Raw genomic sequence first — 133,112 nt, 5'->3', positions numbered from 1 at the left:
GTTTGCTTAACTTTTAGGTGTAATTCCACAGTTTAGTATGTTAGATATTCAAGTTAATATTAGGTGGAAAGTGAGAATACACAGTGTTTTGGATATTTATTTATAGGTTTCAGTCAAATGCTTTAAGCAACTTTACAGGTAAGCTTTGCCTCAAGCTCAGTGGGTTTGGAGTGTTACAGATGGTCAACTACAGGAACTGAGGAGGTGGTATTTCTTAGTCAAGGGAAACAGAGAGCGGGGGATGGGCACTCAGCAGGTCACTGGGTTTGTGTACATTTGTGTGTGTACTTGCTGGTAAATGTATGTGTAGCTTCACATACATTAGTATATTTGTATAACTCTCATTTTTTAACCAATTATTGGATTAGTGTGCCTTTCTGAATGGAAATTAGTTTCCACTTGTCTAGGAAAGGTTATAAAACCTGAAATTGCATTTTGAAGGCATCTCTTTCAGATTTATGCCATACTGAAAGTTTAACGGCCAAAGAGGAATGCAGAAGCTCGGCTACCCAAAATCACAGCTGATGTATTTTAACGGCATCTCTCTTGCACCAGATTCAAACGTTTTATAAAAAAAGTGATGGTGCTGGTGCTTAACATACAGTAATCTGTTATTGTCCTTGGCTTTAGTGAAACTTTTCTCTTGTTCTTTGATGACGCTGAACTGAACTTCTGCCAAACTCTCACTCAGTCACTAACTTTGATTCATTGTTAACATTTTGGGAAGAACACTTGGAAAAAAACAGCTTATTCCAAACTGAGTTTTCTTGAATTATTTCAAGATGGTTCAACACGGTGCAGACTCTTGTTTTCTTGTCTTGTTGTAGTCTACTACATAGATATATGTACCTTATGTATGTTGCTACCATATTGGATGGGGAAAGACTGCCCTGTAGACATAAACAAGGAAATGCAAGAGCAAAAATGCCATTCTAATGTTAACATTTGTCAACCGATTCCAACTCCTATTTTGTAAATAAAAAATTGATGTACAAATAGAAAAACGTTTTGTCTACAGTTACTGATTCCTGGATTGTTGGCCTCCTATCAAGAGGTGCGTACATTTGTGTGTGTGTATGAACATGGGATTGCATGAAGTAAATTACTTCCATGATGCTAAATAATTGTCATAAAGGAATCTACATTCTACATTTGTTAAACATGGATTTCACTTTTCTCCCTTGTTAAAAATTATGAAGACATCACTATATAATGTACATTAAATGGAGATTTAGTAATATCATGATAAACTGTTTTGTAAAAAGTGTAGCATATTTTATTAATACATTACAGTATATGAGTGTCTTATGATATGATGTTAATATAATAATAGTATACTAATATGATTCAAATATTGAGCAGTGAAAAATATTAACAATAATAATAATAGCATATCTATCTATCAGGTTTTTAAGACATTTTCCATTGCCAAATCAATGACAAACGTGAGGTGTTGCATTGAAAATAAATGTCACAACATTTATTTTCAACCACATAAGTCATTCAGTTCGTGAATCCGCTGACACACACACATACACACACACACCTCCCTTGAGTGGCAGCCTAACTACTGATATTCTCACTAACTGTAGACAAAACAGATCATCATCGGCTCTTTAATATAAATTCAGTTGACTGAAATTGGTTAAGTGAAATGTTATAGTGCTTTGCATCAAAAAAAAAAAAAAAAAAAAGGAAACAAACTCCTACCTATACTTGAATTTTTCCAAGTCTTCGAATCTTGCCCAGATCAGTATGGCAGCAACATTTATGTGCTGTATGTTCCAGTGAGGAATGTAGCGACTGGGTTTAAATGTCACATACAAGCAATGTGGCTCCTATAAAATTAGCTGACTTTACTATAGAAATGTAGGTTATCTGCCTCTAGTAACCAGATAGCTTAGCAAAAAGAAGGTAAACAGGTGGAAAGAGCTAGTTGTGGTTAGTCTATAGGTAATACATTTTCTTCAAATAACAATTAAGTTATGGGGATTTGCCATAAATGTTTCACAATTTCATGTCAATTTCTTCATACAATCCTCATGTCTTTATCCCCACATCTTAAATATTTTTCTCACATATTATCCCACTTGTCTATCTATTGGGACATAATAACAAAGAAGGACTAAATGAACAGTTGAATGTGATTAATTAATCAACACCTAAAAGTATGACTGACATTTCTTTATTGAACTTGACCTCTTATTTTCCGTCAGTGAGCAATACTATGTTGGGAAAAAAATCATTCAATGTTGATACAAATTCAGTGAAGCCACAAGGAAAGATTTAGTGTTTGAAATTTTTACTACTTTTAAACTATTTAGTTTTACATCCTGTCACTTGGTGAATAATTGCAGAAGGGTTCTGGAGAATTTAGGTCAAAAGAAAGTTGCTATTTATTGAGCTTCTGTGGGAAGGTATTGACAAAAAAGTTCTCCTAGCTATTTTTACCACTCCCAACTTGACCTTTGCCATCACCTTTTGAGTGGAATGTAACAAGACAAAATGGGAAATATGAGGTTGAGCTTGACGTGTCAGAGAATTCATTTTCAAAAACATTCACAGAGAGACAGCTAAAATGTCACAGCTGAACTATATATAATCCAGGGAATTACTGTGAATCAGGTCACAGGTCCAAAGGTTCACTTTGCGATGCATCAAAAGAGTGAAAAGTAATTTAAGTGCAGTTTTGAGGCACTGATCCCGTACCTCAGTACTTTCATGTCAGCATTTTGATTTTACTTGAGCATTTGACTTTTTTTTGCATTGTATTATTTTGAATAAAAAGCTTCTAATCAGCTTGTAAATCATTGTTTTGCAAGTGAGTAAGGTTTTATTCTTTTCCCAAAGTTACAAAATTGTGACAGTGTAAAAGAATTACACCCTTTTTTACAATGACATGTCATTTTTTAAAAATAAACTTTTTCACAATTCTGCTGACTTTGAAAATGACTAACTGAAATTACTAATAAAATTCACTAACCCGTTATAAAGTAGTTCAAATCAGCTGTACTGCAAGGAACTACAACAAATATGGTGTACACGTGTAAATGCATTAGAATTATAGAGAGCACTCACAGCTCTCAGTGTTTCTAATCCATCCATGTTCCCACTGCAATCTGAGAGCAACAAAAGAGTGAATGCATTATGAACTCAAGTTGAAAGCCTGTCATTATTAGTAGTGCGCTCATGTTCCCATGCTGTGACTCATGAGCATGCTTTATTCAGCCTCCCACTCCTATTTGCACATGTCATCTGCTGCTCTGTCCTCCGTCCATGCTAACGTCAGAGGAGGCTGGCTGTTCTCCTACATCCCCTGCAGACTACGACGGGTTGGGAAGGCAGACTGGTCCAAGTGTGCAACCTCTCTGTAAAAGCTGTGATCGACAGCCAACACAGAGGGCCCTCATACTGCCTGTCTAATTACCGGGCCACACAGGGGACAGTCCAACAGCACACATTATACAATGTCAGCTCAGTGTGCTTGATTCTGTCCTTGCCTGAAGACCAGCCAGGGAGCATCATCAGTGTCCTCACATCTTCCCCTTTAGTGCTCCAGTTACTCCCTCACATGCGCTCTGGCCAGAGCTCGGCTGCCTTTGTCGATGCTCTGACAGACGGAAACAGAAATAGCTCCACAAATAGACCCATCCTCTGGCACACAGGGGAAAAGTAGCCCCACTTCTGTGTGCTCTTGCCTCGTATTTCGTGTGTGCCTCAGGCCAAAACAAGTTAGCTAAGAACCACAGGGAAATCAAATTTGGAATCATTAGATTGTATGGAAAATATCGAGGGAGAAAGAGAAATGTGTGCATAAATACATATTGTTAAGAAAATAGGTTGATTTCTGGAGCTTGCTGTATGTCAGTAATACTGTCAGAGCATCTTAATTTAATATAAAGGTAGGTTACTGCATTTACAACTTATAACGCCACTTGTAACAGATTTTAAATAGGTCTTAATTGACAGTGTTAGAGATAAATCTCTGAGTATAGACAATGAGAAATGCATAAAGGAAAGAAATGCAAACATTTCACTTCTGGATGTCATTACTATGGCGATTATATTACTCAATAATCCCTCTTTATGTAGACATGTTACAGAATTCTTTATGGTTGATGAGAAAAGAAAAGGTGCATGCACACAGTGGAACCTGCACAACGTGAGCACAAGCTGGAAGAAAACAATCTGCGTTGAATTTAGATCTAGTATCTGCTTTTACCAGGAAATGGTTGAAGTGTAGCACTTAGGACAGCGTGTGCGTTCAGCAAAGCTCACTCTGATGGAGGATTAATGTGGAGTTCTCTCAGCAAAGTCTGCATATACTATAAAACTGGGATAAATTCTTAATGCTGCTTCACAGTGTGTGAAAAGGGGAGGTGAGAGACAGCCAAAAACTGAGTCAAACCTCCATCTGTGTTGTGGCTCCTGTGGCATTTCTTCTTTTTTTTTCTTTTTCTTTTTTTTTACTGTCACGTTTTAACAGGCCTTGACCTTGAGCCAGTGCATTCACTTCATAACTTACAACATGTCAGTATGGGTGTGAAAAGATTGAAGGCAAATTAGCTGTGTGTATCCTGGATTTAAATCATCATAACAATCTAGGGTTATGTATATCTATGCAAAGCTCTGAAAGACTACAACTATTTAAATAAGTTACATTTTGATCTCAAACAAGTTAGACTGCAGAGAGCCACCTAAGGGCCAAAGGCCTCAGGCAGAAAGTGTTCAGTTACTCAAGGAAAAAATATAAAGAAAAAATAACTTAGTGACTTCAAAGCTCTGCTATTTTAGTTAAATAATCTCTCCATCTGCAAACCGGGCTCTGAGGACAGACATACCTACTCAAGCAGGTGCAAGATAAATTATATAGACAAGGAAGTACACAGAGGTAGCAACAAAAGGTCATTACAGTTGTGGGTCAGTTGGGTAGAGGAGAAAGCTTTTGAGTGGAAAGTTGCTGTTTTAATCCCCCTGAACGGCAGGATTAAATGAGGTTAGAACAACCAAAAAGCAGTGATTGTTCTCTTATCAACACTGTAGTGCCCTTGAGCAAGGCCCTCAGTCCCAGCTGCTCACGTTCTCTACAAAACACACAGGCATTGTGTGTATTTGATCAGGGCCTTCTTGTAAAGGGGATTAGGTCTCTCAGAGAAACTCCCCAAAATAAATAAAAGGTTGAAAACTACAAGATTCTATTAATTTTCTCACAGGGACTTCTGACATCTACGATTGAGAGATTTGTAACTTGGTGCCTTCATCCATCTGTAACCCAGATAATATTAATCTAGTGTGCAGCTACCCGTCCTACCAACCTGCTTGATGTTTGGTTGTTGCTTTTGTTGCTCTCTTTCTTTTCTCTCTTCACTTTCCACTCACCCCAACCAGTCAAGGCAGATGGCCACCCACCCTGAGCCTGATTCTGCTGGAGGTTTCTTCTGTTAAAGGGAGTTTTTTCCTATCCACTGTTGCCTAGGGCTTGCTCTAGGAGGAATTGTTGGGTTCTCTCTATACATCTTCATAGTCTTGACTTTATTCTGTAAAGTGCCTTGAGATGACTTTGTTGTGAATTGGTGCTATATAAATAAAGTTGAAGTGAGTTGAATTCTATGTTCATCTGCATCTACCTTTAGATCAAAAATTCTTTTTAATAAAAATAACATTTGGACAGGCTGGCAGTACAGTACATGTAACATTTTAGACCAGTCAATCATGGTAAAGGTTTTGAATTAAGCTAAGAACAAAATAACTTCACATGCATTTTTAAATTTGGGGGTGGAGGGTCTAGGAACTTATTTATAATTGGTTACTTGCTCTCTCTAGCTTCATGGTTTCCATGATATGAACAGATTGGGGAAACTGAACAACTGGGGTGGGACTGGCTAGACATGGAGGGCAGCTGGGGGATTGAAGGTGTTGGTGGGGAAACTTGCAATAAGTGTGGCAGCTGCCCCCCTCTTACCCCCCTGTTGATCCACCCCTGTTCCTATAGCTTTCATTTTGAGATGAAAAAACTTCAATCTGCCCTCACTATATTAAAACATATCTCCGTGTCAAGGAGAAAATCTATTAACTAAGCTAAAGTCAAATCAAATGTGGGGTAAATGTACTAAATTTCAGAAGTGGGTATAGTAGAATAAAAAGAAAAACAATTAAGTGCCTGGATTGATGTAATTATAGTGAGAAATGGAATCATGTTGGGCCATTTATTTTTTGAACAAAATAATTTTAAAATGAGAAGTCCCTTTTTTTAAATCTAGTTTAAATCCAGACTGAACATGTCTTATTTGCATACACACTTGACAGACACTTGTCTTGATCAGTTCAGGATGCATGCAATGAAAATGTGACCGTTTAATAAATATTTACATGTGATAATAGAGCAGGGAAGCTGAAGAAATCACTGTACAACCTTTTACACCCTCACTTATATAGAGGTGATAACATGCTTACGCTGTCTAGACTGAGTTACTTGTCACCATTGTAAAGTTCTAGGTTACAGCCTATACCTCAGATTCCTGTAACAAAACGCTTTGGTTTGTAAAACTAGTACAGTTAATGATTATTGACTCTGCATCTGCATCACACTGAGGCTCAGATGTCCTCTGTAGTCAGTGAGAGGGAGATAAACAGAGCCCCTCCCTGAGTCTGGGCCTGGACAACCGTTTAGTTATGGGCTCAAAAGCACACAGAAAAACCACAAACACTTCCTCTTTTTCTTTCCCTTCCTCCATTCTACTGAATCCCCTCTCCGCCCTTTCATGGGTGAGTAATCAGTGGGTTGCATACTGGAATACCTACCCTGGCTGACCTTATAAGACTGTCAAGAAACTGCTTATTTTGAGATTCAGGGCTGAAATGGCTAGCCTTTTTGCTTTTTACCTTCATTGCCTCAACCCCCCTTCCACCATTACCACCGGCATCCTGTCTTTATCAGCTCATATTTCACACAGGCGAAAGGCCAACACTGCTGGTTCAACAAAAGCCTTCTGCAGCATGGATCCTTAAGATAACAAACTGGGTTCTTTGCCTGCCTTCCTCATATATATTGTGTTGAGAAGCTGCTCTCTTTTTGCTTCTCATTTTTTAGTGACTGTTTAATTAAGAAAATTTACAGTAACACTGACTTTGAGAACAAATTCACATATTTTCAGCCCAGTCAAATAAAATGTTTACCATCACAAAAAGTTGTGCAATATTAGTAAAATCTCTCAACTCAGCTTGTTGTTGAACTCAAAAACAGGCTTTAGAATCTTTGGAATGAAAAAGATCTGGTTTTGCTGCAAAAAGTAAAAAAAAACTTTCACGTGACTCTGGTAATGGAGCAGTGGAAAGTAAAATTGGTGGAGTACCGACCACATGCCGAAGTGTCCCTGAGCAAGACACTGAACACCCAGCTGTGCAGTGCTGTCCCAAACCCGGAAGAAATTTGGGAGGGTTGTGTCAGGAAGGGCATCTGGTATAAAAAAAGAAAAAAAAACTGTGCCAAATCAACAAAGGACATGGCGACCCTAAACTCACGGGATAAGACAAAAGGACCAAAACTTAAAAAATTAAAAACTCTTACTGTGTATGGTCTAGGCTGAAACACTGTGACCGTCTAATGAGACACAGTTACTGTGAAGCTTTTGAAAACCACAGTAACTGAACTAAATCATTTTCCAGCACTTTAACATTACCGGGAAGTTAATTGATGAAAGCTGAAGAACTGAAAGTTTACAGTTTAATTGGGGGAAGAGATGTTGGGAGGACAAACTTTACATATCATGGAAGCAAATGTTCCTACAGTTTTACTGGTGGGATGAACGAGAAGGTTTTCCAATATCACCTACCAAGAAACTGGTTTAACATAATGCATTTTAATCTAAAAAAACTATACTACTAAGTAAAGGTCACACTATAGATTTTTGTCTTTTCTGATTCCTGTCAAAACCTAATAAACACGATCTTCTTAACTACATGCAAAAAATACCACATCATTACCATCCCAGGCTCCCATCTCTCCATGCAACGCCACTTGTCAAAAGCAGAGCAGCTAATTAACATGATTAGAGAGCTAGCTGTTTCCCTCAGCTGAAAATCTTTAATGCAATTTGTTATTCTAATAAAGCCGGAGTAATGCATTTAATAAATCTATTGGCATTACCCAGTTGTACAAATTTCTGATTAAATCTTGATGTTCATTTATTTCAGATGTTCACAGAGGGCCTAGAGTCTACAGAGCTATTTTTCTATTCTTGACTATATGTGTTTGATCTGACCTTTCTCCCATATAACAACAACAATAACAAACAATAAGTAATTTGACCTTAGTTACATATTATTACTACAGCATAACATACAAGTACCTCTACTTTGACAAATATAAAAAACAAAACATTAGCAAATTATACATTCAAGCAAAACTAATACTAATATGATGATATAATGATATGAATGGTACAAATATTCTGCTGAGTACTTTTACTTTTGCAAACAGTTGTACTTGTTGTAGTACGTACTTTAGAACCATTTTAAGTGCGTGACTACTGGAGTATACACTCGTTGGCCACTTCATTAGGTACATCTGTACAACCTAAAGAAAACCAATACAGCTGCTCTGCCATGGGTTTTACAATACATAAATTACAAAAAGTTAGAAAGGTGATAACTCTACTATGTGTTTCTTATTATCATAATGGGTGGTGAACTCCTATTAGAGTGCATTATATTACTATTATATTATTGGTATTATATTATTTAATATTATATTATATATAATCTCAACTCCACCAATGCTGTAATCTTGTAGAAGTAACGTTCATGGCAGAGCTTCTGTCTTGGATTGCATTAGGTTGTACAGGCGTACCCAATAAAGTGGCCAGTGAGTGTATTTACACTGTGTTTTTGGCACATTTAAGTAAACAGCTGCTGGGTGGGTTATATTATTATGAAAAACACATCAGCAGATGACAGTTTAATAACAGACTGGCTCATCTGCAGTGTTTCAAATGAAATACGTCTTAGTACATTCAAGCTACTTTCTTCTCTTATTCTTTCTTACATATCATCTGAAGTAGAGTCATAATGATAAACCATTTCATCTTAACTGATGCATCATCCAGGAAACTGTTGCCACAATATTAAACTTTAACATTTTTGAATATTAAACTTCCAGCTCATGCTCTCATGAGGGAAGGATATGATTTCAAAAGGTCTTGTGTGTTTGAAGACTTATCCCCTTCACGTCACGGTTGCTTAAACACATTTGAGCCCCTTCCAAATATATACAGGTTTTACAAGTTTGTAACAGTAACAGGCACAGAAAATGTTCAGTTCAGACTGTGACTGTGAACAACTGTGTTCAAAGATAAACTGGCCATTGGTTCAGGAGGAGTACAGTAATTACTTTCCATGTGGATTCCTCCAAAGTGTAGGCTGCATTTTACAATTGGGATAGGCTGAAAGCTCCTTAGATGAGGAGTCATACAATGTTACTCAGATCAGATTAGGTGATGTAACAAAATTACCACAGCTGCCTTACAGCGTACAGCCCGTCCCACAAAAGGCATGGCTTTTAGTGACACATCTGGACAACAGGTCTTTCAAGATTGTCTTCTTTTAACTTCATACAGCCGTAAAAAATATCCTGCCAAAACCGCTTGTGGAAACAAGCAGAGTAGTGACTCTGATAGAGTCTTGTTGTTACATGTCTCCATCCTGTTATTGTGTTGGAGTGCTTTAGGCAGCTAGATGTGTCTCATGAGTCTCCCCAGCTGGAACGCATTACTCTTAATGGTCAGTCTTGGCAAGCATGCTATTAAGACATGTATCTTGATAGTCCATAATGTAGCATTTGTTGTCTGGCCTCCAACAAGAGAGCTTCTGCCTCAGTATAATATGTATGTAGTTAGTCCAGGGATTTCTTTCCTGGAAAACAACACATTGTATATTTAAATGATACATAGTATGGAAACATTAAATTACTCTTGATGCTTGACTAGAATGAGATGTACTTGATCATATTCTGTATATTATTGAAAACTGTAACAGTTTAATTTCTGTGGCTTTATCATTATGGAGATTCAGATTTAATGCACATTCAGAAAAAACTTTATTTTCCATCACTAAACAACTAATGGACACTCTCACAGCTGCCAAAGTAGTAAAACTTATTTACTTAAATAAACATTCAAGTACAAAACAAGTACAAAAACACAGTATTTTAACCTTTCTTCAACAACATAAAGAAAAGAACCACAATATTTTTTACATATACAGATACCTAAATAACAGTGCCTGAAAATCACATGTACAGTGGGAGAAAAAGCTTATTCTTCATTAAGTTCACCTCCTATGTGAATTTCTTTTAGAGATGCAATCACAGGGTGGACAATACCCTACAGTAGCAGCCAGCAATTTGTCACATGGCATTTACAGACAGACACTCTCTCCTAATTAACCTCCGTTCGTGTGTTTCACAGTCTTATATAAGCTGACAATCACATCTTAGGCACAAGACCACTTTGTCTTTGAAGAACTCTCCCTCCCAGCATTGAAGTGACAGAGACGGCACATAATGCAACCGTGCACCTTTTGTTTCTTTATATGGTGTAAGTGGGCTTTATCTTGTTTGGGAAAGATGTGTGTGTGTGTGTGTTATTTAATCAGCTTTAGGAAATATTCGTATTCACTTTCATGAGAACTAAATGGGATGTTTGATGGCACTCCCATCTGTTTGGTTAATAAACAGCTCGAGCAAGCTGCCAGTTAGCATAGCTAAGCATAAAGATGAAAAACAGGGAAACCAAAAGCCAGGCTCTGCCCATCTGAAGCTAACTTTTTACCAGGTCATATTGAATTTGTGTCATACATATAAAAATTATGATAAAAATAAAGAGGATTTGTTGTCCACTGGTTGTTTTGGTTATCTCCAATGGTTGCCTGGTAACTGATCCTGACCAGAAACAGTTCAGTTCATACTGTAAGTCCCCAATAAAACAGCAAACTTCTGTCTTTTCCATTCAGCTGTTTGTAAAAAACATCATAATTCATGTTCATTGTTGAGTGAATTAGAGGGGATAGTAGTACATTTTGGATAGAGTCAGCCTAGATTATTCCCTCCTTTTCCAGTCTTAAATTAAGCTAACTAGATGCAGCTTTTAGCTTCATACTGAACTAACTCTCAGTGATAAAGTCAATAAATTAATTATCTACCAGGTATTGACAGGTTATTCACTTCAGAATTGAATCTCAGCATTGCACCATTTCAGCGTTACAAGGAAATAGAGACAACTTGTAAAAAGTCTATGCAGGGACTTGTATTTAACAAGTTGTGTTTAAAGCCATCAAAAGGGTACAAAAGCATGCCAGAACAAAGCAAATCACAATCCCTAATCAGTCCAAAACTCATGTCCAAACACATTTCTTGTGCTGCATGTAAAAGGGTATGGAAGCACTTCCCTCAGGAGAACTCCAGCACTTTGTGCAGCATCCTCCTGAGCGGCACCGTCCTCTCCGGCTTGCTATCAGGGATCATACCAGCGCTCCTCTCTGCACTCAGTTGGATGTCCGGCCTCTTCTCTCTGACAGCCTGCAAGCCTGCATGAGAGATGTTCCTACAAAAGTCCACCATCAGCTCCTCCAGACTTTCTCCATGTGCCACCACACCTTCTAGGGTGCAGTCAGTGATACGGACACAGTTTTCCAGGTGGAGGTAGCACAGCTTCCTACAGCTCCGCAGCACTGAGATCACATCTTGGTCAGTGATGTGTCCACAGCCAGAAAGGGTTAAGGAAAGCAAGTTGGGACACCTGTGGCACAGAAAACTAATTATCATTAACAGTGACAGCTTTCTGCACATGTGATGAAGCATAATCAAACCTGTTCTGTTATCTGTACTCATCGCACCTCAGGACAAATATATGCGGGTTAGACATTAGTTTGCTTGGGATATAAGGAGTAGTAAGCCATGCTGTTTGGTGTGTGGCTTATTTTCAGATGAACACTCGTTGAGTCTCTTGAACAAAATGAAATAAAAGAGGAGAGCATATGGATCAGAGGATGTGATCTGCACCATATGCGAATGGGAGGTGAATAATACTACTGTGAAGCGGCAACATGATCCATTTAACGACAGAGCCCTTGAGTGCTTATACCCACCATCTTTTATTAAACACGCTGTCCCACTGGGCTCATATGTTTCCATCCTGTGGCAGGCTTTTGTGAATAAATTGAGCATGTGCTTATTGTACAAAACAATAAGAGGATGTTTGCAGAATTACAGCATGGCTAAATTGCATGCCCATGTCTAAATGTGAAGGAGTTACTTCTAAAAATGATTCCGAATTGTTGCAGTGAAAATACATGTTCCCGCCCAGTACCAGGAGGGCACTGCAACCTACCGGTAGACCATCGGCAGGCTACTGAGCTGGCAGACAGACACTGTGATGGCAACAGATCGGGGATGCAGATTACATAAAGACTTATATAATCTTACCACTTTACCACATGGGAGCTAAACATATTCCAGTTGCCTGTAAGTGTTGAGGGTGCTGCCCCAGTAACCTCTGAGCATGGGATAGCAAAGCCAATCCACGTGTCCTGTTGCGCAGGCCAGTGTGCGACTTTATCAGCTGATGTGATTGCATGCTATTGACATTTATCAGAAAATCCGAAAAAAGAAAAGAAAAGACAGAGGTGGAACAAGGGAATGAATGACAGGAGCTGAAAGCTTGTGCTATTTAGAGATTCAGTTGCTTTCAAGAGTTAGTCAGTCTCAGCAGAAACGGAAGTGGATAATAGCTGTAAACATGACAGAAATAAAAAAACTTCATCAAACGTTACATAATCCACCTTCATGGCCCCTCCCTTCACTTTGTGCAAATAATGTGTGTGTGTTGTTGTTGTTGTTCTACTAAATCTATCTATCTATCTATCTATCTATCTATCTATCTATCTATCTATCTATCTATCTATCTATCTATCTATCTATCTATCTGTCTATTTATCTGTCTTTCTATCTTGCTGTCTTTCTATCTTGCTGTCTTTCTATCTAGCTTGACGACAGTGTTTCCTTCTTTTCAATGTGGTTTGAGACATAATGTAGTTCATGCTAAAACAAAAAGCATGGAGGAAAAACTGGTCTGAGCAAAAGCAGAACACTGCACCAGCAACCTGTAATCATCCCTCTAATGACCTGTTTGGTCTCCTAACAGTTATTTTGTCTGGTCAAATTATCCAGTGAACTTTAAGAGGAACTAAGGCATACATTTAGCATTCTGCTCCTTTGGTTTGTTAAGTGGAAGGGATTTTTGGAATCTTTTACTATCTAAAGCACTTGTTAGCTCAAAGTGTGCAGACCTTATAGCTTTATATAATTTATCGCTTAAATAGAATCAGATGACATGCTTAAGCATCCATTTATTCAAATGGCACATATCAATTTTTGGAAAGAGACTCGTCAGAAATATTCAACCATGAAACCCTTGTGGCTTCTTGTGCCACCCACTGTGCAGCCCACACTGCACGGCATGTTTGACATGTTCCTTCATGTTGCGTAATTCTAATACAATGACCTTAAGATAATCAAAATCAAACCACTGAGTTCTTGATAATTGATTTACTGTAGCCATCTGGCATTAGAGGAGTATCACCCTGGAAACTGTAAAGTGGCCCAGAGATATGCTATGTTTTATAGTTTTTTTCCATCAGGATAAAAAAAAGATAGACATGAGCTTGGCGTCAGACTTTGCATGGAGTCTTATCCAGGAAGAGGCAGGCTGAGACAGACGCACATGTTCACTCCTCTGACAGCAACAAAGAACCAATTGTAGGCTCCACCTGCCTGCGTAAATCTTCAGTCTGCAGCTGACTGGGAGGGTCTGTGGCCAAATCATTCCTCATCACCCCCACAGCTTCTCTGCATCCCCTCCCACTTTGTCACGTGCACTTGCTTCCTTCTCTCTTAGACTATTAGGGAGGGTTTATCAGTATGCATTGAGAGTGCATTAAGGGCATGAGATACAGGGCCCAGACAAAGTAGGTGGTTCTAGCTTTTACCGGTCACACAGCTCTTGAAACCCATATTTCACAATAGCGGAAATCATCACAGGGTCACACGCTGATCCAATGAGCCAGCCCCTCTTCCCTCCTCTTATCCCGGCCAGCTGCGGTGGCCAGGCTCCCTCACATCAAGGGTTATTACTGGCTGACTTGGAGAAATTATCCAGAGACCTCATTACACCTCTCCAGGCCGATTCCTGCATGCAGCCAGCCACGCACACAGCCCAAAGCCAAAAGAGCTACATTTCAGTGGCCTATCAAATCCAACAGTCATATCATTCAATCTGATATTTCACCACAGTTATGTTAGTTAATATAATCAGTCTCATGTCCCACAGATGTGACATGTCTTTGTCTTTAACGCCAGCTTTGGATACACCATCTGTTTCTGATGATTTTCTTCCCTGCTGCATACAGCTAAACATGGCATTTTCAGCCAGCCAATGTGCCTCTAAATGAAAACAGTTTTGTTCCCTGTGGTAGGTGCTGAATGACCTTGAAAAATAAAAACATAGAAATTGTGTATTCACCCACAGGACCCATGTGGCCAAAATGAAAAAAAGTTTTAAATGTTCACGTGTAAAACAAAACAGTAAAACCTCAGCCTCTTGTTTTGACATTATCTTGAAACTTGTGAGACCTTGACGTGTTGGGGAAATATTAGGGCTGAACCTCTGTGCCTCAGACAAAAACTCCATCATGCCACAAGAAGAGTTTGCTCCCATGCTGTTGGCCTCGTGCGCCTGGCTCAAATCTCCCACTGATACAGATGCCTTTCTCACCTCATGGGCAACTATTTGATGCATCACATGAATGCAACTTTTATAGTGCTGCATATGCTTAGGCACAAGACTTTACATTGGTAAATCTGAGTGCATATGACTCCTTTGAGGTATTTTAACCCCTACTCTTTTGCACAACTACTGTTGCACCACATCAGAAACATTAATTTCTTGTATATGAAATCCTGCTTGGTAATAAACCTGTTTCTAAATCTGATTCTTGAAAATTAGCTGTTACAGAAACTAACAAAATGACAGGAACACCAAGAGTTGCTTTTATGTACAGTGTTACTTGAGGAGGTGTTGGAATGGTGCTAAATCAGCTACATAATCATTTTTAAAAATGTGGTTTGTACTGTTTACAACCTAGGAGCATAGACCCTAATAACAAGTCGCTACATAAATTAAAAGGGTCTTGTTTTTTTGTTTTTTTTGTTTTGTTTTTACCATTTTTCCCTGTAAATTGTAGAATAAATGTACTTTGAAAATTGACTTCCAGATATAGCAATATCAATTACACCGTAGTTGAAGTAGTCACAACATACTTCAACCAACAGCTGCAAGGTGTCATTCAAAACACACAACAAAAAGCTGGGGAGAATAACACTTATATAAACTCACATTTGGCAGACATGGGACAGGAAAGTGCTGACCACACTCTCATGTTTACTGCAGATGTCCTTCTGAAATGAGCTCTTCAACCAATCCTCAATGTTGCACACTTGCAAGACTCTGCTTGAGTACCAGCAAATAGTCAAGTAACGCAGCGAGGGTCCCAGCACAAAGTTGTCCCTCTTCAGCTGACAAGGGGAGCTGAAGTGAAGTAGATTCCACAGGCAGGGGTCTAAGAAAACATCCCGCAGCTGGTGACAAGTAAGGGACAAACTCCTGCGGCTATCCTTGTCCAGGAAGGAGAAAAGGTGGAGGAGACACTCATGATTAAGCTGAATGAGATGCATGTTGAGCTGTTCCAAGACAGAAAGAGAGGCCTTGTCCCTGGGGCAGTGATAGGCCTGCTGGTAGGCAGCAACAATGAGCCCACAGCTTGTATTGTGTGGCCTAGATACATGATGCCTCCTCAGGCACACGCTGCAGGCCTGCACATATAAGGCCGTGAAGTGCAGGCTATTTTGGGAAGACAACTGCTGGTACGGTCAAAGATGGAAGTGTTTGAGACATACGCTCCCTTTCCATCTGTCATGGCTCTCAACAGGCAGCAAGTACTTGACTGAGCCAGATGTTTACACTATCCTGGCCTAGTTGTTAGATACAGATACACACAGAGAAACATCTCCATAGTATATTGCTCTTCCATTGCAATGAATACTCCCAAGTTACAATTTTCAGGTGTTTTACGACTTCACTCAATAACGTGTATTGTTGCTCTTAATTTGTTAAATGAATAATGTGGTCAGTTTGACATTCAAATACTGTTTCACCATCATTATTTCTTTAGCAAGAGAGAATAAGCAGGTGGAATCTACTTCTGCAAGAAATTGAAATTATGTGGCTAAATTCAGTAAAAATCTGACATTTTTGGAAAAGGAATGGAAATTTGATGTATCCTACTACAGCACCAATATTTAATTAAATATGTCACTATTCAGTATCAATAATTAACCTTAAGTTTCATAAAAGTTGTATAGGTAGGTTAAATAAACATACAATTACCTATTTATGACCTTAGTCATTTTCTGCACCACATCGAATACAATGACAGAGCCTAATTATTTTGTAACTTAAAGTTGGCAAGGTTTCATAAAGGAAAGTCATAATAATAAAGGTAATGTAGGAATTTGCCTCAAGCAACAATATCCACCAAGACTCAGCGTGTGTTTTGAATGAGCTCCGTTGGAGCACAATGACAAGGAAACATACCATTGTACCCATGTCATTACAGCCCGCTACATTTCTTGCTGTGTCCTGTTTCACTTGTTATCACAAGTCTATAAAGAAAAAAAAATGCAGGACATTGGGAAATGCCACTGTTGGGAGGCTGATTACAGTCTGTACTATGACTCACTATTTTATGACGTCCTTAACCAGACCTCTGACAACACAATGCAAAGTGAGCTTATTATTAGCAGATGTGATCCAACCTCCAAGCGATAAAACCAGGGGGAAAAGGCCACTTGTGTTATAATTGGGACAGAGTAGCGACACTGCAGCCACCTGTGAGCAGACGAGGAAGAGCAGATGTTTCTAAGCATACAGGAGGGCTTGTTCTTGCCTGAGCGAGGAGGCTGACTGGCTGGCACGTGTCCTGAGGGCAGTTCTAATGTTAGGTCATGAGATTTTATGTGTGTTTGTGTGTGTGTTTATACACACACACACACACACACATTTTTTTTTTAAAGTCCAGTTGACAGGATTCGGACTTCTGACGGACATTTTGATAGTTTAATTTTACGGCAAGTAGCTATTATTTCAATTACTGATTAATCATTTGGTCTGATGTAAACTAAGAGCATCTGGTTTACAATAACGAGACAAGGAAATGCAATAAAACTTGATGTGAAAATCAAGTCTTGTGTTAATTTTACTTGTAGAAGTTTCACCTTTTACAGATTAAATCTTGTTGACTGAGGAACTGATATAGCTGTGCTTCAACTGTCAGCCCTCATCATTTTATGAAGCTTAAATTAACTGTATGAACAACCTCTGCCCCCGAGCCAAAAAAAGACAAACATTCACCCAAAAAAAAAAAAAAAAGTTCTACTGTATTTTGTCAGAATCATTTGGCCCAATACACGGTTTAAAACAAAATTTCACTGGGACCAGTTTAAAAGCTCCTTTTACATTACCTTAAAATGTTGCACCATTACAGACAAAACAATTTGAGAATGATTATTTCACATTGGTTCTGGTTAGAAAAATTCTATAAAACTTTCTATAGTCCTAATAAGCACCTGTCAGTCAATAAATGCTATGCATTCTAGGACCTAAAATCTCCTCGAGCAAGTGTAAAACAGAACTATGAGGTTTGCAAGAGGCTCAATATAAAATCTGACTTAAACAGAAACGTTCAACTGTTACAATGACACAGTGCGTTGACATAATAAATCCCATGAATTTAGGCTACACATTGGACCAACTGAGGTTTTCCAAAGCTAAAGTTTTACTTCATTACTTTAAACAATCACCTTTGGAATCTATTACATGTGGTGAAGTCTGCCTCAACTGAGGAATATAACAAAAGGAAAATAATGCAAAAAGACAAAACAAAAATATACTAAATAATCAAGCAGCAAATTATACATGATGCTATCATGCAGATGATAAAAACAAAATAGTTGCACATTACATGTGAAAATTAACAATTATAATCAAGCATTGTGGAAATGTGATTGAGGTGAAGCCAAATGGATTTTGGAGCTAGTCTGAGGCAGTGAGTTCTGACAGAATCATTGTGCAACAGTTTGTATAGCTTGGCTAGCTTCCTCTGTTGTGGCCCTGTCTGAGGTATCCCCATCTGTTGCAGCCTCCACTAAAGCTGCGTCAGCTTCATCCAGTGCAGTCGTGTTGCCCAAAATTTCCAGGGTGGCATTATCTGGAGCTTTTTCATCCAAGGTGACCATGTCTGAAGCGGCTGCTTCTATGAAAACACTATCTGTATCAATCTTGTCCTGACCAGCTGCTTCTGATGAAGCACTGTCTATGCTTGCCGTATTTACAGCCGGTCTGTTTGCGGATGTGCTATTTGTGGCAGTTTTGTCTGAGGCAACCTGGCCAGTCCTTTCCACATAGAAAAGGATGTAGGCCTTGGCCTTCTTCACTGTGTCCTCATTGGTCAGAGTCACCGTGCTGTCATTGAAGTGGTACCAGCAGCCCTCATGGCTGCCATATGCTGTATAATGGCCTGATCCGACCCTGTGAAGACAGACACATGACGTTATGCTGTCTGCCTTCTTACAAGTCTTAATTTACTGCCCCTGAAGTAAAAAGGGACGGCAACAACAGCAAACAGCAGCAATGCAACATCGCCACTTAGAGGCCAAAGTTAAAACAGCAGAATGTTAATGGTTTCTCTCAGCATATCTAAACACATTTTCAAGGACACTCAGCTTAATACCTTTCAACATTTAGAGTCTAGATTAATTTTTAAACTGCAGCTGTCCACAAAGCTTTCAACTGATTGCATTTGAATTGTTTTTAGAGTGAGTGGGTGACAGATAATGTATAGATTTATGGCTGAGTGTTCATTAAGGAAGAAATAGCATATGTGCAGTGGTTAGTTTTGCTACCATGGTGACCATGGTCACCTATCGCCCAGAAACAAATCTGATAAAGATGCTTCTTTATGTTAAAACCAATGAAAAACTAAAACTGAAACCCAGAAGCATTGTGTCACAGTATTGACTTGTCTCTTTTTGTTCTTTTAAGCTATTTAAGCTTTTAAGGATACATTTTAGGAAAGGACTTTTCACAATCAGAACAACAAAAATATTGTCCTACCATCCTCCATTATAACACAGAAATAAATGAAACAGTCAAACGTTAAAGGTGCTAAACATCGACTCACCCAGATCCATGATGTACTACTACAGCAACAAGATCATACAGGCAACTCCCTGGTATTTTGTTCTCTGGCTGCAACCATAAAAGAGCAAGATGAGAATTTCCAAAAGCACATTACCACTAACAAATACAAATTCAAGGAAGGCACATTACAGTTTTCCCTTTGTACCCTTTGTCAAGGCTGTCAGACAAAACAACTGGTGTACATGAGCACACTCTGGAGTTACTAGGTATTGTTTTGAAATGACTTACCAAGTTCAGATACTGAATAATCCCAAAATATCAAATTTCATGAATTTACAAATGCAATAAACTTTACATACAACTGTACTGATTTTTTTGGACACTGAATAGATGCTCCGTGACCTGGAATGAAACATTTGAGTTTCATCAAAAACACACACACCAACCCATTACTGTGAATAATTCATTTAAATTTTTTTTCTTTGGTGATCTCTAAATATAAAACCCATTAATTTGTACACAATGTAAATTGCCTTTATTTTTTTCTCTGGTCATGCACAGGGGCCTGTAGTAATTTCTGGGCAAGAAAGACTAGTAAGACTTTTCAGAAAGACCATTTCAGCAGAGGTGGCTTACATGTATTTATAACAACATATTTATTTGTATGCTGTGTTATGGTAACAGTCAGTGTTTTTGAATCCCTCTAAACTGCAGCTAATTAGAACAGAGTTGTGACAAGAAAAAATACAGATGGCTTGACCCATTTTGCATCTTACCATAGGAATAGTGAGGTGTTTGATCTAAGACTGTTTGCTTTGTTCAAAAGAAAGAAAAAACAGAAGAGCATACCTGCATATTTAACACCAGAATATATTCCTTGCTTGGGATTTGTCTGTTATAAAACCACATTGTGACATTCTATAGTAAACATCTTTCTTGTATTGATCTCACCTCAAGTAAGAAGCCCCTCACATCCAGACCTTTCAGAGGAAATTCCACATAAGTATCCACCTTGTTTCTCAAAAAGGCTGTCCAGTGGAACCTTTTCAGGTGCAGGCACAAAACCTACAATTGAGAATAAAACCTCTAATTATACCAAAACACTGTTTTACCTGTAGTTTACTTTGTCAGGTAAAAAACAGTAACATCAGTTAATCGTGATAAAATAGCATCTGTCCTTTACCTTGGGCAGCTTCTGAATCCAAAACTTCTTTGTGGATTTCTGTCGCTTCTTACACTTATGGCAATAATACAGCTCTGTTTCATCAAGTTCTTCCAGGTCAGTAAAGCTATGCAAGCAGTCTAGAACAATAAACAACAACAATTAAACTTAATTCCTGCAAAAAAAGTCACAAATCATTAACTGTGGGAAACGTACCACGTAAGGTGCATGTTGGGCCTGGCTCCTGGTCTTTACTTCTCTTTTGTCTGAACTGGCTAGGAATGTCCAAAGACAGATCTGAGAGAAAAAAGAAAACATTAAACTAAATAAATTATTTGATGGTAGCTCATCCATCTTTGATTCAATTCCCATATTATACATTTATAATGTTGACAAGGTATCTAAAAATTCGTTTTATTACAGTAAACCCGTTATACAATACTAGAAACCCATAGTTATAATGCGCTAACATCATTTCGTTCACTTCCTAATATAGGATGTGACATTGCTAGATCAAAAAATGACTGAAAAGGAGAAAACAATTGAGGTTTTCTGCATGCAGATATTCACTGACAAATGTTGCCAATTGCTTACCAAGAAATGGATCAAACTTCCGAGATTCTGTCCCACATATCAGGCAGTTGACTTCATTCTGAAGAATACCACCAAAAATGGATGTGACAACACTGGAAGTCCCATTTCTACAAATAATCAAAAGGCAAGCATAAAGCAGTTTTACTAATTGCAGGATTTAATCATAACATCTACATAGTACATTGTTAAATAAGACTACTTTCAATAAAAAATAAAAGAAAACACACACACACACACACACACACAAAACGGGAAACATTAAAACAAAGCATACCACAATGCCACAGTAGACTATTGGAACAAAAGGAAAGCACTTTTATGACTCATTATTGAAAGCTAATAGCATAATTATGTACGTCAATGCTAAATGTGTCTGCTTTGCCAATATAATCTGGATATCACTGAAAAAACTTGGGCCAAAGAAAAAAATTAAGATTCAATGTAATTGAAATGTAATGCTTAGAGGAACATACATGCAGCATTTGCCCTCAGAGGGGGTGAGTCTGACCCCATCCTGAGAGGAGACTGGGAGAGATGCCCCATTGCGACTGTGCTGGAGCTCCCTGTGCAGGTGGTCCAGCAAGTAACGCATAAACTCATGGGCGTCCTGCTGTTGATAACCCCTGCAAACACAAACATGACTTGAAATGACATTATAGAAATAAGCTTAAACTGATTGTTAGAACCGATTGTTCTGATGCATATTGTTTCTCTCACAATTTTTATGATCACAATTAATACAATTAGGAACGTAAACATTATTCTTCTTTGGATCTATGTGATTGTACAAAACCTTTGGACTCTCGTCCAAAATTATCATACCTGAAACTTGGCATGATTTTCCATATTGCATAAAATAAGGAGTCAGGACTGAAGGCGGTCTGGTTTCCTTGCCACAAGGAACAAAGAGTTTTTCTGAACTCCTCAACCAAAGACCTGTTTGACATTAAACAACCCTGTTACCATGCTATATGACCTAGCACAATAAATATATAAAACCCATCTGATTCCTGTCACAAGCACACATACAAATCTTGTGTCAAACAGTGTTAGAATATACAGTACTTTTAATTTGTCTTGTCACTCATTGTTATATTTAATATTTACACTTGCAGCAGACTTAGGATAACCGTGGCTGAGCTTCATAATTACCATTATTACTCACAATTAAAAATTATGTATTTACTGAAAGTAATTTTAGCTCATTTCAGCTCATTTCCCACAAAGCCCAAAATTCTCCTTCCTCCAGAAGAGGACCTTACACACTGTTGTCCCCTTGGCTGCGGGTGTGGTACATCCTTCTTCCTGCCGTCTTACCACTGCGTAGAGCCACTGCAGGCAGCTCCTTGAAGTAACAGCTAAACTGCTCGATGTTGCTGGCAATTAAACACACATTTAGGGAGATGTTTGACACCTGAGATCTTCACAAAAACACAACTGTTAATTGTTAGCTACACACACTTGCCTTAATTCTTGTAAATGACAATAAAGATGTTTTTACATTTTCATTGCAGACAAATCAAATCAATGTTATTTTACTGTTTAATGTTATTGTAGACTGTAATTCAAACTATGTCTGTTTATTAGATTTGAGAAGTTTTTCAACTTTCCAATTCTGATTTTATTGGTTATGCTGTTACAGTTGGAGATGAGATTTGAAAATTTGAACACTGCTCAATAAATTTAAGGAAATACTATATTACTCGTGGCCTCCTTTTATTAATTTGGACAGTCAAGTGCACATTAACAGATCACACAACACCTCACAGTTTGTATTTGACATTTGGGCTGTCAAACTGTTTAGATGTCTGCATAGATTTTAACACTTTCAATAAAAATGTTAAGTTGCAGCCTATCTAAACATTTAGGATGCATATTTATATAGTCGGGGACACTTTGACACTTTCATTTTATTCACTTTAAGGGCTCAAGGTTTAATACCAAAATGGAACAAAGACAACATCAGCATGTATTCACTGACAATAAATATCATTACAAAGCACAAGTCAGGTTTCAGCAAATTGATATTAACACAATGTTTAGATAAACGGAAATTATTTTCTCCCTGTAAAGTAGATAATATTTTTAAAATCTGCTATTATTGGCAAATGGTTGGCAATAATAATGTACTTATGTATGTAATGTAGACAAAGTTAATGCATATACTAGTGTAATCCTTTAGGAAACAGGCAAGAGTCTGGCCTTTCACTGTATCTTGTTCCTAGGCAGCCTGTGTAATCCCAGTCACTGTGTCCCACACTGTATTATTAAAGGATGACTGGTTGTGGGGCCCTGGGTCTATAGGGGCAGAGTTACTGAACCAGTTGCAAACAGTTTGCCACCGACATACCTTATTCTCAGTGCTGAGCTTACCTAAGGGACTGCAAAATGGCGTTCATGAAGCATGTGTTGCCCAAGTTTCTCAGGCCTGTGGCACCTAAAGCTGCCCCATCCTGACAGAGATAAGTGACACAGTTCATATATCACATTTATTTTGATATATTAATTCAACTTATGTGTAAAGACAGACAATGCTTTTGCCTTTTCTTAAAAAGATAACAAATGTTATATTTTCAGACACTTACATTTTCTTTTACCAATTTGCTGTCTGGAGCTGTGCTCTCTTGAAGTTTTCTTTTCCTCTGTCTGTCACCCATCATTGCTGAGCTGGAAAATTAAGAGATATTAAGATTAACTGATCTATAACCACTAGGAATGCTCTGTTTTATTTATTGATATTACATAGTTTGACAGGTATAATGATGATAGTGCAAAAAGAATAAGGAGGTACTTACTTTTCTAGACTTTGAAGTTGTTCCCTCACCCTCTGAACCTGCCCATGTTTGGTGTCATTGACAACAAAGTCATCACATCTGTAACTATAAAGTTTAGATTAGTCAATAAAGATATTTATCAGATATATTAAGACATACAAAATACTGTAGAAGAAACACACTAACAAATTTAATCACAAATGAGTTTTTTTTTTTTTTTTTTGTCCTTTCAGCTTATCCCGTGAGTTCAGGGTCGCCACAGCGGATCATTGTCCGCATGTTGACTTGGCACAGTTTGTACGCCGGATGCCCTTCCTGACGCAACCCTCCCCAATTTCTACCAGACTTGGACCGGCACTGCACAGCTGGGGATGGGCTGTTATATAAAATTACCAACATGATTGGAGTAAAGATGTTGCACATCTGTCCTTCAGACCAAATAGAGTGGTTCTCAACTACTAGTCCATAACATCTGTTGTTTGACAGAACTGAGCATGTCTGACTTAAAGAAAATGTTAGGGGTTTAGTGTCTTGCCCAGAGACACTTCGACATATAACCGGGACCTTGGATCGAACCACTGACCCTGTGGTCGGTGGAAGACTGCCTGTACCAACTGAGCTATAGCCACTTTATTCATTAATGAGTATTGCTCATTATTTTCTAAATCAAATCATTAGGATTATTTGATAGATGTAGCCAGAAGAACCACAAAGTAACTGATAAAGCTTCAATGAATAAAGACTGTTTGTATGTACAGTATAAAAATAATGGGTTGGCATTACCACAGCATGGCAGTCCTGTGAATAAAGTCTGTTACGATTGTATAAATGCAGGGCCCAAAAGTGAGTCGCAGATTGCAGGCACAGACAGGTTGGCTATTGAGGACACTTACCAAAACACGCTGTAGTTGCTGCAGTCCATGCAGACAGAATGATGGGATTTTTCCCTCTCTTGTTTCTCACTCTTCTTTTGGCTTATGCCGAGGACTTGGCTCTCTTCAAAGTGTTTCTTTGCATGTCCATTGACATATCTAAATGAAAATATTGTATTTTATAAAACACAACAACTGAAAACTAATATATATATATATATATATATATATATATATATATAAATAAAACTAGCAACATGATTGGATTATTGGAGTAAAGATGTTGCACATCTGTCCTTCAGACCAAATACAGTACTTCTCAACTACTAGTCCATAACATCTGTTGTTTGACAGAACTGAGCATGTTTGACTTAGAGAAAATTCTTTCACATTTGTTGATAATCCAAAAAAGATAACACCACTTTGACACTGACGCCTTGTACAAACAAGTGCAATTATGGAAATATTATTCACCTGATCCAGCAAATGGGACCAGGAAGACCATCCCTTACACAGTCAAAACTATGGGAGTATATTTCAGTCAAATGCTAAACATGTAATTTGTAAACCCTTGGTTTTGAGAGTCATTCCTTTTGTGACTATAAAACTTCAATGTATGTAGTGCAGCCCTAACGTGGTTGAATTATTGACCTATGGGTCCCGGTGTCAAAATGGCAAACAAAACCAAAATAATTTGGAAACAACAGTGTGTTAAGATATAATTGACTGTGTGTACTACTCTGAGTATAGATTCTATTGTCAAGTTACCTTCCGCAGTGGACCATCAAACAGTTAAGGCAAATCCAGGGGCTTTTGTTAGACCTGCAAACTGGAGACAAAAACAGTTGACGTTAGGCTTGAAGCTCAGTTTATTGAGGAATTTTAAAAAACATATATTTATCATGTTATTATATTATGATATAGATAATATCATGAGCAACTGAGATATATTAAAACTGTGCCCTTGTGCCCTTTTGTGAAACTTTTGCCCTTGTGCTTGCTGTTGTTTTAACTTCTATCCATCAAGCTGACACAAAAACTGGTATTCTCAGTAGTCTGACGAGAGGCTGGATTACACAGACAGCTGTAACATTTTGCATGAATGGCAACGGTTGTAACGTAAAATGAAAGTGCACTTGTCCTACCGTTGCAACACCAGGAGGACGGTGTGCCGTTGGGGAACCTGGAAGAATCGATAGCGCAGCTCAGAGTTGAGTTCAGATGAGGGCACTCCATCAGTTTACAATAGTGGACAAGTGATAGCAGCAACGCCAGCGGTACCAGAAGCAACCTAAGCTAACAATAGTTAGCCAATTAATGTAAACTAGCTAGCTATTCTTAGCCAACCAACTACTTCTGCTCACGAACGCACGTTTTCCTGTCTTAGCTTATGCTAACTCTTAAGGTAGCTACTAGCTAGTTAATTTTCCTGCATCATTTCTGCGTAATGATTACAATACTTTACAGAAATAAAATGCAGTGCTGCTTTCACTCTGACATACTGTAAGATGACAACTGTAACATTATCTCTGGTGTGTACGGTACTAGATAACTGCTGGCGTTTGTCACAAACAAATGGAAATAACTTAAGGAAGTGACGTTGTGTCTGCCGGTCCCGGCTCGCCCGTTTGCCAACTTCTAACCAAAGATGAGAAAAGTAAGAGAGATATATGAGACTACTTCCTTCTTCGTTTATATACGCCCCGTGTCACTCAAACATACTTTATGTGACTCATCTTCATATCTACAGTATCTTTAAGCAATTTTATATTGAACCTAAACTGTACGCGCTGATATTTAAACACTGAGGGAGACTTATCTCGTTTGGAAGACGCTCGATGCCACGCATGCGTAGTTCTGTATGTTCTTTGAGGTTTGTTGAAGGTTGGCGGAGCAGCTTTAAATGTGCATTACCGCCCGCTTCTGGCTCGGAGTGTGGAAAAGACGATTGGCAGGACAACATTTATTTTCGATATTTAATTAGGTGGCTATTAACTTGTCAAAATGCTTACCCAAGAGTATTCGGAATTATACTTTGCTTTTATTAAAACAGACCAGAGTTTCTCTCTTTCCTCAATGAATGTATACCCCAATCATGTCTTTAACATACACTTGTTTATTACACCGCTTGTAAAACCCTGTTAAATTTTTGCCTGTGTATATAGCACTATTTAACAACAAAGTCATATCAATGCACGTTAAGCAATTTCCCCTCGGCGATTAATTAAGTATCTCTGATTCTGACATAATAAAGTCATGACTATGCAGATTATTAAAGAAAACCTAAACAATCCCCTTTTAAAAAAGCCCCAAGTGCAAGTGGGGAGGAAAAGCTCAATTTAATGGAAGGAACCAGGCTCAACGCTTGGCAGCCATTTGCCTTGAAGGGCTGCTGAGTAGCTGAATGAAAGAGGAGATCATTACCAGGACGATGTAGCTTGACTTTTAAAACAAAGCCTGGAGCACCGACAAAAAATGTAACTAACACGAATAAATAAGGCAAATTTTCTAGCGGACTTTTGAAATTCAGTTAGTCTGTTGTTTATCAGTTGTGTGTGTCTCTCCTTTTTTTCTACCCCTTCCCCTGCGCTGTCACTGCCGCGACACACACACACACGCACGCACACACACGAAATGTCATAAAGCAGAATTTTCACTAAACCTTTAAAATGTGAGCGCCAGGCTTTCAAAATAAGTCCGAGGTGGAGAGAAATCAGGTTATTCTTCTGCTGCATGTATACAGGGGTTTCCAGTAACCAGGTTACTGTGTTGGCCCTAAGATAGACTGGTGACCTAACCACATGGACATTTTTCAATATACACATTTTAAGATAAATGTGAGAAAATATGAATAGTTCATAGAAAATTTGTGGAATCAGCTAATATTTATAATTAACCTAAAGTAAATATCTAAGTTTTATATTTTTAAGCTGATTAAACTAAACATTTCAATTTTTTATTGTTAGAACTTAGAAACAAGAGTTGTTCTGAAGTTTTTAACTTAAAATGATAAGTTGAAATGATGCATTTCTGAGAGCTTGGTCACCTTACTAAATTCATTGACTGTTGATTAAAAAAACAAAACTAGCATCTTGGTAGAGTTCCCAGCATGCATTATTTTAAAATCAAACCTTTTCAAATACTGTTCTTTTTTTGTAGAACATTTCATGGTGGAAAGGTGCAATGTCTTTTATATATGTTTAATTCTCACACACACATACACACAAAAATGTGGTGAACAATAGCAAAGGTTGGTGCTGAATTCAGTCCCTAACCCAGCACAATTTGAATTTATCAATCACTAAGAGAGGCTTAGTGTGATGGTTTTGTAAGGACTCTATTACAATGTCTTTCTATAGGAGCAGCTGTCAGGTGCAGAAATATGGTTCTGTCTCTCAGTATTAAGATTTAACTCTTCAGATTGAGTGAGACAAATTATTTTCAGCCACTATTAACATATTTAAATCAAAACAATCATACAAACAAAACGGAGGTTTACACAAGAGACCACTGAAATCAACCTAAAAAAGTTTAAACAACTAACTGACATGTTAAATAAACTAAAAATCTAAATCAACCAAACTAAGACAACAAGCATTTTAACTTAGATAACATTTAACTGTTAGAAGACCACACTTTTGGACCTGTCAACTTGTGTTTTATGTTGAAGAAAAGGTGATATTTATAGTTTTCTATTGAGACTTTAATTTTGAGATCTTGAACCATAGATTCACAAATACTGAGCATTCCATTATCCTAGATCTAAAACTCCTTGTTTTGTCCAGCCAACGGCACAAAACCATCATACATTTAGTTAGGAATAAGAAAAGCATAAAACCCTAGCAACAAAAAAATAAAACATAAGGATAATTTTGTAGTTAAATGAATAATTAATCATTTATCAACATGGTTGTCAATTATTGTTGCCTTTTATTTGATTCAACAATTATTTTTTTATTTTTAGTCACTAATCACATCCAATTATTATGACTTCATAAAAGCACATGATAAACCTCAGATAAAAGAAACATCCCTTAGCACATGTATAAGAGAATAAACAAAATACAACATTGAAACAATTTTTAATTGCTATTACATGTCAAAAAAAGCTGAACTTAAATGTTCACTTTGTTAGTTAAATACCAAGACTGGCAGAGTCATAACAAACCCAAACTTGTAAATGCTCTACATGTTGGTATCAAGAGGATATGACCATCTATGCCATTTCAATCCCTTCCTCCTGAAGAGGTGACTTAGACTCGGGGTCTTTACTCTTTTCTGGTGCCTTCTTCTTGGTGCTCTTCTTCCTTTACATGTACAATAAATAGGAGAGTAGTCATTGACTTAAAGTAATGGCATATAGCTTTTTAGCTGTAGTTTGTCATCGTTCTTTAGATAAACCTGTAGCAAAAATGTTCTTACCTTGATTGAAGGGTCAAGACAATCACTGTTATGAGGAAAGTGACAATGATGACAGCAAGCAAAACTCCACAGATGATTGCTGTTTAAAAAAAAAAAGGAGTCACAAAACACACACAAACACCCACTTTTTTCAGATGGTTGCAATCACTTAGAACCTGATGTATGGTAATATGTGTATAAAAGTGTTTGGACATAAGCGAATGAATCAAAAGTAGGGCATCATGATGCTTATTATGACTTAGCTTATTAATTGTGCTTGAGACTTCATGGTTTTTATAAAAAACTAGTAATAGTACTACTAATACTAGTACTGTTAATAATAAACTACTTACCAATAGGAGTGTCTGTTTCCTCTTCCTCTGAGGTAAAATCATCATCTTAAAATCAAAACAAATAAAATATTTAAAAGGATACACATTTTTAGGTTTATTCATTGCACACTTAAATGTTGTAAAAGATGCAGTAAAGTATTAAAGTATTATTAAAGTATTATATAACTATTAGTTACTCTGTACAGAGGAGAGAGATATGTACTCACTGTGGATGCCTGCACAGGTGCTGTTGCAGTTGGAAATGTCTGAAAACCTGTTTCCATTTCCATGACATCCAGAATAATGGAATGTTTTGCATTTGTGTTGAACAGCATCATAGTAATAACTCAAAATCTGAGCACTGCAATCACCTACTGCCTTTGGTAATATGCAGAATTTGGATGCTGCGAAGAGAAAAACATCCTTATTATCTTTATCATCATCATCAGAAGTGGTCTTAGCAGGGAAACAAGAGTTTATTATTAATTTAAATAGTGATTTTAGACTATAAAAATAATAAATCAGTACTAGAAAATGTCTTAAAATAAGTCTGAACTGAGAGAGAGAGGGAGTCACAGAATCAGACTTTATCCAGATCTGTTAATTCATATACAGTAATGCTGTTTCACCACTTGCTGGCGTGCTGCTATTACGCAATGCAGACACATCTTTTCTACATCCTCTGAAGAAAAAAGTAATTAGATTTGAATAAATTATGAAAAAGTAAAACTCAACAATGTTTGGATCTAATAAATTGACACAAAATAGCACTGGTACTGGTGAGATGTCAGTTTTGTGGTATCGATAACATAAGCAGATGACTCAGGTGGGTCTCTCTCTATGATCAAGGAGGCTTGATGATGATGCAACGTTTCCTTTTATTGTCCTAGGGCCATAAAACTCTACCTCATGTTCCAAAGTCCTCATAAAACAGACAGAAAGACAAACCCTTTAGCCTGGGTTTATCTATGTTTGGCTGTTGTTTTCAAGTTACATTAGACATATTGGATATAAAAAAACTGAGGGATAGTGGTTAAACATCATGAACACTTCACAAAATAATCTTACCTTCCATAGGGTAGATTTTGTTGGCATTGGAAGAACAGTTTCTTATGCAGTCAATTTCACTTTTAAAACGGTTGGCATTTCCCCCTTGGCCTTTGAATATGAAAGGACTGCACTGATCGTGGTTGGCATCATAGTACACAAAAAAATTGAAGCTTGAGCCTATGCCTTGGTCTTCGGGCAGCTGACAAAATTCTGTTAGATGTTAAAAATAAGTAAAATGAACATCAAATGATCAAGTTCAAGCCATTAATGTTGTGTATTGTGTTTAGAAGTACTGTTGCATAATAATTAACAAGCACCAGCTATGTAACTAATATTTAACTTATACTGATACCCACTCCTGTTTATGACACCAATAAAGTATGTCATTTAAAGTACATTTTCACTGCTCCCACCTTTCATAGATTTCACAAAAGGAAAGTAGATTCAAATCCAAAATACACTTGATTTTGAAGGGAAACTAAATACAGTAGCAAACTAGTAAACAGGCTATCCCTTCATGGATATTTATGGGCCTGCCCTGAAATGTTCACAAATGAAGTTGCAAGTACATGTAGTTTCAGCTCATCATGCTCAACACAATCAGGCTCAGACAGAAATGAGCTCAGTCTTAAAATGTTTGGAATTATAGAGGAAGGAATTCAGCTGTCAGCTTAGCACAATCGTTAGCAGCATGTAAATAACATTTCCTAGTAGAGGAAATGGTCAGTAAATACCATTTGTTCCTTTTTTTGTAGTCACACGTAAAGACAGTTATTGTTGGCTTCACTTGCGAGTTACGACATGAACATGAAGTCAGTTAGAAAGGTAAATTGCTATTATATCCTTCTGAGAAATGCAGTCTAGACTTGTACTGTATAATAAACCAAAAAAAGTGGTTCATTATACAGTTCAAATGACAATTATGTCTTTGAAAAAAACACCATGTACAAAAACTGTAAGGAAAGGGTTAGTTAAGTAATTAATTACTGTAATTGTAATTAAAGTAAAACTTTATGTTATCACATATTTATTAGGATAGTTTATACACTTGCTCCAGGCTTCTACTTTTACCTGACAAAGCACAACTGAACAATCTTTTTAGATTTAGATTTACACTTTCTTTAGAGACAATTCAGTGAAAAGGAGAGGTCACTATCCAATAACTGGTGGTGTATTTCAGAGAAAAGGTGGAGGTCTCTTAAGTTCAGACACCCTTGTTTTCATACTCTATATGACAACTTAAACACTGACATGTCTATTCTGAAACTCTCAGGAGAGTGAAGGGCAGTTACAAAAGAACTGGCCACACAGTCACCAGAGATGCCACAAGGGCAAAGATCGTGATAGAGGGAACCATAATCCCTGAAGACCATGACACACCCAAGGCCTGCTCTTTGCTACTGGAGCTGATACACAAATTTGATCTAAGCTGCCCAAAAGAAACTACACAAAAACAGTATTCTGGAACTATACAATCTGCAAGCCAGCCCAAAATTAATATCTCTGAAAAACAAACTGCTTTCCTAACAACAACGTGAAGAATGGTGTCCTCAAATTCTACACTTTGCTAGTAGTTTGTTTGGTACACCGAGCTAAAAGCTAATCTATTTCAACTTGACAGGCCTAAATAAATTCTTCTGTTATTAGGGTTACAATGTTCACAACTTTTTATACATTTTTATAAAAGGTGTTATTTCAACTTTATGGGTTTTGCTGTATTGTGTTGTTCAAATTGTAAATTTTGGGGGGGTTTGAAAAAACGTTAGACGGACATTAATATAGTGTAATACAATACTAGAATAAACACAAAGTTCAAACTACACCTATAAATTCCTCTTTTGTAAGATCTGCACCATTTTCAAATTAATAAAGCTGCAGTAAGTGATTTTTCAAAATTGTGTTTTTTCAGAAATTTGCTAAAAAAATTGGGGGGTTGGCCTTTAAGTTAATGTGAGGAATTTTAATTATTTCTCTTTAATTTGTAAATTTTGGATTATTCTTTTAATTTTATAATGTTGACTACTTAAACTTCGTGGCATATAGTGCCTAAACACAAGAGACTGTGGCAGAACAGGGAGAGTGAGGCCTGGGTGGAGAAGGGCGAACTAAATTTAAGCGTCATTCTAAAGCTAGTTTAAGTTACCGTACATATTGTAGCTTTAAGCTTTTAGAGGTTATTGTAAATAATCTTACTTGTGCGGACCTAATTAGAATATTCCAACCATAACATATACAGGATTTACTCAATAATGCCATTGTTAAATGTGCCTAAACAGGTATGCAAACCATTTACAGTACATCCACCATGTTCTTCACAGAGCATTGTAAGCCCGAGGTCTATTTGTCTGACCTGTTCTGAAAGGACACGGAGGGTCTACAAACATATCTTTAGCTCCTGTTTTATATGAACTATCATTTAAAAATAAATATTTTGATTTACCTGGAATGTTCGAATGGCTGATGTGGAATGCAGCAGAAGCAATTCCCCAAAACAGCAGGAGCTTCATCTTGCTGCGTCTCTTTCTGCTGTCTTTCCTGGAGAGAATTAGTCGGAGAATGAGGGTTGTAAACTACAGTGGGAGTGGGCTGTTGTTGCTGACCTTTGGACATTTCCTTGATAGTGACACCTTCCATTGTAAACGAAAACATCATCGGGTATATCACCTTTTACTGTTGGCGGCTGCAATTTTGTTAATCTAAAAGGAAATATACCAGCCTCTACATTAAACCCTTCACGTACAATAGCATGTCAAAGTATTGCTGTTGTTGAGTGTATTGTCTAAAACCTCCCCATGTTTGTGTATTTGTTTAAGTCAGCATATTAATAAACAGTTCCATTTTACATAGGGTGTGGGAGCCTGGTGGCTCAGTGGTAAGGCATTGGGTTGGGATGCAGAAGGCTGTGGCTTCGAATCCCACAGCAACAGGTGTGGTCCTGAGCCTAGATAAAATAGGAGGGTTGCAGCAGGAAGGGCATCCAATATAAAAACTCATGCCAAGTCAAAGTGCGGAAGACATTCTGCTGTGGCGGCCCCTGAAGGGACAAGCCGAAAGTCAAGAAAAAATGCAAATGCAGGGTAACCTTTTGCAGAGGGGTTGCCTTTTTATATGAGACCACCCATGACCTTAGGAAATTACTCTATCCTTTTATCTGTCACTTTAGCTAAAATATTCATGACGGTAGTGGTTAGAACCAAAATAAAGACTAAGACCAAACAATTGTCTTTCTTTAGTTTTACACTATGCATAGAAGGTCAGGCAGTCATGCAGAGTGTGACCAAATCGAGATAAAACTAGCTTCCTTTTGTAGTAGCAGATGCACATGTTTACAGTTCCCGTTCTTCCTTTCTGAAAAAAACGAGGCTAATTTCAACCACACTTGCGGTAAGACCCTTGATCATCTCATCAGTCCATCATTACAGAATTTGAGAGGTCTGTCAAACACCAGCACACTTGCATGATGCTCACAGTAGGGGAGAGATTTGTGCTCACACTGTGTTTCAGCACAGGTGCGGTAAAAAAAATTGCTGGTTCACCTGTTTTCATTTCCATGGCATCCAGACCAAATAAATTTTTTGTATTTGCCATGGACAGGGTCATAGGATAGCTCAAAAAAATTTAGACCATTATGATCACTTACAGCATTTTTTATGTTGAAAGCTTTAGATGCTGCATCCTTATTTCAACCAGTATGATCATTAGAACTGGTCACAACCTCAGGGGTATTCATCCATACGCAGTCCTGCTCTTTTACCACTTGGGGGCAAACTGCTAATATTCACAGCTGACATACATAGGGGATAGTGATTAAACATAACAAACAATTGTATTAATCCATCTTGCTATAAATTCATAAAATCATACCACATTCAAATTGGCAGATATTCTCTCCAGTGGTAGAACATTTTGCTATACATTTTAAAATCAGTTGGCATGTAATTCTTAGCCTACATGTATGTGTACATAAAGTGACTGCACTGATCTTTTGTGACATAATTATACAAAGAATAACTCAAGCTTAGGCCTTATATTTGTTTAGTAGGTCAACTGATATAAGTCTGTTGGATGATTTAAAAAAGTTTATGCTTTGTTTTCAAGCAATTAATATTCTGTATTTGGACAGAAGTACTGAAGTATTGGATAATTAAAAACACACTTGATGTAACTAATACCGAACATGATCCTGCTCCTTATTTTTATGACAGTAATAAAAAATGTCATTTATGGTACATTTTAACTGCTCCCCCCTTTTATAGATTTAAAAAAGGAAAGTAGATTTAGTACCCAAAATACACTTAAAGGGCAACTTCACCAATTTTCAACTTGCTTTACTATGGCTTTATCTTAAATGTAACTGTGTATTTTTTAAACTTTTAAACTTCCCTCTGACTTCCCTATATTAAAATACCACTCTACTTCCTTCAGATGACATCACCCGGGGGAGTTTTTCATCATTTTTCATCATCATTAGTTCAGGTAATATCATCTGGGGAAAAGCAGGTTGACCATGATTACAAACTCCATAGTTTGAGCAACAAGAAAACATAGTATACTCCAAATTATTTCATGTGGAGGCATTTTTTTTGCTAAAAATAGAAAGATATTTTAAAGTGGGAAAAACCAGGGGGAACTTTAATGGCATTCATTTACATGCACTAATCAAACAAGAACCAAAAGAAGCAAGTTGAACGTCAGTGAAGGTGTCCTTAAGTAGCTAAATAGCTAACTATCAGGTTATTCCTTCATTGATGCTTAAAATATGGGCTTGTGTTCACTTTAACTGAGGTGAGATGCAGTTTCAGGTACACCTAGGTTCAGCTCATCATGCTCAATACAGTCAGGCTCAGACAGAAATGAGCTCAGTGTTTAAAAGTTTGGAATTATAGAAGAAGGAATTGTCCTGTCAGCTTAGCACAATCATTAGCAGTGGGTAAATAACATTTCCAGACAAGAAAATGGACAGTAAATACCATCTTTTTGACGGTTATTGTTGGCTTCGGTTGCAAGTTATGGCATGCAGATAAAGTCAGTTAAAAGCTTAAAATACAATTATATCCTGTGGAGAGATGCAGTCTAGACTTGTGTAAGGTAGTAAAAGTCTGCTAAATTCTGATTGAACTTAATGTACACATATGTACGCCTGTAATTGTACATATTGTGTATGACTCATAGTACTGTTTATTTAGTTCCTAGGTAGTCCTCATTATACAGAAAAGCAGAAACATACTAGCCACTTTTTGGTTATAATTAATATTTAATTGGTTTCCAGGGAATGCAGCAAATGCAATTCTCCGAAACAGCAGTACTCAATATAACTGTGTTATGGTTGAATGTTACGTCTAGAACATCTTCATTTGTGCATTTGTGGGTCTGTTTACATTACATTACAAACAATTCACACAATGTTCAGACCCCTGACACGATACCTCTACATACTGTAATAGCAACACAGGTAGAATTAGTTCAGCATACTGAAAAAGTTGCACAAAGACACTGCATAGCTACTGTAGGTGTTGTGTGCCATGGTATGGGAAATGCTGAGACATATTTATCAAAACAAGTGTTACCTAAAGGAAGAATTAATGCAAATTTAACCTAACCTTTTGCGGAGGGCTTGACTTGAAACGTTTTTTTTTACTAAGTCAACCCCAGTCCAATAACCTCAGTGAGTTGTTCTTTCTACTTATTGTGTCAGTTTGGCTGAAAGGATCAATTCAGCTTCCATTCTCACTCTGTAAGACGAAGCTTCATATTATACAATATCTCCAAATGTTGCCCCCTCCCCAGAGATGTCAATTAACAAGCTTTGATAGTGACAGCACATACAGGACAGTTGTGTTGCACAGTTATATAGCCTTCCCACCTCACCTGTCGATGTTTGATCAACCGATCAGTCTTGCGGCCGTTTGTGTAAACACCGGCGCACGTGCATGACGCGCTCGTCACCGTTGAAGTGTCACTCTCCCGTTGAGAGGTCGTTGTTGTTGATGCTCTGACGTCAGGGAGAACCACAATGAAGCGGACAACATGACTATAAAAGCCGGTTGGAAAGCCGGAGCTCCGGTGCTCCAAGCTCCTGCTCTGCACCGGGGAACCATCAGACTGCCACAATCAAAGACGAGCTTAGGAGAATCAAGATGCACTTTCTGAGATTCACACCCATCCTTTTGCTGCAGCTGACTTTTTACTCTGGACTGTACGGTAAGAAAGTAACTTTAAGTAGATCTACGATGTCAATAAGTTGGACGTAGTTTTTGGATTGTGCTAGTAAAAAAAAAAAAAAAAAAAAAAAAAAGAAATAGAAATTGAAACATTTGCGAAATATATTTGGGTCTGCTTGAGCAGAGAGGATGTGTAGTGAAAGTTTTATTTAGGATTAGTAGTTTGGGGGACTTTTTATTTATTTCATAAAAAAGTAGTCTATTAACATGTTTGAAGTTGTATGTCTGATATTAACACATTTAATATATTTAAAATGAACAATGGGTATCTCTTGTTTTCTGTTACAGGTGCCAAGTGGATGTACAGTGGTAAGTCTCATAATCATTTCTTACAATTTCCAGTTGTAGATCAAGAAAGGTTTTTTTTAATCATCCAATTTTAAACTTTGATACATTAGCCATCCATGTGCACTTGTGTATCTTGGTTGTTTTGAGGGTTTGACCAGCATTAGCTAACTGAGTATTACAATTTAAATGTATGATGCAACACTCTGATAGGCAGTAACTGAGACATTACTGTTGTTTGTCCCTCACAGCAGTGCTTGGAGCTGGCAATGTGAAATAGTCAGACAAACATGATATTAGTAGCAACTTTATTGCTTTGTGATCCAAAGGAACCTGTCTGCAACCTGTCATTGACTCCAAAAACAGCTGATGTTGTTATTCCACGTTGTGTAAATTTAGAATTGATTACAAAATCTACAATTACACAATCCCTAAGTGGCTGACTGCTATTGTTATATGCCTTAAGGTCTATATGCAGGGATCCTGTGAACCGTGACTATCTCTTACATAAACTGTGCTCAGAGCATGAGCTCTTGTCATTGTCTCACTGATTCTCAAAAGTCTGTTGCAATGACAAAATGTTAAAACCTTTAGGAAGGCAGGTGCAGGAAATCTACATGGCTTCTCCTCATCTTTTAATTTAACAAATATTTTTGAGTGCTGTAATTGATGCTCAAACATACTGTCCTGTTTTGTAAGACAACTTGATGCAAATTATTTTACACTCAAATAAATCCGGGATGCATAAGAAAACAGATGCATTTTACACTTGGATACTTCAGGCTTCTAAATTCCTCTAGTCAGTTAGTTAATTTAACTTTATTCAATCAGGTCACATAGTTGAGAACAAACCTGAGAAATAATTCCCCAAAATAGAATAGATTTGTACAACATGGCCCTTTGTGGATTCTATTCACAGCTCTTCATCAAAATCCACTTAAACCATCAGCTGAAAAATATGTAAGTGCAGGCTATACCATAATAGCAGTAGTGCTGTATAAAGTCATTTAAACATAAACACCTAGACTATTCTTAAATATATATAACACAATAATAGGTACAAAAACAATTACAAAAAGTCCTAAACACATGAATTATTAAAAGGCTTGTAATAATTACTGAGAAGTCATAGATGATACAGTGATAAACATAAAAACTCAGATGTCCAAAGAGCATGGTGGACTTCAACGTCACAGTCAAACTCTCAACAGTCTTTGTCATATTAGTCAAGAGTCTGGAGAGCTGGTAGTCCTCTCTGTTGGCAGAAGCACAGCTGAGTCATACGATTCATCTTCACCTCAACACTCCACCCTCTCGCAGAGGACAAAACACTAACCCTTAGTGTAAAATAAGCAGCGTTAATGATGACTGTTGAACTTTCACAATAAACTATCATGCTGCTAGTTTTATGTTACAGAAAGCTTTGTATGAATCTTCTATTTTAAAACTCCCTTTACACAGAAAAGGCCCTGTACATAGGACATTACCCACAGTCATATATGTTCTACATAGGACTGCCAAGGGGCAACCAAAGGCCACTGAAGGCCAGTATTAAAGGGCAAGCTGCGTCTAATTAAAACAGCAAATGAAGTGAACACTGAGTAATTATAGCCATAAGAGTCACTTTCTGTCTTGTTATAGAGGGTTTGCCTAGATTGAACTTTGAGTTTTGCTTCAAACAGATATTCAGTGATTTCATAGCTTCACTCAGTGCCTTTTGGCCTCTTTTGTACAATCAATCCACATTTGTCTGGGAACTGACAGTCAGGCTTCATGCTGCATCATTCATACTTCATCACGGTTGGCTGGCAAATAGTGAATGGTAGAGTTTTAGATGAATTCTGGACAGATAATGTATTAGTGGCAGATATGCAGAAGTGATGAGAGCACTTGTGCATTCAGGGCCTTATTCTGTTGCTGTTCTGCTGCAAACTCTTTGTCTCACTTTTACACTGAGCATAATTGTTTCAAAAGCTCAGTATGGATGCTTACACTTTGGTCAACACGCTGAATGAAAATGTCAGATCCTGTTTTTTAAAAAAAATCATTTTCTTATTGGCATGTTTTTGTTTTTTTTTTGCATTGTTTCAAAGGCCAGCGTGCCTCACTGCAGACACGCTGTTGAGCAGCAGCCTCATAGAGCTGAGGTCATTGTAAAATGCATGGTCTGATCGGCCTCTTTGATTGTGCTGTGTTTTATAGAAACCTCTTATTTGGAGACAGACAGTGTTCTCACTGGCTCTCGCCACAAACAACAGCACGGTTCTCACTCTTGCTGCTTTAAAAAGGGCCATGAGCAAACCCACTGGCCTCTCCCATGCCGCCTTGTAGACAGATAATAGTACTTCACTTTGATTACAAAAAAAAATGCTCAATAGGCTAAGACAAGGCCTTGCCCTCTTTGGAAACATGCTCTATCCTATTGACTTTCTCACTGAGGCACAGTTTGCTCACTTGCCCCTTAAAGTATAACAGTTTAACATTTGATATACAGTGTACTAAAAGGCATGTATTCCTACCACCTCATACTGTACTCTGGGTAGATGACTATACAATGAATGATGATGAATATACAGAATGTGGCACCACTGTAAAATATTGGCATTTGTGTACATCGCATTTGTGCCAACGTTTCCCAAAGGTGTCCCATAAGTAAGGATTCATATTAATGCTGTTGCAGGGCCAGAGGGAGAACACCACTGGTCCAAGCATTATCCATATTGTGGTGGAGCTTTCCAGTCTCCAATAGACATCAAGTCAGAGCTGCTGAGGTTTGACCCAACCTTACGTCCAATTGAAGTTCAAAACTACAACCTGTCACCCAACGAGCAGCTCACTCTTGGAAATAATGGACATTCTGGTGAGTATAGAGTCTTCAGTGTTATCCAATAAACATGTAGTTATGCAAAATGTTGCACTACATATGACTAATAAGTGTATTAAAGTAAGAAAATATTTATCCTGAAGGTTATCCAATCAAAGTGAGGCCCTGGTCAACATGTTCATTAGAGTATGTTGACTAGGGGGAATCTGTTCTTGCTGTAGACACTTAATTTGTGAGTCAACCTAAAGAAAATGACAGGAGGATTTTCTTACATCTGCCATAGCAATTTTCCATAATCACTCTCTTATTATCTTAGCCGTCCTTGTACGCAAAGAAAGGACTTCATGTTTAGACTGAGGAATAATAAGCAGAGATTTGTCATGTGCTCTGCCACTACTGGGTCTGATGCTTGTTAACAAAAGAACTGAGCTTCAATTCAATGCTTAGTATGTATTTATAAAGCAGACTAACACTTTAGTGCTAAATCACAGCACTTGAAAAAGGAATCCTAGCATAGTCAGCCATGTCCATGTACAGAGAAGCAATTTAATGACTTAGTTATTAGTTGAATATGATCATTCACTTATTCAGCTTTGTTTAAAGGTAAGAAACTGTGTCAGTCAGGAGAAAAAAAAGCGTGGCACTAAAAGCTGGTTAGATTTGTAAATTACATGTTACTTTGAGTGTAGAAATGGCTTCATCTGAGGTAGTTCAGTGACGGCCACGGTATAGCTGAACATGCATGTAATGTCTGTAATGTCTGAGAAAATGAAATTGCTGTAATGGTTGTGTAAGTAAACTGTCGGTCACTGACAAAGTGCAAAGACCAGACAAATGCTTATGTGTGTATCAACGCCACAAGTTGAATGGCATCATCAGAGTGACGTTTGTCTAAAATAAGCTGACGGAGGTCGTTCATTTATAAACATTCGTCATACCCTGACCACCATGTGGGAAGCGCTCTGCGTCACTCCGCTGTAAAGTATCTTAAACGTAGTCACGCAGCTTTTGCAAAGCACAGCACAGAGCCGGTCACACTGACTTCTTCAATCTTTATAAAGTTGAAGTGTCTTGATCTCACTGATGTTAACTCAAGTCACCTCTACCCTGCTCTCCTCTATATGCTGGGGTTTCATTTCTTTTGGTCCACAGTACAAATCTCCCTGCCGCCCAAGATGTACATATCCAGTCTGTCTCATCGTTACACTGCTGCTCAACTTCATTTCCACTGGGGCTCCTCTAGCAGACCTGTGGGATCCGAACACATGGTGAACAGTAAGCAGTATGCAGCAGAGGTAATCCACTACTACAAAAACTGCATGTAATGTTTTAGCCCTTCTTCATTTTAAATAGGATGGCCAAAGCATTAGAACAACCTCTTAAAATAATGCACAATGACCTCAGTAATCAACACATAGTAGAATTCTCACCCTTCTTACAGTTTTAACTTATAAAACTGTTAAATTAAAACCTTGTAGAAATAGAATTTATAACAGAGCTCCTGTTTAAATTGAATTAGATTGTACTGGTGTATCTAATGTTGTGGCTGATCTATGGTATGTATGTATATAAAACTGCTATTCTCATGGGTGCTGCTGTGATTACGTAGATGAATGTGTCTGTTTTTTCTATGAAAAGGTCACTTGGTGCTTAGTGTGTTAGCACTAGTCAGTGTGTTAGTGTACATTTAGCACAGTCTGTTCATCCAAATAGTCAGTCATTTGCAGCATTAGGTGACAACATCTCTGAACTAACACTTAACGACTGTGACTTAAACATTTGACTGGCAGAGTGACCAGAGTTAGTGACATTCTTCAGAACGTACAAAAGTGGCTCGAGATGAAAGCCCTCTCAAAAAACTCTGCACATTGTCATTCCAGTTTTCTGACACTGTAGTAGTCACTCACTTTGCATTTATTGTACCCATCATACAATGCCAGAGAATGCTTACTGGCATCTTTAGCTTTATTTTGTAATCGACTGTACAGTAAAATTGTCTGTATAAAACTCTACTTAAAGAGACTTTTTCAATATATACAAGTTTTGCTTTTTTAATAAATCCTCCCTTTACCTTTTAAATTAACATTTTGTCACTTTCTTCAACATACTAAAAGACAAAGACATAATTTCAGTCAGCTACACTGTGTAAAGTTTATTTTTGTAGGGTTTTAAGGATTAAAGTGCCAGACTATTATGTGCTTTGGTTTTCAACCACCTCTGGAAAGGAGTGGCTGTCTGTCCTGTTTAATATGTCAACAACACTAGTTTGCTGTATTGTATTTTGTCATTTAAGTGAGGCAGAAGATTTGACTGTAACTTTTAAAATGAAAGGTCTCTTTTACATGTTTTTATATAAGTTGCTGTCATTTGAATTATAGTGGTTACAGCCTTTGGTTTTTCTTAGTGACTATGTCTCAGTTGCTGCAGAGCCACATATGAGGTGCTGGGGTTTGACCTGAGTTTCTTAGTGGACACGTAGAAAGCATTCATTTTTTAAAGTCTGTCCAAACTTGAGAACCACAGTTTTTTTAGGACATGTTGTTTTCCACCCATGTTGGATGGAACGATGGGAAATTAACCATTTCCCAGAAATAGTGCAAATGTATACCTTAATTTACAAAACAGTCTGCAAATACAATTTTTTTCTATTTGGACGGAATGACGCAGATGCCCTTATGTTGCACTGAATACGCAACAAAACAATAGTCTCATATTTGCAGTATGTCTGTTTTTTAATAGATTGTCCACTGTACTAAATACATTTCCTAGTACTGTAGTAAATACAGATGTGGCACTTCACATACCCGTTCCCAAAGCACAATTGCTTCCGATATTTGACAGTATGTCTTAAGGTTTACTTATTATTGCTGTAATAAAGAAACAAGATTTTGCAACTAATCTTCACAATCAATAGATTCTATATTTTTATTTTGTTTGTTCCACAGGATTTTACTTTTTTTTTCTTTTTCAGATGCATGTGGTACACTTCAATTCAGACAAGTACCACAATATGTCCGTGGCTGTAGACAAATCGGATGGCCTGGCTGTGCTGGGTGTCCTGATTGAGGTGAGACATTGTGGACTCTTGTCTGTAGGGAAAATAGCCTGTGAATTACCACATTTGAGGACCCTCAAGTCTGTTTTTCTTACAGATTGGGGAGTTCAATCCTGCGTTTGAAAACTTTCTGAAGTTTATCAATGGAATCAAATACAGAGGTAGGTATAATCAAATATTTATCAGACTTTATCAGATTGCCTTATGTTGTTTAACAATATGAAATTTAGAGTCCAGTGGGTTATAAGCATGAATAGTCAACAATCTTAAGGGTTTATTATGGTTCTTCATAACTTATCTGAAAGAATACTACACCCCTATAACACAAACCGTGCCAACAAGAGTTTTGGTTCATAGTTTTACTTGAACCATGAGTCATTTCTGTTTTCATGTTTGGTGTCAGAATCTCCAAATACTCACATGACCACATTAATTCTGGTATTCTGACAGAAACAGTAAACAGGTGTGTTTTTATTTAACTTGCAGGTCAGAAGGTGCAGTTGCCTGGTTTCAACATCAAAGCACTGCTGCCTGCACGTTTGGATGAGTATTATCGCTATGACGGGTCACTGACAACTCCACCATGCTATCCCAGTGTACTGTGGACTGTGTTCAGGAATTATATAACAATATCTCAAAAACAGGTGCTTCAGTGATTGATGTTTTTAATGCAGATGTGAAGCTAAAGTTAACTAACTCTAAATTTATTTTGCAGACATTTTAACATAGTCTGCTGCTTACATTTACATTTAATTGGTATGGAACAACCCTCTGTGCATATTAAACTTTTGTTTTGTTGTGTCTTAACAGTTTCTAGACCTGTCTACAGCTCTGTACTCCTCCCATGCTCAAGACCTAACTCATGTGCCCCTGAATGGGAACTACAGAAAATCACAGCTTGTCGATAGCCGAGTTGTCCTAGTATCTTTTAAGGAGGGTAAGTATGACTCGCTTTATTGTTGGAGCATGATTGCAACTGTCACAAACTGTCACATTGCAACTGACATTGCCTAGGCACTGCTTTATTAACAGCCAAAAGTCAACTTTGGATAATGTGAGGCCAATTCATGTTCTGCAAAGCAAGGGCTGTAAAGCTTGGTATCACCAACTTGTCGCTCAGCTTATGTGTTGTCATTCTTAAGCATACATAAAGTATGTTAGAGTTGGAGTTTTTGGAGAGTATGATACAAAATAATCATCCCTCTGAAAAAAATCTGCAAGTCTTAAATTATTCTCTAAAGACTTACAGTGCTTTTGTGTGGTTGACTGGTTTATGGCTCTGTACGGTATAGTGTGGTATAAATGTGCATGTTCTCTTCATTTTCAAAGCTTCCCACCCACTGCTTTTCTAATAGCACGTTCTGACATGGCATTGTGGAATCCTTTGCCATTAGCTTTCATGGGCGGCATTTAGCAAGCTTGTGCTTTCACTATAGTTTTATCACTGCAGGCTGTGCTGTTTTAGGCTCCGTTGTGGCATGATGTGCACGAAGGCCCAATGTCATTCCAAGGAGTATCCCACAGGCTGGGATGTTAACAAGCTGTGATTGGTTCTGTGTCTGATTCAGGCAGAGGACTGCATGGTACACTTACAGTCACATCTCCACTCATAAGGAAGCGAATTGTACAGCAGCTTCTGGTTGGTGACCTAGCAGACCTGGCTGATGAAGGGCTCTATCAACTCCTTACTAGTGGCAAAGAGAAAGACCTCAAGCAACATGAGAGTGAGACCCTGGAAAAGTTAAAAAAACAAACACTGAATCCATCCGTGGGGAGAAAGAGCCAGACCAACCGCTCTGTGGGAAAATTAAGACCGGCTGAAGATGCACTGTGTTACATCTCATTTCAAAAGAGAATTTCCCTTCAGCTGAAACAGCGGCACACTGAAAACCAACTGGTTCAAGGTCTTAGAGATGCAGTTTTTCCTGAGCTCAACTTCAAGAGCTACCTGGACTGTAAGTCAGATTTAGCAATCCCCACTATTAGACATATTCTCCGTGGACGGCCAACAGATGAGGCTTTTGAGTTGGATCGCTCCCTGACGAAGGCCTTGATGAATCATAGGAAAACTTCCACTACAATCAAGAAAAGTGTCCCAGGGACAAACTATGGCAGTCTTTCCCCTGCTACTGTTCCACGGAAACCACAAAATCAGGGTTATCCACATCCTTGGCTTTTGCCAATGGAGTGGGAAGACTAGAGAGATTCTTGACATTGTTCACATTCACATTTTGTCACTTTCTGTCATTTTCAGTCATTTGCCACACAGACTAATTTTCCAGCCAAGCCCTGCAATTCGTTGAACACTCTTCTCTAAAACATATTTATTATTAAGTTATTCTATACAGTACATAATTATAACCTCTGCAAGAAAAAGACCGTAGTGTGAGTTCATTTACTGTAGCAAACCCAAATGCGCTGAGTACTGTAAGCAGATTCTGAAATAATAAGCCAATTTCATTATGTAAATCTTCGAGAAATGTGAGAGGTTGATATACATCGGTTTGCACTACCTTGCCTTGCCATGCAACGCTGAAATAAGAAATTAGTTGCTACAAAGCACATATTTTGTGCTTGCTTGAAAATACACATAATCACACCATCTCATCACATGTACTGCACAAGGAATATGTGTAGTATTAAACTGTTTACTAAGTTTAGTTCAATCGTGCTAATATTGAATATGATTGAATTAATATGCTGAACCTAAAGAATTTGTTAAAGCTTAAGTGTTTTACATAACACTTGTGTTCTTTGTACTGTTTTTAACTAACTCTTTATGATACATGGGGAAACAGCTATTGAACATAGGGAACTGTTTTCAATAAAAGCTTTGTACATAAATCCTTTCTGTTAGGTTTCTTTCTTGTTGCATTTGCACCTTTCACTCTAATCCCTTGGAATTGGCATCATTACGTAAAATATGACTCTTCAAATATTCAACCGGGAAAAGAGGGAAGCAACAGAGGTAGAGACACTTACTGAGACTTGCTGTGATATTAGATATGTATAGTATGTATGTGAAATGCACAAAGTTTAGGATTTAGAGGATTTGTTTCTACTGCTGGGGTGCATGCTTTTGTAATCAGTGGAGAAAGGGGGTGTGCTGTGTTTTTCTTACACTATCCAGGTTCAGAAAGCCGGACCTTAGGTCAGCAATATGTTAGTTAAGTCAAGGTACAAGATCATTGTAAATTTTAGACTAGCTATAATTTGGTGTGCGTAATATAAAAATCTGACCAGATCCAGGAAAAAAATGGCCTTGGTTACTGAGATATTTACTAATATCATGTCACATAATGTTGTGAGCAGATTGAAAAAATAGCACAACTATGAGTAAAATTGCCTGAAAACCTAATATGATAATTTTGTGTCATGAAAATGTTTGTTTCTGGCATAATACCGTCATCTGTGTGTGTGTGTGTGTGTGTGTGTGTGTACATGTCTTTATTGCCTGTTGTGGACAACCTTTGTTTCGACACTATTGTTGTGAAGACATTTTGGCTGGTCCACACAACTTCTAAGGGCTTTTTGAGGGTCAAGACTGGGTTTTAGGGTCAGCGTTAAAATTAGGTTTAGGTTAGGAATTAGGAAGAAATAAATACGTAAAAAGGGACTGTCCAAACGGACAATTCCATAGCACGGGCTGGTAAGCTCTCTCGGTTTAGGACTAGGCATCCAGTTGTGATGGTTAGGGTTGGGGAAGGAGCTTGGAATTGCATTATATCCATGAATGTCCTCACAAGTAAAGAATGATACGAGTGTGTGTCTGTGTGTGTGTGTGTGTGTGTATGTTAAAGGGTGAGTGAGAAGCATCATACATGCTGACCGTTTACCCCTAACCCTGTTTTTCCTTACAAGGTATCAAATTCAGTGCTCTATGAATTTCATTTATGCCTTCTCTTCTCTATTTTTCTTTGCTACTCAGCTGAGCTATCTTGGAAGAACACTGGTATGTTGTATTTTCCACCTTTACACATTGAGTTGTAGTTTTTTTATCATCAAGTGCTTGTTATAACTATAATATTGCTGAGAGCTTCTGATACAAATTACCTGTTGAGTCTTTGGTTTTTAACAAATATGACTCATGTGCAATAAAAAAACAAAACAATTTCTCTGTGTTTAGGTTAGTTAACCAGTTAACATGGACAGAACTGCTTTAACATCCAATCATGGCTTTTTTTTTTAAAGGAAATCACTTGCCAAACTAATTCATTATTGAAATACATAGTGTGTTCAACAGGATATTGCATGATGCAGCACGGGCATCTACCATTAAACATATGTATTAACAAATGGATGTTTTATTGTTTTAGTCAAAGTTTAGTTAGTAATTCTAGTGTAAAGTAAGTTATTACCATTTACAATATTAAACCCACACATACAATGTACACACAGTACAAACAGACAGCTACCACATAATCCTTTCTTCTTCTGTTGCTCCACATTCTGCAGGTTTCCTGGTTTCCATGCTGATGGGCTCTCTGCTAGGACTTGTTTTCACTGTCTCTTTAATATGCTGTCTATTAAGAAGAAAAAGGTGAGCAGAGGGCAAACCAGCAAAACAAGACCTTAACTATGCTTGTAGAAATTATACTTTGTACATAATACTTCAAAATACTCTTTGCTTAAATACATTTTACTTAACAGCCTGTCAACTTGCCAGCTTCCCTCATACAGAGTTAAAGAGTTGAGACTTAAGCCCCTGGACTTGTGGTTTTCTGTTTTAAAAAAAAGTACTTTGCATTACTAGAAGAGACTCAGTATGGGAATACTGGTTTCTTTAAGAAGTAATAAACAGCTAAGCAAACACATTTATGCACCTGCTAATCTGTTTTTAGTGGGAGGAAACAAGTCCATAGAGGAAATTGGGATTAGTGCCATTTTAATCAGAAACAAGTGAAAGTAAAATGGCCAAAAAAATGCAGTTGGTTACCTGCTGGATTTTCCATAACTCAGTTATTTCTCAGAGTACTTCAGGAATGTACAGTATCAGTACAGAGCAAAATTATGTAAAGACCAAGAGGCACTCCAGGGGTAAAACAAGCTTTGAAGCTGTCTTGTCATCAGCATATCTCACTTCTGATTTTTATTTTTATGCTAATGATGCACTGCTGTGGGTAAGAGTGAAAGGCTAAGTACCAGTGTTGTCTCATCACATCAGAGTTGAGTTTCTGCATTAATGTGTCAAAATGCTCCTTATCCCAAGTGGTTCTCTCATCATGTCTTTGCTGCTTCTGAACAAAAGCTGCGTTTAAATGACCAATACAAACAGAAATAGTTATAGTGGAAAACATGGACAAACAGGGAATGTATAGGGTAAAAAAAGAAAGCCCCTGTTTTGAGTCGACCACATCACTTCAGCATCTTGCTAATTCTGTAGATTACCTAACGAACTGATAAACCGTAACTTAATGGCAAAAGAAACCTCCTTGGCTACTTTATGGCCAAGAAAGAAACCCACAGAAAAGCTTCATTCAAGACTGCAAAGTTTATGCATTGACAGTTATCATTCTGTTCTGAAAACCTGTGGTTCTCTTTTTTCTTAGATCCACTGCTGAACAGGAGAACAGCAAAGGTGTTGGATACAATGTTGGAGAGAGAGTTGAGTATGGTTCAGGAGTGTAGCTCACTGTCCACGTCCTTATTTCAAAGGACATCAATGAAATTTCAAAAACCATATGATGATTATCCATTTGTGCCATTCTTTTTTTGTGTGTGTGATTTTGTCCTATGGCTTGGTTTGGACATTTTTGAGAGTATTGAAGCCTTGATCTCATGATGTTTGCATGCAGTTCTGGGGTTTTGGAAAGCAATTTCTTTTCAAGCCACAGTTTGGACTTCCTATGCTATGTTGTGGCAGGAAGAACTTACTGGACCTCTAGCTAGATGTTTGAAACAGTGTTTTATCTTGTATAACTACTTCCTTAGAGCAAAAGAAACAGCTGTTCTCTCTAATCCCCCTTTAATTATCTGACATGCTTTGGTAAGATTCTAAAGAAGACCTTCACACAAATGCTTCCAGGCACACACAGTAAGGCCAAAACTGAACTGGTGACAGTCTCACTTGAAGTCGGACCATGGTACCATTCCTGTCGGCTGTTACAACGTGATGGAAACCCCAACCACAGTCCAAACAATAGGGGCCACGAGTTGACAGTCATCCCTGATGCTAGAGAGGGAAAGGGATGGACTCTGCCACATTTCCACCAACCCTGTACTTTGAGCTGCTCTAAGGATTTCATAATAAAAGGGCACATAGCTCCATACAAACACAGAAACACACAGCTCCTTCCCTGTGAACAGAAATGAGAAAAAATAAAAGGCTTTTGTTTTTCAGGCTGAATGTGGGCTGACCCCTAACCCATATCTACCCCTCCGATCACAATGCTTCCCACCACTCCTGAAAGCCTCTCAGCTAGTATGTAGCCCTGTAGCATCACTGGAGAGTTATATTGCATCCTTTCTTGTGTCCTGTTACTTCATCTGCCTTTATTACTGTATATCCATACATTCCCTTTGGGTCATTTAAATGTTCCAGAGTTTATGTTTGGTCTACATTAACAAGCGTGTGGCATGTAAGGTGATATTTTAGACTAAGCTCCAGTCATGTGCAAAAGTTAATATCCCCTTATTCTAAAATTGCAAAAAGAGAAAAACATGATATGAAACAGATATAATTCACATCAACATAATATTCAATACACAATTAGCTATTACTAAATAATTGAACATTGTTACTGTACTTGGTAGAGTAAAGTTTGCATCCCCTAAACCCAACATAATAACAATGCTAGTGCAAATGTTCTTTCATCATCATAAGAAAAATGGTCAAGAACTGTATATTAAAACATTTTAGTAAATAATATATTAGTGTAACAGTTTGCATTCCCTTGATAAAATTTGTAATTACTTAATTTCTGACGTACTAGCCAATTTGCATTAAATGCTAGGTTTTACTCTTTTTGTTATTTCAAAATAAGGGACACTAACTTTTGCACTTTTGCAAAGAGTAATTTACCAAACAACTAGCCCTTTTTACCTGCTTAATGCTGCGTGTTGATTACCCTGTTGCCGTAGTTTTTAAATTGTGCCAAATATGTCAAATTGTTGTTTCGTAATTTGTCATAGTGTTTTTAGTTACATGTAAGAGTAAATAACTGCTCTCTCAATAAAAACAAAAAAGTGTTATAGGATAAAATTTAATTTTCATTGCATCTTTATTTTATTTAATTCTAAACAATACTTACCATACCATGCTATCAGTAACCTATTCTAAAAAAATCAAAGATTTAAAAACAAGAAAAACATGAAAACTCAAATTAAAACCAACAAAGTTGCCTGTTTGGCACAACTTAACCACCTACTTGTATTCAACTACAGTGATATATCAACAGAGGTGGTAGAAGTACAAAATCCCAGTAGTCAGGTAAAAGTATAAGTAGGCTACTTGCCTAAAAAAAGTACGTCACCACTGAACCCTGAGTTTCACCTAGTGCGTGTTGCATACTTTTATTTCTGGATAATAGCATCTGCTACATAAATCTTGCAAGTAAATCTTTACTGAAGTTGAATACTTTATGAACAAAGTATAAGTATTATTAGAAATAAAGTTGTACTAATTATTCATAAATAAAAGCCAGATTTCTTTATTACATACAGGCTAACGCTAACTACTTTATGCACTACCAGGTTGCTAGTCGATAATAATACATCATTATTTATCAGATGATTATGATTTATAGCAGGAATCGAAATCCCCAAACCAACTTGGAATTATAAAACTATGAATAACTATATAAAAGCAGACTAATATTGAATGAAATTCCCAAGTAATGTAGAATTATTATTTTTTTTGAATAATGTACAGTGCAGGATCAAATGTAATTATGCTACTTTGCCCCTCCTCATGTCCCCTTATGACACATCGACGCATCTGTGCAGTTCACCTGTCCTTCCTCTGAGAATTGTGAACTCGTTGAACGCTGCTGCCATCTAGCGGCCCATCGTTTAAGTACAATAACAAAACCTTTCACTTCCGGGTCGTGAGTTCAAGTTGTCGTTATTTGCCGCAGTTAATCAACTCTGTAATCGTTTGTGTGTTAATTTCGGGATGTATCATCGGCCTGTGCTGAAGAACAGGCGCACTCTCCTCGAGAGAGCGGATAAGTTCATTTCTGATATTTATTTCACAGACTGCAACCTAAGGGGACGGTGAGTTTACGGCTGCGGTGACTCTGGGTGAACCGAATGATCGACACACTTAACCTGTTTCTAGTACTTGTGTTAGTTTGTCTTGACAGCAACCAAATTCATTTATATTGTATAAAATCATAGTAGTTTCAAGTCGTGGTGCTCACAGTGTTTATTGATGGATGATCAGCAGTTGGATCCCAATCTGGTAATAGTACTGATCTGGGTAATGCACAACGGGTTATTACATTTGAGTTTTTATTTTCTTTTTGTTGAGGTTCTAACGGTGGTATTGTACGTTTGTGATTTTGAATAAATCATGTCAGACGTGTTCATTTTCCTGTGTAGACTGTATGGCGACTCTTGCCCTCTGGACTCCCTCGCCTCCTTCTTGACCCCTGAACGGATCACGTTCACAGAAGCTTCCAAGCAGAACTTTGCACCTTATAAAGTTGGCGAAACCTTTGGACCAACGTATGCAGTATTGTCTGATTTCTAACCCCTTCAAGTCTGTTATTTATTCAGATACTGGCACTAACCCAAGCTTGACACTTATTAAAGGTGGTGGACTTGCTGGTTTAAAGTGACTCTGACAATCCCTGACTCCTGGAGAGGGAAGGAGGTTCATCTTCTGTGGGAAAGCGATGGAGAAGCAATGGTTTGGAGAGATGGACAGCCATTCCAGGTAATGTTCAAATTAAATTACCAAAACACCCCAATTAACACACGTTTAATGTACTGTAACGCGCTGTATGGACTCACAGGGCCTGACAAAAGAGGGTGAAAAGACAAGTTGCATCCTGTCTGACTGTATAAAAGATGAAGAGCCACACAGGTCAGTTAACTAAAACATGAGTTTCTGTAAACAGCTTACATTACTGAGCTTTTGAGCTACTTTCAGCTAAATGTTTACATTTTCTCTCATCCATTAGTGTCATCCTCTATGTAGAGACTGCCTGTAATGGGCTTTTTGGAGCTGGTCAAGGGTCCATGATTGCAGCTCCAGACCCCAACAGAAAGTTTTCTGTACAGAGAGCTGAGCTGGTGGTATTTAACCGTCATGTCAGGGAGCTGCTGACTGACTTTGAGATGCTTGTTGACATTGTAAAGGTACAGCCACAGTTGTGAATTCGCTGTGCATTAATGGAAATCTAGTAAGAGCAAACACCAGTTTTCATGCATTCTTTTGTCCTTCATAAACAGAACCTAGGAGAGGGGGAGCAACGAGGCTTCCAGGCACTCTTCACAGTCAATGAGATGGTGAATCTCTGTGACCCGTTTGATCCTAACACTTTCTCCAAAGCACACAGTCTGGCTAAGAACTTCTTTAGCCAGCGAAATGGAGAGAGCCAGCACACTGTCCATGCAATGGGACACTGCCACATAGACACAGGTCTCAGTTAACCACAGTACTGTTTTGTAGCTGACTCAAAAGTGTCTGTAAATCTGAGTATCCAAACCATTTGAATACCAAGAGCTGGCACTGACGATCAAGTCATTTTATCATGGCTGTTTCTGTTTATGTGATATTGAATGTTGTCAAACTCAGGGCTTGTTAATATCAAAAATGCATTCTTTCATTACAACTCCTAATCAAAAATCGTATTAATTTTTGCCTAATGAGTTAAAGTTTATAACTTTCTATCCACAGCATGGCTTTGGCCTTATGAAGAGACCATTCGCAAATGTGGTCGAAGTTGGGTGACCGTGATCCGTTTAATGGAGAAAAATGCAGATTTTGTGTTTACTTGTTCTCAGGTAATGGCACACAAACATCGTTTTACATGAGCCATAATGGTTCTACAAATCTGTGCATTACTCTTTATTTGTTCACTCTTTAACCAGGCCCAGCAGTTTCAGTGGGTAAAAACCTGGTACCCAGGACTCTTCTCCCAAATTCAGCACTATGTCCAAAAAGGCCAGTTCATTCCAGTAGGGGGAACGTGGGTGGAAATGGTAAACCTAGTGTTAAATCACATAATATGTACATTGTCGATGCTGCTCTTAATCTCAGGAGGTTAAGGTGAACTAATTTAACTTTTCTGTTAGGATGGCAATTTGCCTTCAGGTGAGTCCATGGTCCGACAGTTCCTGGAAGGCCAGCATTTCTTTAACAAAGAGTTTGGGATCCATTGTAAAGAGGTTAGATTTATTAAACATGTCTATATAATCTGAGCTAACATCTGTAGCATTAGTTATCAATCCACTTTTTCCTCATGTGAGCATAATATAACATATTTGTCTCTGTTCTTTAGTTCTGGCTTCCAGACACTTTTGGCTACTCTGCCCAACTTCCTCAGATAATGCAGGGATGTGGAATTTCCAACTTTTTGACACAGAAGCTGAGCTGGAATCTTGTCAACACCTTCCCTGTACGTAGATGGCACCATCTCACTTAAAGGGCAACCTCACCAAATTTCAACTTGCCCTCTATGGATTTAGTTTAGGGTGTAAATGTACCTACTTGCTTTTAAACTTCCCTCGGACTTCCCTAAATTAAAATATTTCTATTTATATTTTTATGTATATGAACTACCCAAATTAGCACCATAAGAAGCAAGTTCAGAATTGGTGAAGGTGTCCTTTAATGAAAGTGAAAACATTTAACCTTGATTATATTTGTCTTTACCAAAGCACCACACATTTTTCTGGGAAGGTCTGGACGGCTCCAAGGTTTTAACTCATTTCCCACCAGGAAATTCTTATGAAATGAAAGTCAAGATTGAAGACGTGAGTTTGGTTTAAAATACACATTGCACAGTTTACACACACACACGCACACACACACCTCACAAAGCTTGTATATTTTTTTCTCATAGCTAGTGAAAACTGTGAAGAATAACAAAGACAAAGGAAGAGCCAACCACAGTGCAGTGTTGTTTGGATTTGGTGATGGTGGAGGTGGACCCACACAGCTAATGCTAGACAGACTGCACCGGGTCCAAGACACAGATGGACTTCCCAAGTTAGTCATGCACTTAACTTACTAACATTTAATTATGTCCTTGTCAGTAACAATGAACCAGCACAAACTGTGATTCTGTGATTCAAAGGGGTGTGTCAACACATTGGAGTAGACCTCATTTATAAATACAGAAGGATATGAGTGATATTTACTGATGTCATCTGGTTTTGTTTTACGGTAGTAAGAGTCAGAATGAATAACTAAGGTGTAACCACAGATGTCCATTATCCGCTTCCTTTTACAATTTCTGTTTCCCAGAGTCCAGATGTCTAGCCCTGACCGGCTTTTCTCTCAGCTTTACGCTGACTCAGCTCTACTTTGCACGTGGACCGGAGAGCTCTTTCTGGAGCTCCACAATGGCACCTACACAACACAGGCACAGGTCACTTCATAAGGAGTCATATTGCTCATTCTATGATGAAATTGAACTTCATTCTACTGTATGTGATTGTCAAATTATTAGACCAGAAGATCATCAACTTTTAGCTCGTCCCTTCAGGGGTCGCCACACAGCATGTGTTTTTACACTGGATGTCCTTCCTGCCGCAACCCTCCCACTTTATCTGAGCTTGGGACCGACGCCAAGGTGGCCCTTGATGACTGAGCAGGGAAACACCTGGTGGGGTGGGATCTGAACCCGTGGCATTTTGCATCCCAACCCAGTGCTCTACCACTGAGCCACCAGGCCCCCATATTTCAAATTATTAGATAATTACTGTTTAAAAAGGAAAATTTCACCAGCATGTTATGTATTAAGGGGTTAAAACTGTGTTCTTGTATAAAGTGCAACTGTCTTCCAGCTTGTTTTGCTATTTCCAGATTAAACAAAGGAACCGCCAGTGTGAGATCCTCCTTCATGACATTGAGATTGCAAGCTGCTTGGCGCTGTGCCGAGAAAGGGTGTTTCAGTATCCTGTGGATAAACTGCAAGAGCTCTGGAGGTCCAGACAAACTTATTAATGTTTGATGATTCATATACCTAATTTTGCCTCTGTTGTTACTAAAATAGGTTAATTGGTTGTTGTTTTTTTTAAGGCTGCTTCTGTTGAACCAGTTTCATGATGTAATCCCCGGCAGTTGTATAGAGATGGTTGTGGAAGATGCACTCGGGTATTATGAAGGTACAGTTTTTATTTCATATTAACAAAAGCTGTCCATTAGAATGAGCCATGTTGATGTATAGTTTTTTAAAAATAAGAGTCACTTTACTCTTTGTCCCAGATATCCATAGGCATGGTGCCATTCTGCTGCATAGTGCATGTGAGGCTCTGGGGCCAAAAGGAGATGCTGCTGGTGTGTTTAACTCTTTGTCATGGGAGCGCCATGAGGTCATCGAGAATCAAGACGGAGATGGCAAATCTAGTCTTGGTATGTCTATTACATACAATATTTATGCTGTTGCCTCCCAAACTACAACATCAAATCTGATGCTCTGTTGTTATTTATGGCACTACAGCTCTGGTAACAGTTCCCAGCATTGGTTTATCGCCCATCAAAAACGCACAACCTGTGACTCCAGTATCTGTCACTGTTCAGGTGCATACTACGTAGAAAGCACATTCAATTAAATTAGCCCTGTTGTTATTGAATTAGGAATAATTTAGCTGTTGTGTAACATCACAGGCTGATGGTACTGTCCTCATGGAGAATGGGATTTTACGGACTGTCATCAACAAAGATGGCACTTTGGCATCACTGCGTTTGATTAATGCAAACAGGTAGTATAAGAACATTTGCAGTACACCCGTGTATTGTCTACAGCAGTTTGAGTTTTAAGAATTGCTCTGTCTGTCGTGTTGTTGGTTTCAGAGAAGCCATCTCCAACAGCTCTAATGGGAACCAGTTTGTCATATTTGATGATGTTCCCCTATATTGGGATGCTTGGGATGTAATGGACTACCATCTTCAGACAAGGTTTCCGTGATTACTGTTACATTCGCCACATTGAAACACATCACAGTATTTGTTAGAACTTCAGATCCAAATTAAACAAATAACCGTATAGGAAGCTGGTGCAGGAGGTGGTGCAGCCAGTTTGTGTGGTGTCCGGGGACGGGCTCCGCGGCAGTGTCAGCTTCAGCCTCAGAATCAGCGATAAGAGCAGTATCACACAGAAGATTGTCATGGACGCCATGTGTCCTTACATCAAGTTTAACACAGAGGTACATTCTCTATGTTGTTCCACATTTGATCTGTCTAAAGTTCAGGAGTTTAAAGCTAGCATTTAGACCCATTTACGCTTTAAGCATTTTACGGCTCGTTACATATTCTCTGGCTTACCAAATAACAAAAGGCATGATAACTGATCAAAAGAAGAAATGACTATAAGTACGTATTTTCCAAGTTCAGGTGAAATGGGAAGAGTCACATAAGTTTCTTAAAGTTGAATTCCCTGTGCAAGTGCACAGCCCCAATGCTACATATGAGATCCAGTTTGGCCATCTGCAGAGACCCACGCACAGGAACACTTCATGGGACTGGGCCAGATTTGAGGTGAATTCAAATGTTCGTCTTAATGTAACCTAATGTAATTTTGGGGGGCCTGTAGGTGTGAATTATACAGCAACAGATATCAGTGATGGTATATCAAATGTATTCTTAAACTTTTTTCCACTATGGTTTACTCTTCAGGTTTGGGGTCACAAATGGGCCGATTTGTCAGAGCACAACTTTGGAGTTGCACTGTTGAATGACTGCAAATATGGTTATTCAGTCTACAAAAATACCATGACCTTGTCCCTGTAAGGTTTCTCTTTGTTCATAAACAGGAATTCTGTAAATAGTACACTTGAGTTGCATCCAATGTAGCATGTAACATTAATTGTTTTGTCTCAGACTGAGAGCACCTAAGGCCCCAGATGCAAATGCTGACATGGGGACGCATCACTTCACATATGCAATCATGCCACACACAGGTAAGCCGCTTGGGTTTCTGATGTCTTTTGTACAGAGAAAATATCTTATTTAAAACCACAGTAGTGGTTATTATAACTGATTAAAAGCAAACGTAATATTGTTTCTCGTGTATAGGATCCTTCCAGGATGCGTCTGTCATCCAGTGTGCCTACAACCTCAACTTCCCTCTCAGGTTAATCCAGTGCGCTCCTGACACTCTGCCCTGGAGTGCCTTTTCCATCAACACGGAGGCAGTCATCCTTGAGACCATTAAACAGGTACGTCATTAAATTATTTTTTTGGCCTATCTTGGCTTAAATCCACTCAGATCATAAATGGCTCTTCGCTCTGTCATAACAGGCCAAAGACAGGGAGGGGGCACTTGTAGTCCGACTCTATGAGTCACATGGAAGCAGTGTAACTACAACCCTTTGCATCAGCCTTCCAATAAAAGAGGCGTGGTAGTGAGTATTTCTGTTTTTAAATTGGGATTATTACTTGAGTTTTGTACTGTCTAATAAAAAATAACAATAAAATATTTTCTTCCCCACCAGTTGTGACCTCCTGGAGAAGCAAGACACCACTCAGCCAGCCACCACTTCAGAGGGAATTACTCTGAACTTCAGCCCCTTTCAAATTGTTACACTTCTCCTCATTTTGTGACATGTTCCAAATTTCAGCTTGACAACATTTAAAGACCCATTTCTGTGTAATAGAGAAAATGTAATGTTAAATGTAATGCAAATCAAGTATTGAGATGAAGTGTGACATTAGCCAATTAGCCAGGGCAGTAAAATCTCAAGAACTTAAACTGTGCTGCTCTATTGATAGTCCATTCATAGATTATAAAACTGGTTGTTAATGAACACCTCATTGGTATTCATTTTCAACTTTTGAATAAATCAGCAAACACTTGCAGAACTTTTGTATGAACATGTTTTATTAAAAAATTTAATAGTAAAAAAAAAAAACACTCCCTTTTTTTTTTTTTGCTGTTATTTGGCAAATCTCCTGCTACGCCTCAGCGAACCTGTGATGAAGGATGTTTGAGTGAAATTCTTTCAGAAACCTCCCCACTAAAGGATATGTTTTATTTTGAGAAGATATTGTGAGCTTACCTGTAGTTGGCTCTGCCTTACTGCTTTTCCTCCTACGTGGTGTGCTCACTTCCTGAGTTCTTTCAGTTTTTCTCCTCCTTGATCCGGCTTCCCTCTGACGTTCATCCTTTGCTTTCTTTGGCGTTTCCTTTTTAGTCATCCGTTTTTTTATTGTGCTTTCAGAGCGATTCCTGCCCTTCTTATGAAGTCAAAGTGGTGTTAACAGTTAAATCAACAAGAGGTCGTTACTGGCCAAGCAAATCAGTGAGTTGTTACCTTTTTCTTGTATGTATGATCTTGGTCATCTTTCTTTATTCTCTTTTTCACCCTGGGTGACTTTGAATCTACAATGAGCAAAATAAATACACTTTTTAAAAAAAAGGACCAGCTCAAGTCAGATGCATGCAAGTACTAACTGATGTGATCAGTTTCACACACCTTTAGGCAACAAGGGGCCTGGATCTCCCTGGAATGAAAACAGATTTTTTTAAATAAATGTGAAATATAAAATCCTGCTTCATAGATTAAATTACAACTTGAACTCACTTTGAACCATATAGTTCTACCATTGTGGTCCTGGACAGATTTCATGCCATCCACAGAGTAACACTGGAGCCAAGCCACAAAGCCAGAGTAATCCGCATCTGCAGGATTGTAGCCTTTTCCGCCTGAGTCACAATATGTGTCAAAACTCAGAAGGCATTTCACAGGAAAAAAAAACATTCTTGTATTTTCTTTGAAAATCTTTACTCAACGATGTGCACTTAAAATGAAAACCAACAGACTTTTGATTAGAGATTCACAGCAGACCGGATGGTAAACACACGATCACCCACCTAGGTTGACCACCTCCAGTGGAACTGTATGACACATTCTTAACAGGTCACTCGCCTCCCCCTTCACCCCCTTTTCCTGAGCTTTTTCTGAGTTCTTTTTGAAAGAAGAAAGGTGGTGTTAGAAAATGTAGTTGGTGGTAAAGCCTTTGATGATCTGGGAAATGAAGGATGTCTTTGTTTGGGCTCTTTCACCTTTTTGCCTGTAATATGTTTATATACAGGCTTCTCATTTTCACACACATCTTCTGACTCAACGCCTTCCAGTACAGTCCTCGCAGGCACAAAGGGGGGGATGTTCAGCCTAAACAAAGATACAGCTTTACGCCCCATTCTTTTACGAAAACAAAAAGTGTCTTGTGTCTTTAGTGTGTCCAAATTATTCCTTCCGTAGGAAGTAAGAAACTAAAAGTTGAAAGAAGCCATTCATATTATATCTGAGAGAAGTGGCCTTTTAAACTGGAATCTCATAGCAACAGCCTTTTACAGAGATATCATGTCTAAAGTCTGACCTTGATTCTTTAACCTTCACAAAAACAAGCAACTACCATCTGGCAACATAATATACCCCTGCACAATTAAAATTAGAGCAAATCTATGCAATATCTGCTGTAAATAAATAAAGTTTGTAATGATAATAGGGATGCATTCGTCCAACTGAATTAATAAATATAATAACGAATTTTATGACAAGGACAGGGAAACATTCAAACAAAATATTAATTAGCACCTACTTTTAGAAATGGTTGAGACTTTTCCCCCCCTTAAAAATGGCACATATTCTCCAATCTGTAAATTAGCTGCTTTTCTTTGTGTTTGATTGCCAACGAAATGTTTTAGGCTTTTAGACTACGTTTAAAAAAAACAAGTAAAATGAAAAACAATTGTTTTGGTTATATTTTGAGATTTGTGGAACTAAACATTCTGATGAGATACTGCAGATTAGTTGATAAATAAAATAAACTGAAATAACTGTTAGTAGCTGATACCTGATCCACTTAATAAAATGAGAATTCATCACTAATATCAAACTGTCTACAGCACCGTATCTTAAAAATATTTCTGCATAATGAGTGACTTTTATCACCTGTAAAGGATTTCAGCCCTCAGGTAGTTCCCAATACCATTGAAGTACTTTTGATTGAGCAGGACTTCACAGATGGGTCGATCAAAGACACGGTCAGACAGGTGTGACACAACATTCTCCCTGCAAAACAATTAATTGGCAAGTGTGACACCAATGTTTTGATTAAGCAGGTGACAGAAATTACATCCACATTACTAACCTGAAGCTTTTGTACTCGAACATGACACAGGGCCCTCTTTCAGGCTGCCAGGTCCCATTGGGGTGCCAGCTGCCAAACCTGCGTGTATCCACAAAGCTCAGCACTCTGCAAGGCTTCTCTGTGGTATAAAAACGCAAATGGGCATGTTTGGGAATCTCATCCTCATTAGTAAAGGAGAAATAACCTGACATCCCAAAGCGAAAGAAAATTTCCATGGGTTGGTCTGCTTGTCCTGTGTTCACTGTCTTTTTAGGATCATCACTCTTGATTGGCGTCAGCGTCAGCTTTACTTCCTTCCCTCTCGAGGTGGCCGTGATGCGATAGGCCTTGCAGGTGAATGGCACATCAGGACACTTGCTGACCTCAGATTTTCTGATTTGTCCAGTGAACACTACTCCATCGCATACTTTGTTTACATAAAGGCTGGCCAGGTGGAGCTCTGGGCCCTCAGGCATTTTTCGAGGGTGGAACAAATGAACTGGCTGCTGAACAAATTGGACCCGCAAAAAATCACATTAGTTTAAAACAGCAATTATGCCTAAGTTGGGTAATAACATGTAATATATATAATTGAACAGATAACCAAATACATCAACTATTGAAAAGCCAAGTAATTAATACAATAATACAGATTTTGATTCAGGTTTGTGACCTTTGTACTTTTAAAACACTGGCTTGGGCTTGGAATCGTGGCCCCTGCGAAGCCTCAGAAGCTTGGTGCACAGCCCAACACGTCACACGCACCTGGACCGGCACCGCAATGTTTAGAGACTTTGCAACTGCACACATCCACCCACGCCACAGATTATACAATGTACAGACAAACATGTTGGGTAACAGAACTTCTGTTTTTGCTCCATCCACAAGTAGAGGGACAAAGTTCCCGTGCACACAAGTAAAATAGGTGTTTGCAGAGGAATCATTTCAAAACACAGAGGGTTCAAACAACTTACCCAAACAGGAAATAGACTTTTCCGTTAAAAAACTGGTAACAATTTCAGGTGTCAAGTGCAATTGCACGACCTACGGACTAGAGAAGTTTTCTCTAGTTTCTGCAGGGCTGCTAATGAACAGGTATAGCTTTAACCAAGGAATTTCACAACATGCCCGTTAAAAAAAGAAGTTGTATAACGTCACCATCACATATCGCGAGATCTGATTCTTTCGAGTTTGTTACTGATAGTTGAACGTTTCTTCTGCTTTGTCGGGTCTGAGTGGATTTTCATCACGTTACCTTATATTTAGTTGAACTCATGGATGTATGACGACAGATTACATTACGTCCATGATCCAACAACAGCGCAAAAATACCGCAAAACACATTAGAGAAACGATTCACCCGGTGCATGATGGGAAATGTGTGCGTTGCTAAAAATGTTTTGTTTTTACATTTTATTTAGGGTAAAAGAAATTATCTTTATCATTCAAATGGCATCCATTTTTTAATTAATATACAAGATTGTGCAAGAAAAAAAACAAAAAAAAAAACAAAACAAAGCCAACAAAACAAAACAGTCTAATCAGTAATAAATCACTACTAGAAACAAAGAACTCAGTATCAGTCCAAGTAGGCAATGAGCCTTTCCCACTGTATGGCATTGAGGTCTCTCTATTGTCCATTCTTTATTATAGGGCATTCATCATAGCCTGGGCTTGTTTAAGCTCTGTGTAAACACAAACAGAAAAAGAATTAGCACAGTGTAATTCTGGCTGTAAGAACCACTTTGAAAAAAAACAAAACAGTGATTTGATGCAGAGCTGACCTGCAAGCAAGACTCTGAACTTGTCAGCGGAAATAGACACCACAGTTGTCTCCTTGGAGCTCGATTCTGCTCTTTGTGCCTGCAGTTTAAGCTGAATAATTGGTTCATTCACCTCCGTCAGCTCACTGGAGCTCAGAGTGTAATCAACACGCCAGGAGACAGCCTCGAGACGGCCCACTGAAATTCATTACACAGTAGAACAAATGGCACTCCTAAATCAGTCTCACCTAAGAAAGCAATAATCATCAGTAATTTTTGAGTCAGACATACTTACATCTGAGACTTGTCTCTCTTAGTTTTTCTTGCAGTGCAGAATGCTTGTCTTCATATGATTTGCACAGCCCTGTTGTGTGTTCTAAAACAATAGTTCAGTGTAATTAACAGCAAAGTCAATATCTATTTGAAATGCACAATCACACAACACATTATCAGCAGAAATCCAAAGACTGTACAAAAAAATCAAACACTCATGTGCCAAAAAGCACATAAGTGTTTGATAAATGTTTATCAATTAAAGTAGATATTTCTGACATCTGACCAAAGTCACACTGCGCCACACCACCAACCCCAGCAGTCAGCAATGTCCCCTTCAAGTCCCAGCTGAGGAAAGGCTGTATCACATATGAGTTACACAATAGGCAATTATACAGTGGAATAAGCTATAACAATAACACAATATGCTATTATTTGGGACCTGTGTGTTCCAGTAAAAGAGATTGATTGTGATTATTTATATCCTGTGACGTATGGTCTTTTTTCATTTCTTTTTATTTGTTCTTATGGCTCATATTCTGGGGACAGTTTCAAAATGTGCAAATCTGGCAAATACACATCTCCATATTGAGGACTCCTTGGTCAACTTGTTTTAGATGACTGTGTACTATAGTACAATATAGTACAGTGAACTATAGTTAAACTAGTACATAAAGAAACTGGACTGTATATGTTTTCCAGCCTCTGTTCTGCTAAATAGTCTATGCATGTGTGACCACACATTATGCCAAATCATTTTTTAATGAACCATGTAGAACTTCAGTAGACTAACCTTTAGGAAGACCGAGCTGCTGCAGCTCACTGGACAGAGATTCACTGTCAACATCATGCTTTGCTGCACTGGAGAAAATGAAGCCAAGCACTGCCACGCTAGCTTTGATGTCTCCACTCTCTGCAAAATGGAGTAATGTCATTGATTAATGCAACATATTAAGCAAACTAACAATGCAAGTATGCTAGTGTTACAGGCTTGTCTGTAAAAAAAAAAGAAAAAAAAGTCAGATTTAAAGGTGAAACTGTATCAGGAGAAAAGGAATTTTAAAAAAGGTCATTTACACAAGCACTTTACTACAATTCCGAGTTACTTTGCTGATTATGACCAAATGATCAAATTTGAAAACATACTGAATTGTTATGTAGTGTAGTAAAATGCTTCTAACACATGAAAGCATCAGTAAAAACAGTCCAATAATAATAATAATAATAATAATAATAATAATAATAATAATAATAATAATAATAATACATCTTGCTTTTTTTTCTTAATGTGTACTTTAGACTTATGGCTTTTATAAAATTACATTTGCTGAAAATGGAATTACTATTTTTCATACTATGACATCACTACTTAGGGATGAAAAGAAATATAAAGTAAGCTTTATCCAATACATATAACTAGATTAGTAATATTTAGGAAAAGTGTATGATTTCTATCACAAACCTCTGCCACATAGAAATTAAACAAGAGCAATACAGATACTTTAGTTTCTTGTGGGGATAAGGGGACAGGAAAGTAAAAAAAAAGCTTAAAATACATTTATTCTGATTTTAAATTTAGTACAAATCCAAATATTTGTTGCATCAGTAGAAGGGGGACCTACCAAACTTTGCATCAGCAGTTAGCTTTGTAATCTTGTCATACTAAAACAAAAAAGAAGACAGCAATGTTCAGTGTGGGTAAGATGTGTATATGAACATAGGTTAAATACACTATGTGGAACTTTATGATTGGGGCTTACATCTATGCCTTCCCCAAGCAAATCCTTCAGCACTTGAACACACAGTAGTTTCATCTTGACACTGGACTGTCACATTCACGAAGCAGATGACACGTATCATTATTTTTTTTTTTAATGGCAACGTAAAACATAATAATATTTTGTTGTTTGTGTGTAACTCTGTATTATTACTTACAATCTTCGCCAACGTGCTAATTTCGGCAAGCACCCAATCTGGGCAGTCCAAATCTCCACAGAAACGGAACCGCTACAACAGACAACATACTGATACTAGTAGAATATCGTACTATACATTAACAGAGGTAACTACCTAAAAAACCACGCTAGCATTCAGCTTAGTTTTCATTATCGAAGGTTACTAGCTTAGGATGCTAGCTATACCTAAAAGCCGGAATAAACAGCTACAGTGTTACGATAAAATTATACAAGAAATATATAAATCATGCAACTAAAAAGACATCTAAGTAGGCTGACTTCTATATAAGGAAACTAGTGTTAAATAAGGAAAATATTAAACCTGTTTACCATGACAGTCAGCTGAGTTTATGCAGAAGACTAACAGGAAGAACTTTGTACTTCTTCTCATTTGATTGGACGATGTCCCAGTAGGGCGGGTCGATTCTTCATTCATTCGGAAGTTAAGGTCCTGATGTTAGAAGGCACCTTCATTACCCTTCTATTACTTTGAGTCCACGACTTTTCCCAATTTTGTGAGAGTTGCTTATGTACATGATTGTGAAGTGATGCTATATTTGCTATATGCTATATGCTATATAGATAAATTGTGTTTGAGGTGTGTGGGATACTAGCTGTAAAAAATGGTTAATTATGATGGAGTTTCATATGTTCTGCTTTTGTGACTGCTGCTGACAGTTTCTTTACAAATATCATTTAAATTGATAAGGTTTTATGTTATTGGAGTTTGATAATTGTTCAAAATTACTGTAGATTTCATGTGGAAAATATTCTTTTTTTGTCCCAGAAATTACTTTAAAATTTACACTGCTATCCAAAGGTTTTAGGTCAACATATTTAAAATGAATGGGGGACAAAACATTAGAACCAACTACCTCCTAATATCATCTACTGCAGTTAAAATCCACCACCCACTATGACCTTGAAAAGGGGTACTATAACCTAGTAGAATTATCACCTTTCTGACATTTTCTACTTTACAACTTTAGTAATAGTATCCTCAGCAGAACTGCTGTTCACGGACTTCATTAGAAATTTTCATGCAAACACCCCATTTTTGTCGGCTCATAAATAATGAAACAAAATAACTTAATTACAAACATACAAATTGCCTTTAATTCTTGAATGACAATCCTTTGCAGTAAATGACTGAAGTCTGGACCCACTGACATGACCATATGTTGAGTTTCATCCTTCGAGTTGCTTTCTCAGGCCTTTACTGCAGCTGTCTTTAGGTGCTGCTTATTTGTGGGACTTCAGTCTGCCTTCAATCTTGTGTTCAGTAAGCAACAAAGTGCTCTACTGGGTTGAGCTCAAGTGACTGATTTGGCCAGTGAAGAAAATCACATTTCGTTCCATTGACAACCATACATGCCCATCCAATAACACTGCCTCCACCATGTTTGACAGATGATGGGTCACTTTGGCTAATGAGCTTTTGCTTCCCTTCTCCAAATTTTTTTCTTCCCATTCTTCTGGTAGAAGGTAATCTTGATTTCATCAGTATGTGGCATCTTTTTCCAGAACTGGGCAGGATTTTTTAGGTGTTTACTGGAAAAGTCTGATGTGGTCTGTATAATATTAACTTTCATACAATCATCTCAAAGTCAGAGGTTTGCATCCCCGGTGGTCTGCACTCTTTCTGTGGGGAGTTTGCATGTTTCCTTTACTCCGGTTTCATACCACAGTCCAAAGACATGCATGTTAGGTTAACTGGGTACTCTAAATTGCTTGTAGGTGTAAATGTGAGTGTGAATGGTTGTCTGTCTGTGTATGTCGCTCTGTGTTAGCCCTGAGATAGACTGGAGACCTGTCCAGAGTTTATCACCCCGCTTGCCCAATTACAGCTGGGATAGGCCCTACCCCCTGTGAGTCTATACAGGAAAATGCATTACAGATATTGGATAGGTAGGTAAATGGAAGTTATCTCTTGACTAGACAATGACACGCTTTCCTCCTTAACAGTTGTCAAAGAGTTATTCTTCATTGAATTCTTCTTTTTCTCCACTGAACAGCTATAAAATGCAAATGTACAACTCATGAAAATATCTTACTCGCACAGCATCAATATGAATTTATTTATAATAAATTGTCAAATAATAATTGTCAAACCCCATGAATCGTTTCATTGTGGTGGTGCACAGAGGGCAATAGCCAAAGAATATTGTTCCAATATTTATGAACCCGACTGTATTTTTATTTTTGGAAAATTAAATGTAAGGTCTAAGATAGTACAATGGGGAAGGAAATGGGTAAATCAGCCACTTTGGAAAACATACACATGAGAGATGAGTCAGTACATCCAGGAAACTGCTTTGTCTTTCAAGAATCAAATTTTTCTTTTTTCTTTTTTGTGCAAGACATTTGACTAGACTTTCTGGAGGCTGTCATTCAGAGTACTTCTTTTTACATTGCATTCGAATGTAAAAGAGTTTCATTTTTGTAAATGTCAAGGCCCATATTGTTTGTCTTCAGTTTCTGTGTGTCATGAGCACTTTACAATAAAGCATATCTTTCTGTCAAAGGTATGTGTTTGCACACATTTACATGAAGCTATAAAGATTAGGGTTTATACCCACAGCAGCGTTATATTCCTCGTTTGTTTTTATATTACATTTCTGTTTTGCTAAATGCATTTACACAGGGCTCGTATCTATACCCTCGTTTAAATTAAGGACACTAACGAGCAAACGTTGCTTTAGGTTGTTTAATCCAAAAAATAATAATTAGACTGTAGCATTTGCAGAAGTTTTCCCTACATGTCCCACTGCATAAAGCGTACGATGCAGTCCTTCCCCTAAAAGCGTTTGTCAAGCTGAGACAGCTGAGCTGACATGAGTGATAAATATAAATCGCCTTTCAATCGTCCTACCCAAATTTGAACAGGTGCATGAACTGCGCTTCACTCACGCCCGTGGTTTGTCACAACTCACCTGTTTAAAATACGCTACATTAACGATTTCTAATTCTAATTTTCTAAAATGTGAGTTCTTTCGGTCACGGACGCGAGCTCTAATGGGCGGGACTTGCTATTAAGGGTCTGACAAAGCCAGCAGAGATGTTCATTTGAGTGAGCCATCAAACAAATCATCTCCCTCGGTTAAAGCGCAGAATGGGTCGATTCGCTTTTATGTGCATTTGTCTTGCTGGAGAGCTCAGGTTCATTCTTAGTGTTGTTTGGAAGGACGCGCCGACCCTTGGATCTAAAAACACTCCCAGACTTTTGGACAAAGGTACGTTTATCTGTCACTATTTATTGTTATCACTTGGTTAAATTGTTCTCAAACGTTTCGGATGCATTTATATGAAAAACGTCTTATTTAAGTGTAGATGTTTAGGTCCTTCTGTTGCAGGATAATCCTGTTTTTAAATCCCGTTTAAACCCGATAAGACACAGTAGACCTTCAGGCTCTGAAGAACAAACGGCAGATATTTAGATGCTAGAGAACACTAGCCTGCAGCAATACACTGTTTAAATGTTGTTCACTTTAATCTCTAATATCCTTTCCGTTTAAAAAAAAAAAAAAAAAAAAAAAAAAAAAAGGTACGCTACTAAAAATAGTAGCCTTCCTTTGTCCTCAGGTACATTCAGCGGTGAAATTGAAAACCAAGTCAGCCAGAATCATACAGTGCTGTTCTATCACGAGGATTTTGAGGAGATGTATGTTGGGGGGACTGACTTTGTGTTAAAGCTGGACATGGATAACTACACTGTCAAAGAGGTGGGTGATTCTCCACAAACACGCTTCGAACTACTGTGTTTTTTATTTTTTTTATTAATCTTTTAGTTTTCTTAAAACCTGAAGTAAATGCAGTTAATTGTAGTTTTAATTAAGCTTATACCATAAATTACTGACTCAGCTTTTTTTCTGCTGGCTTTGTATTGGTTTACTCTCAGCCGGTCATAATTAGATGCCTTAGTAACAGATGGCTGTTTCAGACCTAGTCCCTAAGAGAGCTGTCGTGTCAAAGCCACCTATCGTGCAGCTTCATTAATGCTGGTGTTTAACACGTCACAAGCTGATGACACATAAATAATAGACTATGCCAGAAGTCTCAGACAGGGGCAACAGCAGTGAGTGTCAAAGGTCGCTCACCAGTTCCGTTGGTTAGTGGTTAGTGGTCAGTGGTCAGTTCCCTGCCCCCTGTGTATACGTATACAGCATATTTGGGCAGGTCACTGAACTCTAAGTTGTTTCCAGTGGGTCAAGTCAGCACCTTGCGTGACAGCTGCTGTCATCGGTGTGTGTTGGCAAGTGTGTGTGTGTCTGAGAATGGGTAAATGAGAAGAAATCGTTTTGGGATCAGTAAAGGGGAAAAAAAAGTTCTATATAAGCGCAGACCATTCACCATAAGACAGCTGGGCCATTTCTTCATTCAACTAATGGGTTGGTCTGAGATAGGAGCAGCTTAAGCTGTATCAATCAAACTCTCAAACATGATCTTCTGCTTTAAAAAAAAAAAAAAAAAAAAAAAGGTGTTGCCAAAGAATGTAAGGAAGAAATGTGCATAGCAGTTTCATTTTTAGTCATGCTATTTTAAACTTTGTTATCAAAGAACTTTTTTTTTGCACAATGATCGAACAACATGTTTTATGTTGCGTTAGTCGGGTGATGGAGAGTTCCTCAGTGTTCATTTACCTATTCCAAACTACAAATGTGTGTTTATTTTTATACACAGAACTTCTCTTTAAAAGCAACAGGACACGAGCAGTGTCAACAGGTTAGTAACTGGGAAAATATCTATTATGTTCGCTTTAACAACGGAATGTAAAAATAAAATTCAGAATCCGATCTGTGTAAACATGTGTCACTAACAAAACCTGTGTTTTAGGTGCCCTGTGAAAATGTCATCACTGTCATTGAGAAGTTTCAAGACAGCCTGTTAGTTTGTGGAACAAACAGAGAGAAGCCACAGTGTTGGAAACTCGTGAGTGTTTGCTTGCTGTATGTCCCTTTACATGTGCTACATATGTCATATGTGTGACACAGTGCTGTTTTTCTGGCTGGTTAATGTTATGGGCAGTAGCAAGTATAGAGTCAAGTTTGTCATTACATTTCCACAACTGGCCAGGAAAAGAACAAATGAGTTGAGCGCTTCACTTTCTTCAGCCTTCAGCTTTCAGCAGGCTACAGAGATCTTATATTCATTGCCGAAATGCTCCTTTAAAAGTCTGTTTGCCTTTTTGTTCCCAATAGCTTAAAACAAACAACTGTTTAGGCAAAATTCAAAGGGAAAAAGTACAACTGCAGTTATGTGATGTTATCGATGATGGGATTGATACATTCATACAAACACCTCTTAATTTACCTAACCTTTCAAGACAAAAAGAAACAAAAGCAGGACAAATGCTGGATCTGGATCTGTATGGATCTGCAGAGATCTGTTTGTTTGAGGGGCTGTGGGTCTGATTAAACTCTTATTAGGCAGTCCTGCTTAATTATTTAGTGGGTGTGTTGGGTAGCTTGTGTTGAGTGTTGACTTTCTGTGGTCCTACAGTTTTCATCAGTGAACAATCTGTCTCATGAAGCTCTGGAAAGTTTTGAGGGGACTGGCATCTCTCCATTTATTTACACCCAGAACTCCCTATCACTCATAGTTGGTATGTACAGCACAGTGTAGCCTCTTACGTAATTGTTATTAAAGTTGTAAAAATGTGACTCAGAGCTGTGCAGTTATGTAACCATATCTAGTCATGTGTGATACCATAGTTGGCAAGCTGGCACTTTATCACAGAAACCTCCTCAATAATGAAACATTTCTGCTCCTCCTCATGTGATCTCTCACTACAATTTTCAGAGGGGGACCTCTATGCAGCAGCACCTCTGGATATTGAGGGAGGGTCATTACATTTCAGAAGGAAAGCAGGCAGCAGAACTAATGTCTGGATGTATGATCACTGGGTTTCAGGTAGGTAAATTATACAAGTCTATTAATGTTATACGTCCCCATGAGGTAACTTTAGTATCATCTCATCTGATGTCCCATGAAAATGTTGTATGTGGTTGGAATTATATAATCTGGGCAGGGCAGTCAACCCGTAATCTATTTAGTTCTGTCCACTCCTCTGCAAGAATGTGCTGTGAAGTGTTTGGGAGTGAGCTTGGTAAACATGTCCACACTACTTTTTTTTTTTTTTTTTTTTTTCAAACAGAGCCCACGTTTATCTCTGCATCGTGGGTAGAACGAAAGCAAGACCCCGACAACGAGAAAATATACATTTTCTTCCGTGAGAAGAACTCAGATCACGGCCCAGAGGCTGACCCCTGGATCTCTAGAGTTGCTAGAGTTTGTAAGGTAAACTGAACACTTGATTGGACTCTGCTCACGTCAGCGAGGCTCTCATCTTTCTACACTATAATCCCCAGAGCCTCTTTAGCTCAGTTGAAATATTCAAGCTAACTGCAATTCGCATTTCTTCAAATGTACTTAAAGTCCTGAATCTGCCAGGCAAAGGGAACAGAATGCTGAATACCTGTTAGACTAGAGCTTTTATATGTTTATGTTAATCTTTATTTTGAACAAAGACTTGACGTCAGCCACTGTTTACAGTTCTATCAGCTAAGAAATATTAATATGCTCATACTGAGGGCTCAGGGTGCCCTCATGGACAATGAAAGCTCCTGGGATAACAATTATTTGCTTGGGGTAAACTTTAAAGTGACAGGCTATGGTTTTGAGATACCAGGTTTTGACAAAAGTACACATATTGTATTTAACCACACTAATAACACAACCATCTGTTGCAGGGTGGTATCATTCCTGCTACCTGTAATAATTCAGGCTTTCACATTTTTTGACTAGATAAGCAGCAGTTTCTCTGTGGGATGAATATTGTTTTTGGCTGGGATACCTCTTTAATTTGGTTTCTGTGTAAAACCAGACTTGCAGAAACTAAAAGCAGTTAGGTGTTTTATTACAGACAACATGGTTCCAGTAATGACAGCCCTATTAAATAACCCTTAGTTGAAGAATTTCACTTTGTTGAAAAAGTGAAAGAGCATCTGTTTTCCTGGTGTAATGTACCGGTATTATTTTCTTTCAGGTAGATGAAGGTGGATCAAAAAGATTCTTCCAAAACGTGTGGACATCTTTTCTCAAGGCTCGCCTTGTCTGTGGGTTTCCAAAAGAGTCGCTGTATTTTAACCGACTCCAAGACATTCATGTGATCCCTGCGGATGACTGGCACAACACCAGAGTCTATGCCCTTTTCACAAGCAGCTGGTGAGACACTACTGTGTTTTATTATCAGCTTCAAAGCACCAACAAAAGGAACATGCTGACATGGTAACAGCTCAGCATTTTAGAAATGCTTTGCACTCATGACAAAATGAACATTGACCTTTACAGTGTTTTGCTAAATAGGTTTAGTAATGGCAAACTGCATTACAAACTAATGATCGATTTTGCTTGTTGAGAAGTAAAATAATCTCCATTTTAATCATTTCAATCTGATTATAGTTTTTCACTTAAAGGGCTATTCCAGCAATTTAGTATTGCAGACCTGTAAAGCCAGAGGACTCACAAAGATTAGGTTAAGCTCCAACAACCCCACAGTTCCAATGATGCTATTATACCATCATTTGATCTTCCCTGCCTGGTAGGAGTCTCTTTCAAATGCAATTCCCCCTGTATTCATAACAGATATCTCCAGGCCCAAACAGATAAAATCATCAGGATTATCTTCTCAGTCTAGACAACGCTCCTTTTGAGTCGCAGAAGATATTATATATTATATTGAACATGTCACCTCATATGAGCACTGTAAAGTTACTGTTGTCTCCCATGTCATACAACACGGGACACGCCTAAATTAGTCTTAGCAGATGGTCAGTCCATGTAACCAACGAGTACATTATCTGTGCATTTAATTAGCAGCCAGTTGAGCTTTTTAATCTATTACATGTCGGGTCGTCTAAAACAATAGCAAGGTTATGTCTTTTTTTATTTTTCAAACTGATAAATAGACTTAAACGATGGGCAAAATCTTTGCTCAAGACAAGAGCTACTGTACTGTAATATACATAATTAAGAAACTGCAGGTAAATAGGATTCTTATTAACCTCTCATGTCTTATTTTACTTATAGGAACTCAACAGCAGTTTGCATCTATACAGTAGGAATGATTGAAAGTATATTTGAAAATTCAACTTTCAAGGGATATGAAGAAGACATACCCAAACCAAGGCCTGGATCCGTAAGTCTTGTTTCTATGTTGTCCAGCAAAGACCGAATACTTCCTCAAAAATGCTTTCTTTGGTTCCCATATTAGCTTTGTTCACATTTTTGGTTGGCACTATGCAATCCACTTTATGTCACATGTGCCGGAGTATGAACATAGCGTTGGAAACAAAACAAAACAGGCATGTTACATAAATGGGAGGGACAAGTGGAAAATGTGTATCTGCATGTCGTATGTCATAAAGTGTGGTTCAGTGTTTCCATCTCTAGTGTATTGCATGAGGTTTGTTTGAGTTGAGCCCAGTTATTGGGAAACTAAAGGGCGACACATAGAGCTGCAGAGCTTCCTCCCTATGCTCAAACAATTTACAAACCCCATGGCTATTTTTTTCCTTTGCAAAACAACCCACCCCTGCCTTCCATCTCTGTTTTATACAACCGCATATGGCCTCACTTTTGTATAGCTGAAAGCTTAACCTGACTGTTCTGTAAATATTTCATTTTTGTTGCTATGTTCTACACTGTGCAGACTAGCTTTGAATTAAAAATGATTCCATATCTATGTATCTTTCAGTGTGTAAAAAACAGCAAGAGCCTGCCACTTGCCGTACTCAATATTGTAAGAGATTACCCAGAAATGGCTGATTGGATTCACTGCGTGCACCACACAGCCCCATTTTTTGTAAGCAGTAACAACTACACCAAGATAACTGTGGATCAGGTCCAAGGCGCAGACCAGCGCATGTATAACATCCTTCTTTTAGCCACTGGTATGTTTTGTTTGTGAATAAATTTAGCTGTTAGTTGACATTTGTACCTTTTGTTTTCCCCTGTTTACTTGGCTTGAAATGATGCACTGTGCACAATCTCTTCAAGGAACAATGGGCTAAAAATATAACCCATTGAAGGAGCCTTCCTAAAATGGCAACATATCAGTTTGCTGTTTGTATGTTGTTTCATCAGACTCTGGGAAGATCCATAAAGTCTTAGAGGCCGGGTCCGAACCTTTCATCATCTCTGAAACACATGTTTCCAGCAATTCGTCCATACAATCCATGAAGCTTGATTCCAAAAAGGTACAGCTCATTTAAAACCTTATTTCTAAACATCTTTAGCTTAATTGGTGGGTGGAGACCAAAAAATGGGCTAAGAAGACATACATCAGGTGGCCAGAAACACAAGTTCAAATAAATACTAATGTTACTCCGAATGTGTCAACAGGCGACTTTTTTCCAATATTTTCCCCACAACATCTTTTTAAAGTGTAAATTGTGTTTACAGCTTATTGCACTGCACACAAAGAACTAAAAAATCTATTATTGCAAGTTACAGTAAAATTATAATTGTATCTGTGTTTTCTCAGAAAAAGTTAGTCCTGGGCTTTTCAGAGAAAATCTCCATTGTGGACCTCCAGAGATGTCAGGAGTACAACACTTCCTGTGCAGACTGCGTTCTTGCCCGGGACCCTTATTGCGCCTGGACCCAGTTTGGATGCACCCCGACTGTCCCGTAAGTGTGGAGATCATTTGTACCAAGACTCTAGAGCACGCTAAGAAACTCAAGTTACAATTAAAAACTTAAAAAAGATCACCAGGACAACATCCAGGTAACTCATCTCTCACTAAAATTATTTTATATAAATTGTGTTTTGTTTTTGTTAACAGCGGGGCCATTCAGAATGTCATGGATGGACAAATAGCTGGGTGCCTCTCATTAGTAGAAGGTAATTTTATCTTTTCTACTAAAAACTTGATAAAGCCTTTAAATTTTTGTTCATATTTTCATTTTATCTTTTTAATTCTTTTAGAAAAGAAGCAAGTAACACGGATCAAACGGGACTTGGTTTCACAATCACCAGTTCATTTCACCATAGTTCATTACATCCCCCTGAATAATACTTTCTATATGTCGTGTAATATTGACTCTTACCATGCTGAGTACACATGGGCGCACGACGGTCAGAGCAGCCCTTGTCTGCAGATGGAGTCCATTTGCCTGCACCTCATCCCTGTCATGACACAAGACAGCTATGGCACCTATGAATGCATTTCCAAAGAGAGAGGCTACACTAGAGTGTTGACACGCTATCAGCTTAAAGAAGAGCAAGTGACCCCGGATAAAAATATGGCAAGAAATATTTATGAATGCAAGCATGCATCAGCTGATGTGCCACAAGTGGCATGGATCACACTTGGACTGACTGCAGTAGTGTTGGAGATTTTCAGATAGTGTGCACTAAAAACTATTTACCTTCTGTTTGAATGCTCTTTAGTTATCACATAACTCCAGTACTACAGTAATCCATGCACTGTATGTCTGTAAGCCAGCTTGCAGCCGTTTGTTGAGTTCCTCTGTTATTTTCCTCTCTGGTCAGTTTAGTGCAGTGAGGACAGATTGTGTCAATGTTAAAGGAAGGGTGGAGGTGGCCAGAGACCCATGTTTTTTCCCCCTCCCCTGTTTTTTCTCATTGGTAGAGGTCCTTTTCAAAAAGTCAATGAAAAATGTTTTACTTCAGAGCAGAAACACTTGAATATTAAGCACCTTGTTAAATTTGCACATCAATTTTGAAGAACATATTTTTCTTTAAGTGCACACAGAGGAAAAAAACTCAATATTAGCTGCAGCATGATCAGTAGGAGGGGATTTATTTATTTTATTTGGATATTTCACGGTCATTGTTTATATGAAAGTGAGGATATGTAACTGTAGTTGATATCGCAAATACTACAGTCCATTACAGAGCAATATCTGTCTAACCTTTGCGAATATTATTTTACATGGAATAATGTTTCATGTAAAAGTTTAATCTTCATCTTCAAACATGAAGTACGTGTATTGCACTCAGTACCAAGAGTGCAGTGCAATGTGAATAACCAGAATAATCCAGGTTTTTAGTATATTTTTTTTATTGCTACGTCGCAAACAAGTTACCAGTAGGTGCAGTAGATTACCAAAAAACGAACAAGACCCAGCATTCATGATATGCACGCTCGTAAGGCTGTGCAATTGGACAATTAGTTGAAAGGGGTGTGTTGAAAAAAATAGCAGTGTGGTATTCAATCACTGAGGTCATTGATTCTGTGAAAGAACAGGTGTGAATTAACCAGGGATCATGGATCAGTTTGCATATGTCAAAATACTTGAAGAGGTCATGTTGCCTTATGCTGAAGAGGACATGCCCTTGAAATGGTTGTTTCAACAAGACAATGACCCCAAACACGCTAGTTAATGAGCAAAGTCAAAATTAATGTTATGGAGTGGCAAGCCCAATCCCCGGACCTTAATCCAACTGAGAACTTGTAGGGTGATCTCAAAAATGCTATTTCTGAAGCAAAACCAAGAAATGTAAATGAATTGTGGAATGTTGTTAAAGAATCATGGAGTGGAATAACAGCTGAGAGGTGCCACAAGTTGGTTGACTCCATGCCACACAGATGTGAAGCAGTTTTAAAAAACTGTGGTCATACAACTAAATATTATTATAGTGATTCACAGGATTGCTAAATCCTGGAAACAAAAACATTTTTAAAAAATAGTTTTGAGTTTGTACAGTCAATAGCAGACACTGCTATTTTTTTCAACACAACCCTTTCAACTAATTGCCCAATTGCTCAGCCTTACGAGCGTGAGTATCATGAATGCTGGGTCTTGTTTGTTTTCTGAGAAGCTCCTGCACCTACTGGTAACTTGTTTGCCACATAGCAATAAAAAATATAAAAACCTGGATTATTCTGGTTAATCACATTGTACTGCTATTATTTTGAACAATACTGTATTTAAACACTAAGTTAAATATGTTTGTAGCATATAAATAGCATTTAGATTTGTATCTACATTAAGCACAAATTTTATATAAATTAAATATTAAATATATTTTCTTATAAATACTATAATTTATGATAATGTTCACTTCTTAACTATTAGATAAAAAGTAATTTACATTTATGTTTACAAATTATTCTATTTAGTAATTTATTTGTCCTTGGTGGGATCCTCATCAGACATGGCACAGACAATGCTGTAAGGATCTTTAGCTTAAGCTGTCCTATTCCTGGATCCAAAGCCTCTACACTTCCAATGATAACCAATAGGTACATCTTGTTAACATGGGGAGAAATGACCCATCTGTCCTGTATCTCTTTGTTCATCACTCCAGAACCACTGCAGGAAATCCTGATCCCTTGTCAGATTTTTCTGTGAGCTGACCAATTGTGGAGCTCTGTGAGCATTATCAACTTGTTTCTTTGGACACATGAACAGCAGCATTACAAATCTGTGCAATACGACTGAATCAGACTTTCATTTTCAGATTCTTAGCTCCAAGGGTGCAAAATGACGGCGAACAATTTTAACCTTCGTGTTTATAGCCAAACCCAGTCGTTCCTGGGTTGGGTTGGGTGGATTCCTACTTAGAAGTCCTTCCCTCCGGAAAAACAATGACAGATGTATGTTCTGTACAAAATATAAATAGAATCATGCTTCCCACTAACAGCTCTATCTAACACCACATATATTTGTCATACCATGACAAATACTTTGGCCTGAACCTGCATCATAGACAATAGTGCACTAACAAAGGGGTGGCTCCACATAATGTCTACAGTGGTTCATTTGTTTTTTTTGTTTTCTTCTCAAGCCTTGTGGTCAGCCTCAGGCCATGTGAAGGAAGATCATGAAGTCTGTAGCTTAAGCTAGAACCCACGCCACACCCGACTTCACAGACTGCTGCTCAGGTCATTTATAGTTCAGGTGAAGATGTAAAACATGTTTTCGTAGATTACCACACTCTTGTCTGTTGTGTCTACATGATTCATGCTATGAGTCAACATGTATAATTAAACCCAGGCCCTCTCCACTGAAGCTGTAGAATGAAAACAAAAATATGTTAAGTGGTCTCGTAGCACCCTTGGATTCTATACTATTTACCCCAGAATCTCTAATAGGATTTTCTAAAGGTCTTCTCTAAGGTAATTTTAGCACCTGTGAGTCCTAATGCTGCCTCATGGTGGTTTGAACAAGCTTGTGGTCTCGCTGTTGTTTTCAGATATGAGGTTAAATAAACCTTGATCCCCAGAAGACTTTAGCCTTGTGTTTCCATGACTTCCTGTTGTAGTCCTCAGACAGGAACTTCTGCTGGAGGGAATACAAGTTCCAGAGGTATTTATTGTTTCAAAGCAAGGCAAGAAAAGTCACAGAACTACACCCTGTAAATGAAAATCAAACAGCATCACATATGAAACAAAAATATTTATTTAAAATAGGTTCAATTTTGTAAGCATGTGTAATTTACATGGCTTGTTGAATGATGCAGATTCAGTCTGTAGCTGTAGCAGTCTTTCAAAAGCAGAGATCACTGTTCTCTAGACGGAGCTGAATCATTTTAAGCAAACTCATATACAGTATGTGCTGTCCACTTGGATAGTGGGTAATTTGGGTTGACGTCCTTGTGCGCCAAAAGTACGAAAAACGCGCCGTCGAACTGCAACAGAGACTCACCGGGAAAATGTTCCCACCACCGCCCTTTCTCAACGCCGTCCAGCTCTGTAAAAGTCATGTGAGCGGATGTGCAACATTTGAGGACTCGAATTTTTTTTCGACCATTAAACTTGTTTGAGAGGATTAAAAATTCCAACAGAACTGAAGTAAACGCTTGAACAGGTAAGAAGACTTAATAGTTAGGGATGTTACGAAAAGATTAAAAACGCTAATCTTTAGCAGTATCCAGATAAAAGCAAAGTGAATAAAATTGTAGGCCAGTTGCAGTTCCGATCAATCACAGGTGCATCTGGAACAGAAAGCTACAATACGGTGGAAGCACTGCAGTTTAACTGTTGGTGAAAGTGAGGAGAAAATAAAGTATTTCAGCAAACGCGCTCAGACCCGGAGAGTCCGTTCGGTCCTGAAATTGCTGCAAAGACGACAGGCAGCAAATGTGCAGGGTTTTTAAAGCGCGTGTTTGTCTAAGTGTACGGAAATAATACGTGATGCTTTATATGATGTGGTTAGAGCAAAATGACATCAGAAGAAAGCGGAACTTTGCATGTGATGCTTTCTGTAAATATACGCAGATAGGAGGAGCAGTTGTAGTATTCATCTTCTGTTGTTGTTTGCAACATAATTTTATTATTATGTTATGCATTTTTAAGTTGCACGAAAGAGCTAATTGATGCCCTTTAAAGAGCATAAGTTACTCAGTGAAACACTTTAGAGCTTTCTCGGTACATTTCCGCTAGTTTAACTGAACCACTCAATTCTATGCAGGTGGTGAAAATCACCTATATTCTGTCAACTGGATTTTGTGGTTTAGTGGTTATTGCTGTAGTTGCTGAGTTTCAACAGCAGAGGGCAATGTCTTACAGTAAGCACAGCGGTGTATTGCGCTCAGTTGAAGGGCTGCCGGGAAAAAAAAATAGGAGGTGAAAGTTTATGCGCTCAACGAGTGGAAATCACTGTACTTGGACACGGAGTGTAAATGCTTGTGGATAAAAAACACACGCCACGCAGCGTGATATCTGTAAGTCAAGATAAACTAATGTTTTCTGGAGTATTTTTAGTATTTCTGATACATTGTTTTGAAGCAAAGGGAAATTTAAAAGTTAAGGAGCACCATACTATGTAGAGTTGTGAATGTTTTCTGTTTCTTCCACCCTACAGAGGTGCCACTGCCGTATTTGTACCTTATGTGTGTGAAATCTTGAATCTAGTTGTGCTACAATTTGTGTCCAATTCTTTTTGAGGGTTGTTATCCTACTGTATAGACCAGAACTTCTAATTCTTCTACTTCTAGTGTTTTGTTTTGGGTTTTTTTTTTTTTTTTGGTTTCTTTTGAAATGTCTAATTTTGTTAAACTTTAGTCACTGTCCATCAGTGGGAAGAAAATTTAATACCTTTAAGAAATAAAGAACACACATAAAAAATGTTATTTGAAGTGTGGAGTGTCATTTGCCCGGCTTCATGTGTGTAAATTGATATTTGCAGGTGGAGAAAATGGCGAAAACGCTCCTGCAGCTTCTTGCCTTGTTGGCTACTCTGACGAGTAGTGTGAGTTGCTGCCCAGAGCTCTGCAGTTGCCAGGATAAATTTGCCCACCAGTTTGCGGACTGTGCTTACAAAGACCTGCTGGTGGTACCAGTGGGTCTTCCCTCCAACGTTACCACCGTGAGCCTTTCTGCCAATAAGATCAAATTCCTGAAAAGCAAAACCTTCATCAACATCACCCAGGTCACCTCTCTCTGGCTGGCCCACAATGCGATAGTTACCATTGAGACGGACACCTTAGCCCCCTTGATTCAGCTCCGCAACCTGGACATCACCCACAACAAAATTGTGAACTTTCCGTGGGAGGATCTTCGCAACCTCACCGCTCTGCAACTTCTGAAAATGAACAACAATGAGATGGTGAACCTTCCAAAGGACGCCTTTTACACATTAAAAGACCTGAGGTCATTGCGTATTAACAACAATAAATTCACCACAATCGTGCAGGACACCTTCGTTTCGCTCACTTCTATGTCCCACCTGCAGATTTTTAACAACCCCTTTACGTGCTCCTGCAGCCTGGAGTGGCTGAGGGACTGGATCGCAACAACTAAGATATCTGTCCCTGACCCAAATTTAATTGTGTGTGAGGCCCCGGAGAACCTGAAAGGCACATTGGTTACAAATATGCCTAAACTGGACTGTAAGGCCCCTACTGTCATTATAAGCTCTCAGCCCAACATCGGCGACACAGAGCTTAGTGAGGGTGTCGTAGTCATCTTAAATTGCGAGACAACAGGCAGCCCCATGCCACAAGTCAGCTGGGAGGTGGTTGCAGGAAATGAGAATTATGTGTTCCCTGTGCCCTCCACTGGGGAGGCAAATGATGTGCCAATTAATGATAAAACAACCAACGATCGATTCCTCGTCTTTAGAAACGCCACTCTCATCATACGTTATATGAGCAAGAAGGAAGATGGAAATTATAGCTGTTCTGCTGTGAACGATTTAGGCAAAGCAGAGAGCGCTGTCAGGTTGGCCCTAACGAGCACCAAAAAATCTGACGGCAACTCAGTGCCCGATTCTAAAGTGGACTCGGTGCGTCCAGCTTTTAAAAAGAGCTTTGGAGGCCAAAGTGCAGCTCAATCCGCTGCAGCTTCCCAGCAGCAGATCTAGACAGATCAGTTGTGCTGTGCTTGACGGGATTTCTTAGGTTGTTTGCCAACGAAATGTTGTTATGCGTCACGTAAGGCTTTAAAAATGCGCGGATTTAAACTTTTTATTACCGGGTGCTTGCATTTACTCTCGCTTTTTACAATGAAAATGTCCATGGCATGTCAGACGTATTTCCTTGTGTGGTTTTTGTTAGTTTAGTCTATAGGAATTTAGGTGTTACTGTCAACATGTGATGTAAAGCCATGTGAGCTGAATTTCTTCTTTTTTACGACGGTACGTTTAAATGAAGCCTAAACACAAAAGGGCGCATGCGAGCGTCTGACGGCTTCACTGTCTGTAATTTGATGCATAGTGAGTTTTTGTGAACTATGTTGTAAAACTAAACAAGAAACCCAGAGACCTTTTGAGATTTTTTGATATAATTTTATGTACGTGGAATTAATAAACAATATTAAAATATACCCAATATTGTCTCGACTTATCATTGACTATGAGGTTATCGGGTTTTACGAAAAACATAACAATATTTTCGATTTTGTCTGACAAAACAACATTCAAGTGTAAGAAAAATGCGTTTCGTGTTACACCTTATAAGTGTCATCTTTTCACAGGAAGAACTTTGTACTTCTTCTCATTTGATTGGACGATGTCCCAGTAGGGCGGGGCGATTCTTCATTCATTCGGAAGTTAAGGTCCTGATGTTAGAAGGCACCTTTATTACCCTTCTATTTCTTTGAGTCCACGACTTTTCCCCATTTTGTGAAAGTTGCTTATGTACATGATTTTGAAGTGATACTATATTTCATAAGAAATTACGAAAATTGTAGATAAATTGGGTTTGACGTGTGTGGCATACTAGCTGTAAAAATGGTTAATTATGATGGAGTTTCATATGTTCTGCTTTTGTGACTGCTGCTGACAGTTTTTTACAAATATCATTTAAATTGATAAGGTTTTATATTATTGCAGTTTGATAATTGTTCAAAATTACTGTAGATTGTCATATGGAAAATATTGATTTTTTTGTCCCAGAATTTACTTTAAAATTTACACTGCTATCCAAAGGTTTTAGGTCAACATATTTAAAATGAATGGGGGACAAAACATTAGAACCAACTACCTCCTAGTATCATCTACTGCAGTTAAACTCCACCACCCACTATGACCTCAATAATAAACACCTAGCAGAATTATCTCCTTTCTGACATTTTCTACTTTTCAACTTTAGAAGTAGAATCCTCAGCAGAGCTGCTGTTCTGGACTTCATTAGAAATTTTCATACAAACATCCCATTTTTGTCGGCTCATAAGTAATGAAGCAAAATAACTTAATTACTTAATTAACTTAACATACGAATTACCTTTAATTCTTGAATGACAATCCTTTGCAGTCAACGACTGGAGTCTGGAACCCACTGACATGACCAAATGCTGAGTTTCCTCCTTCGAGTTGCTTTCTCAGGCCTTTACTGCAGCTGTCTTTAGGTGCTGCTTATTTGTGGGACTTCAGTCTGCCTACACATGTCATCTCTGTGTGACACACTGCTGTTTTTCTGGCTGGGTAATTTTATGTGCAGTAGCAAGTATAGAGGCAAGTTTGTCTTTACATTTCCACAACTGGCCAGGAAAACAGCAAATGAGTTGAGCGCTTCACTCTCATCAGCTTTCAGCTGTCAGCAGGCTACAAAGATCTTATATTCATTGCCGAAATGCTCATTTAAAAGTCTCTTGGCCTTTTTGTTCCCAATAGCTGTAAACAAACACTTGTTTAGGCAAAATTCAAAGGCAAAAACTTCAACAGCAGTTATGTGATGCCATTGATACGTTCATACAAACACCTCTTAATTTACCTAACGTTTCAAGACACAGTTACCACAGGAAAAAACAAAAGCAGGACAAATACACAGAATGCAGGGTGGACCTGATGAAAGCACGGATCTGTTTGTTGGAGGGGCTGGAAAGTTTTGAGGGGACAATCTCACTCATAGTTGGTATGTACAGCACAGTTTGTTGGAGGGGCTGTGGGTCTGATTAAACTCTTATTAGGCAGTCCTGCTTAGTTATTTAGTGGGTGTGTTGGGTAGCTTGCTTTGAGTGTTGACTTTCTGTGGTCTTACAGTTTATATCAGTGAACAATCAGTCTCATGAAGCTCTGGAAAGTTTTGAGGAGACTGGCATCTCTCCATTTATTTACACCCAGAACTCCCTATCACTCATAGTTGGTATGTACAGCACAGTGTAGCCTCTTACGTAATTGTTATTAAAGCTTTAAAACTGTGATTCAGAGCTGTAAATGGTAAATAGTCACTTATATAGTGCTTTTATCCAAAGCACTTTACAATGTTGCTTCCCATTCACACACACACACCAATGAGCCACCAGGAGCAACTTGGGGTTCAGTGTCTTGCCCAAGGACACTTCGACTTGTAACCAGGAGCGGGGATTGAACCACTGACCCTGTGGTCCATGGTCAATTGCCTTACCAACTGAGCTACAGAATCACAGAAACCTCCTCACTAATAAAAACATTTCTGCTCCTCCTCATGTGATCTCTCACTACAGTTTTCAGAGGGGGACCTCTATGCAGCAGTACCTCTGGATATTGAGGGAGGGTCATTAAAATTCAGAAGGAAAGCAGGCAGCAGAACTTATGTCTGGATGTATGATAACTGGGTTTCAGGTGGGTAAATTATACAAGTCTATTAATGTTGTGATGTGTCCCATGAGGTAACTTTAGTATCATCTCATCTGATGTCCCATGAAGGTGTTGTATGTAGTTTGAATATCTTCTGGGCAGTCTTGTTTCTATGCTGTCCTGCAACAACCGAATACTCAAAAATGCTTTCTTTGGTTCCCATATTAGCTTTGTTCACAGTTACCTCATGGGACACATCACAACATTAATAGACTTGTATAATTTACCCACCTGAAACCCAGTTATCATACATCCAGACATAAGTTCTGCTGCCTGCTTTCCTTCTGAATTTTAATGACCCTCCCTCAATATCCAGAGGTACTGCTGTTCACATTTTTGGTTGGCACTGTGCAATCCACTTTATGTCACATGTGCCGGAGTATGAACATAGCGTTGGAAACAAAACAAAACAGGCATGTTACATAAATGGCAGGGACAAGTGGAAAATGTGTATCTGCATGTTGTATGTCATAAAGTGTGGTTCAGTGTTTCCATCTCTAGTGTATTGCATGAGGTTTGTTTGAGTTGAGCCCAGTTATTGGGAAACTAAAGGGCGACACATAGAGCTGCAGAGCTTCCTCCCTATGCTCAAACAATTTACAAACCGAATGGCTATTTTTTCTTTTGCAGAACAACCCACCCCTGCCTTCCATCTATTTGTTTTATACAACCGCATATGGCCTCACTTTTGTATAGCTGAAAGCTTAACCTGTCTGTTCTGTAAATATTTCATTTTTGTTGCTATTTTCTACACTGTCCAGACTAGCTTTGAATTCAAAATGATTCCATATCTATGTAACTTTCAGTGTGTAAAAAACAGCAAGAGCCTGCCACTTGCCGTACTCAATATTGTAAGAGATTACCCAGAAATGGCTGATTGGATTCACTGCGCGCACCACACAGCCCCATTTTTTGGATCAGGTCCAAGGCGCAGACCAGCGCATGTATAACATCCTTCTTTTAGCCACTGGTATGTTTTGTTTGTGAATAAATTTAGCTGTTAGTTGACATTTGTACCTTTTGTTTTCCCCTGTTTACTTGGCTTGAAATGATGCACTGTGCACAATCTCTTCAAGGAACAATGGGCTAAAAATATAACCCATTGAAGGAGCCTTCCTAAAATGGCAACATATCAGTTTGCTGTTTGTATGTTGTTTCATCAGACTCTGGGAAGATCCATAAAGTCTTAGAGGCCGGGTCCGAACCTTTCATCATCTCTGAAACACAAGTTTCCAGCAATTCCTCCATACAATCCATGAAGCTTGATTCCAAAAAGGTACAGCTCATTTAAAACCTTATTTCTAAACGTCATTTAGCTTAATTGGTGGGTGGAGACCAAAAAGTGGGCTAAGAAGACATACATCAGGTGGCCAGAAACACAAGTTCAAATTAATACTAATGTTACTCCGAATGTGTCAACAGGCGACTTTTTTCCAATATTTTCCCCACAACATCTTTTAAAGAGTAAATTGTGTTTACAGCGTATTGCACTGCACACATGGAACTAAAAATCTATTATTGCAAGTTACAGTAAAATTATAATTGTATCTGTGTTTTCTCAGAAAAAGTTAGTCCTGGGCTTTTCAGAGAAAATCTCCATTGTGGACCTCCAGAGATGTCAAGAGTACAACACTTCCTGTGCAGACTGCGTTCTTGCCCGGGACCCTTATTGCGCCTGGACCCAGTTTGGATGCACCCCGACTGTCCCGTAAGTGTGGAGATCATTTGTACCAAGACTCTAGAGCACGCTAAGAAACTCAAGTTACAATTAAAAACTTAAAAAAGATCACCAGGACAACATCCAGGTAACTCATCTCTCACTAAAATTATTTTATATAAATTGTGTTTTGTTTTTGTTAACAGCGGGGCCATTCAGAATGTCATGGATGGACAAATAGCTGGGTGCCTCTCATTAGTAGAAGGTAATTTTATCTTTTCTACTAAAAACTTGATAAAGCCTTTAAATTTTTGTTCATATTTTCATTTTCTTTTTAATTCTTTTAGAAAAGAAGCAAGTAACACGGATCAAACGGGACTTGGTTTCACAATCACCAGTTCATTTCACCATAGTTCATTACATCCCCCTGAATAATACTTTCTATATGTCGTGTAATATTGACTCTTACCATGCTGAGTACACATGGGCGCACGACGGTCAGAGCAGCCCTTGTCTGCAGATGGAGTCCATTTGCCTGCACCTCATCCCTGTCATGACACAAGACAGCTATGGCACCTATGAATGCATTTCCAAAGAGAGAGGCTACACTAGAGTGTTGACACGCTATCAGCTTAAAGAAGAGCAAGTGACCCCGGATAAAAATATGGCAAGAAATATTTATGAATGCAAGCATGCATCAGCTGATGTGCCACAAGTGACATGGATCACACTTGGACTGACTGCAGTAGTGTTGGAGATTTTCAGATAGTGTGCACTAAAAACTATTTACCTTCTGTTTGAATGCTCTTTAGTTATCACATAACTCCAGTACTACAGTAATCCATGCACTGTATGTCTGTAAACCAGCTTGCAGCCGTTTGTTTCAGTAGAGGTCAAAGAATTTAGAGTTCCTCTATTCCTCTAGTTATTTTCAACTCTGGTCAGTTTAGTGCAGTGAGGACCGATTGTGTTTTTTTTATTGGATATTTCATTGACATTGTTTATATGAAAGTGAGGATATGTAACAATAGTTGATATCACAAATACTACAGGCCATTACGGAGCAATATCTGCCTAACCTTTGGGAATATTATTTAACATGGACAAATGTTTCATGTAAAAGTTTAGTCTTCATCTTCAAACATAAAGTATTTAAACACTAAGTTAAATATGTTTGTAGCATATAAACACCATTTAGTTTTGTATCTACATTAAGCAAAAATGTTATACAAATTAAATATAAAATATATTTTCTTATAAATACTATAATTTACAATAATGTTCACTTCCTAACTATTAGATAAAAAGTAATTTACATTTATGTTTACAAATTATTCTATTTAGTAATTTATTTGTCCTTGGTGGGATCCTCATCAGACATGGCACAGACAATGCTGTAAAGATCTTTAGCTTAAGCTGTCCTATTCCTGGATCCAAAGCCTCTACACTTCCAGAAAAACAATGACAGATGTATGTTCTGTACAAAATATAAATAAAATCATTCTTCCCACAAACAGCTCCATCTAACACCACATATTTTGACAAACACTTTGGCCTGAACCTGCATCATAGACAATAGTGCACCAACAAAGGGGTGGCTCCACATAATGTCTACAATGGTTCATTTGTTTTTTTGTTTTTTTTCTTCTCAAGCCTTGTGGTCAGCCTTGTGTCTACATGATTCATGCTATGAGTCAACATGTATAAATAAACCCAGGCCCTCTCCACTGTAGAATGAAAACAAAAATATGTTAAGTGGTCTCGTAGCACCCTTGGATTCTATACTATTTACCACAAAATCTCTAATAGGATTTTCTAAAGGTCTTCTCTAAGGTACTTTTAGCACCTGTGAGCCCTAATGCTGCATCATGGTGGTTTGAACAAGCTTGTGGTCTCGCTGTTGTTTTCAGATATGAGGTTAAATAAACTTTGATCCCCAGAAGACTTTAGCCTTGTGATTCCATGACTTCCTGTTGTAGTCCTCAGACAGGAACTTCTGATGGAGGGAATACAAGTTCCAGAGGTATTTATTGTTTCAAAGCAAGGCAAGAAAAGTCACAGAACTACACCTTGTAAATGAAAATCAAACAGCATCACATATGAAACAAAAATATGTATTTAAAATAGGTTTAATTTTGTAAGAATTTGTAATTTACATGGCTTGTTGAATGATGCAGATTCAGTCTGTAGCTGAAGTCTTTCAAAAGCAGAGATCACTGTTCTCTAGACGGACTAAAATGTTCACAATCACAACCCTATGGCAACTTTGCATTGTCAATTTTAAAAAGAAATAAATTGAACAACTGACTTAAAGATTCCTTGACTAAAGTAAATGAATAAACAATAAGTCTTAAAATTAGTGCCCAATCACATGTTTTATGCTGCATCATTCTTCTGAACTAAATATCGTCAGGTTTTGCCAAGTAAAAAAAACAAAAAATCTGCAATCTATGGTGGTGTTATTCTGATTGTCCATAATTTTTATGAGTTATGTTGCTTTTCCCTGTACAATATTTATTGTTGCTCTCTCTAAGGACAGAGTGTGTTAAAGCTCTTAAAGCAAATTTGTAATTTGTGCTACTGGGCAAGATAAGATTCATTAGTTTTACTTTGATAAACTTTCTTGCCAACTTCCTAAACCTGTATCTGGGTTCATGAACTTGTCTTCTAATATTTTTCTTTTGTATTTTACCTACGCATTGTAATGAGGAAGTGATTGAGACATGGTGAGTTGCTGTACTACACCAGACGATGGCAGCATTTAAGCAGCAAACAAGTCTCCTGAAGCACTAACCTACACCAATTCCGCAAGACTGGGCCGTTTAAACATAATGACAAGTGATGATCATTTAAAACTACATATATGTGAAACAAACCAAGGAATTAGTCACAAAAACATGCACGTATGCACAAATTTCTCGTTAAGAAAATCTGGTTAAGAAATTAAGTGCTTTATTTTAAAGTGGTTTGCATAAGTTTTGTGTGCCATTTTCGGTCGTGATATATTCTCTTAAGCTTAGAAATAATTTAATGTGTGACATAGCGCTATTGCATTAAAATGCAATCAGATAATCCAACTGTTAATGTAACGTATGTTTTCGGTGCTCTCCAACTGGAATTTAAACTCATTTCAGTATTTTTTTGTTTTTGTTTTGTTTTATCAATCTATTAAATATAAACTGCAAATCAAGCTGCATCTTTAGAACTTTTTTCTGCAGACAGATCTAAAGCTAAAATACATCAGTGCGTTTGGAAACTCGTTTAATTAAAGAAAATACGCTCTAGCCAATCCGAATGAGGTCAAAGATTATGGGCTTGGGTCGGGATACTAAATTAATCATGGGATCCTAAATTATGAATTTTCTTTGAGGGTGGGGGGACTCGGAGCTTCTGTATCTTTAATAGTGAGGAGAGAGATGGGAGAGGCTGCGCGTTCATGGTTCCTTTTCTCGCTCCGCCGCGGCGGGGACGCGCAGTGGATGCCACACTTGCTGGAGAGGAAAAAAGCGCCGTCGAACTGCAACAGAGACTCACCGGGAAAATGTTCCCACCACCGCCCTTTCTCAACGCTGTCCAGGTCTGTAAAAGTCATGTGAGCGGATGTGCAACATTTGAGGACTCGAGTTTTTTCGACCATTAAACTTGTTTGAGAGGATTAAAAAATCCAACAGAACTGAAGTAAACGCTTGGACAGGTAAGAAGATTTAATAGTTAGGGATGTTACGAAAAGGTTAAAAACACTGTTATTTAGCAGTATCCAGATAAAAGCGAAGTGAAACAAATTGTAGGTCAGTTGCAATTCCGATGAATAACAGGTGCATCTGGTACAGAAAGCTACAATACGGCGGAAGCACTGCAGTTTAACTGTTGGTGAAAGTGAGGAGAAAATAAAGTATTTCAGCACCATTAACAGTGCCACTCAGTCCGCACCGTAAACGCGCTCAGACCCGGAGAGTCCGTCCGGTCCTGAAATTGCTGCAAAGACGACAGGCAGCAAATGGGCAGGGTTTTTAAAGCGCGTGTTTGTCTAAGTGTACGGAAATAATACGTGATGCTTTATATGATGTGGTTAGAGCAAAATGACATCCGAAGAAAGCGGAACTTTGCCTGTGATGCTTTCTGTAAATATACGCAGATAGGAGGACCAATTGTAGTATTCATCTTGTGTTGTTGTTTGGCACTTCATTTTATTAGTTTGTTATGCATTTTTAAGTTGCACGAAAGAGCTAATTGATGCCCTTTAAAGAGCATAAGCTACTCAGTGAAACACTTTAGAGCTTTCTCAGTACATTTCCGCTAGTTTAACTGATACACTCAATACCACGCAGACATCTCATAAAACGTTTTATTCGGCTCATGTGTGTTAATTGATATTTGCAGGTGGAGAAAATGGCGAAAACGCTCCTACAGCTCCTTGCTTTGATGGCTACTCTGACGAGTAGTGTGCATTGCTGCCCTGAGCTCTGCAGTTGCCAGGATAAATTTGCCCACCAGTTTGCGGACTGTGCTTACAAAGACCTGTTGGTGGTACCAGTGGGTCTTCCCTCCAACGTTACCACCGTGAGCCTTTCTGCCAATAAGATCAAATTCCTGAAAAGCAAAACCTTCATCAACATCACCCAGGTCACCTCTCTCTGGCTGGCCCACAATGAGATCGTTACCATTGAGACGGACACCTTAGCCCCCTTGATTCAGCTCCGCAACCTGGACATCAGCTACAACAAAATTGTGAACTTTCCGTGGGAGGATCTTCGCAACCTCACCGCTCTGCAACTTCTGAAAATGAACAACAATGAGATGGTGAACCTTCCAAAGGACGCCTTTTACACATTAAAAGACCTGAGGTCATTGCGTATTAACAACAATAAATTCACCACAATCGTGCAGGACACCTTCGTTTCGCTCACTTCTATGTCCCACCTGCAGATTTTTAACAACCCCTTTACGTGCTCCTGCAGCCTGGAGTGGCTGAGGGACTGGATCGCAACAACTAAGATATCTGTCCCTGACCCAAATTTAATTGTGTGTGAGGCCCCGGAGAACCTGAAAGGCACATTGGTTACAAATATGCCTAAACTGGACTGTAAGGCCCCTACTGTCATTATAAGCTCTCAGCCCAACATCGGCGACACAGAGCTTAGTGAGGGTGTCGTAGTCATCTTAAATTGCGAGACAACAGGCAGCCCCATGCCACAAGTCAGCTGGGAGGTGGTTGCAGGAAATGAGAATTATGTGTTCCCTGTGCCCTCCACTGGGGAGGCAAATGATGTGCCAATTAATGATAAAACAACCAACGATCGATTCCTCGTCTTTAGAAACGCCACTCTCATCATACGTTATATGAGCAAGAAGGAAGATGGAAATTATAGCTGTTCTGCTGTGAACGATTTAGGCAAAGCAGAGAGCGCTGTCAGGTTGGCCCTAACGAGCACCAAAAAATCTGACGGCAACTCAGTGCCCGATTCTAAAGTGGACTCGGTGCGTCCAGCTGTTAAAAAGCCTTTACCGCCCAAGACTTCAAAAAATGACGTGACCAACTGGTCCAAGGCTGAAGAAATGACGAAGAGCCGTCCTGAAATTTCATCAGCAAAAAATGACGCCACGGAGCAGGTGGGTGACATTTCAAAGAACCCCACCTTTGCAAAGTGTGGCGTGAGAGAAAGCAGTGAATACATCTCCAACCACGCTTTCAACATGAGCCTGGATGACCTGAAGCAGTACACGTTTGATTTTGGCGTCATTGCGTTAGAGGTGTCAGAGACGGAGGCCAAAGTGCAGCTCAATCCGCTGCAGCTTCCCAGCAGCAGATCTAACCTTCATCTCAGTCACTCTGAAAGCCAGGACCAAACTGTGAATAGAGAGCCTGTCGGTCTATACAAGTCTTCATCCAGTAAAACCACCCTGGACATGCTCTACCTCTGTGTCAATACTGGGAATGGACACTCCGTGGTACAGTGGTCCAACATAGAGGAGGGGGTTAATGCCTACCGCTTCCACGGTTTAAAGCCTGGCACCAATTACACACTCTGCCTCACTTATGGGGGGCAGGACTGCCAAGTCCAAGTAGTCTTCACAACTAGGAAGAAAATCCCCTCCCTGCTCATCATCGTGGTTGTCAGCATTTTCCTTCTGGGTCTGGCTACCGTTCCCTTACTCGGTGCCACCTGCTGCCATTTATTATATAAGTACCAAGGGAAGACCTACAAGCTGATCATGAAAGCTCAAAATCCGGATCAGATGGAGAAACAAATGTCTGGAGATTTTGATCCCAGGGCGTCTTTCGTGGGGTCTGAGAAAACCTTCAACCCGAGCGAGTTAGGCGAGGGGGAGGGAGAGGCCGACGGAGAGGAAGGGGACGCGGAGGGAGAGGCCGAGGGCAGCGTAGTGACAGAGTCCATCCCCGGATCCTCCTCCAAAACCAACCAGGAAGAGTTTGAAGTGGGCTCGGAGTACAGTGACAGGTTACCGCTGGGAGCGGAGGCAGTCAACATCTCGGAGGAGATCAACGGCAACTACAAGCAGCCAAGCCGCTGAGCCCCGCCGATGTCTGAGAGCGTATTGTAAAATATTTTCCTTTTAAGTAGCCTACATCCAAGCAGGTAACTCGCTCACCATTACTACACATGAAAATACTGTGGCGCCTGAAATCAAAGGTGGATCTTTTCATTTTTGTTTTACCTCAGAAAGTACATCGCCAATCACCGAGATTGTGAATTGATTCGTGTGACGTTTGTAGTCTGCTTTAAGGTTAAACAACGTACGTTTACAAGGCAAACACAGGTTTAAACAGCGTATCAGACCTCAAAACTGTCAGGAAAGCAACAACTGTTCCCTTTCTGCCGGGCAGATACATATGGGCATGGGCGCAAATTGTACTAAAGGTACGGCACGGAGGTTAAACATAATTGGGGCAAAAAAACAAAAAAGACTATGTAATAACTGTTTTAGAGAGCACAAACACACACAAAGCAAAAAAAAAAAAGTGCCATATTTTTAAAGCCATTTAAGCAAACTTGGCATCAGGGAACTATGTGCGATCTGTGCAAGGTTGTGGATGAGCTTTCTCTAAAGGAAATCTCACACAGGCCAATTGTTATTTTCTCAGGTGTCGACATTCCAGCTCCACTTGACTGTTGTCGCAGATTTGGACGATGGTATCTGATGGCATTGTTTTACACGCAGACATTCGGTTTCGGCGTCGTTGCGCACACAGCAGCGCCCTGCCCGCTGTCCCGTGAGCCCAGAAAGGAAATTTCACTTTCAGTTGTGCTGTGCTTGACGGGATTTCTTAGGTTGTTTGCCAACGAAATGTTGTTACGGCTTTAAAAATGCGCGACTTTAACCTCTTTATCAACGGGTGCTTGCATTTACTCTCGCTTTTTACAATGAAAATGTCCATGGCATGTCACACGTATTTCCTTGTGTGGTTTTTATTAGTGTAGTCTATAGGACTTTAGGTGTTACTGTCAACATGTGATGTAAAGCCATGTGAGCTGAATTTCTTCTTTTTTACGACGGTACGTTTAAATGAAGCCTCAACACAAAAGGGCGCATGCGAGCGTCTGACGGCTTCACTGTCTGTAATTTAATGCATAGTGAGTTTTTGTGAACTATGTTGTAAAACTAAACAAGAAACCCAGTGACCTTTTGAGATTTTTTGATATAATTTTATGTACGTGGAATTAATAAACAATATTAAACTATACCCAATATTGTCTCGATTTATCATTGACCCGAGGTTATTGGGTTTTACGAAAAACATATCATCAACAATATTTTCGATTTTGTCTGAAAAAACAACTTTCAAATGTAAAAAAAAATGCGTTTCGTGTTACACCTTATAAGTGTCATCTTTTTTTAAGCGTTTTTATTACGGAAGCATAATTCAATAATTTCTGTCGAAGGAGGAACTGTGATTTTCGCTCTGTAGATTAGTGAGTTCGAGCGGAGGGCAAATGTGCTTCTCTTTGTCTTCATTTTGTTTTCTGTTTGCTCAGCATAACAAGATATAGCATCATAATATGCATTGAACCCGAAATTAAAGTACTTTAAAATTAAATATTACATAGATGGTTTAAAAAAAGACAGGGAACTTTTGTCTTAACTTTATTTTCACAGTAATCAGAAATCATTTTCTGGTCAAATATTCTCACTTAAAATTGTCATTTAAATTGCCAATGCAGAGATACATGTTGGTGAATAACAGAAACCAAAGTTTGGACAATATCAAGAAAACGCTAGCAGAGGCACTTGGTTTGGGAGTTAAATGTCCAAAAACATGAAATACACTTTAATTTGTCCGGTGGTTCTTATTCTACAGGTCATTGTCAATTACCAAATATGTGTGGCATTAAGAAGGAGGACATTTTAATCCAATCTATGAAAACTGATAATTTTTTAAACTCATAAATAGTTCTACATATAAATACCAGCTTTAAAAGATGCTTCAGTGAATTTTAAAACCGTGTTTATTTTGGGCTAAACTTTACATTTTCTGGATTTAACACACTGGAAAACACGAGATTAACTCACAGCCTGAAACATAATGCAAATACTGTAGGTGCTGACCCAAAATAAGCACGGAAACATTTTGAAAATGAAATGTGTTTAGATGAAAGATCAGTGACACACAGGCGTTTTCCAGCACTCATAGAAATGAGAACAGGAGGAGCAAAAGTAAACACAGAATATCCACCCAAACAGAAATGGCGGGGTGGATATTACTACATGAAGCACTGAGCTATCAGTGAACTTGCATTGCAGACACATCTAACATATGAGTGCAGGATTTGCCCCAAACCAAGAGACTTTACAGCCTTTACAATCTTTAATCGTGGTGACGTTCATATTCAGTTGGTGGCAGAAGCCCCGGCCTCCTTGGTTGCAGTCTCCTTTTTGCCCCTCTCCTTGGTGTTGCGGTTGAAGCTTCCGTTCACAAAGCTCCCTGCACTGTGACGCTGGAAGTGTTTCCTAGTGCTCACCAGGGAGGGGTTGTTGACCAGGGTGTAGAGGATCTGCCAGTGGCCGTAGGCCCTCTTGGCACTGGACACTTTGTGCTGTTTCTTCTCCTGCTGCACCAGCTGGATCCCTGGGGACAGTCAGACATCATGATAGCACAAAAGGTATGTCATTTATGCATTGTAATCCTATTTAGTCTCAGGAATAGACCCTTTTTTAATCTGAACTGAACTGGGAAAAGAGTCTGCTGAAGGTCACGCAGGACCAAGTAGATACTACAGAAGGAGTAATAATAGAAAGCAATCATATCCTAATCCTCTAAGCATGCTGGGAGCATATTGGGTTTGCCATTAACACACTGAAAGCTAAAGCCCCTTGGGCTGCATGAATATAAAGCAGGCAATTAGCGTGGCTCATCTGTGTAATCAGCTACTCAAGAACTAATCTTTGTAATACAATAGATTATTATTGATAATGCATTGTTCTCTTGATGCAAACTAGCAACATCTCCACTGCACCTTTGTAATTGGACTCAGCTGTGATGAGGCACCAGACAGAGCTGGATTCAGTGACAACCAACAATGCATTTTCAGTAAATTCAACATGTTGCCACATGTGTAGCCAGCCATAAAGCTGTCGGTCCTATATGGGCTACGTAACTGATACTCTGGTTTCATTTGTATTCTTAGACAACATGTATGATGGCAAGCTGTGGGACTACGTTGTTTTCTGGTGACAGTGGCTGAGGGCTCAGGCGAGTGTGAGCATGCCATAAGGACAGCTGATTAGTTCATGACAGATTTGATTGAGACCAGCAGCAGGACTGTAAATTATTCCACAGTGAGACTCAATTTGCTCTTGACATATTAAATCAGAACTGTAACTTGTATTTTTTCTGTCCACACACGACAGTGTAATGATCTGATTATGTGTTACTGTGACCTATTATGTAATTCTAAACCTCTGGACAAATTGAAGATGCCACACCGTTTTTAATGTACAGTACATATAACTCTATCGTTTTTCTTTAAAGGCAAATTATATTCAGTATTTTTCTTGTTATTATGAAAAGGTGAAAACTAACAAAGCGGAAAGCGGACAAAGGCTAACGTAGCTCATTTGTGCCGCAGACCTCCATTGTTGCACTGGGTGAAATGTCCCTTCATTACATCATTCATATACTGTGCATTTAATTAAATCCTTCATACAGTATTTATCCTGCAGCTGTGAATACTCATTGAGCACATACTGTGTTTCAATCTGTAATTTAAAACAATTCTTGCCCAATAATGTACTGCTTACTTAACTTACGTAATTTTGAGTAATGTATGTGGCAAACAGCACCCAAAAACAAACTGCATGTCTATGGTCACTTAACATCATCAGAGCTAAAAGTACTTGGAGTTAAGTGTCATAGACAGGGAAGTCAGAAACCCTTTGGAGAAGGAGTCACACATTGTACATTTCCTGGCAACTGCTGACAAGTTCAAAATCAAAAATATAAGCTTTATACTTTTGTATTTTATTAACTTAGTAAATCCACAGTATTAAGTCCCTATGCACTTGTGTGAGCCGAATCAGTGAAGCTGGGTAAATAAATGAGTGAGTAGTCTATCATGTGAGTTATGTGCTGCAGTACAGACCCTCTTCAGCATCCCGTGACCTCTGTGCACCATTGCTCTCCTGGCCCACAGATTGCAGCAGCATCCCACAGAAGGCCTTCATAACAGGGTGAGACTGGTTCACCTCAATCTTCAGATAATGAGCGTAGCAGCGGTAGGCTGCAGACAGACACAGGGAGGGGGGATCACTCTGACTGGGCAAAAGCAATAAACACATATGACTGCACCCCATGTTGGCTTTGAGGCAATCACACATAATGGCTCTACAATCACACTTCTTTCTTTTTTAAAACCACCTGCTTTTCCTGACAACAGATGTCTTAAATCTGCAGCCGTTTCAGAGATCAGTGTGCAATTAGGATCCCTTGCACTGCACAGAATACAGATATCATATTGTACGAGCTGCAGTGAGCAACTAGCAGGGTAAAGTGGCTAGGATATGCATTTCTGGCCTTTAAGTGGGATCAGTAAAAATGCATTTGCTCTTGGAAAATTGCTTCTCTCTAAGGTTCCAGAGAGAGAGGCATCTACAAAGCAAGATGTTAATACCAGTGAATATGTTAACATTATATGTCTGAGATGCCAAAGAAAAAACTGTAGAAAATGTAACATATAATTGGATCCCCAGTAATGCCTTGATGTTTTTTTTGATAAATAAAATAGAGAGAAATCGAGAGAAAATCTAGATAAAATATTTTTAAGTAATTGACCCAGAACTATATTTGTAGAACAAACAGCCAATGTACAAAGCTATCCTTCATATTTAGACATTTTAATTTAGGTACCCAGAATTGACCTGATTCTTTTGCAGGATCAGCGCACCAGACAGTGACAATATTGCTGTGTTGATCACCATCTGTACAGAAGGCAGAATATAACCCTCACCTGGATCAAACGCCTCCACGTTGCGGTTAAGCAGACTGATATCCATGCGTCCCATGTGAACGATGTTAAACAGGGCTGTAATGATCAAGCGCCACAATGCAAGTAGTACCCCAATCAGAACATTGACTGGAAACAGCAGGTATGTTAGCAGAAAGAGATTACCCCTGTTAGACAGGACAGAACATATCAAACACACAGGATGAAAAAACAGACTGAAAAACAATTGGAGAGCACAAATAGGTGAACACAATACAGACAATACATGGGAAAATACAGTAACTCACCTGTTGTCTAGGTCTTGTGTGCCTGCAGTTTTTTTGATGAACCAAAACCTGGCGGTGAGATGTTGAATCAACAATGCCAAGAAAATCATCAGCCAGAATGGCCTGAAAGAACAAAATCAGCAATAACACATCCCCTGCAGTGATACAATGGCCTTTATAACAGGCTACAACATGTATGCAGTATGTTGTAGCTGTTGACTGAAAACCATTCCAGATGTCAAGCTGTCAACTCACTTCATGATATACACTATGAGTTCATCTTGTGGATTTATTTTATGTCCAAAAATTCCAAATAAATTAGCACAGGACAACAGCAAAGTTATAGAAGAGAATTCTACCTTTGTCGTACACTCCGTGCACAGAGAAGTTTAACAAGTAACAGATGTGACGATACTCACCACATGCTCCACAGAAGCTGAAAAAGAATCAGATTCTCCCCGTGCAGGACAGGTATGATAATGAAGAAGACAAGGATCAAAAGGCAAAGGAAGAACACCATGGTCTGGATGAGCATGCCTGCAGGGGGGAGATCAGAGCTTCAGGGGCTCAAGGTTAACACATGGGATGTCCAGCATCCAACAAAGCTACACTGCACATCCCATTATCCATCACGGTGAAGAAAGGGTGGAGGCAACCAAACCTGACACAATCTGAGCGGACTTGTTTGCTAAAATGATGCATTTATAGTGCATACAATTAAGAAATGTGAACACAAAAACTACTACAAGGCAGCAAATATTGAAAGCTTACTATGACCTTAGAGCAGATATGATGTAAAAACATATTCCTGTATCTGAGAGAACAGTACTCTATTGAATTGTACAAAATAAACAATAAAAATCAGAAATCTGTGCTTTAGCAGCACTTTGTAGGAGATCAAACATGGCTTGGTAAAAGCATCATACAAGTGCAATTCTAAGCAAATTGTTATAAACTGGATAAAAAGTTTTACTAGTTTTTATTATTAGCAATATGTTTTGTCCACTTTTCCTTCAGAATTCAGTATCTTTCTGTACCGAAACAGATGTGAGCTGCTGTGAAGCTGGTGTATCCCATCCAGCAGACCAGTGCTGGTCGAGAAGCTCTAATGCTTCTCTGGCAGTTGTAAACCTTATAGATATCTCCTCTGTACAGCCCCTTCAGGTTTAACCTAAAGAAGGAAAAACACAATGAAAAACATAAATCAATTTATCAGTAAATGTTCAAATTACATAGTAAACCGAGGAGGTAATTTAGCCTGGGATACGAGCAGAATGCAATTCAATAGTGAACTCAGAAACCCATTTCTTCTAACACGACACAATTTATGATAATGGCACAGTATCTTATGTCTTATCTTAATAGCCATTTTCAATTCTAGCAGCAGCTAAACCAGAGTGAATGCTACTCTCTCTGTCTGGATGATTAGCACTCTATTATGTTATAATAACTCTGGGTGAATGGCTACACTATAATAAAGGAACTCGAATGCAAAGTGCATTGATGATTCTTGGAGAGTCAATGTAATAAAAACAAAATGAGTAAAAGACAGCTACAACATAGTTTTGTTCTTTAACCCACCGATGCAGAACCATGGACTGCATGAGCATGACTAGGTTGACCAAGCCTGACAGGGTCATCGCTGAAATATAGCACACTGCAAGAAAGAAAGCAGCACATGAACTTGAGGTAGCTCATCCGAGGAGCATCTCATTCATTGACGGATTTAACTAAATCACATAGCTGTCTATTCTGCATTTCACTAATCACCAAAACAGCTTCTTTATTACTTTTGGGTTTCACTCACCTTCTACACACCAAATGTAATAAATGACGATTCTGACCACTTCTTTTTTGTCAGGAGACAGCATAATCTTGAAGCCTGCTAAAAGGTTGGCGACGTCTTCATCAACTCCCAAACGGGCAATCTGGAGATTCGGCACCACTGTCAAGATCAGTAGAAGACCCATCTAAAAAATATATGTATACGGACATTTATTTATATTTATGGAGTTTATGGGGTGGATTTCACTAGTGGCATAATAGAAATGTGACTGTTTCTACAGTTTCAGTAATTAAAACAGGCCTGTTCTGTATCTAGATCATCCACTGTCTATAATCATCTTACTATGCGATGAATGACACAGTAGAGTAGAACATAATCTGATGATATTCAGATATAGACAAAGCAGCAACACAGGGTTTTTGGATAAAAGTCAGGGAAATGATGCTTGAGTATCAGCACTTCATGATGCATGCAAGGATTTCTCAGAGGCAAAGACAGACATATTACATTCATTATGTGATTTTTGTTTTGTACATATGTGCTATGTTATTGTTTACATTGCCAGTATTTACCTGATAAAGGGTTATGAATGACACTACACCAGATATAGCCAACTTTAATGGAAAACGGAAAGCTGTTCGAAAGGAAAAAGTCAAATTTTATTAAAGTGCCTATAACACAGGAGACGATGGGCGGACATGAAAGGACAGTAAGTTCAGATATTTACCATCTTCAGGTGTATAAATATACAGCTTCACAGCATCAATTATTCTTCGATGGAGCTTGGGTTTCTCTGTGGTCAATGAGCTAAGGTGAAAAGTAATCAAGGTGACACTTTGAACACTAACATGAATGAATTCATGAGATTTGGAAACATACTAAGCCATTCTTGTCAACATCTTTGAATATGTCAAATAAAAGTAAATGTATATTGCAGGTAAAATCAAACATGCCTTACAAAAGACAAAAGGAATGCATTACCAGATTGTCACTGACCGATAACACCTACATACTGATTTTGGTTATTTGTATAGACTGTATAAAGTTGAGTTTTTTGGGGGGGGGGTTGTTGTTTTTACAAGGACTGTGCCTTTTGGAAATATTCTCCACAAGCAGCAACAGATTTTCTCTTGATACTCTCCCTATCATCCCTTGGTATAATTATTATTATTTTCATTGTTATTCTTTGCACATCAATTTCCTCAGATTAGAGTTCCACAATCTTTTGTAATAAAGACAAAGGAAAGTGAATGGTGTTTTTGCACTGCCACATGGGAATGTCCTGTGTTTATTTGCCAGGATTTGTATTTATTTTTTATTTTAGATTTTTTTGTCCCTTCAGCTTATTTCTTGAGTTCAGGGTCGCCACAGCGGATCATTTTGTCCGCATGTTGATTTGGCACAGTTTTAACCTTCCTGATGCAAGCCTCCCCAAATTCTACTGGGCTTGGGACTGTCACTGCATGGCTGGGGATAGGCTTTTGGGGGTTTAGGGTCTTGCCCAGGGACACTTCGACATGTGGTCGGGAATAGCCGGGTATGATCCTCCCACCCTATTCTCGGTAGGCAGCCACTCTACCAACTGAGATATAATTCAGGCTGGGAAAACCCTTACAATAACACTCTCTTTCTGTTAGGGCTCAAAGCTTAAAAGTAGAACATCCAGGGAACCTTAACAATTTTGTGTCTCTCTCTGTTGGTCTGTCCTTGTGAGAAGAAAGCTGCCCCGTTAACAAGGCATAACTATTTGTTACTGGTGGCACTGAAATAAATTGAGACTGAAGAGATGACAATCACAGCTTTGTAGCATTGCAGCAAATGATGTGTTTTAAAAATAACAGGCTACTGTCCTCACCTGACTTTGGTGGGCTTCTTCTTCTTGAGTATTTTCTTGACATAGTCTTTATAGTAGCTGCTGCTTAGATCCTAGTAGGACAATAACCATATAATTAGCCAAGTGAATAGATAGTAATGGGCTGGTGTGAAAAAGATGAAGAAATTCAGTCGTCTTTTGTGGTTGCAAATACTTTGGCTAGTCGTTCCCAGTCCAAAATGTACTTTAAAATATGTGGTATAAAACACTTTTTAAACCTTGGCGTGTCAGGTAGGGGGGATGAGTTGAACTCCAGACAATCGCCTCACTGCAGCTTTGTCACATCAATGCTGAGATTACCATTAAATAAACACTGCATTGTGTCCCCTCAGTGAAAAACAAGGTAACCTTTCCATAATCTGATCAAGAACATAACATAAACCAATTACGTCAAATCTACTTAAAATTAATAGGCCACTGGCATGCTGCATCTAACTTCACATATTCCTCAGTCTGCACCTTATGAGCAAAATAAGCTCCTAGACTATGCAGCTTTCTAATGTTAATAGACCCAGAACAAAATGTGAGTCTTTGTAAGATTTGACTCTTTTTTAACAGTTCATGCTTAAAAGACTGAAGACTTACAGTACAAAGACACTTTTATCGTGTTTGTTATGTAACCAGGCAAAACAACAACCACCCTGAAGCAAACCTACAGGAACTGCTCTTAGACCAAACGTACCTCTGTAGCATTGTTCTTTTCTGTGCCCTTCAAGCCCTTGAACAGAAGAAGTGGATACTGGAAACTAAGGAATGCCAAGCAAGCTATCTGAGGCAGGCTGGAGAACAGGGAGAAGTGTTTGTGTACCTGCAAAGGAATAAAAGAAGACTTTAAATTACCTAGAGGAGTGACACACTAAGACTACATCTTTAGACGACATTGTACATCGCAACCAAACCTGGCTTTGTGTGATGGGATGACAAATGTGATCCCCACACCACCACAAATATTCATATTTATTGCATAGGAAACACTCTTTATGGTTAGTTATATAAAGTATATTGAATATTGTGATTTAAAATGTGATTTCTTTGACTAGAAAGGCTAAATTTCAGTAAATTTTATTCCTTTATTTGTACTTGGCTAAGCTCAGTCCTGCAGTTCAGCTCAAATGCTTCCTGCAGCAGTTGGTCTTTGCCATCTCATGGTAAGAAAGACAGACAGGCATCACCCACTATTAAAAAAAGGCTAAACACACACAAACTGATTAACTGTGACAAAACCTTTTGATTAAGACTAACAGACAGCAGAACTAATTGTTTTGAGTCATATTCATTGATCTCACAGAAAGCCTAAACAATGAGGATGTAACACAAAATCTGGGATTGGAACAAGTTTAAAGCACCAATCATGTGTCCACGAGTCCAGCTGAAATGCCTGATACTCATCTTTTCAAATCGCATTTCGTAAATGCAGTACAGTACACGGTCGCTCTGTTTAGTAATTAATGGGTTCAATGGGTTCCCAGACCAGAACAAATCAGCTTAATTGCTTAGACAGTCGTTTAAACTCAGACAGACGACACACAAAGAAAAGCAAAAAAAAGTCCTGACACTAGATTCTTCAGAACTCTATCGCTCTCTTAAACTATTATTTAAATATGAATGGGATATTCTTCTTCTTTAAAAAGTGATTTTGCTTACCAGAGAGGTTCTGGGACAGTCAATTTTCTGCCAGACCAGGACACCAAATTGTGTCCATGACAAGAGACTACCAAGCACATACCCAACTTTATTATGTAAAGTACCACAAGCCAGGAGAGGGTAGTATAGTGCGGGGTAGTAGAAGACTCCCAGAATCAACCAGTTCTCTGCAAATACAAGAAAAGTGTGTGAAGACCCAACAAGAAGCCCTGCATCACTTCCACACAGTTTTTCTTTTGGTGTTAGCAGTTGGTTTGTGGCAGCTCATGGTAGGAAAGCTGGCATTGGCTAAACTGATTAACTGTGACAAAGCCTCTTGATTAAGACCAACATAGAGCAGAACTAATTGTTTTGAGTCATATTCATTGATCTCACAGAAAACCTAAACAATGTCGATGTAACACAAAATCTGGGATTGGAACGGTAAATGAAAAATAAATATAGAAAAGTTCTATGGAACATTTGCAACCTTTCAGAAAAGTGAATACATATTAAAGATTAGTGTTAGATCAGGAAGAACCAAGATGATCTCCTCACGTTTATTCTGGGATCCTGTTGTGAAGGGGAGAGGGTTTGGCAATAAGATCAGGCCCCATAGTTTGCACAAGAGCACCCCAAACACAGCCACTGCCAGGCCCTTGTGTTGTGTATGGTCCAGGAAGTTGACCGGACTGTGGAATCAAGGAACAGATATTCAGAGCCCACGTCTTGTCAGCCTCATATTGACATGAAACAATATTGAGCAGAAATATTTAAACTTCAAATGATCATAAGCAATTTTAAGGGGTTAGGGTTTTGACTGTTTAGTCAAACAGAAAAGTTCGAAAATCAACTCTGAGGCTGGAAATTTGCCTCGGATATGAAAATCGATTCCTCTTTATGAGGAAGGTTTACTTCTGGTACATCATCCAGTCAACAGATTTAACTATAATGTTCGTGGTGTCATAATTAAATTGCAGTTTTACTACTTTAAAAGCCTTTGTTGCTTTTGGCTTACAGTGCTTTTTTGTCAACATCAGTTTGACATAATGTGCTCAAATTTGAGCTCATGTCAAAAGTTCACACTGATGGACTTTCCAAAATGTGTGCATGTTGATCTAAAATACTTGAACTGCCCAGTAGATAGGATATTAATCCACAATCTCCATCTTTCTCTCCATCTCCATCAATCTCCATCAATTTATAAAGACAAATTAAATAGAAAGGTACCAATAAGGTCTTGCAGGAGCACACACCTATATAATTTCATACTTAAGCATTGTGTTTTTATATAAGATAATGCACAGATAAAACACAGCCTCACCTGAGTAAAGCCGGGAGTCCTTTCTGCCTGTCGCCCACCTTCGCGCGTCTCGCTAAGACTGCTAGGATCAGCATAACAACAAGCTAAAGGAGAAAACCTCACTTAACATCTGTGCAGAGTAGTTTTTCTTGCCAAGCAGTGGATTCCCCAGGGTTCAGACATCACTCTGATTTATAAAATGAGGGGACTCCATGCCACAAAAGATTAAACCTCAGAGTCTCGTTAGTGCTCCCCATGGGTGTGGTCTGAATGAACTGTCATCAGTCAGGATCACTGACCAGTGAGAGCTCAATGACCTGTCCTGACCTGCGACACATTTAGGACACACAAGGCTGGAAGGAATGCCCTAATCTAAATCGGGCCAGTGTAACAGCTTTTTTTGTGTCCATGTGTAACATCCTTATTTTATGTAAACATGACAGGAAACTTCCAAAGACAAATTTTATGTGCAATAACTAGTAAGATATAATTATATTGGTAAGTTTTGCTGCTCAGTAGTACAGTAGATCTATTTGCTATTTGAATTTTTAGATTTGTGTGATGTTACTGGGAATCTCTTAGAGAAGCTGCACCATTATCTACAGTCCCTTAACCTGATATAATAAGATGCCTTTGCTTAGGATATCCAGGCAAAATACATATTACATTATGACATGTTATATTTTATAATTAAGTAAATGCAGTCCAGATTGCATTTCTTGAGAAGTCAAAATGTATTTTGTGATTTCTTCCTATCAGCCTCCCCCAGAGATTTTACAATATTACAACAAATGGCACTGACGCATACAGTAACTTCCTTAATGAAAGTAGTTATTGACGGATCACTTTTACCAGGCAACTATTGCACAATCTTGTCAAGGTAAAGAAAACTATAATATGGCACATCATAAAACATGATATATTGTCTGTCTATAAGCAAGGTCTGATACAGTGGACAGTCTGAAAGTAAGTGAAGACAAGACAATAATTGACAGGAAAGTGGACTTACAGATATTGCAGTGATGCATATGTGGTAGAGCCTGTCATCAGCAGTAGGGTCACATGGTGGGATTATTCTAAAAAGGGAACAAAACATTTACACATGAACAAAACAATCAGTGTGAAACTCAAGGCTTTGAGTCTCTGAGCTGACCTGCAGTATACCCCACTAAACCTTTCACACATCACTGTCAGGGCCATTTGTGGCTGGAAACTTTGAGGCTGAAATCCTGCAGCAGAGATTTGCATTAAAACGGATTGGTATCAGCGTGACACAGGAAAACAACAAACGGCCTATGTTCATGTTCATTAAAGGAGCAGGAATGTCTGATCATGGGGTAATTGCATCTGAAATATTTAGAAAAGGCCTCGTTTAAAACAGCTGGAGACCTTAAACATATTACATGTACTGCCAGTGAGCACAGAAATGGAAGTTTGCAGACTGAATATTAGGATTCTTTTTCCACAACTGTCTCTAACTTGTTCAAACAATGTGTGAATTTGTAACTTGGCACTCAGAGCACAGACTCCCGCGGTAACTTTTAGGAAAAGGAAAAATTCCCCTTGCCAGAGACAAACTTGGCATTTGTGTTTAGAGAAGCAGAAAAATAGCATTTAAACAAGCCTAACTTCACAGAGAGAAACAGTGGTGGCCACATAAAAGCTTTTCAGACCACAACTCATCACAGCCTATTCATTTACACACATGGTTTATTAGCTAAACTTGGCAGCTGGTGATAAATGACACTTGACATTTCTGTCAAACTGTTTATCTGAGGACATTAGTAAATCTTGTTTTGTTTTTTTTAATCACTCTATACCAGTGGAAACATGTTAAATTATTTTGCAGTTGCATGTATTTAAAACACTGTGGGAATTGTCTACAGCAGAGAATGATGAGTATACGTTTTTAGTAACAATACTTTGCATAGTACCAAATACTACAGTAAAAATACACAGCAAATAATTTAACCATAGAGGTCTTTGGGGTAAAAAGAGTTTTACAGAAACTCTTACCACTAGTCAGAGAATCCCGCATTCTCAAATGATAAAAACGATACAGCCTCTGATATTGTATAACAAATTACCTAAACAGAAACAAGACCACACACTGATACTGGCGCTGGAGAAGTGTGCCAAGTGTCACATAATATCTGAATGAAAGCAGTATCTCACAGCACAGTTGTGAAAAAGTTACAAAACGTAGAATGAACCATAAAACCCTGGGCCAGGTATGTTTTCTTCATGGAGGTGTCTTTTTAAACAAGCAGGGAAAGGTTACAAACTAAACCAGAGGATGACATTTTGGCCTACAAGAAGTAAACTTTAGTTATTAAAAAGAAAATAGTAATGTACTTACTCTTTTTCAATTTTTGATGGCACAGGGTCCAGGTCTGGGTACTCATAGTCCAGTAGAGCATCCTTATCCATGTTGCTTTTTCTTTTTCAAACAGATCTCAAGTATTTTTAACCGCAATCTCTAGTGGCACAAAGCTGCAATTCCCTTGACTCCAGAGAGAAGAGTGTCTCCCAAGTCCCAAGTGAGACTGCAGAGGCGTCCTTGTTTCCCTGTGTTTGGTCTACTCTCACTCAAACCTTGCTACCCTCAAAGCCTGTATTCAGGTGCCCTGTCCCACTGTGGAGCTGAGAGTAATGTGACAGGTCCTGGCTGCCTCCACCCTGCAAAGGCCCTATTTCAGCTGAGGGTTACCACCACCCTGGGAGCCTGGGGAAGAGAGTGAGAGAGGGGGAGTAAGTGAAAGGAAGGAAAAATGTAGAGATCCTGGCAGCCTATCTGGAAGGCCACCTGTGGCTTACTGGGATTACATCTACTTTTTGAGCTGTGTTATTGGACCGGAGGCTGGTACCCGAAGAGGTGCAGAGGTATAACACTCTAGCTCGGAGGGTGTGTGGCTAACTGGGAGTGATGAGCCTTTTAGAGGGGAGCTCCACGTTGACAACAGGGCAATTCCGACGTTGTTCCCTTCTCCCATGGTTCACTTACCGTTGTGAAAGGTTGTCAAAAAACAAATCCAGGGACATAACCCTTCCAATAACACGGAACCAAATGAAGCAGGATGGAATAAATTCAAAGTTTTTACCACAACAAATACCTTCAGCCTAATAAAGCTCAAGGCAGAGTTCAACTCACAAATGAGACAAACGTTTCCTGATTAAGAATAAGAAAAGTAATAATAATGAGAAAAGGGAAACTCCATGTTTTATCACCACATGATATTTGAGAATGGAATAGATTCAACAATAGGCACAGTCACACTGCCCAGAGGAAAGAAATTTAATCTAAGCTTTTCTACATTTTTTTCCATGTCAACTGTGTCTTTTGTCAGTTCAGTTCACACAAATACTATTAACAAAATAATGGACAGTAAACTACTCCCCAGTGTATGGGGGCAGCTGTTGCACAGGAGGTAGAGATAGAGTAGAGGTCCACCAAGGACGAACTTAAACAGACAGCAGACTTCAGAACATCAAAACTTAGCCTTAGATATTACATTTACCTTACTACTGAACAATTTTAAGGCAAAATGTGCAGAAAGAAAATCACATTTAGTTACAGGCCACTTAAATTTCACCATGTTAGAGATTGTCCCAACTGCATTGTAATTGTTAGTTGCAGAACTAAAGACAATTATATGAGTTTATTTATATGCCTCATATTTCACATGACAATGCACCCTCGCTCAGCTCATCAGATCATTATAGATCTTATCATTGGTGGTGGCACAAAAACAACAAACCTCGTTACATATTAAATCCCCTCAGACTCGAGCGGCACAGTCACACCAAATCATTTGATCCAGGTGTCGCGGTTTGAACTGAGTTTAATTTTTTGTATTACTAATGAAAAGAGGAAGGATATCTCAGAACATAATTTATTTCTGATGTGATAGATTAGGCTAATTGAGTTGCAGGATGTAGCAACTGAATTCAAGTCAATGAATGAGAGCAACAGCAGAATGAAGAGGAGTAAAGTGTTCATGGCAACACCCTACTTTCAATTATTTTCTGCAAGATGTTCAATAGAGCTAAAGCAAATGTGCTGACTTCTGTTAACATGACAACTACAAGGGGCTGAAAAGATCTGCTGCAACATCTCTGCAGTGATGTACTGTGTCCCCTGCACACAGCTGCAGTTGGCTGAGACGAGGTCAGTTTTGCAACACTGCCTCCATGTCTGCATACACTCATTATGCCGGGATTACAGTCACCCAACTTTAAAAAGCAACATTTCCCTCCTAACACTCCTGAGAAAACATAGTTTCTCAAGCACAGTAAGCCACCAAATCAAATGGGCTCTTGCAAAAAAAAAAAAAAAAAAAAAGGAAGTAAAGTAGCCCAGCAAATAAAAGGGTCACTGAACAAAGAATGCTTTGAACAGTTTTAATTACATCACAGAGAGGCAGTCTGATTGAGGCAGGCACTTCACTTACATCAGGTTTAGGAAATCGACTGAAAAAAACCATTAGAAATATTTAAAGCAGGAGCCTTGTAAAAACAAACCTAATTAAATTACTGATTTACTAATCCATCAGCATCGCCATCAGGGCACGTTAAGCCACAGAGAAAGTAAAAATTCCTTACAAGCGTCACTATCAACTCATCCCGAACCTGGCTCGTCTCTGGAAAACCGACAGCACTAAAACACTGTCTACCTGGATGTTTTCATAACTCTTCATATTGACTTTCATATCCATAATATTATCACTCTGCAGCTCCCAGGATCCCATGGAATGTTTCCACGCCGTAATCAGCTGATGTAATACACTATTTTGGTCAGGCATTCATCCTCTAGTTTTGTTGTGAATTAAATGTTATTTTACTGTCATTTTTGCACTGTCTACAAGAGAGCAGTGAAGCAGGCAGTTTAGTGCTGTCCTACTTTCCACAGCTGCGCATGCTTGCCCCCCCTCCCTCCCCGCAGCAGCCAGGTCCTCCGGATTCGGTTTCACCTCGTGGACACATTTCATAGCTTTGAAGTTGAGCTTGATCTTCTGACAACAAAGACACTTTCAGCCAAACAGAGCCACGGCAGGTAACTAAGTCACCTGTGCACCTCGGTTCTACGTCTATATCGTGCACATCAGCCACAATGACGTATCACCTTTGTATTTTAGGCTTTCGCATTATTTAACCAACATGGGCCTCACAACTTTTATTTTTTGGTGTAAACCTGAACTGAGGCTGTGATTGTCATGTTTTTATTACATATCAATCATTTATCAATATTTAATAACTTATCCTAGGTGTGGTCCAGGTCGATTAAGTTAAATCCGCTAATTTTGTCAAGCCTCGCAAAAGTTTAAATATTCAGAACTGTGTGCATTGCCTAACCATATCAGGTAATTGAAATTCCACCAAATAAGCACTTCAGACTATCCTAAAAACTTTCCAATATTTAATGATAAAAAAAAGTATCTCACCTTAATTAAGAACAATGCTGTCCTAATTTTGCCCCAGCAACTCTTGGTTTGGAGAAATTCTAATACCTTCATCACTTTCCACCATTCTGTAGACTACACCTGCCTTGGAGAAGTTCAGCAGTTGCATAAACAAAACAATTGTTTCAGTAATTTTTTTTTTCTTTGCACACCTCTTATAGTGCCTAGTTGGGACTTTGAACTGTTTGATCCTGTGTTGTGAGGGGAACATCATAAAAGTGCTGCTGCATGCAAACTGAGAAAAAGGTATTGTGAAACATATGGAGGTGACTCAGAAGGTCACACACCCGACCTTCTGCAATATATTCATTAATGAAATGAGAAAACAGTGTTCAAACCTTTATTATTTGGATGTCCCTTCCAGAATAAAGTAATATTTTGGTGTGCTTGTTATGTATGTGAGTGGTTAGCTGTGCATCAATATATATTCTGCTACCTTTGTGACAACCTAGTGGATTTTTTGCTCTGTTGACATTTCAGGGCAAAAAGAGAAACATTTTCGTTTCATGTTTTACATTTTCCAGAAGATTTGTCACAATGTGAGAGAGTCCCATCAAGTGGGAAGGGAAGTTACAGTAGAGGGGGTGACTGTAAGATCTGACTAACTGGGTCACTGTTGCCAGCGATGTTGTCACCCTTCAGACCAAATCTGGATGCACAGCTGGGGTAAAAGTCTGCACTAGCACTCTAAAATCGAATTGATGTTTCATTCTGTATCTCATGTTTCAACTAGAATAGGAAGCTCTTGAATTATACTTTGGGATGCTCCAACTTTGTTTGTTGACAATGCTTGATAAGATTTCTGCGAATGTCCATCATGACATTTGACAGTTGTGTACAGTTTGTCATTACACCAGTAACCTGTTTTATTTTAGTGGAGAAGAATAGTAGGGGAGATGTTAGGCTCTCCGCTATATCAGTTCTAGAGACACAATGCCACCAAAATTGTCTCACTGCCTCTTTTTCCAAACTAACAAACAGAAAATCTCATTTTCAGGACTTGAACAGCTGGTGAATGAATGAGTTTGATTCAAAAACTCTCTGTCATTCTCTTCTTGTATAGATTCCTGCCACTGACAAGTGAAGTGCAAATGGAAGCCTCTAATGGACGTGAAAGAGTCCTGACCAGGCAAAGATGACCTTCTTATGACCGTTCCACGAGAGCAGGTGAGCACATCCTCCTCTGACTGCTGTTTCCCAGCAACTCTATTTAGGAATGCTTCTAGGAAGCAGAGTAATCATACCACGAGGAAAATCATGCTATCATAGTTATTAACTAGCTGACTCTACGTTTTCTCCAGAAAGAAACAGGGAAGTTAGCAACCTGCTCTTACCAAGGGAAGAACACAACCGGTCATATCAGTAAATTAGACCCCAACACGGATTATTTGAATTCAGCCTTTGTTAATTCCTGCTTTGAGGATGACACAGCACTATGGTGATTAGTACGTCACAGTTTGTCCATCCCAGAGTAGTTTCTGCCTTGGAAAAATAATATAACATCAAATTGTATTTGCCTTGAATTGTGTTTTGTCATTCCTTATTTTGGGTTCCATTAATATTAACATTTCACTGTTGGTATAGTCGATTCAAATTGAGTAACACTGAAAAATATTACCTCAATATTAAATCATGCCTCCCGAAGGCCTCCTGGGGGCAAGGGGCTAATTACCGGGGATAGTCATCTCCCGCTCAGTCTGCAGCACAGCCTCTATCATAATCAATGAGCCTTGTAACACTCAATTAGATCATAATTGGATTTGTGTGTGTTCAAGTTGGAAAATGTACATTTAAGCAGGCATAAAAGAACTGCTTATCGCAGTTGACAGCTGTAATAAACATCAAATGAATCCGGCAATTGCAAATTTCAGACAAATTCAGCCAGCGTACGCATATTCCAGCACACCCTGCTCTGTCTAAACCCTAATGCTTCATGTTTGATGCAGTGTAGCATATTGTCATACTGCATGCAGTCTGGTTGAGGTTGAATAACATGAAAAATCTGCTGATTCTTTTTCACATTTATGGTAAAATGAGACATAAATATATTGTGCATGCAGTGGGTAGGTACAATGTAAGATTATCTTCCATCTTCTATTTTGACATCAAAATATTATTGAACCTAAACAGCCACTAGGAAAGAAATCAATTTGGGTCTTGTCCACTGTATTTTTTTTGATCTATCATTGTCATTGCAGTTGTCCGGGAGTGAAAGATTTATGTCCCAGTTTATGAGCCCTGAGAATGTAAGCTTGTATCTAAGAATCCTTTGACAAGTACAAATCTTCCTGATAGTTATTAAAGTGGCCATGATCGCTTTGCCACAGACACGCCGGTGTGCAATGCTCCTTCTGTCACGTTCCTGCTGTGACTCCCTAACAAGCTCCTTGAATTTATTGCAGGGGAGGCAGGGTCATGTGTGAGCTGCTGTGTAATAATCCTCTTTATATGACCGTTTGGAGAACACCTTGGAAAACACACTGCACACACTCAAGAATTTAATTTGATCTTCACGATGTGTTTCTTCTAAATGGTAGTTTTTACTTCATGTTTTACTGAAAAAAAACTTTACAGACTTCATGGCTGTGTAAATAAGTATTTACACTGACAAGTGTAAATACGTGTATATATAAATATGTGTATAGAAGTATAAATGAAGCAAATCACATCACTAAAACAGAACCATTTTTAATATTAGGTTTTTATTGCTATTGCTATTTAAGATTGTGGTAAAGCATACTACAGATCAGTGGTTCGATCTCCGGTCCCGGCTATATGTCAAGGTGTCTCTCGGCAAGACACTGTACCCCTAACAGCCTATTCCCATCCCCAGTTGTGCAATGTTGGTCCAAGCCCAGTAGAAATTGAAAAGGGTTGTGTCAGGAAGGGCATCCGGCATAAAAACTGTGCCAAATCAACATGCGGACAATGATCCGCTGTGGCGATCCTGAACTCAAGGGATAAGCTGAACGGGAGAAAAAAAAATTGCTATTTAAGATTGTAGGTGTGTGTTTCTGTGATCTCAACTAGGGTGTTGTGTTTGTCAGTGTGATAGATGATGTCCTTTGTTTGGCCTCTATTTCTGTCATTGTCTGTGGGTATTGCAGAGGTGGTCTGTGTAAGCATACATTTAAAGGCTTTGGTGATTTGTGTGTGGATTACGGGTGTGCCAGTGAATTTCTGATGTTGCAGTCTCATCCCTTGACCTTTTAAAGCCTGAGTGTAGAAAGTTCAATTGATCATGTTTGCATAGTCTTTTTATTTTCTTGAGTCATGAGGATGATTTCCTTTTTTTTTAGTTTTTATTTTGTAATATTTAAAAATGATAACTACACCTAGCCCTCAAAGTTGACTTTTAAATCAATGTAAAATAAAAAATGAGGGGAAAAAAAATAAAAGGCACTGTCATCAGTTTGTACTGAAATGATTCACGCTCATTTACGTACACACCCACTCACAGACTCACTAACAATTTATCCCAAAACGTGCTATGAATATGGATTTCCTCGTCAAAGCAACATGTCCTGTCTCAGCCTGATGGGGGATTTGCATTTCTCACATCTCAGAGTTTTTAATTATGAAATGAAAAATTCACCCAAGCTTGCAAACATAATTGCCATCAAAATGAGAGATTTGCCAAATTGTCCCCGAAGAGCGGCTGTAATTGAGGGCAGAGAAATACTGATTATTTTATAATTTTTCTTGGGAGGGGGGGGCTTGATTCTCTGAGCACACATGATGTATTTCATGTCTGTCCATGTGTGTGGTGTTTCTGATTAAAGATGTACAATGTTTTTTTCTTTTTAAAAAAACAGTTCAAATTCAAACACGTTATGTAATATGAAAATTTGTAACGTGAAATCCAAATTGTTGAATGTTTTGTATTTTCTGTAGAAAGAAACCCTATGTCTGGGGTTCTTTAGTGTGCCTTTGTGCCACTGGGTCTAAATTTGACTAGTTTTTCATAAGAGAGGATGCCTCCTGGTCTGCAAAGCGTTAGATTTTTCTGATGAATAATGTATTCACAGTCTGAAGCGGCAGACGTGTCTCACTGTGTGTTCAGAGACGTTTGACTTTCACACTTCTCTGCTGGAATGAGGTTGAATCAAGAGCTTGTCTCGGTTATCAACAGCTGCGGGGAATCTCCTGCTATGGACAACAGAAGATTTCTGCAATTTTAGGGTAATTCTAAAGGCACATGTTGGCTCCAGGGGCTTTATAATGATGACTATATGAAGACCTGCAGGTGGAACTCGATTGCTACTTTTACATTTCCATTGTTACTGAAATGATTTTACTGTATTTTCTAATGCCATAATTGTTACTGAAGACATAAATTTAAGTTGACTAAAATGGAGGAGGAGGATTTTGACCTGGAATCATAAAACATTTTTACGCAAGGTTACTTTTGAACAAGTTGGATGAGAAAAGAGATAAGGAATTGTTATACTCTTTGATGTAAATGGCTTTATTACGGTTTGATGTAAAACAGATAATATTTCTCAAATGGCTTTATGTCCTCTTTTCTTCCATTGTAATCGGCTGCATAATGCAGAAAGGCGTAATGGTGTAGAGTAAGGTTTCATTTGGAGTTTCTAAAGCCTCACCATCCATGTCTTTCAGAGTAAATGAATTGCAGAGGCTGCTTTGAAGACAGGGAAGTGGTCAGCGTGGCGATTTGTAAAAGTCAGTTCAGAACAAATGGCCAGATGACTGGGAATCTGGGTGTTCTCTGAAGCTGATGGTAAAAACTATTGAGAGCGTACCGCTGTCAAACCGAGCAGGTCCCCTGCAAAGATCACTCATGCCAGACTCCATTAGGCAAAAAGCTGGTCTCCACATGTCACTGAGTGAACAAAGAGAAATGTTATTCTTCTGACATAAAAGGGAGAATGCGAGCAGCCATAAGTACATTTTTGGTAAACATGTACTGAGACAAGAAAAAAGCCTGTGTAGTTGACACATTACAATATAATGAAGTACTAAAACGTGTGTACTTGCTGTAATGCTTGATTTAAGCTTTAGACTGAAAGCACATCATTCCTGTCTACAAGACAGGAGTTAATTGTCGAAGCACTATTTGTGTCACCTCATGCTACTGCAATATGTGTGCGACGTTTAGCTAATTTGGTGCTGTTGAATATATGCTGAGTTTTGGTCTTGAGACTATGATTGACAATTCCATACAAATTATTACAAACACAGCCGCAATAGTAGCTGTATTCACATTGACTATTATGTTACTGCATTTGTGATTATGGTTTCCCTGATGTATTATCAGTATTGGTTTTGATATCCACCTGCTGTCACAGTGACATCATGGTATTGATTCCCCGGGTCCCTGCCATGGAGAAGTGACTCATATTGCCTGGAGAGCTTTGACGATAAGCCAGTAAGGAAAACCCTGTGGGGACAGCATGGGCAGGGCTGAATAGATTTATTTTACTGCAAGGTTCCAAAAGGGTTCTTCAAAGATGATTTCTGAAACACTTTTCATAACATCACAGTCCTTACCTTCCTCAATAGGCTGTTCACTGTGTGATTGGATCATATAAACAGCTCTTTGAGCTCAAGGAGTCACACAGCTCTCTTTCACGTGACCTAGACCTTAATTAGTACAGCAACAGATTGTCATTTGCATGTATGTGGCCCAGCGTGTAGATGGGAGGTGGTGTACATATGGAGGGATGATAGTTTTTCTTCAGGGCCAGTTTGCTAAACAGACCCTAAAGGTACCGTATTGGCTATTCAAAATGTAGTTATAGTTGATCATAACAGTTGATGCATTTAATGGCCATTTGTTTTGTGTCTGGTTAGTTTGGAATTTTGCACACAAAATGTACTATACTATCTACTCTTTACAATGACTTTCTATTTCTATTATTTGAGAGGTAATAGTAAAACTTTATCTTTGAGTTTTAACCCTGGTCATACTACAGAGCCATTTGATATGCACAACAGATATGGAAACTCTACAAAGCGTAGCTATTTTTCAAAGTGCGTCCTGATCCTGACAAAAGATCTGCTTTATACCCGCTGGGAATATCTGCCTCTGGAGAACAGAGCTGCACAGCGCTGTAGGACTCCTCCTTTTATTTATCAGGCAGCAACATTTATACACCACATGCCCTGGGCTGTTTGCCTAAAAAATTCCTTGTCTGCTATTAGAGACACTTTGTTCTAACATTCATTACATCTTTTTGGTGTTATCAGGTTATGATTTTATAAATGATTGGACTGAGTCATGGTGTGTACCGTGCTTTTGTATTCCTGGTGAATACTGGGTCACCAAGCAGAACAAGAGCATTGTTCATTATATGTAAGCTTTGAATTAAAACTGAAAATGCACCATACTAAGCAACCACAGGAAAGTAATGAATTGATCTGTCTTCTTGTTTTTACAGCTTCTATAAATGTTCTTTTTAATAATTAAAATCAAACACATTTTTGTTCCAACCTTACAGAATTCCTAACTCTTTTCTTAATAAGAACAAGCTTTTACCTTGTTCCTGTACAGCATTTTAATTTGCCTGAGGTTGCAGTGTCTCTCTCCATAAGGCAAATTGCCTGCTGTCTACAAAATAATTTTTATGTATCCTACGTTTTATGTAGTGCATCTTCTGTGTCATTTGTCTGGCTAGTTTGTCAGTGTGCAAATCTTGCTGGCCAGTTTAATATCTCACATCATCATTCACACTATTATTAGGCTGCTAACTACAGCTAATGCAAATATTCTCTGCAGTGATTTGCATTTGCTCTGCAGATACCAATCAATGCTCCATTGCTCTATTGTTCCAATTCAACAACAAACTGCTTGGTTTATCTTATTTCTCTGATGTGAGCCCCAGAAAATGGAAGAAAAATGCTTCTCTTCCTGTACTCCATGATGACCCTTCCCCTGTCCTGAGTGCCTTGTTGATTGACAGGCATAATCCCCAAAAAAGCCTCAGATGACATGATATTGCACTTGGTCGGTAGCAGGCACACATGAGTTATGTTCCACAGTACCCTGCTGTATCTCCCAGCTTTACGCTTTTTTGTTGTTTAACTGTCCCCTATCTTTTTGCTTCCTTATCAAATTTCTTGCTTCCTTCTAAATTATTGACTAGTGTGGAGTCTCATGAGCCTGCATTAGTAGTGGGTATTTGTCCAGCAGCAGAAGCACAAAGCCTTTTTTGTTGATGAAACCCTAAAACCAAAATGTCTGAGGGAATGGTAATATTACTTGCAAGTAAACAATATTGTGGACTAATGTATTTTAGTGTACAGTGTGACTGCACATGCTTTAGATGGCTTAACACGTAAGTGTTACTTCCATAAAATGTTACTAAATGCATTAAATGTTACTTCATCCCCATAATATCACCTTTCTTTCAAACAGTGTGATAAATAGAGCTTGTTTCTGTCCCCTGAACAAAAGTCTAGGCCATTTATATCGCAGTTCTGGTAAGTATTGTTGCCTTGTTTGCGTGTTAAATTTTGCACTTTGTCGAGGTCAATATATCCTAGGAAATGTATTTTTAAGATTATCAGTGAGTTCTGAGAGATATAATATTGAGGAATCGGCAACACAATGTCACTATTTTGTAGAGTAAACATATTACTACGTGATATCCCCCTCAAAACATTCTCTATTTGTCTTCTGCAACAATTATGCAAATAAAAATGAAATCAACTATAATTAGTCTATAACCCTCTTTTCGTTCATTACTCATCAATCCACTTGAGAAGCAGGAAATACAATAATGGCAGCCTGTTGCAGAGAGGAGCGAATTCTATCAGGCTAGAAAGAAAGCCATATAAACACCTTTTTCACATAATTCCAGATTTTATAGCTAGATCTTGATCTACATTTTCCCTTATGCTTTTTTTTAAATTTCTCATTTTTATATCATACATGTCTAAATTTGAATGGCCTCCACACATTGTCCACACACAGTCTTGCATAATCACTCGAACATGAGATTTGCCTGAATAATTTGTTACTCTGAAAACTGATGGAATCTTACTGCAAACCACCTTGTAATGAATTGGTTTAGTATCCACTAAAACTCAGAAACCTGAGCCTGTGCTTGGAAACTTTTGGTTGTGCAGGGGAATGTTGATCCATGTCGCACGACAGAAGACCTTGGTGCTGAAGATGAATGCCGCTTCATTGTCCTCAACTAATTATTCCAGTGATAAGTGTGAGATCTCCCCCTCCCAGCTTTGAACTGGGCTTTGAACAATATCGAATGGCTCAAGGTTGCCGTCTGATGTGACTTTAAATTGGCTTGTAAACCTCGCTATGAAAAGCTTCTGCTGCTGCTGCGCAATATGTGTTGTAAAATTACCTGTTGCTTAGGAACTATTGTGACTTGATGCATGAGAGCAGGCTTTGTCAAGGTCTTTGAACCAAGGAATTCTTCCACAATGTGTCACTGCAAGTCAGGTCTTGATGTTATTTTCTATATCGTTTGTGTGCGCTCCAATTTAGAAGTACACTGGCCATCTTACCGTCTTCTGGTGCTGCTAGAGTTTTCATTGATTTTAACTATGTCTCTGAGCACTGACTTTTAGGATGTGATCAACATTTTGTTTTGCTGCTAGGAGCATTGCTCAAAATGACACGGCTATAACCAGCATGTACGGTGTTACTCATTTAATCCTTAGCATATTGTTTTTACTGACTGTTCTGTTTGCACATTTCACAACATCTACAGGGATGTGCAAAAACCTTTTTTTTGTTTGTTTTTTCAGTTACTGAGGATCTCTGGGATGGGAAGGGGAAGGTGTTGGGCCAAGACACCCACATTTCAGCCCCGGCATGGAGGTTATCATTGCCACTATGCATGGTAATTACATTTTCCACTGCTAAATTACAGCAACATTTGAACAGTATCGTGTATCGTGTCTGAAGTGTTACAAATTACACACATTTGAATATTACACATCAGTAATGAACAACAAATGGAAAATCTGGAAATTGTTAGTCGTAAGTCTTGATGTTGCTGTTTGTGTTGGTTTTTTTAATGGTACATGTAAGAATTGTAAATTTTATCATCCTGCAGTTGTTCTAATGTGACATGTTCTATAAAAAAACATGCAAGTATCCTTTTTTTTGAGAGAAAAACTTAAAAAAGGGAATCACTTTGAATTATTAAGAATGATTTTGTATATTATCTAAGAATAACTGCTCAACAGACTTTGTATGTGTGTATGCTGGATGGTGAGGAAACGGTGTGGGGCTGAATTTACATTCAGTAGCTTTTAAAAGCAGCTAATCAGTGTCTTATTACTGCACACAGGCAAGAAAAATCTGCTCTTGATTACTGAATACCTGTGAACAAATGCAAAACCATGGACACCTCTCCACCCCTCTCTCCCTGATTTGCACCCCCACAGTGAGGAAAAGCACTGGTCAAATGAAGACAGCAGATGTAGTCTCCATCAGTGGGGGCAGCATCAGAAGGCAGCACTTCAAATGGAATGTGAGGTTTTCAAGGCACACAGTCATAAATTTTTCATCTGCTACTGCCGTTGAGGCAGCAGAGGAGGCAGGCCAGCCGGGCTCCAACTGAAGGCTTCTAACAACAAACCAGGGTTTTCGGAGACAAAAGGTGAATGGGGGAAGGGCAATCGAAATGAGAAAGAACAAAAATCCCTTGTTTACAATAGATGAACAAAGAGCTAGATACAAAGTCGATGATTTGCTGCTGTAGCCCAGAAAATTTGCCAGCAGGAGTGGCAGATTTGACAGCGAAGACAGATGACAATGGTGTATTGAATACTGTATATCTTAAATAGTGGCTGGCACAAGAAACCTGAAGAGATTTATTATATATTACTAGCTCACAACAAAATAAGTCAATACTTTACAGTTTATAGAGAAAACCAAACAACTACTAGCCAATGATGGACAGGGAAAAACTCAATTTAACAGAAGAAAGAAATCCATTGTCTAAACTGTCTGTACTCTTGAGGCTTGTACTTGGGTCAACTGTGGCTCAGGAGGGAGAGAAGTCGTCCACCAATGCCAGGGTTGTTGGTTTGATGTCCAGCTCCTCCTTTTCACATGTTCAGATGTGCTTGAGCAAGACACGGAACCCTAACTTAGTTGCTCCTGGTGAGTGTAGGCCAGCTGCGTACAGTAGCAACTCCCCCATCGGTGTCTGAGTGTGTGATTGTGTGTTTATGAAGGAGTGAATGAGACGCAGTGTAAAGTTCTTTGGGTACCAGTAAGGTAAAAAAGCACTAAATAAGTGCAGGCCATGTTACCATTTAAATCTTGACTGGAAAAAAAAATCTTAATATTCTAGTCACATAATTGTTTTGCAACTACTTTATCAAGGATTTTAGAAATAAAGGTGAGATTGGATTTCTGCCTATAATAGGCTGAATCACCTGGGCCAAGGTGTAAGCATGGGTTTGATTACAGCAACCTTATAAGCCTTTGGCACATAGCCTGTTCATAAAGATATGATGATCACATCTGCATTCATTTGTCTATTAGTTGTTAAGCAGAACCAGGCTCAGGATGAGTGGCCATCTGCCTTGACTGGTTGGGGTGAGTGGAAGAGAGAGAAGAAAAGCAACAAAAAGCTACAAACCAGAAACTGGGTAAGTCCGTAGAGCCAGTGAATGCACATTGGAAACAAACAGCTCCAAAGCCACAAAGTTAATGTCGTGCAATGGTGACATATGAATCAGTCCCTCCAGAATTTTGTGGACCTTTTTGGGATGGTGATTGGCCTTAAATGCCAGATTTCGTGACAACTTGTAATGGAAAGTTGTGATGCATGTAGCAATGTTTTTACAGTGTTTTAAATTCCAAAATCACACAGAATTCACAGGGGGATTGGATGAAATTATTATTGCAGTCGCAACATTGTGAATTCCTGGAGGGACTGATGAATGCATAGGGAGAGGACAGCTCAATGCGACAGTGAGGTCCCTCCGCAGTTCAAAGTCTATACAGTAGCTGGTTCACAATGTTATCAAGAAGAAAAGTTTTAAGCTTACTCTTAAATGCAGGGAGGATGTCTGCCTCCCAAATCTGAACTGGGATGTAGGGGGTGTAGACCTGCACAATGAGATCAAAGTGGTTTAGTAGGATAATATAGTACTGTAAGGTCTTTAAGATACGATGGAGCTTGACAATCAGGGGTTTGTATGCACCGTGAGAAGGAGGGTTTAAAATTCTAATTTAGACTTTATGGGAAGCCAATTTTACATAGCCTGTTAATAAAGACTTAATGGAGAAACATGGATATATCTATTTAGGGTTCAAGCTCAGTAAGTTTTGAATTTTGAAAACTGTGCTATTTAACTCAAGTTCAGTAATTTCACATTTTCAAGGCAGCAGGCATACTATGTTTTCATTTTAAACCAGGTTTAAAAGATTTATAATATAAGTGATAAAATTCTGTCTAGCTTTTCTACCTTAAGGTAGGTACATTTTGCATTGTCAGGGGCCATATCAACGGCTCTTAAAACCTATGGTAAATGTAAAAGAATATAGACCCAAGGACTTTGCATGAACTACAGGAGTCCATTTTGACAACGGGTGTCATTAGTGTTATATAAAAGTTTAATGGGGACTTCAGTACACCTTAAACATGGCACACAGTTCAGAAATAAAAAAGATGTTTGCTCAAAAGACTTTAGTAAAACCATCTTGGTGTGTCGTACAGGCATTGCAGGCATCTTTTGATCTGTGAGGTGGAATCAGAAATATGAACCTGTTCTGTGGTAAAAGCATCCTGCTCATAAGATACTGTCGCTGATCTCTAAAGCAGACAGTGAAGCTCTGCAGAACGGCTGCAAATTTAATGACTGCATTTCCTGGCACTGCTGAATCCTCTGGGTGCAGAGTCTGCCTGGATGCTAATGCAGCTTGACATCTCCATCTTTGTTTAAACAACCCATGTTATCTTGAATGGGCTACTGCAACGGCAAATTAAAGACAACTTTATTACAAAGATCCATCTGAGCACTACTGCTCTACTTTTTCAGTGCACTCAGATTCAAGCCTGGTCGGATTTTATTGTGTGGGCAGTTTTGTGAAATCAGATGACAACACTGTTTCCAACATAAAGTACAAGATTGACTTAACAAATTCAGTGTTGAATGGTTCTTTTAATATTGTACATGAGATGATGCAGAAAATATAAAATGCCAAAGAGATTACATTCAGTTTGCTGTTTCATGTGAAATTTATTCTTAAGTAATGATCTACCCTACTGATAGTAGTGACACAAAGCTAGGTGGAAAATTATTTGATCTGTAAAGTATTGACGGTAATCGTATTCCATCTGCCTTGTGTGTGAGGGGAGTATTTAGAGCAGAGGACAGTTCCGCTTCATACAGTATGTTTATTATGTTAGGAAATGATAATGTGTGCGTAGTAAGTGATGGTGGAAAAATGTGTCTGTATGCAGTAATGAATCTAGATCCAGCAGTGGCATCTAGATGAAGCTATGCATTTGTTCATGAGATTAAGGGCAGCATGGTGTCACAGGGGCAATCACGCTTTGAGCTCCATGACTGGAAGCAGGTGGCACATTTTTTATGTCCTCACTAAGAGGGATTAGGTTTCTAACGGGAGAGGGAGCATATTTGATTAGCCTGCTCAAAGGTTTCAATGGTTGGAGGGCTGCTCATGTCAGGCATTTTGAGCTGCAGTCGTGATTTTGTTTTATAACATCTTGCAAAAGACAAAAGTGTAATTTCACAAGAAGAGGCTGTTTGGCCCTTTGCCTGGAATGTAATAACTGTGTGTGTGTGTGTATTTGTGTGTACAAGCAATATGGAAATGCCGTGCTGAATAGTGATTCAAAAAATAATTTGCTAAATTATTTTGTTGTGACTATGGGGCATTTTGCTTTCATATATACTTTAGGTTACATATACATCAAAAAAGTTATAATTTAGCTGCATGCATCAAAGGTTTTGATTGCTCCGACAGAAAAACTGCAACATTACAAAAAATAGTGACAGTGTGTAATTTGGAGATAGAATTTCTTATCAAAACAAGTGTGTGGCTCCTTCAAAACAACAACAAATTCTGTGTTCTCCTCAGCATACTCAGCTCCTCAGATGTTTGCATCTCTGCATTTGCAGGTAGAGTGGAGTGGATGAGTCCCGTGGGTGGGGTAGTCAGGAGGTGATCAGGTGCACCCACCAGCCCACACACAGCCTTTCCCTAGAGTGAAGACTCTCCATTGAGGTGTAGGAGCAACAAGCCTACTGGGAATGTGAGCAGCTACTGCACACCATCACCAAATAGGATAAAGTTATTGGGTAACGTTGTTTGGGTTCAACTTCAGATTGTACATCATAGTACAAAGAACTAAGTGAACAGCTTACAGAAAAACAGAAAGTAACCACTTTGGGTTAGGTTTGACCAGTTTTCTGTGGGTCATTTTATTAAAAATATGACGATGGGATGATTTTTAAGCAACACATGAAACATTTGAATTTACTTGTGACATTTTAAACATTCGCTGACAGTCGTTCTGTACCTGTTGCTCCAGAATAAATCTTTGTATCCTGTAATTGAGTGTGGCACAAATGAAATAGCTGTGATCTGACAGCAGTTATAGCAAAGGTCCTTAAAACTGTTCTAATTATACGGCTTTGGTGTGCACCAGTGTTAGCATCCCTGCATTGACTAATGTGGTAGATAGAAATGACAATCATATTGAAAGAGAGAGTTAGGGTTACCATTACATTATGTAATGGCTCATTATGTTATTCATAATGAGGTATGAATTCAATCTTGTGCTCCAGCTCTATATTTGTATTGTGAAATATATCGCAAGATTGCTTGATGCAAAATTGCTGTCTGATTATTCACAGCATATTTGGACTAGAAGGCTTCATAAAATCCCATCACTGCCTTTGCTGGAAAAGTCAACCGAACAAAGATTTGATTTCTATTGATTTCCATTTGTCTATGAAGTCTCTCTGCCAATGAGGACTAAAATAAAAATTGATGCAACATATCTTTACCTTTCTTTTTAGAAAGTAGTAGCAGCACAATATAAATCTGTGTGAAATGTTGCCTTAATCTGCTCACCGGCCCAGGAAAAGAGTTCAGTGTTGATGATAATTGTCAAGCATGGGTCTGCTCACTCAGAACATGCCTGTTAAGTGACAGAATAATTACACACAACACTAAATGGCGCTTTCAATGAGTGCGGAGAGTGATAGCTGTGGATGTGGAAAGAATACTGATCCTCTCTTTGTTCAAGTCCCTGCTTTTTCTGTACAAGCTGCCTCCACCCCTTTGCAGCGAAACAAGCTCATTGGAGGACAGCAAAGTCACGGGTTGACGATGAGGTCCTCGGCATAAAGGATTCTAACTGTTGCTAAGGTATTTTGAATGGTTAGTTGACCATTGCATTAGTTTATTTGCTATCCATCCTCACCTGCTGAATGCTAGGAGATGGCATGGAATGTGTTGAAAGTGTGAAATCCCAGTTTCTCATAAGTGGGCCAGACAGTCTGCACCATCACTTGCTGTCTGGGGTGTTGATGGCTTCAGGCAACATTTGTTATTGAGATTTGACCCTCATCGTGTTGGCTTTCTTTATATTGAATGTGTTTTAAGTCCACTGCCAAGAAATATTTGGCAAAGACTCTACAGTTTCTACAGATAGGCCTCCTTATAAATGGAGTTGGGGGGGGCGAGCTCAGGTTCACCCTCAGTTCAGAGCTCCTATACAGGGAGAGCTATTTCAGTGCTGCAGACTGAGCACATCATTTAAGACAGGAGTCCATTTAACCAGCTTATCTTTGCATGCATTCACTTAAATACTATGTGGTCAATTCTGTAGCTTCAAACTCTGAATTGCCGTATTACTGGGAGCTAATGGGACCATTTCTTAGATGGTATTACAATTATTCAGTGTATTATGGCTGATATGATGAGGGGTCTACTGCAGGCTATGTAATGATTTATCCATGTTCTCTATTTATTTTATTCAATTTAACCTATACCCAGGAATGCATATTTGAGATTATAAACCTTTTTTTTTCAGGATTGTTCCAATGTGGGCAGCAATAACAGTGAGTTACAGGCAAGCAGCATACTGGAAGCAGAAAATATGCTACAAAACAGAATTAACCAGAATGAGATTAAAAACCCATAAAAAAAGAATTACGCGTAAAAACTAAATTATATGTCCAGTTGTCTGTAGTACTGGTACTGGATGCCTCTGACATGAGATTCACAGCCTTCCTGCCTTACCACCCCTGCAGCTTTTCCACCACTAGCATTTGGTGCCAACCAGGTGATCTCAAACAGACAAACTCTACATCTTTTTCCTGGATAACGACGTGGCACAGTAAACTATGTTCCGTAGGCAACATATTTCTGTACTGAAGGTAACAGTGGTTTGTCTCTTAGCATCTCTGCACCTCCACATGTCAGCTGATTGCTATGACAGACCCTTATGCTCCATCCATGTTACACCCTGTCCTTCAGTTAAAATAACTCAGTCAAACGCCATCAGCACTTGTCTCCTGCTACCGCTCTGCTCTACTACCCCTCTCAATACTCCCGTTTAAATTTAGGTTTACCTCAGACCACACACCATCATTATGTCTGACTATAGAGGGGAGACTAGAGCCGCTGGCCCTGTCTGTGTTTCTGGGGGAGCTCATCATCCTGGCTGCGAAGAGCAGCATGAGGCTTGGCTGCCTGGGACTGTTGGTATTGAGCAGGGAGGAGCGCCCCAGGCACAATCCATCAAAAAAGGAGCAGTTTCACTGTGGGAATAGACATGAATAATCCATGCTTTCTTTACTCTTTCCTGTATTACTATGCGTATCCCATTACATTCCCTTTTCTTCAAATATCCAACCACGGCATTTGTACTAAACTTTTTTTTTTTTTAATTCTAATATTGATTTTAATATATTAAGGACCTCTTTTAAAAAGTACGGCTTGGGGATTTTATGTATTTTGTGCAATAATCTTTATAGTATATTCTGGATACAAACAAAAACTGACATGTTACTTACCGTGTATTTTGAAATCAACATCTTCATGGGAATATCAGTCTGAATTAATATGCATCAAAATACAATGACCAAGATCCCTGTTTTTAGGCTCAAAAAATTCAATTTCTGATTTTTTTTTAAAACCAATTTAATTTATTTTGCACACACAGTTTAGCAAATATGTTTCTCATATTTCATTTCACTATTTCTGTTCAAACACAATAGACGGTTTATTGTGAGTATCTTAACATAGTGTAATGATATGCAACTTGGACAAACAGACACTGCAAGGTGTTTCACTGTATGTATGAAAAGCAAAATAAGGCATCCTGCTACTGTTGGTTATGCTATCATCTGCCTTAAGCAGTAGTTTTGAAGATTACTGGTTCTTCATTGGTCTTTTTGTGTAGGGCTAAACTGCAGGATCCGGAAAGGACTTGTCAACTGGTTTCAGGTTAAATTGGCTTGAAGCTGGCTGAATCCACTGTGTTTATGGATGAGCCGGGCTTTGGGGTCTTTCTAGTTTTTTTATGATGGCCATAAACATTGATTTGTGCAGTGTTGTTAATGGAGGACCCTCTTGAGAGCTTTGACTCATAATCACTGTTTGTGAAGTGTTGTGGTTCCTTTTTTTTGTTATTCCCAAAAGGCCGGCGTCATAACCATACTCTCAGCCTGGTGAATTATACAGTAAATGCTGCTGCACAGGTAATTTCATTGCACACTACTGGAATATTGTTTTATAGACTGCTGCCCCACTGTGGCAGTAATATTGTTGTGCCCAAGTGCCACATTGTACCTGTTTCTTTCATCTTTCCCAGTTGAGGCCTCTTGTGATCAGAGCAGTCAGCAGGCTCACCACTGCTTTACTGCATTTGAGACCATACTTTCCTCCATCTGCCTTAAGCCAGCCTATGTATTTATTATCATCTCCACATTTGCCACTATTTGTTTGATAAATTGATTAAATCCTCTGGCAATGATTAATATCCAGTGAGACGGAAGGAGGGGTTTTACAGACTGTGCATTCAAGCATTTATAATGTCGACAAATCATTTTACTTTAATTAGGTTTTGGAATATCTGATAAGATAGCCTATGTGAGTTTTCTGTTTTTCAAGCCCTGTGTAAGCGAGATGAGAATTTTGCTAACTTAATCATGAAAAGTGAGAATTTGATATTAACTGAATCCTTCTATTGATATATGCCTGCCAGGTGGGTTCAAATGTCTGTATGTGATACTGCATAATTTGGAATGACCAGCAGAGATGTGCCTTGTTTGCAGATTAGCCTATGAGAGAGATTTGTGATGTGCAAGCTCTCTGTCTTCCTCCCTGTCTTTCCTCTCCTGCTCAATGAATAAGTCATGCTTTTAGGTGGACCTGCAGGCTAAGGAAGCCCAGAGAAGAACCCCCCCTACAGTAGGTCTTGTGCTGACTGCGGCCCATATTGCTTTTAATAGGCAATCAAATAGGTCAGTCAGAAAAAATATCCCCCTCCTTTTATTCTGCTCCCATGAACAGTACAATCAATATGCTATGGCTGTATAGTGCAGCTGGTGGGCGAGGCCTGGTCTTTCTTACATAGAGGGCAAATGCACACCAGCATGGGCACATCCTGTAACACGCTAATGCACCTCAGGGCTCCGACATCAATTAAGAGAGAGAATAGACAGCTGGCCTGTACATTACAGGCTAAAAACACTGCTTACATCTAGAAACTATGAGGGGCATGTTTATGTGGTGAAATGAACCGCCAGTATTGACTGGACCTCTTAAAAGAGATGCTTTGTCACCAGGGTCCACCTTTTGGGGATTTAAAGACATTTTGTTTTTGACATTACCAGTTACATTGTGAAGATTAATGCCACTCTTCTGGTATTAGTTTATATTGGACTGCGCTTTTCTAGCTACAGTATGAATAGTGACTTCTGGTTTTTCCTGATATTTACTAATTTATTTACATTCATTTTGTTTCTTTCACAGTTTAATGAAAATTAGACTTGATATGTTAGTGATTTTAGAGGTGTGGGTTTTGGGCAGATTCAGGCTGTATCATAATGCTAAGCTAATGGGCTGCTAGCCATAGCATTATAGTTGGTGTACAGACATGAAAGAGCAATTAGTCCTCTTGCATATGGCAAATAAAACATTGTCGTAACACAGCCATTAAAGCTATTTTTGATGGACTTACTTTTCGTCCTCACACAATAATATTTGATGAGGTGTTAACTGATCGTAAGTACACAGACGCTGGTATCACAGTATCTTTTGTCATATGTGTTTTTGGCTTGTGTGGACACTGTCTAAGATTTTCCATGTTTCCTGCACCTACCGGTCTCCTAGTAATTGTAAAGCTGTTGCCAAGGTGCAAATGGTGTAACTCAATGTTTTATTCATTTTGTTCACTCAAATAGATTTCCTATGTGAGTGTCAGAACCTTAATCTGTAGTGGAGATGGCGGTCGACACCTGCATCATGTTTCTATTTATGCATTTTGTCAGTGTGGGGGTATCCATTACAAATTCTTATTATTTTGAGACAGGAAGCAGTTCTTTATTTCTAAGCTAGTGACAACTGGACGTTTCCTGTTCTATATTTTGTTGAATTAAAATGGAATTAATAGAGTTTTTAAGTATTTCTTTATTTTGTTTGTTTTATTATTTTGATAATATAAATGTAATATTTAATAATAATTACTTAAAGGTCCCTCCTGACTTCATGTATCCTTGTCAGGCTCTTTTTGGCCCTTTTTTAAATGGGTTTTCCCCTGAAGTAATTCCAGAAAAATGACTGGATGATGTATCCGAAGCGTCCAGATCGAATCATAAAGCTGTGTTCCTTTCGATGACTAACTGGGAGTGGATGGGCAGGGCATGGCTGATGTCCCAGAGTCATAGCAGGAAACTGATGTCTGGGGAAGCGGCATGTCTTCCTCTCCTCTCTCAGAGAGCTCTGTTTGTTGCTCACTATCACCGTCTGTCACGCCACTGAGCACTGTCGCCAAGCTTTTCCATGCATCTCTCCATTCTGGCTTAATGGTACTTACATACCCAACACCTCAAAGGGGAAACATGTCGTGCTTCTCTTTTCACATAGTGCTAAAAGGCCCCACTCCCCCTGAGGGACTTCTGCTCCTCCTCTGCCCATCGATCGGCTGAACCCTCGCCTTCATTCATCCTCCCATATATCCGTCTTCCTCTCTTTAGGCCTTGCCATTTGTCTCCAGTCTTCACCATTTGTCTGCATGCTCACTGAAGGTATCTCAATAGTGTTTGTCAATCAATATCTTGTGTACTTTTATTTCCGAATATAAATAATGAATATTAGTTTTATTATAGTTGGAAAGGTAGACATCCTGCCTTCTCTATGTACTTATTACACACGGTGAGTGGAATCTCCCCCAGTGATGTAAATCTCTACAATTCCAGTGTATTCTGCCTTTCTGGATTTTGCTTTTCTTTGCAGTTCTCTTCCAAGTCTTCCTTAGATTGCATTTTTCAACTGCATCCAACCCCCACAGGAGGCATATTGATCGTTCCAGTCCACTAATTATCCTGCCTGGCTTTGGATGTCTCTGTGAAACACAGTCAGCCTTTGATCGACATGTCCCCACTCCTTGCACTTTTGTTAAAAAGAAAAGAATGGTTTTAATAAAAGAGTATGTTGGTTTCTGATGCCTGATTTTTGTGTGACACTTTCTTAAATGACCGGTCTGAGCGTGTGCACTCATTTCCTGTGTTACAGAATGGTCTCTTGACTTGGCTGTTAGGTGTGGGTATATGAGGGCAGTATTTACATATGCATCCATGCATATGTGATTATTCTGAATCTATGTGTGTACATGTGTGTGCACGTGCATATTTTGTGCATGTGGGCAAAATTACAGGTCGGTACATCCTGCTCTGCCACCATCTGTGCTTAGGCAGGCAACAGACACCTCCATACACTCTTACTCTCTGCAAACAGCCATATAGCTGTGTAAAAATAAAATATCAGTTCTAAATAACAAAAATGTCTATATACTAAAAAAAAGCCTGTCTTTCACTACTGAGATTCTTTAAAGATAATGTAGGTTTTGCGGATGTTTTACTTCCATGGTTTTTACACCAATAGCATGGTCATGTCTCTTTCCCTAATGTTTTTAAATTTAAAATTTAAATTAACCTTGAAAATAATTTGAAATAGATGTTTTGGTATTTACAGCTAAAGTATTTAAATGCTGATTCAATGACAGCACCAGTTGAAAAAGTGTTTACTATGGTAAATCTCTGACTCATATCGTGTATTTGCACTATATTACAATTCCAACTACATCCTCACATTGAATTTATTTCCATGATTAGAATTTCAATTTGATCTGTAAATGGAATAATGGTGATAAATAGGAAATCAATAGGAGCTCTGATGCCAGTGTCACTGCTGACCTTTGTGAAAGCTCAGAGGAACCAATGCCAGGCAATGACATTTTAAGCTCAAATGACACTTTTGGCAATGATATGATTTCTAAACAGTGCTCGACCTGGCAGAGCATAAAGATGCACTGAAGCAGAGCATGTTCTTTACTGGCAGACACTGTAGACTGCATTTTCATGTAATCGTAGCCAGAAAATTCTGCAAGACGCCATCATACAGGTTTCAGAAGATTTGTACTGTAAAGTATGCAGACCAGCTTTAAAAGCCCTAACGAGTATGAAACATCTGTCTGCCCTGGGCATATTTTGACCCTTTTAGCCCCTCTCCAACCCAGGTCATTGGAGTCTCCCCTGTTTGTCACTGCCTTCTCTCTTCGCCTACAGGCGTCCTTCTTTACATTTTCTCCCAGGGTGTATGGCTTAGTTGTGCTCAGTATATGAGGATGCACACCCCAGCGTCAGTACCATCTGCCAGCTCCCCTTAGGGCACCAGACAGGTGCTGGGCACGCTCTCACCCCAGCTATGCCACAACAGCACTGCCTGCTGCGATCAGCCTCGCTGTGCCAACTGTTGATCGCCATGTCCTCTCATATTCCTGCCCACAGATTCTCTTATTATCCCAGGGACATGCTGTGCTTAATATAGATTCACAGTAGACTTAAGAAGGTTTCAGAGTATGTTTTAATTTTTGATGAATGCAGATAATTTCCTGAAGGCACATCGAGTCTTTGTTGTGTGTTGTTGTGCTCCTCCCCTGTGTTTGCTGCATGTCTCCCAGATTGTTTCCCATGAGATACTGTCTATGTGGAATCACTGCTTTCGGTTTCGGCAACAAAACTGTGGTAATACTCGAGGTATACTTCTGTTCTATTAACAATGATAACATAGGGACCACAGTCAAACATACAGGAAGAAAAAATTTGAACAATTCAGTGTTTATACTGTAGAGTTTTGAATAAATCCTAAATCCTTCTAACAGCTGTGGTTTCTGTTGCTCATGTATTAGTGATGTATTTATGCGTCTGTCACTAGGAGCTGTGCAGCTGATAATGTGAACTGTTTTCCTTTATTTTACAGGTGTCGGCGACTATACATACTGAAGATGTTGATTGATGTTGATTTTGCGCGTATACTCAGCTGGTATAGTACTTTGTAATGTCACAGCTAATAAGACACCATGATGTAGCAGTAATATCTATATACTGTTTTCCATACTGGTTTCCTGGAATTTTACAATTTTTAATGATTAGCTCTGGCCTGTCTGTATAAAGCAAAACAATTCAACAGCAGCACAAACAACAGCTTCCAAAATTATCACACAGTTGAAACACCACATCTCTAAAACTACAAAAGAAAACCACAGTGAGGCCACATGCCTCACTAGTCATCTCAGTTACTAAACAAAATGGATGTGCCACTTGCCTGGAGAGGGTACTAAACATATTTTATTGCCCTTTGAAAATTCCTTTTCAACATTATTATCTTAATGCGGCCCCTTTTTATGGGAACTGAGGAAATACCATTTACAATCTCTCAGGAGCAGAGTGGCAATCTTGAATGTGATGAGTCGCATCACCTATGTGCTCGATCTGCTTCTCTCCTGCTGTTTGGCTCTCTTATGAGGCCTGATTCATTGGTGAGATGCAGTCTTACAATATTACTTCTGCTCATCCAGGATGACTTTTGTGTGTTATTCTAATAAGTATTATGTTCCCGCACAGTTATTTTCAAAATGGTTTTCCCCAGACTGTCATATCAAATTTTTATAGCAAATGTCAGGAATTTGAAGTTTTATAATGTTTGGCTGGACATCCTTTGTACACTTTCAGCCTCTGGAAAATCAAGAGTTCTTGTATTAAAATCCAAACTTGGCCTTGTGCTCAAGGTCATAATGTATATATATGTAGAAGGGGGCTTCATGCATAATGCATACAATATACTATTTATTCCTAATTAGCACTAACAGGAAATGATGCCCCCCGATTTCCTCCATTTTGGCATAATTTGCATAAATATAATGGGACACAAGAGAGTGTAAAGCCCAACGTCTGTCCTCCCCAAGGGGTGGAGGAGAGGTGTTACTGGCATCTGGGTGCAAAAGTGATAATTGTTAGAGGGCTGGTACACTGATGCCCAGACCTTAAACTACACGGTGTGAAGTAATAAAAGTGATAAACCTGAGTCTGACATTCAAATAGAAGATAAAGCTATTAATACTCTCCCTAGGTCATTAAAAATGTGTAGATGAAATAGTTTGTGTCCACGATACTAGTACAAATTACAAATTCTAAAATTATACATGTTATTCAATGGGGGAAAGTAAACAAATGCTTGTTTTAGACCAGCGCAATAATGGCACAAGATAATTGTCACTGGTCATGAGAACAGATTGAAACATTTATCTTTTTGATATATGTAAAACGTCTTTGATTGAAGACTTTTTTTATTACCTAAAACTGAGAATCATAAATGGTGGGTTGAATGATGGTGGTGATTTTTGTGTGGGGGTTGTGGTTTGAGGGAATGGTGATACATTATTCACGGGGGTGGGGGCCTTAAGTGCCAAATTAATTTGTTTTTTCTTTCCAGTTGGACGGCAGAATAAATGGGCTCTGTCAGTCGTGCAGTAAAGTGCCGTGCATTCATTTAGACAAGTGTTATTGCTGCACTGGAGCAATACGGTTTTAGCAAAGCAGGCCAGCCTGGTGGGTGGAAGCTATGTAATTATCTCTGGTTCCTATGATGGCAATGATTGCAAAAACAGCCAAGTGGTCCCTGAGCACAGCAGGTGTGACTGCAGGTTGGTGGGCCCGTCATGGATGTGAGAACTCATAAGTAGGTAAAGTAACTGACAAACCGGACCAGCTCTTGGGTTTGTTTTTTATCCGTCTGTGATGACAATAGTAGGCTGGTAGTGAACTTTGCAAATCAAAATAATAATTCGATTTAATAGAAGAATTCTTTAGTTGGATTTATTGCATGGCGGTATCTAACTGGTATCTATCTAACATCATATATCACACTTTCCAATATAATCATTTTCAGCCTCATGATTAGCCTATGTTGCCTACTAACACACAGTCCCTGAAAGCGTGTCTTTGAATTTACCATGTTTTACATGTATGTAAAATACAGAACCTGATTAAAGCAGACCATGCAAATGCTTCTATTTTCAATTGTTTAAATCCCACCATTGCTTCACACAACTCTGACAATGTGCAAATCCATAAAAAGACATCTGCTCTGTTTCAAAGCACCAGCAGAACAGAAACTGAATATTAATGTCGCTGGACCATATTTATCTGCATGATATTGAAGAGTCCTAAATGCTATGCTGATACTCTGTGATACAAAGGAACTTTGAAACATGCAGGACTTTCAGTGGTGTGAGCCACATAGTGAATGTGACAGATGTTTGCCAAGAGATATGATTTTTATTGATGTGCTCACAGAGCTTGGACTGACAAAGATATTGCAAATGTTTCTTTTTTTTTGTCATTCTGAATTCTTTTGTCAATTTCTGTTTGTGCTGCAGCATCAGAGTCAACTAGTATTGACCGATAAGAGCACATAATAACTTACAGAAATGTAATTTTGACTAGAAGACAATAGCAACATACCTAGTGGTTTACACAAAATGCTGAAAATTGTTTTGTTCGCTTCAGTTTGTAAGTCTCTGCAGTGCTAATACTCACCAGCATAATGAAAATCCAAACAAGGGTTCACTTTTTATCTGTGATGTTTCCTTGCTTCAGTCTGACAGAGAGTCAGAAGATCTGTTCCTCTACTGTTGTTTGGTGAAGATACTGTTTGAGATGATCAACACTCACTCGGCTGACTAATGAGGTGGATTGAGTAGGGGCAAAGGGGTGGGTTGAACGTCTTTGTTAGACAGGCCTGCAGCCCCCTTCTCTGCAGCCTGTTCCCAGGGGAGGCCTCACAGACTGGCTAATTGAATCAAGTACACATGGTGCCTCCCCCTTCACAGCTCGGCCCCTCCCTGCATGAGAGGAGCGAGGAGGAGGGGTTTCACTTTGATGCTTTTGTTCTCCTCAGCACCATGGACAGCACTGGCAGGCTTCGTTGCAACTGGTTGCCTGCTGCTGGCTGGAGAGGCGCATCATCGCTGCGGCACTC

General features: G+C 38.7%; 12 protein-coding genes and 1 long non-coding RNA gene across 19 annotated transcripts; 7 read left to right on the top strand and 6 right to left on the bottom strand.

The window, feature by feature from the left end:
• Window positions 1-4,901: 4,901 nt before the first annotated feature.
• fbxl22 (F-box and leucine-rich repeat protein 22) lies at window positions 4,902-16,034 on the bottom strand. Its single transcript, XM_067501885.1, is given in 3 exon segments — window positions 4,902-11,792; window positions 15,447-15,970; window positions 15,972-16,034. Coding segments are annotated over 3 exon segments (921 nt in total). The 5' UTR covers window positions 16,020-16,034; the 3' UTR covers window positions 4,902-11,443.
• Window positions 16,035-17,323: 1,289 nt separating this feature from the next.
• Window positions 17,324-26,581, bottom strand: usp3 (ubiquitin specific peptidase 3). The gene is made up of 15 exons (XM_067501884.1): window positions 25,855-26,581; window positions 25,478-25,538; window positions 24,731-24,868; window positions 23,859-23,942; window positions 23,649-23,730; window positions 23,437-23,516; window positions 22,326-22,439; window positions 21,886-21,999; window positions 21,537-21,686; window positions 21,064-21,170; window positions 20,686-20,766; window positions 20,491-20,609; window positions 20,259-20,372; window positions 19,348-19,415; window positions 17,324-18,695 (listed from the first exon to the last, which is right to left on the bottom strand). Exons 1-15 carry the CDS (start codon window positions 25,943-25,945, stop codon window positions 18,230-18,232), a joined length of 1,869 nt encoding a protein of 622 aa, XP_067357985.1. The 5' UTR covers window positions 25,946-26,581; the 3' UTR covers window positions 17,324-18,229.
• Window positions 26,582-27,890: 1,309 nt separating this feature from the next.
• si:dkeyp-73b11.8 (BPTI/Kunitz domain-containing protein) lies at window positions 27,891-33,092 on the bottom strand. The gene is made up of 6 exons (XM_067502759.1): window positions 32,933-33,092; window positions 30,511-30,702; window positions 29,670-29,846; window positions 29,464-29,508; window positions 29,132-29,210; window positions 27,891-29,016 (listed from the first exon to the last, which is right to left on the bottom strand). The coding sequence occupies exons 1-6, from the start codon at window positions 32,997-32,999 to the stop codon at window positions 28,926-28,928; spliced, it is 651 nt and encodes a 216-aa protein (XP_067358860.1). The 5' UTR covers window positions 33,000-33,092; the 3' UTR covers window positions 27,891-28,925.
• A 3,308-nt stretch (window positions 33,093-36,400) lies between these two features.
• On the top strand, window positions 36,401-48,620 carry ca12 (carbonic anhydrase XII). 2 transcript variants are annotated; one of them, XM_067502758.1, is made up of 11 exons: window positions 36,401-36,693; window positions 37,002-37,022; window positions 39,679-39,858; window positions 40,975-41,117; window positions 42,794-42,889; window positions 42,975-43,038; window positions 43,364-43,521; window positions 43,688-43,814; window positions 46,806-46,829; window positions 47,333-47,417; window positions 48,427-48,620. In XM_067502758.1, exons 1-11 carry the CDS (start codon window positions 36,630-36,632, stop codon window positions 48,503-48,505), a joined length of 1,041 nt encoding a protein of 346 aa, XP_067358859.1. In that variant the 5' UTR covers window positions 36,401-36,629; the 3' UTR covers window positions 48,506-48,620. The 2 variants fall into 2 exon arrangements, with proteins under 2 accessions (XP_067358859.1, XP_067358858.1); XM_067502757.1 differs by lacking the exons at window positions 46,806-46,829; window positions 47,333-47,417; window positions 48,427-48,620 and adding an exon at window positions 44,446-45,708 and having other exon boundaries at window positions 36,416-36,693.
• A 2,298-nt stretch (window positions 48,621-50,918) lies between these two features.
• On the top strand, window positions 50,919-58,242 carry man2c1 (mannosidase, alpha, class 2C, member 1). Its single transcript, XM_067503060.1, has 26 exons — window positions 50,919-51,091; window positions 51,419-51,544; window positions 51,632-51,755; window positions 51,835-51,905; window positions 52,003-52,180; window positions 52,274-52,463; window positions 52,722-52,828; window positions 52,916-53,026; window positions 53,120-53,212; window positions 53,326-53,442; window positions 53,705-53,800; window positions 53,890-54,035; window positions 54,294-54,417; window positions 54,855-54,976; window positions 55,071-55,156; window positions 55,257-55,403; window positions 55,492-55,571; window positions 55,659-55,753; window positions 55,845-55,949; window positions 56,041-56,197; window positions 56,385-56,528; window positions 56,667-56,776; window positions 56,871-56,950; window positions 57,066-57,208; window positions 57,291-57,394; window positions 57,485-58,242. The coding sequence occupies exons 1-26, from the start codon at window positions 50,991-50,993 to the stop codon at window positions 57,591-57,593; spliced, it is 3,066 nt and encodes a 1,021-aa protein (XP_067359161.1). The 5' UTR covers window positions 50,919-50,990; the 3' UTR covers window positions 57,594-58,242.
• On the bottom strand, window positions 57,849-61,392 carry neil1 (nei-like DNA glycosylase 1). The gene is given in 10 exon segments (XM_067503067.1): window positions 57,849-57,960; window positions 58,049-58,226; window positions 58,304-58,371; window positions 58,466-58,499; window positions 58,502-58,695; window positions 58,864-58,957; window positions 59,056-59,164; window positions 59,948-60,067; window positions 60,147-60,631; window positions 61,100-61,392. Coding segments are annotated over 9 exon segments (1,287 nt in total). The 5' UTR covers window positions 60,602-60,631; window positions 61,100-61,392; the 3' UTR covers window positions 57,849-57,925.
• A 183-nt stretch (window positions 61,393-61,575) lies between these two features.
• commd4 (COMM domain containing 4) lies at window positions 61,576-64,532 on the bottom strand. The gene is made up of 8 exons (XM_067503071.1): window positions 64,447-64,532; window positions 64,097-64,168; window positions 63,922-63,987; window positions 63,784-63,823; window positions 62,955-63,074; window positions 62,184-62,264; window positions 61,910-62,086; window positions 61,576-61,810 (listed from the first exon to the last, which is right to left on the bottom strand). Exons 1-8 carry the CDS (start codon window positions 64,447-64,449, stop codon window positions 61,773-61,775), a joined length of 597 nt encoding a protein of 198 aa, XP_067359172.1. The 5' UTR covers window positions 64,450-64,532; the 3' UTR covers window positions 61,576-61,772.
• A 2,455-nt stretch (window positions 64,533-66,987) lies between these two features.
• Window positions 66,988-76,583, top strand: LOC137126369 (semaphorin-7A-like). 2 transcript variants are annotated; one of them, XM_067503064.1, is made up of 14 exons: window positions 66,988-67,349; window positions 67,699-67,838; window positions 68,797-68,838; window positions 68,950-69,045; window positions 69,616-69,718; window positions 69,916-70,026; window positions 70,271-70,413; window positions 71,162-71,340; window positions 72,205-72,313; window positions 72,872-73,067; window positions 73,261-73,373; window positions 73,661-73,806; window positions 73,962-74,020; window positions 74,105-76,583. In XM_067503064.1, the coding sequence occupies exons 1-14, from the start codon at window positions 67,229-67,231 to the stop codon at window positions 74,524-74,526; spliced, it is 1,980 nt and encodes a 659-aa protein (XP_067359165.1). In that variant the 5' UTR covers window positions 66,988-67,228; the 3' UTR covers window positions 74,527-76,583. The 2 variants fall into 2 exon arrangements, with proteins under 2 accessions (XP_067359165.1, XP_067359166.1); XM_067503065.1 differs by having other exon boundaries at window positions 67,225-67,349; window positions 67,661-67,838.
• A 1,174-nt stretch (window positions 76,584-77,757) lies between these two features.
• Window positions 77,758-80,912, top strand: LOC137126371 (immunoglobulin superfamily containing leucine-rich repeat protein 2-like). 2 transcript variants are annotated; one of them, XM_067503069.1, is made up of 2 exons: window positions 77,758-77,955; window positions 79,276-80,912. In XM_067503069.1, the coding sequence occupies exon 2, from the start codon at window positions 79,285-79,287 to the stop codon at window positions 80,449-80,451; it is 1,167 nt and encodes a 388-aa protein (XP_067359170.1). In that variant the 5' UTR covers window positions 77,758-77,955; window positions 79,276-79,284; the 3' UTR covers window positions 80,452-80,912. The 2 variants fall into 2 exon arrangements, with proteins under 2 accessions (XP_067359170.1, XP_067359169.1); XM_067503068.1 differs by lacking the exon at window positions 77,758-77,955 and adding an exon at window positions 78,005-78,811.
• A 3,119-nt stretch (window positions 80,913-84,031) lies between these two features.
• On the top strand, window positions 84,032-86,002 carry LOC137126372 (semaphorin-7A-like). Its single transcript, XM_067503070.1, has 5 exons — window positions 84,032-84,115; window positions 84,309-84,421; window positions 84,708-84,853; window positions 85,009-85,067; window positions 85,150-86,002. The coding sequence occupies exons 1-5, from the start codon at window positions 84,088-84,090 to the stop codon at window positions 85,569-85,571; spliced, it is 768 nt and encodes a 255-aa protein (XP_067359171.1). The 5' UTR covers window positions 84,032-84,087; the 3' UTR covers window positions 85,572-86,002.
• Window positions 86,003-88,211: 2,209 nt separating this feature from the next.
• Window positions 88,212-92,507, top strand: islr2 (immunoglobulin superfamily containing leucine-rich repeat 2). Of its 2 annotated transcripts, none has more exons than XM_067503061.1 (2): window positions 88,212-88,379; window positions 89,183-92,507. In XM_067503061.1, exons 1-2 carry the CDS (start codon window positions 88,239-88,241, stop codon window positions 91,334-91,336), a joined length of 2,295 nt encoding a protein of 764 aa, XP_067359162.1. In that variant the 5' UTR covers window positions 88,212-88,238; the 3' UTR covers window positions 91,337-92,507. The 2 variants fall into 2 exon arrangements, with proteins under 2 accessions (XP_067359162.1, XP_067359163.1); XM_067503062.1 differs by having other exon boundaries at window positions 88,252-88,496.
• Window positions 92,508-92,895: 388 nt separating this feature from the next.
• stra6 (signaling receptor and transporter of retinol STRA6) lies at window positions 92,896-108,734 on the bottom strand. Its single transcript, XM_067503063.1, has 18 exons — window positions 108,557-108,734; window positions 105,475-105,840; window positions 104,125-104,191; window positions 103,137-103,219; window positions 102,371-102,504; window positions 101,834-102,000; window positions 100,872-100,997; window positions 100,172-100,242; window positions 99,044-99,123; window positions 98,889-98,950; window positions 98,338-98,500; window positions 98,112-98,187; window positions 97,568-97,701; window positions 96,950-97,067; window positions 96,552-96,653; window positions 96,268-96,431; window positions 95,404-95,541; window positions 92,896-93,890 (listed from the first exon to the last, which is right to left on the bottom strand). The coding sequence occupies exons 2-18, from the start codon at window positions 105,543-105,545 to the stop codon at window positions 93,652-93,654; spliced, it is 1,995 nt and encodes a 664-aa protein (XP_067359164.1). The 5' UTR covers window positions 105,546-105,840; window positions 108,557-108,734; the 3' UTR covers window positions 92,896-93,651.
• A 902-nt stretch (window positions 108,735-109,636) lies between these two features.
• Window positions 109,637-128,733, top strand: LOC137126365 (uncharacterized). Of its 3 annotated transcripts, none has more exons than XR_010914306.1 (5): window positions 109,637-109,741; window positions 117,314-117,408; window positions 117,862-118,173; window positions 119,067-119,173; window positions 121,676-128,733. It is a non-coding gene; the product is annotated as an uncharacterized lncRNA (long non-coding RNA). The 3 variants fall into 3 exon arrangements; XR_010914307.1 differs by lacking the exon at window positions 109,637-109,741 and adding an exon at window positions 112,648-112,756 and having other exon boundaries at window positions 117,959-118,173; XR_010914305.1 differs by lacking the exon at window positions 109,637-109,741 and adding an exon at window positions 112,648-112,756.
• The last annotated feature ends 4,379 nt before the right edge of the window (window positions 128,734-133,112 follow it).

The sequence above is a fragment of the Channa argus genome, chromosome 4 (assembly GCF_033026475.1).
Source record: "Channa argus isolate prfri chromosome 4, Channa argus male v1.0, whole genome shotgun sequence".
NCBI classification, from domain to species: Eukaryota; Metazoa; Chordata; class Actinopteri; order Anabantiformes; family Channidae; genus Channa; species Channa argus.
Note: the sequence above shows the minus strand (reverse complement) of the source record. Positions and strands in the feature narration are given on the sequence as shown.

Excerpts from the sequence above, each read along its gene's own strand:
- commd4 (XM_067503071.1), bottom strand. Across the intron at positions 63,075-63,783 it reads AACTGCTGATGCAAAGTTTG|AGAGTGGAGACATCAAAGCT; the intron begins GTAGGTCCCCCT and ends TCCATTTTGCAG. Across the intron at positions 62,087-62,183 it reads AAGAGAGACAAGTCTCAGAT|TGGGCCGTCTCGAGGCTGTC; the intron begins GTAAGTATGTCT and ends AATGAATTTCAG.
- LOC137126369 (XM_067503064.1), top strand. The coding sequence starts at position 67,229 with ATGGGTCGATTCGCTTTTATGTGCATTTGTCTTGCTGGAGAGCTCAGG. Across the intron at positions 67,350-67,698 it reads TCCCAGACTTTTGGACAAAG|GTACATTCAGCGGTGAAATT; the intron begins GTACGTTTATCT and ends CTTTGTCCTCAG. Across the intron at positions 73,374-73,660 it reads TGAAGCTTGATTCCAAAAAG|AAAAAGTTAGTCCTGGGCTT; the intron begins GTACAGCTCATT and ends GTGTTTTCTCAG.
- LOC137126371 (XM_067503068.1), top strand. The coding sequence starts at position 78,770 with ATGCTTGTGGATAAAAAACACACGCCACGCAGCGTGATATCT. Across the intron at positions 78,812-79,275 it reads CGCCACGCAGCGTGATATCT|GTGGAGAAAATGGCGAAAAC; the intron begins GTAAGTCAAGAT and ends TGATATTTGCAG.
- si:dkeyp-73b11.8 (XM_067502759.1), bottom strand. The coding sequence starts at position 32,999 with ATGAAGCTCCTGCTGTTTTGGGGAATTGCTTCTGCTGCATTCCACATC. Across the intron at positions 29,847-30,510 it reads CAAAATCTACCCTATGGAAG|CATCCAAATTCTGCATATTA; the intron begins GTAAGATTATTT and ends TTCTCTTCGCAG. Across the intron at positions 29,509-29,669 it reads CACCTGTGCAGGCATCCACA|ATGATGATTTTACCTCAGAG; the intron begins GTGAGTACATAT and ends TTTGATTTTAAG.
- ca12 (XM_067502757.1), top strand. The coding sequence starts at position 36,630 with ATGCACTTTCTGAGATTCACACCCATCCTTTTGCTGCAGCTGACTTTT. Across the intron at positions 39,859-40,974 it reads TGGAAATAATGGACATTCTG|TACAAATCTCCCTGCCGCCC; the intron begins GTGAGTATAGAG and ends TTTGGTCCACAG. Across the intron at positions 43,522-43,687 it reads TAACAATATCTCAAAAACAG|TTTCTAGACCTGTCTACAGC; the intron begins GTGCTTCAGTGA and ends GTGTCTTAACAG.
- man2c1 (XM_067503060.1), top strand. The coding sequence starts at position 50,991 with ATGTATCATCGGCCTGTGCTGAAGAACAGGCGCACTCTCCTCGAGAGA. Across the intron at positions 55,157-55,256 it reads TGCACTCGGGTATTATGAAG|ATATCCATAGGCATGGTGCC; the intron begins GTACAGTTTTTA and ends TCTTTGTCCCAG. Across the intron at positions 56,951-57,065 it reads TGCAATCATGCCACACACAG|GATCCTTCCAGGATGCGTCT; the intron begins GTAAGCCGCTTG and ends TCTCGTGTATAG.
- islr2 (XM_067503061.1), top strand. The coding sequence starts at position 88,239 with ATGGTTCCTTTTCTCGCTCCGCCGCGGCGGGGACGCGCAGTGGATGCC. Across the intron at positions 88,380-89,182 it reads CCTTTCTCAACGCTGTCCAG|GTGGAGAAAATGGCGAAAAC; the intron begins GTCTGTAAAAGT and ends TGATATTTGCAG.
- usp3 (XM_067501884.1), bottom strand. The coding sequence starts at position 25,945 with ATGGAGTGCCCTCATCTGAACTCAACTCTGAGCTGCGCTATCGATTCT. Across the intron at positions 23,943-24,730 it reads AGCAACTACAGCGTGTTTTG|TTACAGATGTGATGACTTTG; the intron begins GTAAGTGTCCTC and ends TAAACTTTATAG. Across the intron at positions 18,696-19,347 it reads GTAGTACATCATGGATCTGG|GGTCGGATCAGGCCATTATA; the intron begins GTGAGTCGATGT and ends CTGTCTTCACAG.
- LOC137126372 (XM_067503070.1), top strand. The coding sequence starts at position 84,088 with ATGTATAACATCCTTCTTTTAGCCACTG. Across the intron at positions 84,116-84,308 it reads CATCCTTCTTTTAGCCACTG|ACTCTGGGAAGATCCATAAA; the intron begins GTATGTTTTGTT and ends TTGTTTCATCAG. Across the intron at positions 84,854-85,008 it reads GGATGCACCCCGACTGTCCC|CGGGGCCATTCAGAATGTCA; the intron begins GTAAGTGTGGAG and ends TTTTGTTAACAG.
- stra6 (XM_067503063.1), bottom strand. The coding sequence starts at position 105,545 with ATGGATAAGGATGCTCTACTGGACTATGAGTACCCAGACCTGGACCCT. Across the intron at positions 102,505-103,136 it reads GGACTCCCGGCTTTACTCAG|TCCGGTCAACTTCCTGGACC; the intron begins GTGAGGCTGTGT and ends TTGATTCCACAG. Across the intron at positions 99,124-100,171 it reads AAGAAGCCCACCAAAGTCAG|CTCATTGACCACAGAGAAAC; the intron begins GTGAGGACAGTA and ends TTTTCACCTTAG.